The sequence below is a fragment of the Bubalus kerabau genome, chromosome 5 (genome assembly GCF_029407905.1).
Source record: "Bubalus kerabau isolate K-KA32 ecotype Philippines breed swamp buffalo chromosome 5, PCC_UOA_SB_1v2, whole genome shotgun sequence".
NCBI classification, from domain to species: domain Eukaryota; kingdom Metazoa; phylum Chordata; class Mammalia; order Artiodactyla; family Bovidae; genus Bubalus; species Bubalus kerabau.
This window is the reverse complement of record NC_073628.1, coordinates 3583104-3684979: the sequence shown is the minus strand read 5'-3', so window position 1 is coordinate 3684979 and position 101876 is coordinate 3583104. Positions and strand designations below refer to the sequence as shown.

The 101876-nt window shown below is 51.2% G+C and overlaps 1 protein-coding gene, 1 long non-coding RNA gene and 1 pseudogene across 8 annotated transcripts; 2 read left to right on the top strand and 1 right to left on the bottom strand.

Moving 5' to 3' along the window:
- Positions 1-13848: 13848 nt before the first annotated feature.
- On the bottom strand, positions 13849-16381 carry LOC129653526 (adenylosuccinate lyase-like; annotated as a pseudogene).
- A 5648-nt stretch (positions 16382-22029) lies between these two features.
- PPFIA1 (PTPRF interacting protein alpha 1) lies at positions 22030-100472 on the top strand. 7 transcript variants are annotated; one of them, XM_055580573.1, is made up of 30 exons: positions 22030-22229; positions 23440-23703; positions 54052-54153; positions 54619-54783; positions 55465-55539; positions 55914-56015; positions 56225-56446; positions 58119-58265; positions 59617-59751; positions 60546-60620; positions 60880-60963; positions 63587-63718; positions 64965-65027; positions 65958-66037; positions 68213-68348; positions 71061-71284; positions 73006-73237; positions 78158-78309; positions 79032-79204; positions 79543-79636; positions 85263-85344; positions 85536-85736; positions 87243-87305; positions 92116-92291; positions 92381-92478; positions 94379-94554; positions 95231-95299; positions 96197-96362; positions 98186-98252; positions 99097-100472. In XM_055580573.1, exons 2-29 carry the CDS (start codon positions 23440-23442, stop codon positions 98242-98244), a joined length of 3747 nt encoding a protein of 1248 aa, XP_055436548.1. In that variant the 5' UTR covers positions 22030-22229; the 3' UTR covers positions 98245-98252; positions 99097-100472. The 7 variants fall into 7 exon arrangements, with proteins under 7 accessions (XP_055436548.1, XP_055436541.1, XP_055436547.1 ...); XM_055580566.1 differs by lacking the exon at positions 60546-60620; XM_055580572.1 differs by lacking the exons at positions 59617-59751; positions 60546-60620.
- Positions 23721-27561, top strand: LOC129652226 (uncharacterized). The gene is made up of 2 exons (XR_008714494.1): positions 23721-24174; positions 27308-27561. It is a non-coding gene; the product is annotated as an uncharacterized LOC129652226 (long non-coding RNA).
- Positions 100473-101876: the final 1404 nt, after the last annotated feature.

The window sequence follows — 101876 nt, the reverse complement described above, 5'->3', positions numbered from 1 at the left end:
CTTCCAGGAAGACTGCCTTGCTTTCCCCAGGCCAAGGGTGGTGCTTTCGCCCCAGGCTCCCTTCCTCTGCACTCTTTCTGCTCCCATGGAAATAAGGTTCCTTGAGGGCCGAGGCCATGTCCTCTCCCCACTGTGTCCTTGTTACCTGGCCCCACAGAACATCACGGGCTTGCAGTGGTTGAGGCAGGAGGTGGCCTGGTAAGTCAAGCCACCTTCGTCTCTCAGCACCGGGTTCGCCACCCCACTGCCTGAGGCTCTGGCCTCACCCTCCCCACTGGGAGCAGGGCCAGGAGCTGCACCAAGGCCATGAGGGGCGAGAGGGGCGAGAGGGGCTGCTTGGCGGGTGACCTCCTGGAAGAGGTGACTCCACGGCGTAAGAACTCAGCGATGGGGAGACATCAGCCACGAGAGAGGCGAGGCCAGGGTGTTCTGGGAAAAGGGGAACAGTCAGTGCAAAAGCCCAGAGGTGGGAACCAGCCTGGTAGGTTCGAGGGCCACAAGGGCGGCCAGTGTGAGTGCTGCTGGGCAAGTTGAGTTGTGGATTCCAGCCCAAGTGTGTCAGAAGCTGGGAAGGAACCAGCCCTGACTCAGCCCAGGTCACGGTGGGCGGGCTTTCAGCGGAGGGATGGGGCTCGAGGGGGATTCACAGTGGTCTCCACCCTGGTGGCTGCCCGTGTCCTGCAGACGCTGGCCATCGCTTGAAGATACTCCCAGGAGGCACAGCAAGGAGGAAAGTATCCGTGTGTGTGTGTGTGTGTGTGTGTGTGTGTGTGTGTGGTGGGGGTGGGGATAGGCAGGAGCACGGCTTCCGGCCCCCAGAGGGAGTATCAATATTGCATGGTGAGAAATCGGTCAAGGGCGAGAGAAAACCTGTTTTTCTGCCACCCACAGGGATAGATCCCTGGGTGCAAAGAGCACTCCAGCCTTCGGCAAAGGCAGAGTGTCTTCTGTCTTAAGGTATTTACACAGAGTTCAAAGTTATATTGTCAACGGGTGTTAAATCGTTTGATGGAAAGGACCCCTCTTTTCCTCTCTTGTTGGCAGTGACCTGCACTGTCTCGGGTCCGGCCCTGGGGGTCTGATGAGGCGTGCCCACCTGGACCAGGCGCTTGACTCTCCCCAGCATCGCTTATCCCCGTGTGAGCAGCCTAAGCCTCGGGCAGGAGTGTACAGAAAACAAGCTCGACACTGGATTCCACATCCTGGGCCCTCTGAAAAAGACGTCCATCCTGAAATAGTTCATTTATACAAGAGAACAGAGCGGAAAGTCTTAATACGGTAACGCGGACGCCCATGGTCCCGCCGCCCACGGGAGGACTAAGATGTGCCAGGACCAATCACACCTCCCTGCGCCCCCTGCCCCCAGCTCCCCTCCACGCCGCCCACCGGGAGCCGGGGCCTGACCTTTCTCTCCATCTCCCTGAGCTTCTCCTGCTCTGTGGTCTTACAGCCACACGGGATGTTAAGAGGGAGTGTTCACTATATTGATGCTAGTCTCCTGTAACAAACCGGACAGCTTCTTCCTTGAAATAATTTTATTTATTTATATTTTTCGCTGCACTGGGTTTTCGTCACTGCGAGGGCTTTCTCTAGTTGCAGCAAGCGGGGACTACTCTAGCCGTGGCACCCAGGCTTATTTGCTCCGCAGCACGTGGGGTCTTCCCGGGCCAGGGCTGGAACTGTCCAGTCCCCCGCATTGGCAGGTGGATCTTTGACCACGGAGCCACCAAGGAACACCCCCCACCCCCACCACCAAACTGGACAGCTTGAGACAACAGAAATGTATTCTCTCCTATTCTGGGGGCCCTAGACTTTTTGACCAAGTGCTTCCATCATCAGAAATCCGAAATGAAGGTGTGAACAGGGTTGGTTCCTTTGCGAGGCTCCGAGAAAGATTCCCTTCCGTGCTGTTCCCTCAGCTTCCTGTGGTGGCCAAAACTCCTCGGCGTTCCTGGGCCCGAGGGCTTCCCTGGTGGCTCAGACGGTCAAGAATCCGCCTGCCAAAGCAGGAGTCACAGGAGATCCCTGGGTGCGGAAGATCCCCTGAAAGAGGAAATGGCAACCCACTCCAGTATTCTTGCCTGGAGAATCCCATGGGCAGAGAAGCCTGGCGGGCTACAGTCCATGGGGTCGTAAAGAGTCAGACACAGCTGAGTGACGCGCGCACGCACATTCTTGGGCCACGGCCACATCCCTCTGCCCTCTGCCTCCAACCTCACACGCCTTCTCCCTGTGGGTCTGTGTCCTCTCCTCCTTTTATGGGGACACATTCACTCTATATGGGGCCCACCCTAAATCCTGGATGGTCTCATCGTGACATCCATAACTGGATTACATCTGCCAAGTCAGATTTTCACGGGGACCAGGGGTGGGACGTGGATAGTTCTACCCTCCTCTGCGTAGAGGAAGGTACTCAAAATTTACTTAGGGATGGAGGTGCTGATCCAAAAGTCCAGGGCGCCCTGTCGAGTGGGGCTGTTTCTGGCATGGCCTCTCCTTCAGGGTGAGACTACATCTTACACCTCGGGGTCCCCCACTGCTCAGTGGGATGGAGGCGATGAGGTCTGGTGGGGGCTGCTGGCAGCTCACTCAGGTTCCCCAGCAGGTCTGTTCAGACAGGCCTAGTGTGGAGCTGGGGGGCAGCCAGGTCTCACCACCTCCACGTGGCTGCCACAGCGCCGAGCTCTCACCCACCATCCTGCCCCATCAGACTAGCTTGGGGCAGCGCTGCCGCTGCTCTCAGCCCTCCCTGCTCCCCGTCCTTTCCCGTGTGGCACGTCTCACCATGTGATTGAAGAAATGACAGGCAATCCCTTCCTTAAGTCTTATCTCCTCCCCAGGATCCTGCCTGTCCTGTTCTTCCCTTCCTTGCTCGCAGCGCTGAATGAACGAGGTTGGGCGTGGGCGACCCGGGCCCTTCCAGCCCCGTCTGAGGAGCCTGCAACGTGGGCTGGGTCCCAGTGCGGTGCTTGGCCGGTCCAGCAGGAAGGAACTGCTCCCCACGGGCTCCCAGGGGCCTTTCCATAGGCAGTGGTCAGCCCACAGGTGGGACTGCTCACCCACTTCATGCTGGGGATCGAGGCAGAGTGACAGGCAGGTGGACAGAGTACCACCAGGCCCTGCCTGCTGGCCCAGAGCACCCCGGGCCTCCCGCATGTCTCCCCCTCCGTCGTCCCCACACACAGGACCCGTCGCAACTTCCACGCTGCGAAGCCGGGTAAAGAGAAACCATGCGTCCCCATCCTGCCCAGTGTGGAAGCCCAGACCAGATAGTGCCGTGAATTATGAGGCCAGGCCCAGGGCTGGGCAGTTCCCAGAAGCCCAGCTTTGGGATTCAGCTCTCGGAAATCCCTTGGGGCGGCACCTCCAGGCACAGCATGGGCGGTTCTGTGCTCCAGGTGCCCTGCTCCTCCATGCTACCTGGAACCTTCATGCATTCACAGGCTTTGTTGTGGCCTTGGGTCAGGGGACGCGTTCAGTTCAGTTCAGTCGCTCAGTCGTGTCCAACTCTTTGCGACCCCATTAATCGCAGCACACCAGGCCTCCCTGTCCATCACCAACTCCTGGAGCTCACCCAAACTCACATCCATCGAGTCAGTGATGCCATCCAGCCATCTCATCCTCTGTCGTCCCCTTCTCCTCCTGCCCCCAATCCCTCCCAGCATCAGAGTCTTTTCCAATGAGTCAACTCTTCACATGAGGTGGCCAAAGTACTGGAGTTTCGGCTTTAGCATCATTCCTTCCAAAGAAATCCCAGGGCTGATCTCCTTCAGAATGGACTGGTTGGATCTCCTTGCAGTCCAAGGGACTCTCAAGAGTCTTCTCCAACACCACAGTTCAAAAGCGTCAATTCTTCAGCGCTCAGCCTTCTTCACAGTCCAACTCTCACATCCATACATGACCACAGGAAAAACCATAGCCTTGACTAGACGGACCTTTGTTGGCAAAGTAATGTCTCTGCTTTTGAATATGCTATCTAGGTTGGTCATAACCTTCCTTCCAAGGAGTAAGCGTCTTTTAATTTCATGGCTGCAGTCACCATCTGCAGTGATTTTGGAGCCCAGAAAAATAAAGTCTGGCACTGTTTCCACTGTTTCCCCATCTATTTCCCATGAAGTGATGGGACCGGATGCCATGATCTTCGTTTTCTGAATGTTGAGCTTTAAGCCAACTTTTTCACTCTCCACTTTCACTTTCATCAAGAGGCTTTTTAGTTCCTCTTCGCTTTCTGCCATAAGGGTGGTGTCATCTGTGTATCTGAGGTTATTGATATTTCTCCCAGCAATCTTGATTCCAGCTTGTTTCTTCCAGTCCAGCATTTCTCATGATGTACTCTGCATAGAAGTTAAATAAGCAGGATGTCAATATACAGCCTTGACGTATTCCTTTTCCAATTTGGAACCAGTCTGTTGTTCCATGTCCAGTTCTAACTGTTGTTTCCTGACCTGCATACAGATTTCTCAAGAGGCAGGTCAGGTGGTCTGGTATTCCCATCTCTTGCAGAATTTTCCACAGTTTATTGTGATCCACACAGTCAAGGGCTTTGGCATAGTCAATAGAGCAGAAATAGATGTTTTTCTGGAACTCTCTTGCTTTTTCCATGATCCAGCGGATGTTGGCAATTTGATCTCTGGTTCCGCTGCCTTTTCTAAAACCAGCATTACTCAGGGCTAAATATTTTGATCTGTATTAAAAAAAAAATCCCCACCCCCAGTGCCCAAAAAATGGGCCTCATTTCCCTTTCTTCATCCTGAACCACAGCCAGCGGGTTCCAAGAACTCCAGGTGGCAGGGGACAGTGGTGGTGTTGCCCGTCGGCCCTGCCAAGTCGTGGGCCGCCCCTGCCATCAACATCTCATCATCCGGCCAGAGGGCTGGCTGGGCAGCGGGCAGCAGTGGAGTCAGGCAGGGCCAGGTGAGGAGGGCAGGAGGGGGCCAGGGCCCTGTGGGTTTTGAGCAGGCGGTCCAGGCTCCATTCACGGGAAGCAAGTCTGCCTCGTACGTGGGAGATGCTTTTCTTTTCACATGGATCTGACTCATCCTACTACTGTGACCTAAACTGGCATGCCCTCCGGAGAAGTGGCCTGTAAGAAGCATCAGATGTGAAAGTCAGTGCGGCACAGGAAAATCACAGGTGCCTCCCCTAGTCTTGTCCAGTCCTCTGAGACCCCGTGGGCCGTAACCCACCAGGCACCTTTGTCCTCGGAATTCTCCAGGCAAGAATACTGGAGAGTGTTGCCATTCCCTTCTCCAGGGGATCTTCCCTACCCAGGGATCGAACCCATGTCCCCCACGTTGCAGGCAGATTCTTTACCATCTGAACCGCCAGGGAAGCCCTGAACACAGGATAAACACACACAATCAGACAAAGCTAAAAGCCAGGATGAACACAGCTGCCTCCGGCCACAAAGAGAGGCAAATGGTCATTGACACCTTACAGCTCCACCAGTGAGGTATAAGGAAATGACTCTAGGGATTTTTCAGGTGTGGTGGTAAGGATATAATTAAAAAGTGGATATAATTTTAAAATGAGAATCTCGGGTATTTCCAGATTCTGGGTTTTGTTTTCTTTTTTTGGCTGTGTGGCTCGGGGGATTTTATTTCCTTCACCAGAGACCAAACTAAGGCCCTCAGCAGTGAAAGTAGACTGCCAGGGAATTTCCCCCATATATATATATTTCTTTAAATTTTATTGTCCTTATTTGGAGAGGGAGGGAAGAGAATAACATTACATGATATTTGTTGTCGTCTGTCATTCAGGCGCTCAGTCCTGTCCGACTCTCTGTGACCCCATGGACTGCAGCACACCAGGCTTCCCTGTCCTTCACCATCTCCCAGAGCTTGCTCAAACTCACGTCCATTCAGTCAGTGATGCCATCCAGCCATCTCACCCTCTGTCGCCCCCTTCTCCTCCTGCCTTCAGTCTTTCCCAGCATCAGGGTCTTTTCCAATGAGTCAGTTCTTCGCATCAGGTGCCCAAAGTACTGGAGCTTCAGCATCAGTCCTCCCAGTGAATATCCAGGCTTGATTTTCTTTAGGATGGACTGGTTGAATCTCCTTGTAGTCCAAGGGACTCTCAAGAGTCTGCTCCAACACCACAGTTCAAAAGCATCTATTCTTCAGCGCTCAGCCTCCTTAATGTTCCAACTCTCACATCCATACATGACTACTGGGGAAACCATAGCTTTGACTAGATGGACCTTTCTCAGCAAAGTAATGTCTCTGTTTTTTAATATGCTGTCTATGTTTGTCATAGCTTTTCTTCCAAGGAGCGAGCATCTTTTAATTTCATGGCTGCAGTCACCATCTGCAGTGATTTTGGAATTCAAGAAAATAAAGTCTGTCACTGTTTCCATCGTTTCCCCATCTATTTGCCAAGAAATGATGGGACTAGAAGCCATGATGGAAGCCATGTCTTAGTTTTTTGAATGTTGAGTTTTAAGCCAGCTTTTTCATTCTCCTATTTCACCTTCATCAAGAGGATCTTGAGTCCCTTTTGCTTTTGCCATAAGGGTCATATCATCTGAATATCTAAGGTTATTGATATTTCTCCTGGCAATATTAATTCCAGCTTGTGATTCATCCAGTCCAGCATTTCACATGAACTAGTCTGCATATAAGTTAAATAAGCAGGTTGACAATATACAGCCTTGATGTACTCCTTTTCCTATTTGGAACCAGTCCTTTGTTCCATGTCCGGTTCTAACTGTTGCTTCTTGAATTGCATACAGGTGTCTCAGGAGGCAGGTAAGGTGGTCTGGTATTCCCAACTTTTGAACAAATTTCCACAGTTTGTTGTGATCCACACAGCTAAAGCTATCCATAGCCCAGCTTTAGCATAGTCAGTGAAGTAGAAGTAGATGCTTTTTCTGGAATCCCCTTGCTTTTTCGATGATCCAATGGATGTTGGCAATTTGATCTCTGGTTCTTCTGCCTTTTCTAAATCCAGCTTGAACATCTGGAAGTTCTCGGTTCATGTACTGTTGAAGCCTAACTTGAAGGCTACATAACATTATTAGTTGCTAAATTCAGATTCATTTTTAAAACAAGATTGTCAATGGGGTAAAAGGTATGTTGTGATCCTTGAGCCGGCCCTGGCCATTCCAGCTTAGACTAGTCAACAGTCAGAGCTTGTAAATGGAAATGTGATAGGCAGGAAGCTAACCCTGCAGGTGGGGAGATGACCAGTGGGTCTACATCCCAAGACGGCCAAGGACGCAGCTAAGACCAGTTGTCACGGGCAGAACTGTGTCCCTCCCCAAATCAGGGGCCGGAGTCCTGACCCCCCGCAGCCCAGATGTGACTGAATCTGGAGATGGGGACTGTCAAGAGTTGATTAAGGTAGAATGTGGTCACCGGGGTGGGTCCTATTCCCATACAACTGGTGTCCTTATAAGAAGAGAAGGTTAGGGCACGACATACACACAGAGGGATGACCCCGTGTGGACTCAGGGAGAAGACAGCCGTCTACACACCAGGGAGAGAGGCCTCAGGAGGGACCAGCCCCGCTCACGCCAGCTCAGGTTCCAGCCTCCAGGACTGGAGACAGTGCATGTCTGCTGTTTAAGCCTCCTGAGGCTGTGGAATGTTGTTACAGCAGCCCTAGCGAACTAATACACATGCCAATCTCAAGCAAAATGTTTTTCAGCCCCCCCCCTTTTTTTCCATGAAATGCCAAGCCTTTGGTTCCTAATTAACTTGGTGAGATGGACACCAGACAGTCCAAGGCAAAGACCCAAAATGCACAGAAGAGCTCTTAGCTTGACACGTGGATGCGCCGGTTGGTCGACGCTGATGGCACGTGTGTCCACCTCTTTCTGGCTTCTCCCCCATGGAAGCTTATTGACCTTCCCATGTAATGATAGGGGTCGGGGGAGCAGAAGGGCAGAGAGGAGCTCTTGGCCACAGGGTGACCTCAACGCTGCATCTCAGTGTAGGGAATCCAACCGGTGTGAGCTCTTCTCAAGAGCCATTCCTGGCCAGAGCACATGCAATTTTCAAACCAGATGCAGTTTTTCACTTACTCGTCTGTTTCTCTGCCTGGACGCTCAGCCTGCAGACCTGATTTATTGATGTATTTCCAGCGCCTGGCCTGGTGCCTGGCGTAAAGTGGCTCAGTGTGATCACATCTATTGAATAAACGAATGGAATGGGTAAAACCGGCAACGTCTCAGAGTTGTCATATCATCCGTCAAAGTTAGAGTGATTTTTAAGGAGGTGTCAGGGAGAAAGAAAAAGCTTTCCCAACTACGATGAGATCATTCACTCATTCAAAGAAAGAGCTCAGACAACACACCCGTTTCTCCGTCTGCCTCCTGGGGCCGTGGGGGCGGGCGCCGGTTGGCACAGCCTCTCGGTGTTATCCTTGTTCCTAAGTCAGCACTCACGGAGTCCAAATTCCCAACAGATACTCATCTTTGAGACTTGGGAACGAGGTATCAGAATTCCCCAAACCCTAATTACCCTGTATTTCTCCAAACACTGTAGTTATATGATTTCAATGATGGTGGACCCTAATAAGCAGGTTCATAGGTTTTCTGTAAAAAAAATAAAATCATATACTAGTACCTTTTGATTATCATAAACTAATAGATTTTGATGATATTGCATATTTTAATAGTGTGTGGAAAGGATCTCTATCTGATGTAGACACTGGATAACAGAAAACATAAAAAGAAGGGACTATTTCATCTATGGGGTTGCACAGAGTCGGACACGACTGAAGAGACTTAGCAGCAGTAGCAGCAGTAGCAAATGACAAATGCCAATTAAAAATCGTTTTAACGTGGATAGACCTAGAGATTGCCATGCTAAGTGAAGTTAAGTCAGGGCAAGACTAATACCATATGATATCACTTATATGTGGAATCTAAAAAACATGATACAAAGGAACTTATTTACAAAACAGGAAGAGACTCACAGACTAAGAAAATAAATGTACGGTTACCAAAGGGGAAAGATGAGATGGATAAATTAGGAGTTTGAGATCAACGTATACACACTACTATATGTAAAATAGATAAACAACAAGGACCTACGTATACCACAGGTAACCACACTCAGTATCTTATAATAACCTATGCTAATGCTATGCTAAGTCGCTTAAGTCGTGTCCGACTCCGTGCGACCCCATAGACTGCAGCCCACCAGGCTCTGCCATCTCTGGGATCCTCCAGGCAAGAATACTGGAGTGGGTTGCCATTTCCTTCTCCAATGCATGTAAGTGAAAAGTGAAAGTGAAGTCACTCAGTCGTGTCTGACTCCCAGCGACCCCATGGACTGCAGCCTACCAGGCTCCTCCGTCCATGGGATTCTCCAGGCAAGAGTACCGGAGCGGGGTGCCATTGCCCTCTCTGATAATAACCTATAACGGAAAAGTATATCGCTTGGTTGCATACCAGAAACTAATACAACTGTGTAAATCAACTATTCTTCTATTTAAAAAATAAATTGTCAAAAATTTAAAGATAATTCCACAAATATATGATACTTAAAAGATTAATTGCTCTATCTGACAGTCTTGAGCCTTTGTTTCATGACAAATCTTCCAGTCGTAATAAAACTTCTTTCACTTGATCATGTTAGTCAGATATTAAGGAGTCCAAAGCATTCTTCAGGTTGAGCAAGAGAAGAGTACCAGTTTCTGTTTTTATTATGATAAGATATATAGAACATGAAAGTTACCATCTTAACCCTTTCTATGTGTATAACTCAGTGGCATAAATTATATTCACATTGTTGTACAACCATCCCCACCACCCACCTTCAGAACGTTTTCATCTTCCTGGACTGGAAACCTGTCCCCATTAAACACTCGCTCCCCATTCCCAGAGCCCTGTTCTGGGTCCCCACCATTCTACTTTGTCTTTATGGATTTAACTCATCTAAAAGGTGCTTGCTCCTTGGAAGAAAAGCTATGACCAACCTAGACACCATATTAAAAAGCAGAGACATTACTTTGCCAACAAAGGTCCGTCTAGTCAAACCTATGGTTTTCCCAATAGTCATGTATGGATGTGAGAGTTGGACCATAAAGGAGTCTGAATGCTAAAGAATTGATGCTTTTGAACTGTGGTGTTGGAGAAGACTCTTGAGAGTCCCATGGACTACAAGGAGATCAAACCAGTCCATCCTAAAGAAAATCAACCCTGGATATTCATTGGAAGGACTGATGCTGAAGCTAAAGCTCCAATACTTTGGCCACCTGATGCGAAGAACTGACTCCTTGGAAAAGCCCCCGATTCTGGGAAAGATTGAAGGCAGGAGGAGAAGGGGACGACAGAGGATGAGATGGTTGGATGGCATCACTGACTCAACGGCCATGAGTTTGAGCAAGCTCCGGGAGATGGTGATGGACAGGGAAGCCTGGTGTGCTGCAGTCCATGGGGTTGAAAGGAGTCAGACACAACTGAGTGACTGAACTGATTGACTGACTGAGGGACCTGCTGTGTGTGGAATTTTTCCTTTTATACAGGCATATTTCACTTAGCATCATGTCCTCAAAGTTCATTCACAAGGTCATTTTCCCCAGCTTTTTCTCTCTTGTAGTTGATTTCTAATCTCATAGTGTTGTGGTCAGAAAAGATGCTTGATATGATTTCAGTTTTCTTAAATTTGCCAAGGCTTGCTTTGTGGCCTCCATTGTGGTCTGTCCTGGAGAATATCCCATGTGCACTTGAGAAGAATGTGCATTCTGCTGTTTGGGGATAGAGCACTATAGACATCACTTAAGTCCATCTGGCCTAATGTGTCATTTAAGTCGTCTGGCCTCATTGATTTCCTGTCTGGATGTTCAGCTCACTGATGAACGTGGGATGTTAAAGAAGCCACTATATTGTGTCCCTGTTGGTTTCTCCTTTTATATCTGTTAACATTTGCCTTATATATTTAGGTGCTCCTGTGTTGGGTATATATCAGATCAGATCAGATCAGATCAGTCGCTCAGTTGTGTCCGACTCTTTACGACCCCATGAATCGCAGCACGCCAGGCCTCCCTGTCCATCACCAACTCCCGGAGTTCACTCAGACTCACGTCCATCGAGTCAGTGATGCCATCCAGCCATCTCATCCTCTGTCGTCCCCTTCTCCTCCTGTCCCCAATCCCTCCCAGCATCAGAGTCTTTTCCAATGAGTCAACTCTTCACATGAGGTGGCCAAAGTACTGGAGTTTCAGCTTTAGCATCATTCCTTCCAAAGAAATCCCAGGGCTGATCTCCTTCAGAATGGACTGGTTGGATCTCCTTGCAGTCCAAGGGACTCTCAAGAGTCTTCTCCAACACCACAGTTCAAAAGCATCAATTCTTCAGCGCTCAGCCTTCTTCACAGTCCAACTCTCACATCCATACATGACCACAGGAAAAACCATAGCCTTGACTAGACGAACGTTTGTTGGCAAAGTAATGTCTCTGCTTTTGAATATGCTATCTAGGTTGGTCATAACCTTCCTTCCAAGGAGTAAGCGTCTTTTAATTTCATGGCTACAGTCACCATCTGCAGTGATTTTGGAGCCCAGAAAAATAAAGTCTGACACTGTTTCCACTGTTTCCCGATCTATTTCCCATGAAGTGATGGGACCGGATGCCATGATCTTCGTTTTCTGAATGTTGAGCTTTAAGCCAACTTTTTCACTCTCCACTTTCACTTTCATCAAGAGGCTTTTTAGTTCCTCTTCACTTTCTGCCATAAGGGTGGTGTCGTCTGCATATCTGAGGTTATTGATATTTCTCCCAGCAATCTTGATTCCAGCTTGTGTTTCTTCCAGTCCAGCGTTTCTCATGATGTACTCTGCATATAAGTTAAATAAACAGGGTGACAATATACAGCCTTGGCAAACTCCTTTTCCTATTTGGAACCAGTCTGTTGTTCCATGTCCAGTTCTAACTGTTGCTTCATGACCTGCATACAAATTTCTCAAGAGGCAGGTCAGGTGGTCTGGTATTCCCATCTCTTTCAGAATTTTCCACAGTTTATTGTGATCCACAAAGTCAAGGGCTTCAGCATAGTCAATAAAGCAGAAATAGATGTTTTTCTGGAACTCTCTTTTTCCATGATCCAGCGGACGTTGGCAATTTGATCTCTGGTTCCTCTGCCTTTTCTAAAACCAGCTTGAACATCAGGAAGTTCACAGTTCACATATTGCTGAAGCCTGGCTTGGAGGATTTTGAGCATTACTTTACTAGCGTGTGAGATGAGTGCAATTGTGCAGTAGTTTGAGCATTCTTTGGCATTGCCTTTCCTTGGGATTGGAATGAAAACTGACCTTTTCCAGTCCTGTGGCCACTGCTGAGTTTTCCAAATTTGCTGGCATATTGAGTGCAGCACTTTCACAGCATCATCTTCCAGGATTTGGAATAGCTCAACTGGAATTCTATCACCTCCACTAGCTTTGTTCGTAGTGATGCTTTCTAAGGCCCACTTGACTTCACATTCCAGGATGTCTGGCTCTAGGTCAGTGATCACACCATCGTGATTATCTGGGTCGTGAAGACCTTTTTGTACAGTTCTTCTGTGTATTCTTGCCATCTCTTCTTAATATCTTCTGCTTCTGTTAGGTCCATACCATTTCTGTCCTTTATCGAGCCCATCTTTGCATGAAATGTTCCTTTGGTATCTCTGATTTTCTTGAAGAGATCCCTAGTCTTTCCCATTCTGTTGTTTTCCTCTATTTCTTTGCATTGATCACTGAGGAAGGCTTTCTTATCTCTTCTTGCTATTCTTTGGAACTCTGCATTCAGATGTTTATATCTTTCCTTTTCTCCTTTGCTTTTTGCTTCTCTTCTTTTCACAGCTATTTGTAAGGCCTCCCCAGACAGCCATTTTGCTTTTTTGCATTTCTTTTCCATGGGGATGGTCTTGATCCCTGTCTCCTGTACAATGTCACGAACCTCATTCCATAGTTCATCAGGCCCTCTATCTATCAGATCTAGGCCCTTAAATCTATTTCTCACTTCCACTGTATAATCATAAGGGATTTAATTTAGGTCATACCTGAATGATCTAGTGGTTTTCCCTACTTTGTTCAATATATATATTTATAATTATTCTAGCTTTTTCTTGGATTGATCCCTTGATTATTATGTAGTGTCCTTCTCTGTCTTTTGTAACAGCCTTTATTTTAAAGCCTATTTTGTCTGATATGAGTATTGCTTCTCCAGCATTCTTTTGATTTCAGTTGTCAATGGAATACCTGTTTCCATCTCCATGAGGTCACTTTTTAGTGGCAAAATTTGATCTGCTTTACAAAACCACAGCTTACAGTGAATGTTCAAACAAGGTATTATTGGGTGGGCCTCAGATCACACGACACTGGGATCCCTGAGAAAGTTTAACAACCTCACACAGAATCACACGTTAAAAACACCAGTTTAAGGACTTGTTCGTTCATTCCTTAGACCACCACTCACAGCATGTGTGTAAAGTATCCTGTGTGCATAAACTCAATCATAGTTACTTTCTTCACGAGAACGACTCACCCTGGCAGAGACAGGGCCCTGGGCAGGCGCTTACAATGTGCCACAGCCATAAGCCAGACTGGCTCCGTGGTGGCTGATTCTGGCCCCTGTGCTTCTGACCTGGTTCCCGAATGTCAACCTTATCCTTCAGCTCCACACGAGAGCGCTTCCTGCCCTTGCCTTTTTTTTTTTTCCTGTGAAAAACAGAGTCCAACTACAATTTATTTCTGCATTGCAAACCCGAGAAATATCAAAGCACCATGGGAAAAAAAACTGCCGTATTAATTTATGGTAGCAATTCTTGAGATAAAATACGGCACTAGAGTAATAGTTTTTATGACTCTGCAGTAAAAGTTAACAGAGCCAACAATGGTTTTTTGTTTAATTCTCTTCCAACTCTACAGACATAATTCTGCCTTCACCTGCATCACACTTTCCTGTGGTTTTCACAGGGGACACACCTCCTCTTCTAAGAATCCCTGTACCTGCCAGGATGCATGGCCAGTGAAAGAGGGAGGATCCAGTAAATGATCCAATGGGAGTGGACTGGACTGAAGTAGGCATCAGGCTGGATGTGCTCGGTGAGGTTATTTTCACCCCCTTCCTGCTTGAGCACGGCAGCTGCCTGCTGTGAGGACACTCTGATTTTCTCACGGCAAGCCTGGCAGTTACCCCAGGCTTTCACCGTGGCCATAATGATGTTCTCTGTGGCCGTGAAAGGCAGCTCCTGCAGAACGCGTCGCTGGTTACATTGGGGTATCCCACCAACCCTTCAGAAATGTTCTGCAACGTATTTAATACAGAATCTGCACTGAGAAGGGCTTCCCTCATAGCTCAGTTGGTAAAGAATCCACCTGCAATGCAGGAAACCCCGGTTTGATTCCTGGGTTGGGATGATCCCCTGGAGAAGCGATAGGCAACCCACTCCAGTATTCTTGGGGTTCTCTTGTGGCTCAGCTGGTAAAGAATCTGCCTACAATGCGGGAGACCTGGGTTCGATCCCTGGGTTGGGAAGATCCCCTGGAGAAGAGACTGGCTACTCACTCCAGTACTCTTGCCTGGAGAATCCCAGGGACAGAGGAGCCTGGTGGGCTGTAGTCCGTGGGGTCACAAAGAGTCGGACACGACTGAGCAACTTTCACTTTCTGCAGTGAGAAATGCCTCAGCCAAACAGATTTGTCAGTTGGCACGGTCACCGAGTGTGCGTTCAAACTACTGCACGGATGCTGTCTGCAGGGGGTCCATGACAAGGGTCATCAGGTGACGGGCCAGGCTGCGGCACTGCCCTGAGTGTGGAGGGTTCTGCTGGTAGGTGTTGCACTTGAGCCGATCTGCTGTTTTTCAAAGGGTTCCTCCAACTCCTTGCGGTTTGCCAGGAGTCGTATGTCGGTACAAATCCCGTGCACCGATGCCCCCAAGTGAGTCAGCACAGAGAGCACCTCAACGTCTACTTTTCGCGAATAGGTCTGCCCTGTGATGATGCAAGCCCTCTTGAATCCTGCCTTTTCTGTCACCATCTTGTCAAGCTGCTCTCCCTTTTGATCATCTCCCTCGGAGAGCTGCGGGAAGCTGGCCTGGACGCCGGTGGCGCCCTTCATGCCTTGGAAGCACAGCTCATCCCGGACACGCGTCAGGTTCTGGAGATCCATGCCCAGATCCTGCATCCAGAGACAGCAACATTTCCCAACTGTGGTCAGCTGAGCAGGCTGGAAACGTGTGAAACCTAAGGTGGGAAGGTCAGCTCGTTCCTTGGCAAAGTCAGCAAGCTGAGAGATCACCCTGGCAAGCTTTGGCAAAAGCAGGTCAAATGCATTTCTAAGAACAATCAGGTCTGTATTGTCTCCCACATAGCAGGAGGTGGCGCCAGGACGGATGATGCCAGCGGCTTTGGGGCAGCAGTGGCAAACGTGTGCCCGTGAGCCATCACAGTGCGTGGTAACGGCTTCTCCTCCTCAGCTGCCGTCTTGAAGTCGGGGCTCTCCAGGTTCGATTTCACCTCCTGGATTTGTTCCTCTGTGTTAGGCAAACCCAGTGTCTGCCCGGCCTCCGCCAGCCACAACCAGAGCTGCTGCCAGGTCTGAAGTTTGTACCTGTTACTAAACACGAAGCACATCTCCGGGCTGGAATAACAGGAGGCAAGCAGCGAGCGGTAGCTGCCGTGCCTGCAGGCTGCCTCCCGCCTGCCACGGTCGCCCCTCCGCCGCCATCCCAAACTCTGCACCCTGCTGGAACTGCGTGCCCTTGCTTTTGACCTGATCAGTGAATTCCTTCCGACCTGTAACCTCTTCGTGTCGACTGTTTGATTCTCCAAAGAGAATGCTTTTCCCTTTGTCTCCATGTATCGACTGGTTTTTCACACTATTTTGGCATTGGCTAAAATGTAACCTTCCTGAGAAATTGTGGGAAGGAATTCCTGCCTGGAAACCCAATGGGCAGTGTCTCCCTCTGTGGCCTCAGGAAGCTGCCACAGTTTCCGGTCATGTGTTCTGAAGGTCAGGGAGCAGACAGGAAGAAGAACCACGAGACTTTCTCCCCACACTGTTCTGACAGACAGGGAGAAGAAGTGAAGTGAAAGTTGCTCAGTCATGTCCGACTGTTTGCGACCCCATGGGCCGTGGCCCGCCAGGCTCCTATGTCCATGGGATTCTTCAGGCAAGAAAACTGGAGTGTGTAGCGATTCCCTTCTCCAGGGGATCTTCCCAACCCAGGAATTGAACCCAGGTCTCCTGCATTGCAGGCAGATTCTTTACCGTCTGAGCCACTCGGGAAGCCCGATGACAGAGCAGGAAACCCCACAAATGCCTGCACTCTCCCTTATGTGGTGTTGAAGAGATTAGGATTCACTCACTCTCTTAGTCTTTCAGGGGCAAAGGGCAATGAGATGTCAGAAGACTCAGCTGAATCCTGACTCTCTCCAGAGTGGATGGGCATGGTGCGGATGAAAGGGATCACCTCGGGTGATAATTTGTTGTTGTCGTTCAGCCTCTCAGTTGTGTCCAACTCTTTGCGACCCCATGGACTACAGCACACCAGGCTTCCCTGTCCTTCACTATCTCCCTCAGTTTGTTCAAACCCATGTCCATTAAGTTGCTGGTGCCATCCAAACATCTCACCCTCTGTCGCCCCCTCCTCCTACCGCCTTCAATCTTTCCCAGCATCAGGGTCTTTTTCAGTAAGTCAGGTCTTCACATCAGGTGGCCAAAGTATTGGAGCTTCATCTTCAGCATCAGTCCCTCCAGTGAATATTCAGGACTGATTTCCTTTAGGATGGACTGGTTTGATCTCCTTGAAGTCCAAGGGACTCTCAAGCGTCTTCTCCAACACAGTTCAAAACCATCAATTCTTCAGCACTCAGCCTCCTTTATGGTCCAGCTCTCACATCCATCCATGACTACTGGAAAAACCATAGCGTTGACTAGACGGACCTTTGCTGGCAAAGTGATGTCTCTGCTTTTTAATATGCTGAGGTCTGTCATAGCTTTTCTTCCAGGAAGCAAGCGTCTTCTAATTTCATGGCTGCAGTCACCGTCTACAGTGACTTTGGAGCCCAAGTAAATAAAGTCTGTCACTGTTTTCATTTTCTCCTCATCTATTTGCTGTGAATAATAGCAATCGCCCTATCCAACTTGCATAACCCTCAAAGCCACCCTATGAGGTGGTTCTATCATCTTCACTTTAGGGATGAGGAAATCGAGGCCCAGAGACGTCAAGCAATTTGTCTAAGAATGCACAGCCACGGCACAAAAAAAGCAGAGCCAAGACTTGAACTAGTCCACCGGGCTCCGGAGCCTACATTTGTAGCTACTGTGCAAAAGTGCCTTTCAAAGAGCAGCCTGACGATGTGCCTGGGCAGGGAGCCAGTGGGACCGCCAGTCACCTCTCGTCTCCACCCACGATTCTCACAATGTCCCACTGTAATTATTCCTGTCTACAGATGGGGAGACTGAGGCTGAGCATGGCTATGGACCTCACCCAAGGTTAAGGTAGAGGTCAGTGCTGGGGCCCCAGCTGAGCCCTCGGAGTGTCTGAACTACCTGCCTGTACCGTTCTTCCTCCAATTGCTGGGTGTTTTTATTGGATCGGCTCTATCAGAAGCACATAATGAAGTTGTCAAGAGAAGCAAGTTGTAAGGAGTTTATGACTTGCTTTTAAAATATAATTACACAGATGCAAGAAACAGAAGCCTTCATGCTTGCGTGGGAGCCCTGAGATCCTCGAGGAGTTAGTGCCTCCCTGTGGGTGGCGCTGCTGGGGCACTGGGAACCAGGATGGGGAGAGGCTCACAGACCCTCCATGGGTGCCAGACTTAGTGCCTTGGTGGCCCTGCACTGGTCTAGGGATTTTGTCCCCAGTTTGGGGGCCTGGGGACTCTTTCTGATATAGCATCACAATAACTGGCTTTAGACTCAGTTTGGGGTTAGCCCCAGCTTGTACCGAATCATGAACTGTGGGCACTGGGCGGGTAATCTGGTACTTCCACGTCCCAGCATTCATCTCCGTGAAAGGAAGGAGGATACATTGGGGAGGATTCAGTGAGGTTCTATAAGTAAGGGGATCCCTGTAAATGCTCTGCACAGGGGATTTTGTCCTTCAGGCTCTTGCGGATGAATGTGCACTGACCAAGCTCCCGACAGGCTCAGCCGTGGACCAGAACTGCAGCCAGCTGGTTGACTGTGGGAAACAGAGTTGCCATGGAAACGGCAACATGCAGGCCTGTGATCTTCCCTGCCTAGTGGCCACTGGGACCTCAGTTTCCTCATGTGTGTAGTGGGAAGGCTACAGGAGCAGCCATGTGGGAAATGACTTTCAGAGCTAAATAGACAAACACAGTCTTCTTTTTCTTTCGCCTTGTTTGCCAGCCATCCCCCACCCCCCATTCCTACCGCATTGGCAGGGATACATGGGAAAGCCAAATGGGGTTGGCTCTAATGGTTAAAGTCATGGAGCTAGTGAAGCCCAGGGCCCCCGCCTCCTCTGCAGGGGACAGGATTACTGGGGCAGCACTGAGACCCACTGATAAAATGCTTAGTCCTTGGCGGTCCCTTCAAGAGACCATTCCCTCTCACAAGCATAGTGGCTAGATCAGCAGTTAAGCCCCCAGTTCAATCAAGGTTCCAGTCCCAGCTCTTCTAAAATTAGCTGGGTGCTGCTGGGCAAATGCTTTTTGCATCTCTGAGCTTCAGCTCCTTCCTCTTGAACGGAGAGCCACAGCCTGCACCACCTGCCCTCAGCTCAGACCTATGCTCCCCTACCCTTCCAACAGCATTGCCTACCACCATTCAGTGGGGCTTCCCTAGTAGTTCAGTTGGTAAAGCATCCGCCTGCAATGCAGGAGCCCCAGGTTCAATCCCTGGGTCGGGAAGATCCCCTAGAGAAGGAAATGGCAGCCCACTCCAGATTCTTGCTTGCAGAATTCCGTGGAGAGAGGAACCTGGTGGGCTACAGTCCATGGGGTCGCAAAGAGTCAGACACGACTGAGCAACTAACACACACACACACACACACACACACACGATTCATTAGGTTGCTTTGCATATTCTAATAGACTTGGGATGCACTCAGATCTCTGTGACTGAGGCCAGGCCACACACTCATCTCACAGGAACCCTCCTCCTGAGCCCCTTACATTTCTAGACAGGGGAGGTGGCCCAGGCCACGCTCAAAGCGGACATCTACATCATCTGGAGAGTCAAGCTGGCAGGCACATTTGTGAAAACACAACTCTGGCCGCAGTAAAAAAAGAAAAAAAATTCTCCACACCTGTACCCCCAATATTTTATTGACTTTTAATAGAAGAATTGGAGAGAAAACATTTTCCATGTTCTTTGTTTTCCTGATTGAGCCTCTGAAATATCTTTCAGGTAGATACTTCTGGGAGAGTTTAGTTGAGTGATATAAATTGCTACATTGAAATGTCATCTGAGCTTCCTGAAAGCAATTTTCCATGGTTTGTTCTTGCCTAGGTTTTATTAAAGGAACATTGGTGGGGGGGTTTTCCACAAATGATAAAAAAGGATGTACATTCATGATAAAGTATCTGGATAGCACAAAGAAGAAAGTGAAAACTACCCACAGTTCCCCTCAAAGACAAGCACTGCCAACAGGCTGATGTTAACTCTTTCCAGGAGTATCTATGTACGGGCACATATAGAGAAACATAAAAGAACTGGATACAGTAACAGTGTTTTGATATATGGACATATGTTTCCTTTTATAAACTCCAGACTAAAATTGAATTTTAGTTTTCCAAAATGTTTTATCTCATGTAAAACTCATTTTACTAAAATTTTATCAGTTTGATTAATAATATTTAGAATTTTCCAGAGACAACAAATTTTACATAATACCTACTTTATCTAAACACAAACTGTTTTGTTTTTTTTAAAAAAATACGGGCTCACACTGTATGTTACTCGTGTGTAACTTGTTATTTTTTTTAAAAGCTTTTTCCCATTTAAAAAATTAGGGCATAAGTAACATATTAATGTACAGTTCTGAGGATTTCCCTGGTGGACTACTAAGACCAGATGCAGCCAAATAAATAAATAATAAAGTAAAAATAAAATATCTAGAAAATGTACAGTTATATGAGATTTGATCAGCACATGTAGTCATGTAATTACCATTACAACCAAGACAAGGAATTTTGCCTGTCATTTGCTGGTCATTGGAGGTTGTTTACAATTTTCGTCTTACTGATTTGGCAATCTGAGGGAATGAAATGAATGAATGAAAGCAAGTGAAATCTGGGATTCTCATTTTCCTGCCGCTCTACCAAATGGGCTGGGCTTCTCCCTTCTCTGCTTGGAAAACTGCACATCCTGAGACCCAGCCCAGATGTTTCCCTCTGTGAAGACCCTGTGATGCCAGATGGAGAGTTGGTTCCCCCTCTTCTGTGTTCCCAGGACACCCAGTCACGCACTCTATAGGACAGGCATTGTGATGGTCGGTTTCTCGTCCCCGCTCCAGGCTGTGAGCTGGGCGAAAGTTGAAATCTTTGTCAGTCTCCTGTTCCCCCCATCTAGGCCATGCCTGGTTCAAGTGCTCTGTAAATGTTCATGAAATGAGTGAACATTTCACCCTGTGGACAATTTCAGTATTCTGCTGATCTCTTAGGATGCAGGTACCTTCTGAGCATGGCTGCAATATGAATTAAGCTGATAACTTGGGGAGAGTTGGATCTTTACCTCTGTTCCAGACCCAGGATCAGGGGTGCAAATTCATATTTATATGGAGTCATTCAAATATTTATTGAATGAATAAATACATGAATGAAAGGTGTGGTCCTGGGCCTCTTAGCACCTGTTCTTGGTAAGCTCACAACCAGGACTCAAGGAACTCACCTTGGAAGACTTCACACTTCCCCTCTCCCGCGCCCTTCCCCCCATGCAGCCTTTTCTTAATGGGGTACCCTGGTGGCTTAGACTTAGCCAAACAGTGGTCAGCATCACTTGGCAACAATGCCCAGACACTTCAGCTTGTGATCCAGGAGACAGACCTTGAGTGGCGAGCACCTGCTTTAATTTTTTTTAAGTACACTTATTAATATCTGTATCTGCAAGGTCTAGCACAGGACTTGGTGCATAGAAGGCATTTTTAAACGTTTGAGCAAGGATGACATATGGATATGAAAAGGATAACAATGTTTGAGAAAGATAAAAATGCCCGTCATTCGCTGAGTACTTCCCGAGTCAGGTTCCTGACTAGGTGGCTCCCTACAAATTCGGTTTCTTAGAACAGCCCTGGGGTGGGTCTGTATCATTCATTCCCCCATCTTGCAGGTGGGCTCCCCCGTTGCTCAGGCCCACACTGCGGGGAGAAGCGTCTGCTGGAAGTTGAAGCTGGAGCGTCTGGCTCCAAAGTTTGTGTTCTCGGCGTAGCGCCCAGGAGCGTCCACATCACACTGCCACCTCTGTCTCCCCGGGTGCTGCAGGTGAAGCTCGGTAACGGGTCTTGCGTTGAGACCGCGCGTCCTTCCGAATCGTGTTTAAGGATGGGTTCCTGGGAGGCTCCGGAGGCCTGTCCGTAGGCTGCGAGCAGGTGACGCGCAGCGGGGCGCGCTCTACCGTCAGGTGTGTATGCAGCGGTGACCTTCGGGAACTGTCCGGCTCAGAACCTGACGCCAGTGGACGCTCGATGACGACCTTTGGTGAACCCCCGCGACTGTCAGCGGAGATCTGGAGACAGCCCCAGGCGGAAGATCCTGCCCGGGACGCCGCACAGACCCGGGAACCGGGAGCCCAGAGTCTCGGCTCGGCAGCGGCGCACCCACCTGGGCGGGGCTCGGGCGGGGCTAGACATCGGCCCACCCACATGGGCGGGGTTTGAGGGCGGGGCTCGGAGTGGGGCTTGGGGCGGGGTCTGGGGGCGGGAATTTGGGCGTGGCTCCGGTCGGACCCGGCCAATCTGAGCCCGAGAGGCCAGCCCGCCCCACTGAGGAGGCGATGGCACTTGCGCACTCGGTCGCCCCCGCGCGCCTCTCCAGGGCTGGGGGACGGGGCGGGGCGTGCCGGCGGCGCTCGGCGCTGACGCTGCGCCGACGCGCCCGACGTCGGGCACGTTGACGCCGGCGACGCGCCGCCGGGCCCGCTCCTCCTGCGCTCCGCCAGTGTCCGGCCGCGGGCCGGCCTCAGTGACTGGGGGCGGCGGGCCCGGGGCCGCGGGGCCGCGGGGCGCGGGGCGCGGGGCGGGCGGCGGGCTGCCTTCGTCGGGCCCGGAGCTCGCCTGGAGCGAGCAGCCGCCCGCGGAGCGTCCTCGCCCGCTCCCGCCGGCGAGCAAGGTAAGGCAGCGGGGCACCGAGGCAGGGTCGGGGCGGAGCGGGGCCCCGGGCGGCGCACGGCTGCTTAGTGTCAGCGCCCCCGGGAGCGGGGGGCGCGGCCCGGGGGAATCCCCGGCGGACGGACTCGCGGGGCCGTGCGCCCCCCCCACCAACACCTCCCTGACCCCAGCGCCAGGTGAGCCAGCGCTGGGCGCGGGGACGAGGACTCGGGGCCGCAGGAAGCCGCGGGCCAGGCCGGGCTCCGTGGAGACCGGTCCCCTGCGCCCTGGGGTCCCCGCTGCTGTCGCACCGGGGCGCGGGTGCGAGTCGGATAGAGGCGTCGTTCTCGTTGGGTGCGCGGTGCGCGGCCTTGGGCACCTCCGTCCCGGGGGTCCGCCGAGCCCGGAGCGCCGCCCCTCGCCCCGTCATTACATTTGAGACAGAGGAGCCTCTCGTAGTCTCACCCTTCACTTTTCGACCCTTCCTATCCATCCATCTCGACCCGCTGTATTTCCATTGTGGAATATTTTTTGGGGGGAGTGGGGTGGAGGGGGGAAAGAGGCTGTGAACTTACATAAGTGAGGTTGACTGACCAACCACCGCAGTCTTTTCAAATGCACGTCTCACAGTCCTTAACGAGCCTAGTTCCCGTTTAGCGCTCACCAAATCCAGCCCAAGAATTCGGGGAGCTAGTCAGTCCTTCCCCGGAGCTGACTGTACACATTCCTGTAAGATGCCTGATGGGTTTTGTACTTGTCAGTTTTACTGACTGTATGCTCCTTCTGTGCTTTTTCCTGAAACACGATTGGGTGGCACGTGTTTTGACTTTCTCTCTCCCTCGCCCTCCCCCCCCCCCCCCCCCCGGGAAATAAGAAAGGAGGAAAAAAAAAAGGGTTACAGAAGCACACTTGTTTTTCAACAATCAGAAAGTACGGCTTTGCAAACAAAATGCCACAGGGTTTGTCCTTTGTGTGAGGGGTAGTCTGTCTGGTCTTTACCCCTTCACTGATTGTGGTCGGTTTTCATGTCTTCGTGTTGGGTGTGCCTTGCACTTCGGATAGGCCTGTGTGTATTTTCCCTGTGTACTTCTCTCTACAGAGCCTAACAGTCAGATCTGGAAATAGCAAGGCCTTTCATTTATCAGCTCTAGATAGCTAGAAAGTTGCAGCTTTGTAGAAGCCTTTATTTAGAAGCGCCTGATGACGGTGGTCCGGGTCTCTTTTTTTTCAAGATGATGTGCGAGGTGATGCCGACCATCAGTGAAGCAGAAGGCCCCCCGGGAGGAAGTGGGAGCCAAGGGTCCAGCTCCCCTTCGCAGCCAGATGCGGATTCACATTTTGAACAGTTGATGGTCTCCATGCTGGAAGAGAGGGACCGTCTTCTCGACACCCTGAGAGAGACCCAAGAAACGCTGGCATTAACCCAGGGGAAACTGCACGAGGTTGGGCACGAAAGAGATTCCTTGCAGAGGCAGCTCAATACTGCGCTTCCACAGGTATGGCTGACTTCCCCCTGCAGGTTTCGTCTAAATGCTTTTCGGGGGGGACGCTGCTGTTTTACATGTGTATTTTGCCCTCATCACTTGCGCAGTGGTGGTTCTGTTATTTGTAAGTCACATACAGATGAAGTCCCTGAGGGAGTGAACTTCTTAGCTAGAGCAAACTGTGGTGCGCTGTCAAGTCCTGTGAAGACACCTCATCAGTCCTGTTCATCTCTTGGGGGGCAGCAGAAGGAGCCGCCTAGATGTGGAGGAGAGCCGCCGAGTTTTGGAAAAAAGGGCCACCAAGTAACCAGTCTCTGTGGTGCCTTCGGCTTTGTTGCCGTAAGCCTTTCTCCTCCTAATCGTGTGACTCCGTGTGTTGCGTCATGTATTTCCAGTTTCCTAATGCAGTGTCCTGGACAAAAGGAATGGATCTCCCAGGAAGAAAATGTTTACAGTCTGCCTTTCCCAGCAGCCAGTTGCTTTGTAAGTCAGGTTTGTCTCGGGATAGAAGACTGAAGACGGGCTCCTTCAGCACTTTCTCTTTAGCAGCTGAAGGTTATAAAGCTCACAGTCACAAGGTTTTCATCTTAAGGGCGTTGCATTTGGAGCCGTGTGTCCAGGCCTTTTCTTGTGGCGCTGAGGATCTAATGATGGCTGCAGGGAGGTGTCAGCTGAAGACTGTGCAGTGGGCGGCGCAGAGTGTAGTGGGAGACGCGAAGGTTCCTTGGGTGTTCATGGCTGCGGAGGTGCTGTTTGCCGTACTCAGAATAGGCGCCTTTATGGTGCTGTCAGATAGACCTGAATAAGCATGCATGCATTCTCTCGTGATGGGTCTGCAGTGGTAAATTAGTAAATGAATAATTACTAGCCTTAATGCATTTCTTGGCTTTCGTCAAGTCTCCGGAAAGATTGATAAGCCAAACATTTGGATCTCCTCTTCAGCAACAGGAATTTGACCTCAGTGCTACAACGTTCCTTCTCTGTCAGATGTGAGAATCATGGAAGTTTTTTTCCCATTTGAGTCTTGTAAATTACCAGGTTTGTTTGGGTCCGATTTTATCACCAGCACCACTGTCTCTAGGAGATAGTGAAGGACTGGACACGACTTAGACTGAACAGCCACCGCCGCCACCGCAAGCTTCGAAGGGTTGCCCAGGTTGTGCTTTACTGGGGTTTCATTGTAGTATTTGTAAATCTTTTCAGTACTTGGGCGTTTTTCTTTTGTTCTTTCAGAATCGTATTTGCCTTATTGTAATTTGAGGTGCAGCCGCGGACGCATAGTTTTTTGGAAGGATAAGCACAGGGACGAAGCAGGGAAGGGCCGGGAGTCTTGTCGAGTGCAGCCTCGTGCAGTGGAGGTTGTCACACCAGCAGTGGGACAGCGCTCAGTGCTTTGTTTCCAGCTGCTGCCCCGGGGTGTAGCCTGGAAATGCCTTGTTGAGTGAAGAATGCGATGATGTCACTGCTCACCTACTGAGCGCCTGAGTCCAGCGTTTTAGAAACATGGGAACCAGCAAGTCAGCCTTCCTTGGATCCTTCCCTTTCTTGGCATCTGTGGTCTGTTTGGTGGCTAATTGTGTGACCAGGTAGGCGTGTGAATAATCCTGCCAGATATGTAGGAAGTAACAATGTAGTTAAAAAAAACTTTACTGTAACAGAACATAGGTCAGAAAAATTCACACGTCATAAGTGTACATTGCAGTGAAGTTTTCAGCCAGTGAACACACTCTTGTAATTACTGCCCAGACCAAGAAAAGAATATTCTCAGGCTTCCCAGGAGCTCCCACCCACTCCCAGCATCTCTCCCAGAGCTAACCATAGTCTTTTCATCATTGATTAATTTGACATGTTCTTGACTTTATGCAAATGAAAGTAATATGTGTATTTTATTTCTCGATTCTTTCATTCAACATTATATCTTTGTGAGCTCTGTCCATGTAGGTTGGATTGTTCTCGCCTGCTATGTAACCCAGTGAATGAATGTACCACAGGGCTTCCTGGATGGCTCGGTGGTAAAGAACCCACCTGCCAATCCAGGAGTCGCAGGTTTGGCCCCTAGGTCGGGAAAGTTTCCTGGAGTAGGGAATGGCAACCCACTCCAGTATTCTTGCCTGGAAAATTCCATGGACAGAGGAGCCTGGTGGGCTGTATAGTCCATGGGGTCGCAGAGAGCTGGACATGACTGAGCGACTGAGCACACACACTTGAATGTACCGGAGTTTATTCTTTCTGTTGTTCATGGGGATCTGAGTTGTTTCTAGGTTTTACAAATGCTGCCCTGAATGTTCTTCCTTGCTTTTTGGTGCGGATGTGTATGCATTTCTGTGGGGTGTGTTCAAAGGCGTAGCACTGCCAGGGGATGGAGTATGTTCTACCCTAGGTGGAGACGGTGACGGTTGTCCTGCCCCCGCCCGAGTGTGAGCCTCTGGGGGTTCTGCCCCTTGCTGTCTGGGGTTCTGCTTGTAGCTGGCTGGGGGTGTTGAACAGTTGCAGCTCGGTGGGGTGGGACCTTGCTACTCCCTGTCCATCCCTGCTCCACCCACCCCCCAAGCAGAGCCTCTGCTTCTCTGTGGGCGTTTGGTGCCATTTGCATACCTTTTTTGATGAAATAATTGTCTTTTGCCCATTTTTCAGTTGGATTGTCTGTCTGGTTTCTTATTGAATTTAGGAGTTCTTTTTATATACTCTGAGTACATGTATGTATGGCAGTTTGTTTTTTTTTTACTTTCTTGAGTGTGTTTGCCTTGACTCTCTCTTAGTGGTGTCCTTTAAAAAATATAATGTCTTACTTTAATGTATCCCAGGTGACCAGTCCTTTCAGTAATCTTTAATGCACTTGTGGCCATTGAAAGATATTAACAAGAAGCCGCATTCAGAGACTATCTTGTAAAAGCTTTATTGTTTATCTTTTACAGTTGGATCTGTAATCCATCTGAAGTTGGTTTTTGTTTATGGTGTGAGATAGGGGCCTTGATTCCTTGTTTTCTCTTTTAAGGAATGGGTATCCAGTTGTAATTTTTTTTTTTAACTACCCTTTCCCCAGTGGCATCTGTGTTGTAAATTGAGTGACTGTAAACGTGTGGGTCTGTCTGGACTCCCCTCTGCTTCATTGATCTTGTTGTCTTTTTTGCACAAATGCCACAGTGCCTAAATTACCTTTGATTTAGTTAGTATTCATGTCTGGTCATTTACATTCTACAGCTGAGTCCTTAATCAGTATTACCTCGGCTAATCTTGACCCTTTGCATTTTCAGAAAAGTTTTAGAATCCACTTGGCCGTCTTTACCCAGAAAATGCTGGGATTTTAATTAAGGTTGAATTTAATTTGTTGACCCATGAGGGGAGAAGTGACATCTTTTTAACATTGTTCTTATGATCTGTGAACACAATGTGTATAGCTCTCCAGTTTTTAGATCTTCTTTTATAGTTTGCTGTGTGTCTTGCACGTTTGATTAGGTGTGATATTTTCAATGCCATTATACATCACTAATATGTAGAGATAGAATTGATTTTTCTATATTCACTTGCTGAATCCATTTATTTCAAATAATTCTTGTATTTTTTCTGTATACACGATTACGTCTGCAAATAAGTGCTTTGTTTTCCCCCTTTGCAGCTGTGCTGACCCTTTCCTTTTCCTGCCTTGTTGTGCGGACGAGGGTCTCCAGCGCAGCGGTGAACACAAGGAGTGAGGATGAGCGCCCTTGTCTGCCCCGCTATCAGAGGAAAAGCTTTCAGTATTTCACCATCACATGTGATACTAGCTTTTTTGTAGATAGTTTTATCAAAATATGTAAATTCTCCTGTTAGTTTGATAAGAGTTTTTTCTTAGTCATGAACTAAAATTGTTACATTAAATTTTCTTAAGTTTATTTTCTGCAGATTTTGAAACAGGTGATTTTTCTTTTATGTGGTGATTTAACTTTTAAAAAATTTTGTGATTCTAAAACAATCCCAACCTGATCTTGATGTATTCCCCTTTTGTTGGACTTTATCTGTTAGTGTTTTATTTAGGATTATTTCGTCTGTACTCAGAGTCTGTAATTTTACTTTCTTGTGCTTCTTTTCCGTGTTGGTTTTGGTATCTAGGTTATGCTGGTCTTATAAAACAAGGTGGAGACTGTTCCTTGTTTACCTCCAGAGTTCTGTGAGATTGCTGTTTTCTTTCCTAGATTTTTGGAAGAATTGATTGGCAAAGCCAGTTGGTTTCATTGTCAGGAGGCTTTTAATTTCAGATTTAATTTTTTTCATGCAAATCAAATTTTCTGACTTTGTATGTCTTCTTGGGTCTATTCAGGTAAAGCATTTCCCCCCTGCTGGGAATTTATTGAGGCCAGCAGACTCCCCAATTAGTAAGTGTCCTGTGGCTCAGAATATCTTTCTTACCTGCAAGATGTGTTGTCTCCACTTTTAAAAACCCCTGATGCTGGGGATTTGTGCTTTGTCTCTTTTTCTTAATCAGTCTGTTAGTTTATCAGTCCTTTCGAAGAGCCAACTCTTGGCTCTGTTTTTCAAAAACTTCATATTTGTTTTCTGTTTCTGTATTTTCTGCTCCTTTTTCTTTCATCTGCCTTGTATTTCATTTGCTGTTCTTTTTTTCTGGTTTCTTGAGATAAAGGCTTAACTGATTTTTAGCCTTCCTTCTTTTCCAGTATTTGTGTTTAAGGCTTTAAGTTACTCTCTAAACACAGTTCACCGCATCCCACAAATTTGAATAAGCCAAATTTTCATTATCTTTTATGTAAAAGTGTTTTCTAATTTTCATTGTGTTTTTTAAAGTTATTATTCATGAAGTTCTTAAAGAAATATGTCATTCAACTTCCCAGTGTTTGGGGAAGTTTTTCTAGTGACCCTTTTTTTATTTCTAGCTTAATTCCATGAAGAGCCCCGTCTTGGTCTTTTTGGGCTACTGTTTTAAATACTGTGGACTACCTGGTGAACAACAGAAAGTTGTTTCTTGTAGTCCTGGAGGCTGGGGAGTCCCAAAATCAAGGGGCCAGCAGGCGCCACGTCTGCTGAAGCCTGTTTCCTGGTTCCTAGACTGCCCGCTTCTCCCTGTCCTCAGCATGGCAGCCCATTCCCTCCTGCCCTGATCCCCTCCCAGAGTCCCTGCCTCCTAGGATCATCACCGCATGCGGGGTGAGGTTTGAGGGCACGTGAACTGTCAGCCCATTGCAATCCCTAAGTGTTATTTCAGTAATAATCCCTGTATGATTTCAGTCCTTTGGAATAATTCGAGCTTTCCTAGTGGCCCAGTATATATTCACTTTGTTATGTGTTCCTTGGGCATTTGAAAATAACGTGTATCAGTGGGAATACAGTGGCCCGTGTTGTATTTATTAATCAGGTTTGTTAATCATGTAATTCAGATTCTGGTAGCCACGTTGAATCAAGTAGAAATAGGTGAAATTAACTGTAATATATTTTATTTAACACACCCAAAATATTACCATTTCAGTGTGTAATCAGCATGATAAAACCTAATGAAATAGTTCACGTTCTTCTTTTCATGCTAAGCCTTTGAGATCCAGCGTGTGTGTCTGCTTGCGGCACCTCTCTGTGGAGCCAGCCGCATTCCGGGCACTTCATGGCTGCAGGTGACTACATTCCGGGAGCCCCGTTCCACGAGGGCTGCGTCCCTAACGTCTCCCACTGCGGTTGTGAGCTCGGCTCTTACTCCTTGTCTGTCTCTGCCAGTCCGTGTTCTGATACTTGGAGGCTGTGTCGTCGGGCACATTCGCGTTTGGAATGCCCGTCTTTGTCCTGGGCGGGACTTGTGTCCGCCGAGTGGCTGCCCTTCCTCGCTGGCGGGCTTCCCCTAGGCGCTGTCGGCAGCGCTGCTGCCGCAGTTCTCGGTCCTGTTCGCCTGGGCATCTTTTGCTCCCACCTGTCTGTGGTCTCGCACCTTGACGTGTGCCTCTGTGAACAGTGCAGAGTCTCCCTTTCATCAGTTTGACACTTGTCGTCTTTGAGTGAGAGTTCCGCTCTGTTTGTAGTTGGGGTATTTCCGTCTGGAGGCACCTTGTCACCGTCTCCGTCTGCGCCGCCTCCCCTCTGCCCTCCTCGTGCCGCCCTTCAGGGGCGGGCGGTGCTGTCCTGACCCCGCACTCCCCGTCAGGCTGGTGGGTGTGCATTCGCACACACAGCGTGTGCTTCACATTCAGGTCTAACTTAGCGCTTTTCCTGCCTCCCTGACACGACTGTTTCCTCTTTGTCACTGTTATCCTTTACAATTTTAGATACAGTTTTGGCATTATCATCGTTTTGTAGCATTAACATTTACCCTCACAGTTACCTCATTGTTGGTCTTCACTTGCTTTTTGTATTTCTGTCAGAGACTACTTTTCTTTTTCCCAAAGAACTGCCTTCATATTTTTTTAGTTCATGTCTGTGGGTGATGAGTTGTCTCATTTCCATTTGCCCTAAAAGTCTTTATGTTGCTTTCACTTTCAAAGAGTGTTTTTGTTGGGTATAGAATTCCCGGTTGGTGCTTATTTGTTTTGCAGCATTTTACAGATGCCAGTCCATTATCTTCTGACTTCCTTGTTCATGAAAAGTCAGCTTTCAGTGTTGTTGTGCCATTAAAAGCCACACCTTTTTCCCTCTGAGCGCTTTGACATTTTCTTCTTGCCTTAGGCACCTGCAGAGCTGCTGAAACCAATGTGTGGTTTTCATTTTTGAGTCAGTGGTCTGATTCTTGAACCAACTCTTGCCACTGTCCCTGTCAGTCAGTTCAGTCGCTCGGTGTCCGACTCGCTGCAACCCCATGGACTGCAGCACGCCAGGCCTCCCCGTCCTTCACCATCTCCCGGAGCTTGCTCAGACTCACGTCCATCGAGTTCGTGATGCCATCCAGACATCTCATCCTCTGTCGTCCCCTTCTCCTCCTGCCTTCAATCTTCCCAGCATCAGGGTCTTTTCCAGTGAGTCAGCTCTTCCCATCAGGGGACCAAAGTATTGGAGCTTCAGCATCAGTCCTTCCGATGAATATTCAGGACTGATTTCCTTTAGGATGGACTAGTTGGATCTCCTTGCAGTCCAGGGGACTCTCAAGAGTCTTCTCCAACACCACAGTTCAAAAGCATCAATTCTTCAGTACTCAGCTTTCTTTATAGTCCAACTCTCACGTCCATACATGGCTACTGGAAAAACCATAGCTTTGACTAAATGGACCTATGTCAGCAAAGTAATGTCTCTGCTTTTTAATGTGCTGTCTAGGTTTGTCATGGCTTTCCTTCCAAGGAGCAAGCATCTTTTAATTTCACCATCTGTAGTAATTTTGGAGCCCAAGAAAATAAAGTCTGCCACTGTTTCCACTGTTCCCATCTATCTGCCATGAAGTGCTAGGGCCGGACACCATCCTCTTCGTCTTCTGAACGTTGAGCTTTATGCCAGCTTTTTCACTCTCCTCTTTCACTTTCATCAAGAGGCTCTTTAGTTTCAATCCCTGTAGGCACTTCTTATTCCCCTTTCTGTCTTATTCCCCTTTCTCTCACTGTGAGGGGCCCCATTTATAGTTTTTAAAAACATAGATTAACAACGGGCTCCTTCGATATATTCAATACTTTTTTCCCTCTTTTTTTTTTAACAGATCCATCCTTCAGTTCACTGATCCTCTCTTCAGCTACGTCCAGTTTGATGTTAAGCCCAGAGATTGAGTTCTTAAATTCAGTCACTGGTATTTTAAAGCTTTAGAGTTGGTTTTGATTCTCAGAAATTTTTCCTTTTGTGAGGTATATTTTTGAACAGGTGAAGTCTGCATCTGATAGCTCTAGCACGGCTCTGATAGGCCGATACACCCCTGACCCTTCTGGATCCGGTTCAGTTCTTTTTCTCTTGGTCCTGTTTGTTGTTACACCCTTTTTTGCATTTTTGGTTGCATGTTGGACATTATGTTTGGAAAACCCTAGAGGTTCTGAGTGATGCTGTCTTCTCCAGTTTCCTCTGACGCAGACCTCCAGTGGGGACAGAGCTCTCTGTTCACTCAGGGCCCGAGGGACTTGAGGCTGGAGGGTCCTTGTAAGCTCAGTCTCAGCAGCCTTCACCCACCTTCCCCCCTGACCCCAGGGAGGAGCCCTCCAGTGTCTCTGTCTGGAGGCTGGAGTGCCTCCCAGGGCCCCCCTCCTCGGCAGGTCCTGAAGCCCTCCCGTCTCCTGAGCACCACGAGGTGACTGATGCTCAGCGCTCAGCCGGTTTGGGCAGAGTGTTGGGCACGTGTTCCGTGCCTCCCTTTTTCTTGGGGAGCTTGGTCTCTAACGTCCAGCCTGACTTGTCAGGCCTGCACTCGAATTTTTGTCTTCCCAGCCCAGGGAGCCGCCCAGAGCTGTGCTAGCCAGTCCCCTCTGCTGGACTTGTCCCCTGCCTTTCCTCCCAGGGTTGGCTTTGCTCAGATGCCCCGAGGGAAGGCATGGCCGTCTCAGTCTCACTGCTTCCCTTTTGTTTGGAATCTTAAGTTGTGGCTGCCTGGGGACCTCTTTTAAACTGTATTTAGCTTTTCTAGCTCTTGGTAGGCTGACCTAAAGCAGCTTGTGTCTGTGACTGGAAGTGGGGACGCCCTGGGTGTCTCCTCTTGTCTGAAGCCACATGTGAGTGAGTGTGAGTTAGAGTTGCTCAGTCATGCCTGACTTTGCAACCCCATGGACTGCAGCCTGCCAGGCTCCTCCGTCCAGGGAATTCTCCAGGCAAGATTACTGGAGTGGGTTGCCATTTCCTTCTCCAGGGGATCCTCCCGACCCAGGGATCCTGCATTGCAGGAGAGTCTTTACCATCTGAGCCACCAAAGGAAGCCACATGTAAGAGTCACGGTACTCCTGTGGATCATCTGTGTTTGATTCAGGAAGAAGCAAGAGCCGGGGTCCTTGCTTGGTACCCAGGGTGGCGTTTCTACTCAGAGTCCCCATTGCCCGGCCGTTTCAGCGCCGCTTGAACTTGGGAAGAAGGTGGAGCCCGCGGCCACTCGAGCTGGGGACAGAGGAGCTGGTCCCCGCTCTTCCTCCGCCCCTGCCAGCCCAGGGCAGCCTTGCGATGACGCGGCTGGCGGTGGAGGAGGAGTCTGAGGAGGGAGGGGTTCCGGGACTCTGTGACGTGGTCACACGCGGGTTTTCTTTCTCAGTTTAAAAAAAGTGACGGCTCTTAGTATTCCCTCCAGTTTCACCTGAAGGTTGAAAATGAAGATCGTATTCTTAAAGTTGAGCGCAGTGCTTTCACAGTCTTTTTGAAAGCAACAGTTGAGGTTTTAAAAAGACGTCTCAGAGAACTCCAGCAGATAAAGTCAAAAAAAGAGAAGGTGTTCAGGGTGTACTGCGGGCGGCACCCCAAACTGTACTCTGTCTCTCCCAGAGTCTGTGATTGCTGAGGTGGGAGGATCCAGCACCCCAGGCACCCTGGGGACCGGGGTCCTCCAGTGACAGCAGAGGCTGGGCTGAGCCAGGAGCGGGCAGACTGCCCGGTGAGTGGACAGCCTCAGGAGAGGGGGTGGGCGCCTCGGGGGTGCACGGAGGGGCAGCACCTGGCGGGGTCTGGGGGGCGCTGGCTGTCGCGGCTCGAGGCAGGGCCACCCCTGAACCTCCGCCATGCAGCCCCCATGGGGCAGAGTTGTCTGACAGCCCAGGGTCAAAGTGAAGAGGGTGCGTTCGCAGCAGGTTGAATGAACCCCTGTCCCCACTGTGGGTTCATTTTCAGTGTCTGGAGCGAGGTGGGTGAAGTGAGTGAGCCAGTGAGACAAGATCAGGGTCAGAGTGAGGGGCAGCCAGCGTGGTGAGTCCTCCTCAGCCGGGTGGGCTCTGGGCACTCAGGTTCTGGGGTGCCCTTTCAGTGGCCTCACTGGAGGCGTGTTTGGGGGGTGGAGGGGCGGAAGCCCACTTAGAAGACGTGCTCATTTCTGGTGGTGGTTTCTGAAGCTGTTTATACTGTTGGGTTCGACTGCGACCCAGTACCCTTGCAGGGTCCTGTGTGACGGTAGGATGCTGGCCTGAGCCCCGCCCCCCACCCCCTCCACCCCTGTTCCCACGGTCCTGTCAGGGAGACGTGCGCTCCCCCAGGTCCTGGCCTGGCGCACACAGCCCGCCTCCTGTGGGTGGGCTGCAGGGCTGTGATTTCCTGACTCTTGGAGCCGCCTCCGGGGTCCGCTGGTGACATCTGGAGCCTGTCTTCACACACGGGTTGACCCAAGGAGGGTTCGAGCCCAGTGGGCCCTCTGTTCCCACCCCCGTCCCCCCCCCCCCCCCCCCAGCCGCGCTGGGTTAGAGGTCATCCTCACATGACATGTTTTGCCTTTGTGAATATGTTAGTTCTCTCAGAGGCCATTCTTCTGACCCTGTCCCTTGCTTGCTAACTCTTAGCTCTTGCTAAGAAACCTGGCAACTATCTCTTTCAAAGAACCAGCTCTACCCTGTGTATGCTGCTGCTAAGTCACTTCAGTCGTGTCCGACTCTGTGCGACCCCAGAGATGGCAGCCCGCTAGGCTTCCCTGTCCCTGGGATTCTCCAGGCAAGAACACTGGAGTGGGTTGCCCTTTCCTTCTCCAGTCTACCCTGTGTATAAAACTCCTCAAAAACGCTCATATTCCGACAGCAGTTTTATTTCCGCTAAGGAAACGGTTCTTAAAGTAGAAATAACGTGCAGCTCGAGCTCCACAGGGTTAGTGGCTCCCGCTGGCCTCCCAGCCTACCTCCCTGCCCGCTTTTGGCCTCGCTTCGGGATGGCATGGTTTCAGACGGTCCCGCTCTCCTGGTGGAAGGTGGGCTCGCTGGGCTGCGGCGGTGATTTCAGGCCCCTCTCTGACTCTCTGCACTGCTGCTGCTCCTCAGGGGCCACTAGGGCCCTGTGGCCACTTGGTGTTCCTGCCACCTCACTCCTTACACTGGGAGCTGCAGGGTGATTTCTCGGCGCCCAGTGCTCCGTTTGTTCACTGGTTCGCCTCTTCGGGAGCGCCCTCGCTGCCCCTCTCTCTCGGCCCCGTGGGCGCTGCGTTGCTGCTTGTCCGGCGTGTTTGTCCACTGTCGTCATCTTTCCAGAGACGGGTTCCTTGACCCCCTGGGATTGGCTCCTGCGGCTTTGGGTCAAGGCCCCGTTAGTCTCTGAACGTCTTGTTTTCTGTCCCAGGCCCTCACTGTGTTTTTCCTGCCTCAGGTCTAGGCTCGTCCCTCTGAGAAGCCCCGGCTCCTTTCCGCGGGGCGGGATTTGGGAATCAGCACCTGGGGCCCAGGTGTGCTCATTGTCACAGGGCTGAGCACCCCTCAGGTCCTTCTGGGGAACACAGCCATGCAGAAATGCTCATTTTCTAAGAGCCCTGGATTTCACATTGTTATTTCCTTAACAAATTAAAATGGAGCCTTTCCACTCATTTTATATTTATTTTTATTTTACAGTGAGTTTTGATGTCTAGTGATACTAGCATTATTTTCTTTGTTCTATGATATACATGAAATATTTTCAACATTTTATTACCATACTATTATAATGACCCTACTGTATGAAGCTTTAGAATTTCTTTGCAGTTGATTTGGGCCTTAGAATAGACATATCTGGAGACTGTATAGATAGAACACCGGATTTTAAAGCGGTGTGGAGTGACTTGAGCCACACGGATGACACTCGACACACGGTCAGGCCCATTTGTTTCTGTCTATTCTTAATTTCAGGCTTTGCACTTTTCTTTTGGAGTTAAAGTTTCTCAAATACATAGAGTGTTGACTTGGTTCAGAATTCAGAGTTGTAGGAAAAGGCGCCCTCAGACACCCAGCGTCTCTGGCCGAGTGCGTGGCCCTGGGTCCTGCCTGTGCGGAGTGGTGAGCAGCGGTGCCCCCTCACTCTCGAAGTGAGACAGTGAAGGTTCGCTGCCTGCTGTTGCTAATTAGATGTGGACAAAATGTTCCACTTGGTAGGTTTTCCCTGTGGCCGAACGCGAGCTCTTGGCTGAGGTTAGCAGCATGGATCATGGGTCCTTGGCAAGGAAGGTCCACCCAGGGAGTTCTTATTCTTGGCTAGCCGGATCTCATTCTTATTCTGTGGGGAGGTTTTATTTTGCTCTGAAAATGAACTTGGGAACTTGCAGCCTCCCTTGAATTTCCAAGGTTTTCTGCTTTGCACGTGGGCCAGTTATCTGCCCTACCTGTGTAATCCGAAGCCTTTACCAGCAGTGGCAGGAACATAGACGTCAGGCAGTGGCATGCTGAAGCTGTCCAGTCGTCTTTATAGAAGTTTGAGTTCTGCTCAGGACTGATCGATACTCAGAGCCATTAATCTCTCTTAAAACCAGAAGGTGCTGTTAGAAGCCGGGCCTCCCGCTCTCCTCCCCACCTGTAAAGTGGTTCACGGGAAGCATGAATGCCAGGTAAGGTCAGGTCCTCTGTTCCCTAAAGTGGAAACCAATGTGGCCGGGGGTGCGTTTCCAGTAGTCTGAGTATTCATCTGAATAGTCTGATGTGGTATTTGCTTTCACGCACATCACAACATAAAATAGGGCTTCATTTATGACTGCGTGTGAAATCCAGTTGGGGCAGAGGGTTGAAGAAGGTCCGTGTAGAGTTTTATTTTGCCATTTGGTGGCTCAGCTCCTTTTCCTCCCCTGTCGGCCAGCTGGCCTTTCGCCCTCCCCGCGCTGTCTGCAGGCGTTTCATCCAGAAACAGCACGCCTCTGTCCTCGAGCCGACGACGGGGGCACCAGGTCTCTCACGCTCGGGCCTGGGCCTGTGTTGAGGTAGATCAACACACGCGTGTGTGCACACACCACACACACCCCCCACGCAGGTCAGAGTCAGGGCGGGTGCACTTCCGAGGAAAGCAGCCTGTTCAGGCAGGGTTGGTGGGACTTTGCGGTCAGCTTCATTGGTCACCTCGCGGAGGTGAGGCTTCAGCATTCTCATCAGAGAGACAGTAGCTGTTCCTTTTCATTTAGCGGTTCTTAATGCCAGCTGTGGGTCAGGCGTTGTCTCAGGGCTGTGTGGATGCATGTTGAGGGAGATTAGGTGAGAAATAGCCAGCAGTTATGGCCTCTGACCCTTTAAGAATTGAAGTGCACCAATACAGTATACTAACGCATATATATGGAATTTAGAAAGATGGTAACAATAACCCTGTGTACGAGACAGCAAAAGAGACACTGATGTATAGAAAAGTCTTATGGACTCTGTGAGAGAGGGAGAGGGTGGGAAGATTTGGGAGAATGGCATTGAAACATGTAAAATATCATGTATGAAACGAGTTGCCAGTCCAGGTTCGATGCACGATACTGGATGCTTGGGGCTGGTGCACTGGGACGACCCAGAGGGATGGAATGGGGAGGGAGGAAGGAGGAGGGTTCAGGATGGGGAACACATGTATACCTGTGGCGGATTCATTTTTATATTTGGCAAAACTAATGCAAATATGTTAAGTTTAAAAATAAAATAAAATTTTAAAAAATAAATAAATAAAAATAAAAAGCTGAGACATCAAAAAAAAAAAAGAATTGAAGTGCAGTTGATTTATAATGTTCTGTTAATTTCAGGTGCTCAGCAAAATGGTTGGGTTATACGTGTATATGTATATATTCTTTTTCAGATTCTTTTCCCACATAGGTTATTAAAAAACACCGCATAGCGTTCCCTGTGCTCTACAGTAGGTCCCTGTTAGTTATCTGTTTCACATGTACTAGTGTGCATATCGGAGAAGGCAATGGCACCCCACTCCAGTACTCTTGCCTGGAAAATCCCATGGATGGAGGAGCCTGGTAGGCTGCAGTCCATGGGGTCGCTAAGAGTCGGGCATGACTGAGCAGCTTCACTTTCACTTTTCACTTTCTTGCTCTGGAGAAGGAAATGGCAACCCACACAGTGTTCTTGCCTGGAGAGTCCCAGGGGCGGGGAGCCTGGTGGGCTGCCATCTGTGGGGTCGCACAGAGCTGGACACGACTGAGTGACTTAGCAGCAGCAGTGTGTGTATGTTAGTCACAGACTCCTCATCTGCCCTCCCCTGTCCTCCCCTTGGGTCCATGAGATTGTTTTCTTTGTCTGTGCGTCTGTTTCTGTTTTGTATACAAGTTCATTTGTATTTTTTTTGTTTGTTTTTGGCTGTGCTAAGCAGGGCATGGGGTCTTAGTTTCCTGGACCACAGATGGAGCTCGTGCCCTCTGCAGTGGAGTCTGACCCAGTGGCCCACCAGGGAATTCCCGAATCTTTTTTTTTTACTTAATTCCACCTATAGGTGATATACAGTAGCCTCTAAGCCTCTCTGTGTGAGTTATCTCAGCGAAGTCCCGTGGTGACACCACAGAGCATGCTTCGCGCAGCACTGTTCAGTACCGTTTCTCAGTACCGTTCTATGAACAGTGCCGTTACTAGAAAGCAGGTGCCATTATGTACTCCACTATAGATGAAGAGACTGAGGCGCCAGCAGCTGGCAGACCATGCCGGTGGTCAGTGCTGGGCCCCAGGCATTCTGACTCCCGGGCTCCTCCCACAGGAGGAGATGGGGGTGGGCAGGGTGCCCCCAGGGCCTGCGGGGCTGGTCCGGGGAGGGCCAGGGTTTGCTTCTTCCTTGGAGGGTCTCTGCGTCCCTGCGGGCTCAGCCCCGGCCTCTCCACACACGCCCTGCCTGTGGGCGGCCAGGCACCACCCGGAATTGAAGCCCTCCAGTGGTCCCCGTCAGAGAAGGCAATGGCACCCCACTCCAGTGCTCTTGCCTGGAAAATCCCATGGGCAGAGGAGCCTGGTGGGCTGCAGTCTATGGGGTCGCTCAGAGGTGGACACGGCTGAGCGACTTCACTTTCACTTTTCACTTTCATGCATTGGAGAAGGAAATGGCAACCCACTCCAGTGTTCTTGCCTGGAGAATCCCAGGGACGGGGGAGCCTGGTGGGCTGCCGTCTCAGGGGTCGCACAGAGTCGGACACGACTGAAGCGACTTAGCAGCAGCAGCAGTGGTCCCCGTGGAGCCCACTGCCCTGCTGCTCTGCCCCGGTGCTCAGCACAGCACCTGGGAGGGTCCCGTGGCGCAGACGTGGTGATTTCCTGACGCTGGCAGTTGGTTTCTCTGCCCCAAATCTTTGAGGTCAGCTCTTCTTAGATGTCTCTTCTAATTCTGCCTGACTTTTCCTGCGGCCCTTTCCCTTGACGAATCAGACGTTTAGGGTTTAGACGTTTCTCTTTGGAGAGTTTCTCTGCTGTCCCTCATCACTTTCCACAGACACGCTTTCCTGCAGCGCGTGCCCGCAGCCCCGGAGCTCGTGTGTCGCTCAGCCGGCTCTCGGCGCCTGGTGAGGTTCCTGCTCCCCTGTGAGCCCCGCCGGCCGCTGCAGCAGAGTGAGTGAGGTGGGCGCTGTGGCTCTGGAGCGGCGCGCGTGTCGGGGCGGGCGACCCCGTCCTCTGTCTCACCTGTGATGTGACTGCAGCCACGGCACTCGGCGCCTTCTGCTCTGCTTCCGTCCCCAGCTCACCTCCTGGAACCTCTGGGCGCTTCTCTGTAGAGTAAAGGAGAACTCACCCCTGAGCGCAAAGCTTTCTGGACAGAAGCCCGTCTCTGGAGGGTCTTTGAGGGGCCTCCTGCACCACGGCTGCTGCCCTCGGGGGGTCGGGGGTGCGTAGGGTAGCCCTGAGCCTGGGCGGTTTCCGCGTCCCTCTCGCCCCATTACTGTCTATATTCTCCGGTTCCTGCACCGCCCTTTGCTCTGGCAGAGGGCAGGGTTGACGGCTGGCTGCGGCCGGGCCGAAGCAGCGAGGGGTGATGCTGGGCACGGACGTCCCTCTCCGGGGCCAGGCCCTTCAGCCGCCCGCGGGGAGCGTCCCGGCGCGCTTGGGTGGGGTGTGGTTGCCATTGTGGGTGTCGATGGAGGCTTTGTGAGAAGAGCCAGGAATCCAGTGACGCGAGGGAGCCTGCGAGGATTGTCTGAACCACGTTTGTCTTTGCCTGTGTGGAAGGAGGTGCTCTTGTGTCTGTGTGGCTCGGAGGTCATGCCTCACGCGGAGCTGGGGCAGGGTGGGCCCTCCCTGTGGGCTGCGCGGCTGCCTTGAGCCTCCACAGAGCCTCCCCAGAGCTGGGCGCCTGGGGCGGGCAGTGCCACCTGGCCTCCAGCAGGCTGCTGCAGAGGAGTGCCAGGAAGTGTGGCCACAACGGGGGGTCAGCTGTGACCGGCAGGGGAGAGAGGGAAGCAAGCAAAGAGTGCAAGCTGGGGAAGGATGTGCGGTGTGTGCAGCAGCCGCCCCTGCCCCAGCGCATCCTCGAGGGGCCATGTCTGGGAGGCAGCAGTGTGTTTAACATGCCCTCACACTTCTTGCTGAGAAACGTGGGTGAACTCCGTGGTGAGTGAAATGAGCCTGCTCCGTCTAGGGGCTCAATGACAGACTGCCTGCACGATCCACCCAGGAAGTAAGTCACTGTGTGGACCCTGCGGCCTCCCAGTGTCCTGGGGAAGAGGGGAGGGCCGGGCCTGGAGGCCGCGGGCCCTGTGGTGCCGCGTGAGGCTCTGGGGAGGCTGCTTATGCGGAGACCGCACCCACACTGCCCGTGTCGCCACCCGGAGCTGCAGATGGCTGCCCCCCTCTGAACGTTGCTTGCGGCTTCCCGGTCACAGTCTGGGCTCCAGGCCCATGTTGGGTGAGTCTGAGGCTGTTCTGCGCTGACCCCAGGTGCGGGAGAGGCCGGGACAGCAGGCCGATGATGCTTCCGGCTCCTTCTGTGGGTCACATGCTGTTCTCAAGGAAAGAGCACCTCCCAGCCGGAGGATGGGGGCTCCAAGGCTGGGTGGCCAAAATAGATGGCAGGCAGCAGCTACCTGACCACGAGTACTGACAGTGGAAGAAAACAGTTGCTTCGGTGGCAGATGGCGAGGCCTCCTCCTGGCGGGAGGTCTCAGGGACAGAGGCCGTGTCCAGCTCCTCTCTGCCCTGACCTCCTGCCGGAGAGAGGAGAGTACAGTGAGTAGAGACTGGAATCAGGGCTTGGGATTTTCCTCCTCCTGCCAGCCCTTCTGTTTCCATCGCGCGCTCTCGTTTTTGTTTCCTGTTCCTGATGACCTTTACTCCCTTTGCAGGAGACAGTTTTGCAATCTCGAAGTGCTGCCTTTTTGGTGTGTGTAGCAGGGTGCCTGCTGGTTACCTGAGCGGTTGAAAGGCCCATGCGGGGGAAAAAGTGGTGGGTGGTTACAACAAAGGGTTTAAGTTGGAAAGAATATACATTCCAAGGTTGTTTTCTTGTGCAAACCGTAGAAATACTTGGTCCCCAAAAGTTTAACAATGAATTAAGAGATTGCTTGAAAGCGCATTCCTGCTGATGGGCTGTGTGCGCTGTGTGCAAACCCCTGGACGTCCAGTCTTGCCTGCTTGCTTCACCAGCTGTTTTCACTATTAGTGAGCATTAAAAGGGCCAGGCACTGCCAGGAAGTGAGACCTTTTCTGCTGTACCTGTTCAGTAAGCGACTTCGGGTTGGTGATACCTCATCTTGCTGCTCAAACGTTTTCATTTCCCTCAACAAAGAGGTGAAATTCCTTGGTGTCGACTTGGAATGCGTGTTTTCCTGTGCTTTGAAACCCTACCGGTGTTGCTTCAGTTAACTTCATCTTACGGTTATCTCCCTGGAAGTTGTATGGTAATAAAGACATACTGACACAGGTAATCTGCATTTATGGTCCCTTTAAATATCGTCAGTAATTTAGAGGGAGCTCGTGTTCCCATCTTTGTGTATTTCCCGCGCCCAGTGGCAGGTGTTAGGTTCACTTTCTTCACGTTAGGGAAGCCTCTGTGGAAAGAATTGAGGGAAAGGAAGCCGTTGCTGCCCCCCGGCAGTGGGATAATTATTTTCATTAGAACAGAAGAGTTCCTCTTGTGTCTGGCGAACACGAGCATCCTGGCCTCCCACCCCCTGTCCGTAGTCAGGGGCAGGTGGTCCACCTCTGCGGCCGGCATGCCCCCTCGAAGGGGACTGCCGCGGCTGTGTCTTCAGCCGTGCGTTCGGGGTGCACTGAGGCCCTGGGCTTGGCCAGTCTCTGGACGCGGCCCGTGTGCAGAGCTGTGCCGGCCGCCTCCCCGCCACCCGCCTCCTCGTTCCGCCCTCTCTCCCCTCTAGGACCACGCGGCACAGTCTGGGTTTCTCTTTGCTAACACTACTGCTCTTTTCTTCCTTTTTCTGGCTTCCCGGCGTGGGCCCTGGGTGCTGAGCCTCACACGGTGCCTCCTGCCCTTCCTTGCCAGCCCGCCCAGCTCCCGGGTGAGCCCGAGCCTCAGCTGTGCGCACGCAGTGCCCCTCCCTGGCAGCAGAGGCCAAGGCTCAGCCCCTTGTTGGCGCTCCCGGCCCGCGTCCCGGCTTCCCTCTGCTCGCACGCCGCTTCCCTCCATAAACACCTGTCCTTCTGGCCGAGCCAGTCTGCTCAGCCTGCTCCCCTGCCCGCACACCGTGGCCCACACACGCCCCTTCTCCCAGATGCCTTCCCGCTCCCTTGTGCAAAACCCCATCTTTGTCTCACGGCCGAGGCCAGCCCTGGGTGGTCTCCTCAAACCTCTGATTTCTGCAGGGCCTCGGGCTGCCCCGTCTCAAGGAGACGATGGAGTCTGCTGCCTGGGGCTGGCTTTACTTTTTATTCTTTTTATCTTTTCTCCAGTTTTTAAAATGCCTTTAACTTTAAGAAAAAAGCAGATGAAGCAGTAGGATTGGATGTATATCAAGGCCATACTTGAGGAAGCAGGAGAAATCACGAGATCTCCTGGGGGTGTGTGGCTGCCCTTCCGCTTTCCTTGTGGGGCTGGTGGTGATGTTCCTGGTAGGCTGTGACGGTCTCTTCCTCTTCACTGGCTGTTGAGTGATTCTTTTCTTTTCCACCCAGTCTTTCCTTCTCTCCACCCCCTACTTCTGTTTCACATCTCCAGCTTAATAACATACTGACCTCAGCCAAGGTGTTTCACTTCTAAGACTGTTTTGTCATCTAGAAAATAGAGATACTCCGTTTCCCAGCGTTACAGGCAGCTTTAGTGAGAAGTAGAATGGAGCATCCACTGTGATAACTGCACGGAGTTGGCGGCACTCACCGCATGTTTGACGTCTGTCTGCAGACCCCTTACCGCGCCCCACGCCCCCCAGCACAGGTGGGGGCATCTCGGTCTGCAGGTGGGCTTGGTTCTGGTGCTTACCGGGTTATCTTCTGCAGATAACATAACGTCTCTATTCAGTTCTCAGTTCCAAGCCACTTATTAACCCAGTGACCTTTGCACTTCACTAACCTGCCTGGGCCTCTGTGTTCTGATTTTAAAAGGAGGTCACAATGAGTGCCTTACTGGGTGGCTGAGAATAAAATGTGATAAAATATATGAAAATGCTATGAAAACCATAAAGCATTAATCGAAAATAAAGTTTATTGCAGTTAATATTTAACCTTAAGTGTGCTTAGTATAGTGCCTTAGAAACTGTTGTCATTGTTTTGTAAATTATTTGACTGAACTAACAGGGCAACTCATTCTTCAGGCTGTGTTTCTATCTATTAAGCTTAATAGAGCCAGGGAGAAAACTGTCCGCCTATGGTTATGTTGTTACATGATTGTAACTTCAGTTATGGTTGTGTCCCTGGGCCTTTGATTCATGCTGAGGTATCCTCTTGTTAAATTAAAGGGTAAAACTTGTTACGGGGACTCCTGTCAGACAGGTTTGCAGGACAGGGATACACAGACCCACAGGAGATGAGGAAGGTTACAAAGTAGCGATCCTTGCTGTCGGAGGTGCTGTGTTCCTGACTCCATATAGAGCTGCCGCCTGTACACCTGCATGGCACCAGGCTCTTCACAGGGGCTGAGTTTTCAACAGTGCAGGGAATCCGTCTTCCCCAGCGTAGATGAGGGTTCCTGCAATGAAGTGTTGCAAGAGGCCTGGGAGAGCCTCGAGCAGGAGGTGAGTGGTCCAGCCCGGCCTGAGGCCCCGGTCCAGGCTACAGGAGAGGGTGCGGCTGTGACACGGGGTGGGGGTCGGGGGAGGCCCGCTGACCAAGGCCTGGCGGGTGTGGCTCCCGGGAAACGGGTGGCCGGGAGCAGAGCCAGTCGTCTGCCAGCCTCTCGGGGAGACTCGTGATGGGCGGGCAGGGTCTCGACAGGCCGAGAGGCGGCCCCGCGGGCAGCGAGACGCCGTGTGGACAATAAAGCCTTTATCTGTGTCATTTCCACCAATCAGCTCCGTGGTTTTCCAGGAGCCAGTGTCATTCTTGTTAAGAAAACTGCATGACAGAGAATCAAAAGCCTTTTTCAAGTTCAGTTGTACTTATTACTTCCAGCCTTGGCTATATGGCCTTAAACACTGGAGTATTTGTGTTTCTTTGACTCGTCAGCAGAATTTCAGGAAATGCTATAAATGTAGCCATGCATCTTCTGAAGCTGCTCATTCTTAAACTTGTATTTTACTGACCGAGTGTACTAGAGCCCCAGGAGGAACTCCCTAATAAAGCCCTTTCAGTATGGTTTTATCCCGCATCCTTTGATTCACTGGAGATCCCTGCCTGCTGTCTGGTGTTTCCGGGCCGTGGCCCACTCAGCCATCCTCGATCTCCTGCGCGCTGAGGCTTGGGCGTTCAGTCGTGGTCTTCGTGTCTGTTCCATGCTGGCCAGAGTCTCGTTGCCACTCTAGAGCACAGCAGGTGCAGTGTTCGCTGGGCCTGTTGCATGTCAGAGAGCTGGTCTTCAGTAGCACCTGCTGTGAACGTGGTAGAATTTCTCTTCCTGCCGACATTGCAGTCTCACAGGGCAGCAGAGCAGGTCCTGTCTTAGAAGCCTTTCTGTGCAGTTGTTTGCCGATACCTGTGAGGGCCCTGGAAGGCAGGGTCCGAAGGCTCCTACATGTCTCGGATATTCTCATTTAATAATGTCATAAAGTCGTTTCCCGGGGTGCTTTGTTGTTGTTCAGTCACTGAGTTGTGTCCGACTCTGCGGCCTCATGGACTGCAGCACGCCAGGCTTCCCTGTCCTTCCCTGTCTCCTGGAGTTTGCTGCAACTCTTGCCCATTGAGCTGGTGAGGCTATCCCATACTCGGTTGCCCCCTTCTCCTGCTTTAACCCATGTAAAAGAATTGATTGTGGCTTTTTTTTTGGGGGGGTGCAAAATTGATGCTCTATGGCAGCTAATGAGAAGCCTGAAACATTCTAAAATTGTGACTAAATCAGAAAAACCTGGAGCACACCACAGAGCTTTGTGAGGACTTGCTAAGCTGTGACCTCCTGGGCAGTCCGGGAGTGGTGCTGGGGAGGGCAGCTTGACGGCGCCTTACCACCAGGCAGGGCTGCTCCTCCAAGCCCGGTCCTTCCCTCGAGGTGGCGTCGGCTTCCTCTCCAAGTTCAGGGTGCTCGGACGCTGTCCTTCCCATCCCTTCCGCACGTTTATCTGCCCGTGTTTCGTGGTGGCGCCATTGCCAGGAGGCTATGGCAGGACCACCAGTGGCTCTGGAGCGTGGCCGTGGGGGTGAGGAAGCAGTGAGCACCTGGGGTCCCGCGGCTGGAGCCCCGTGCAGCACCCCCCATTGTCTTAACATGAGATGCGTGGGGGTGCCCTCGTGGGGGTCAGTGTCACGTGTTTCCCAAGTGGCTCCCCAAAAGGAGAACTGCTGTGGTCACAGCAAAGAGTAGAAGACATAGAGAATCTCTCAGAGATATTTTCAGTTCACATGATGTGACCACAGGTAGACTATAAGCATGCTAGACACAAAAAGGAGATCAGTCCTGGGTGTTCATTGGAAGGACTGATGTTGAAGCTGAAACTCCAATACTTTGGCCACCTGTGAAGAAAGCTGACTCATTGGAAAAGACCCTGATGCTGGGAAAGATTGAAGGCAGGAGGAGAAGGGGACGACAGAGGATGAGATGGTTGGATGGCATCACCGACTCAATGGACATGGGTTAGGGTGGACTCCGGAGTTGGTGATGGACAGGGAGGCCTGGTGTGCTGCGGTTCATGGGGTTGCAAAGAGTCGGACACGACTGAGCGACTGAACTGAGACACAAAAACTTTGCATGCAACTAGAATAAGTCGTTTTATCTATTTTCATAAATATGTAGGACTGAGCCTGAGTCAGAGTTGATTGTTCAATCTGCCTTCCTAAAGTGTATGTTAAAGTGGCCAGCCAGTTGGCAATTGTCTTAATGGGAAGCTAGGGGAGTTGCTTTGTACTTGAAATTGCCTTATATTTTTGGGGGCATGTATACTATATATGTAATATATAATAAGTAATTTGAATATCCAACCAAATAAAGGTTTATGGTTATTTTTACTGTTTTATAATAGCATTATATTTTTATCTGTCCTTTACTGCCGTGGGGAAATCAGAAAAGGCAAAGATTCTAAATGGAGACATGGTGGTGACATTTGAGCAAAATTAATGCCTTTTTTCTTTTGCAAATGAAGTTTCACGTTTAAAAAGCAGTGAGGCCATCCTCATCTACCCAGGACTGTGAAGGGGCCACGCCAGCTGAACCTGTGCAGAACAGTCCATCATCAGGGGACGTGATGATAGTCGTTTGTGATCTTTACTTTTTTTTCGTCAAGACATGAAAACCCTGTAAGTCACAGAATGTGCAGAGACGACAAAAGCGGCAGAGCTCGTGTTTGTTTCGTGCGCGGTGATTTATAGCATGAGAGACGCTGAGAGTTAACTAACATGACCCTTTGAGCCAGCAGGTCTACTTCTGTGTGTGCCTTAGAGCAATCCAGCAGCTCCTTTTTATAATATTTTTTTTCATTCATTATTTTTTTACTGGCACATAATTGCTTTACAATGTTGTATTAGTTTCTGCTTTACAGCAAAGTGCATCATCTACATATAAACATACATCCTCACCCCCATTATATTTTAAATTATAATTTGTCTTCTCGTAAAATTACATTTGTTTAAAAATCTACCTAAACACATGAGTTTAAGAAATCAGTACATACCCTAATTGTAACATAAACTGAATTTTTAGCATTTGTTTACAGTAAAATATTTTGTTATCTAAGTGTTTTGGCTTGACTGCAGTGGAAGACTATATAAGTCAGATGTGTGTACTCCTGCCAATGAGCATTTCAGTTTAAGAGAAGATGGTCAGAAGCCATTCTGTAGGACAGGATAGGCATGTCCAGATATATTAGGATAAGTAAAAACAGACCAACCTCACTTGTGTTTGATCAAAGAAAAATAACAGTAACGGAAATGAGGATAAAGTGGCATTCATGTTACACATTGCCAAGTGAGAAAATGAGGAAGTATAATAACCTCACAGACAAGCTGAGCCTTCTTTGTAAGAGACATGCCAGCTAATCCCCTGCCTGGAGAGGGTCAGGGGGAGTGCGGGCGTGCGGGGGCGCTCACACCCGGGGCGGGCGTGCAGCCAGTGTCTAACACAGAAGAAGGTTTTGCGGACTTGTGTGTGATGGGTGAGAAAGGAGCAGGATGGATCCAAAAAAGAAACGTTGACACCAAGGTTTAACATCACCCAGGATGACGGGACTTCAAAGCAACAGATGTTTTCACACATTGCTGGCCCATGAGGAATCATTTAGCGGTGTCCATTAAAATAATAAATGTCCTTTGACTCAGAACGTCTCAGATTATCCCGCAGATGAACGGGGCGCACGTGCACAGTGGTGTGTGTGCAAGGTCATTTGTTGTCATGTTGTCTGTAGCAGCAGAGGATCGGAGGCATAAATGTCCGTCAGCAAGTGCACAAAGGATGAGTTACCGATTTTGAATTTATTGGTATATACAGTCATTGCAGCTGTGAAAAAGGAAAAGAACTTTATGGACTGATGGGGAAACATCCTTAGGTTATGTCCTTAACTCTAGAAAAGGGAGGGGAAATGGATGTGTTAGTTGGCATCCATATATACATACATATGCAAGAAACGCTAGCTTTAGCTAGCTGTGGTGTGGGAGAGCAGACAGTGTGCCTGTGTCCCTGCTCCGTGCGTGCGTGCGTGCGTGCGTGCGCGCGCTCCATCCTCAGCCCCCTTCCACTGCTCCCGCCGTCACTGCTGCTGTTAGTGGTGGTTCAGGAAGTCTGTGAACCAGACGAGCGCCTTGAGGATGAGCCTAGTGGCCGAACTTGACAACGACCAGTGGAGAGCATCATCGAATCTAATCCTCTTATAACTACTTGAGAAGTTGTCATTGAAGTCGATGTCGACCATTCTACAGTTGTTTGGCATTTGAAGTAAAATTGGAAAGGTGGAAAGGCTTGATAAGTGGGTGCCTCATGAGCTGACCAAAAATTTAAAAAATAATAATAATTTTGAAGTGTTGTCTTCTCTTATCCTTCACAACAACAACCATTTCTCGATCGGATTGTAAAGTACGATGAAACGTGGATTTTATACAACTGGCAAAGACCAGCTCAGCGGTTGGCCTGATAAGCTCAAAAGTACTTCCCAAAGCCAAACTTGTTCCAAAAAAAGAGCATGGTCACTGATTGGTGGTCTGCTGCCCATCTGATCCCCTGCAGCTTTCTGAATCCTGGTGAAACCATCACCTCTGAGCAGTATGCTCAGCGAATCAATGAGATGCACCTAAAGCTGCAACCCCTGCAGCTGGCGTTCGTCAACAGAACGGGCCCTGTTCTTCTCCACCACAGTGCCCGGCTGCACGTCGCGGAACCAACGCTGCAGAAGCTGAACAGAGAGGGCTGCGAAGTGTTGCTTCATCCACCATATTCACCTGACCTGTCGCCAGCCAGCTGCCAGTTCTTCAGGCGTCTCAACAACATTTTACAGGCAAAACGCTTCCACAGCCAGCAGGAGGCAGAAAATGCTTTCCAAGAGTTGGTCGAATCCCAGAGCATGGATTTTTACCCTTCAGGAGTAAACAGACTTACTTCTCATTGGCAAAAATGTTGATTGTAATGGTTCCTGTTTTGAGTAATAAATGTGTGTTTGAGCCTAGTTGCAATGATTTAACATTCACGATCCAAAACTGCAGTTACTTTGGTACCAGCCTCATAGTTAGAGAGCGAGAGCAACCCAGACGTCCACTAACAGTTGAGCGGGTAAACAGAATGTTCTGCATCCACGTGATGAATCATTACCCAGCCGTGAAAATGAGTGATGCGGTGGCCCACACGGTACTATGTGTGAACCCTGAGAACCTTACACTGAGGGGAGGAAGCCACATCCCGAAGGACAAACGTACATGTTGGTCTGTGTGAGATGTCCAGAACAGGAGGGTCCTGGAGACAGAAAGCAGACTAGTGGCTGCCAGAGGTTGGAGGGAAGGGGTGACGGGCAGTGACTTCTGATGGGTCAGGGTTTCTTGGGGGGCAGGGCACAGTGGCCCAGGCTGAGGAGGCGGCAGCACGTGGTCTGGGAGCTTCGGGTGGAGGTCTGGTCAGCAGCCTCAGCAGTGCCGGCAGCTGGCCCACTTGGGGGCGGGGCGGGGACCATGTGGTTGCTCCGAGGGGCCATGAGGGAGATGAGGAAGACCCTTAAAACAGCCGCGTGGAGATGCGCAGGGGCCTGATGGATGGTTGCCCAGCCTAGGGCTGAAGCCTGACACAGGTCAGATGGGCACCGCGTATGTAGGGAGAACAGGGGCCCTCGGACGGAGCCCCAGGAACACAGCGGTTCTGAGCAGAGAACAAGTGACCAGAGCAAGGGGGAAGAGAGCAGGAAGATGGGGTCAGCTGCTCCCCTGGAGGGCGGCGGGTGAGCGAGGAGCCCACGAGGCCAGGGCCCCTGTGCAGTGGCTCCGGGAGGGCAGGGGCGCCGCGGGACTGAGACACGGGTGGGAGGAGAGTCTGGACTGCCACGCTTGTGGTCCCTGCTCTGCTTGTGCCCTGCAGTTTAATGTTGTTTAAAGGAAAAAAAGAAGTGAGGATTGGCCGTTGGGGTGTGTGTGTGTGAGTTGGACTGTTAATTTCATTCTTTTGCTTTACTTATTTATTTGTCTGTGGCCGTGCCGTGAGCTTGTGGGATCTTAGTTCCCCCACCAGGGATCAAACCCAGGCCCCAAGCAGCAACAGTGGGACCGCTAGGGAAGTCCCTGTTTTCTTGTTTCTTAAAACAGCCTACTTTCCCAACCACAGCGGATAATCTGCATAGCAGTTTGGTGTGTATCCATCTGTGTTTCTTATATAAGAAATATGTACATTCTTATGCAAATATGTATAAGAATATATATATAAAAGATTGTGTTTGCTCTTAACCAAATTGAGGTCACATTGCAGTACTGCTCTGCTCCATGTTTTTAGGTTCAGAGTATACAATCTGCATTACTTAATTGCCAAGTGCTATGTATGAGCATAAGTTTTATCAGTCTCTATTCTTAGAAACCCTGAATATTCATTGAAAGGACTGATGCCAAAACTGAAGCTCCAGTACTTTGGCCACCTGATGCGAAGCCGACTCGTTGGAAAAGACCCTAATGCTGGGAAGGATTGATGGGAGGAGGAGAAGGGGGCAACAGAGGATGAGATGGTTGGATGGCATCACCGACTCAATGGACATGAGTTTGAACAAACTGGGAGATGGTGAAGGACAGGGAAGCCTGGCGTGCTACAGTCCATGTGGTCGCAAAGAGTCAGACACGACTGAGCGACTAAACAACAATTCTTAGAAATAAGAAAAGATAAATCACATGTATTGGGACCTTTGAACTGCTTATGCATTTTTCTCTGCTTGCAAATAGTCAGTGATTGAAAATCCAGTGCTATCACATTGATGACTTTAAATAAGTCTCGTGAACTTGTGACTCATATTTTGCACAGGTGTCAAGTTGGTCTTTTTCTGTCTAGTGTCCCTCTGTCCTCCTCCCATCATTAGGTCACAATAAAAATAGTTACACATAACCTTTCTAAGCAACTTTTAATCAATACATTGGAGTTTCAAATAGTAATTTGCTGGTTCATTTGAATGTATAAACCTCTAATTATCTTTTAATTCAGAATTTAATCTGCTTTTACAGCTGACTATAGTACTCTTGCCTGGAAAATCCCAGGGACGGAGGAGCCTGGTAGGCTGCAGTCCATGGGGTCTCGAGGAGTCGGACACGACTGAGCGACTTCACTTTCACTTTTCACTTTCATGCATTGGAGAAGGAAATGGCAACCCACGCCAGTGTTCTTGCCTGGAGAATCCCAGGGACGGGGGAGCCTGGTGGGCTGCTCTCTGGGGTCACACAGAGTCGGACACGACTGACGCGACTTGGCAGCAGCAGCGGCGCCCCATAGCTGCGGCTGGTAGATTATCTGAGTGAGCTCTGCAAGTCAGCTTTCAGGTGTTCGTCTTGGTTTCCTGAGAATCAGACCCCGTTTCCATCCTTTATTACAACCGCGTCCCTCCACTAAGAGGACGTACACCTGCTGCCTCCAGTGGAGCTGTATTCTTTTCTCAGCAGGTTAGCACAAATGATAAGTAATTAAAAAACAGAACTGTTGATGGAGATTACAGAGATGAGGTGTGGAACTGTGACGTGGGCTGATCGGGGAAGCACACGGATGTGGGCAGAAGGGAAGGGTTTGGGACCCCATCCATGAGGTGGACTCTGACCGTTCCTGCCGCTCTCCCCCACACCCCGAGTCCTCCTGCGGTGTCTGGGAAGAGCACGGTCATCACTTCAGGAGCCAAATGTTGCATCCCATCTGTAGGACTTACTGTAAAATCAGCTTGATCGTGGACTTTGATCAGTCCTGTTTGGTTCGAGTAACCTGATCCTGTTGTCCAGAGCCAGAAATGATGAGTATTGGAATTTTAACACATTATGGGAAATCAGGTTTTTAAAACTGACGTTAATGGTTGGATATTGTTTTCCCTGGTCTCAATCCTAGAAAATGTCAAATGGAAATGCACATCTGTGTTGCACAGACTTACCATTTTAACCTGAAAATATTCCAATGACTGTTGTATCTGTTCACTTTCAAAGAGTGAACTTCAAACTTTAATTACAGTAAAGAGAATGTCAGTTTTAACTGGCTTACAGTATTTTTTAAACAAACATTTTTTCCTAAAGAGAAAAAAATTTGGATGCTGACAGTTAGGTTCCTATCATAGAAATAGTGCAGATCACTTATTGCACATATTTGGAATTTATTCAGGCTCTACTAGTTTTTCCTGCAAAAATAATACAAATGCAGTGTACATATGAACATGCTTTTGGAATCTTAAACTTTGGAATTTCCTGTCTCGTGTTTATCTAAACTCCTAAGTTTAATTTGCTCTGGTACTTTTTTCAGTTGAATTCTTTTGAGCAAAGAGAAGAGTTTTTCTTTAAGGAGTAAAAATAATTGTGGAGTTCTACACGTTTGTTTTCTACTGTATTCAAAGCGGTATTTCGTAGAATGGTTTTAGCCGTTGGACTCATTGTAGGAAGCACTTGTGTTCAGCCAAAACGATGGGAATTAAGCAGCCTCTTCATAGGTGCGTGGAGACAGTTTGGCGCTATTAGGAGAAACTTAGGGAAACTGTGTGTAAAAGATACAGGCTCGCGCCTGCTGATGAACAGGTTAAGGAAAAGGGAGCTGGCGGGAATGTGGAGAAGGGTCTCTTCATTGGAAGCCTGGGCCTGCTCGCCGCGCCCCCCACGATGTCTGGCCTTTCGCCCTTCCGCGGCTCCCCTGTTGTCTTCCCCGCTGAAACGCCACGGTCCACTAGCATCGCAGCCTCTCCAGCCTTTCCCACACGCACAGAAAGACACACACGCACATCTCTCTCACCTGGCGGAAACCTGCTCCTGTCGGCAGTTCCCCGTCCATGCGGCCTGCAGTCTACTCGAAGGCCCATGGCCACGGTCCGGGCGTCCCAGCCTGCTCCGTGATGGCTGCTTCCTGCCCTCCCCAGTGTCGCACCCGCCCTGCTGCTCAGTGCAGAGGCATCAGTTTTCTCAGTGAAATTGGAAGAGATGAAACGAGGACGTCCAGAAAGCCCCCCCACCAGCTCACTGTTCATCTGGATCTGGGCCCATGCATCTGACCGCCTGTCCGCTGACCATGGGCGAGCTGTGTGCCCGGGAAAGGCGCCCTCTGCCCGCTCAGCTCCCACCCCGCCCCGGACCCCCGCCATCAGCCTGCGAGCCCCAGCGTATCCTCTAAGAGGGCTCTTCTGACCCTGCGTCTCCTGTAACTGTTGCCTGATTGCCTTCAGCGCTTGACTGCAGAGTCCCATGAGAGCGAGCCTGTGCTCCCTGCCCCCCCCATCCTCTGTCCACTGGGCTTTCGACCCTGCCAGGGCTTCTGACCTGCTGTGGTCCCGGCCACCGTTGGCCTCCACGTCAGCAGACCCTCTACTGACCAGTCAGCTGACTCCTTCTCCTGGCACCCGTTGACTCTGTGGCTGCTCCTCCCAGGGCTCCTGACGCCCAAGATGGTCCCCTTCCCTCCTGGCCTCCCGCAGCCTCCCTGGCCGGCACCTCTTGTTTCCCAGCCACCCAGCAGTGACTTCTCGCTGGGCTCAAACCTCAGCTCTTCTCGCCCACACTCGGCACCTCGCTGCTCTGTCTCATCTTGGCCTGTGTCTCCTAGGACTCCAGACTGGGAGGCTCTGGACTTGACACTGCCGCTTGAAGGCCTGAGTGCGTCTCAGATTCAGCTTGTCTGAAACTGGACGGTTAGCGCTCCCTCCAAAGCCTGCTCTTCCCATAGACACCCCCCTCTTGGAGAACAGCGCCTGCTTCCTTCCCTCGCTCCTGGGGGGCCATGGAGAGGAGACCTAGTCCCTGTGGCTCCCCTCCCTGCCCACTTCCCAGCCATGATGCCCAGTGCCCGTGCCGTGTGGGCAGTCTGTCCGGTGTGAGGACACGCTGGATTGCTTCTCCCCAGCGGGACTGGAGCTTTGTGTTTGCCGGTCTGCGCTGAAATCCTGGCGTGAAGGGCTGTTCACATTCTGTAGCTGATCCATGCTCTTAGAAGCCACCTTGTCTCCAAAGAGCTCTGTGTGTGTGTCTGCACATGTGCGTAAATTGTGATAAAATACGTGTAACATGAATTGAACATTTTAACCAGTTGATTGAACGGGTGACTTCAGTGGAGTCAGGCTAACAGGTGGCCTTGGGCTGCCATCAGCCTCTTTTCCCAGAGGAACACTCCACAGCCTGGCGGCCACTCTCCCCAGAGGTTCCGGGTCTCTTGTCTGTGTGTCGTTTAAGAATCTCTTTATCCACTTTGTTGTTAGGATTTATGTTTAGGAAAGTATCTCAGACTTCCCTGGGTCTGGAGAAGGCAGGCTTGGGTTCCGGGTTCTCCCCTGGCACGGGCCTGCCAGGTCGAGGTGGCGGCTGAAGGCCGGTCTGAGTAGTGGTGGTCTGTGTGGTCTTGGGGTCAGCGGACCCAGCGGACCCTCTGGAGGGGCAGGGAGATCCTTTGTGTGGAGCCTGGAGAAGCTTGACAGGGTGAGTCTTCAGATTCTCACTCTCCCTTTTAATTTGTGTTTACATTTAGTTACTTACTCATTTAACTGTTTTCTAGGAGTTTGCAGCACTTACTAAAGAACTAAATGTATGCAGGGAGCAGCTTCTTGAAAGAGAAGAAGAAATCGCTGAGCTGAAAGCGGAAAGGAACAACACCAGGGTCAGTAGGGGGATTCTCACGTGTTGACATTCGCCCCTCGGGGGTCACCGCTGGGCTCCGTGTTGCTGTCTTTAAACTCTGTCTGGTTTTCAACCCATTTTCCACATTTTCCCACTGAGTGGCCCGGGGTGGATCAGTTCAGGGTTCTCATACCTTGCTTCAAATTTATGATGAGAGCTAATGTAATTTTAGTACATTTGAGGGGGGTTTCTCTTAACATTTTGGTCCACGCTTCACTTTATGTGGGATCTTAGTTCCCCAAGTGGGGATTAAACCCATGACCCCTGCAGAAGTGTGGAGTCTTAACTGCTGGGCCACCAGGGAAGTCCAGTCTAACTTTAGACTGAACTGGCGGGATTCCGACTTGCCTTAGCACAGTTTTGGTCTTAGCGTGAGGCTAAGAGGAGTTATTGGCCCCAAATTCAAGTGTGAGGCTGAAGGCGCTGCTCTGGCCCCGCCCTGCAGCTGCTGCTGGAGCACCTGGAGTGCCTGGTCTCCCGGCACGAGCGGTCCCTGCGGATGACGGTGGTCAAGCGGCAGGCGCAGTCCCCGGCCGGCGTGTCCAGCGAGGTGGAGGTGCTCAAGGCGCTGAAGTCGCTCTTCGAGCACCACAAGGCCCTGGACGAGAAGGTACCAGCCACCCGGCCCTCCTGGATCTGCACACCTGCTGCCTTGTTAGGTGGACGGCGCCCGTGTTTGTGTAACTAGTTGACTTGAAAACTAGCTCACTTGTTTGTGTAACAAGTTGAGCGTCTTGTATTCTTGTAAATACGTTTTTTCTGTAAGAAGTCAGAGTTCTATATGGTTAAAAAGCGTTGCTTGCGTACATGCTCAGTCATGTCCGAGTCTTTGCGACCCTGTGGACTGTAGCCCACCACTCTCCTCTCTTCACGGGACTTCCCAGGCAAGGATAGTGGAGTGGGTGGCCATCTTCTACTCCGGGGGACCTTCCTGACCCAGGAATCGAACCTGATCTCTTCTTGTATTGGCAGGTGGATTCTTTACCACTGAGCCACCTGGGAAGCCCCCAGTTAAAAAGTATTAGTTGGCATAAATATTTCAAGATTTATTATATTTTGTATATCAATTTGCAGTTAAAAGCTGGGTAATGAAATTAATTTAGGATAACATTTTGTTCTCTCAAACTTAGAATTGAAAGCTGTTAACAAGCAGGTTGTCTTGACCTTAAGATCAATGAGAGACATTAAAGGTGCTCTGTGGCAGTAGCGTGTATCGGGGTGCGTGTACGGTGAGAAGGGCACTGACATGCACACACACGGCAACTCAGTGACTCGGCCCCTTTCATTTCAGGTGAGAGAGCGATTGCGAGTAGCGCTCGAAAGGTGTAGTTTGTTAGAAGAAGAACTGGGCGCCACACACAAAGAGGTGAGCCTCATCAGTCATCGTGTAATTTCAGCGAAGGGTTTGTCACTTTTATCCCTTCATTATAAAAAAAGAATGAAGGCCGTAGTGGTGGGCATCACATGTTATTTATCTTTCTGACTGAGGACCCGCCCACCTGGGTTATTTTAATGACTAGTAAACTAGACTTGTGGCTCAGAGCTGCAGGATCCCTTAAGTACCCCTTTGTCCAGTAGAAGACAAATTCTGACTCTAATCACCTGGCTCTATTTGGGATGGATAGCATCACCACATATTTTCTTTTTATGTTGTGTTTTCAGTTTAGACTTGAGTTTTTCCAAGTAGAGTTTTGCTGTGTTTACTTATTTCTTTACTCTCCTTCAATTTTTTGGTTTCAGCTGATGATTCTTAAAGAGCAGAATAACCAGAAAAAGGTACTAACAGACGGGGTGCTTGATGTAAATCACGAGCAGGAAAGCGTGCCGAGCGCCAATGGAAAGGCAAGTCCTCAGTCTCGCGCTCTGTCATGGTTCCAGTCTGTGCGGGGCTGTCGGGACCTCTCACCAATGCACCATGTAGGTCTGAGTGGCCGTGAGGGTCCTGTGAGTTCCTAGAGTGCAGAAGGCAGTGTTGACCTCACCGATTGCCTGAAGTGCTGTGTTCCCTCCCTCCTGAAACATGGCCGCCTAAGGCTTCCTTTCCCCCTTAGAGATCCTCCGACGGCTCTCTGAGCCACGAGGAAGACCTGGCCAAGGTGATGGAGCTCCAGGAAGTCATCGACAAGCAGTCACGGGAGCAGAGCCAGATGAAGGAGCGCCTGGCATCCCTTTCTGCCCACGTGACGGAGCTGGAGGAGGACCTGGACACGGCAAGAAAGGACCTCATCAAGTCCGAGGAAGTGAACACGAAACTGCAGCGGGACGTCCGCGAAGTGAGTGACGGCGGCTGTGTCTGTTGTCCTGCGGTGGAACGTGGGTCCCTTGTTCTCCCGGTGGTCTCAGCCTTGCGGTGGCTGTGTGAGCAAGAGCAGACAGAGCACCTGCGGAACTGCGGCTGGCTGCCTCCCTGCCTCTGCGTCGTGGGCTCTGGGGCAGAAGAGGCCTGGTCCGGGCGGTCCGTTGGCAGTGGACCGACACGAGGGTGGCCTTGGCACTGTGCTGCACCCGGGGTGTGGACTCTGCGTTTCTACAAGTTCTAGGGGGCCCAGTGTGTTCCTTTTTTAAAAATTCATTCATTCATTCGTTCATTTATTGGCATATAGTTGCTTTACACTGCTGTGTCAATTTCTGCTGTACAGCAAAGTGAATCAGTGGTGTGTGTGTATATGCACACACACACACGTGTTCCTCTTTTTTGGATTTCCTACCCATTTACTTCACCACAGAGCACGGAGTAGCGCTCCCTGTGCTGTACGCTAGGGCCGATTTTACGCGTGGTATCAGCAGTGAGTATGTGTTACTCCTCACCCTCAGACCCTCAGGCCCGAGCTGTGTGACCATGTGGAATCATGATGTTCCTTGCGGTCGTGTCTGCGGGTGTCATGAGTTATGAGAAGCTACCTAGCGGTCACTGTGAAAACAGGAGAGTGCTGGGGGCTCAGGCCTCCCCCTGTGAGCCTCGCCTCGCCTCTCCTTTGTACACAGACAGACAGCGCCCACCCTGCCCCCCTCCCCCGTGAGACGGTCTCAGAGAGACCCCTCCAACACGTGGTACAGCAGGCGGACTTGTTTAGTAGCTTGGTGTGAGTGATGCCGTGTGAGAACTCGAAACAGAAATATGTGCACGTGTTTGTATAACCTATTCACACTATTCTTTGGCAACAGGAGGAGATTAGGTGGCAGAGTTTAATACGTAGAGAAAATTCTGGAAAAAGCGTTTTTAAGACCTTTCAGTTTTAATGTTCAGACTTTGCCAACATTGGTTACTTAGTAACTACGGAGGGACCTGAAATGGATTTTGAGCTGGCAGACAGGAGTTGCACCAGCAGCAAGTTCTGGTCCTGGTCTGAGTGCTTCATACACGTGGTGTAACTCTGCTTCAGAAGAACTAGGCTTGAGAAGGCTGCTTCCAGTTGTGTTACACTCTGATCTCTCTTTACGCTCGTTAATATTCTTACTTTAATTCTGAGGAAATTGCATGAGATTTTTCCAACTTTTACCCGAGGAAACGAGCCTCAGAGCTCCCCGTTGGATATGTTGAAGGTCCCTCCCTGTTCTGGGTCAAGGCCACCTGTACGGTGTAGCAGACAGAGGTCCTGACTTCATGCCAGATACCTTCCCTCCTGGAATTCTTGCAATAACAGGGTAGTTTAGTATGCTTTTTGTTTGCTGTTTGGGTTTATTATGTAGAAAAGAAGCTTGGTAAACCGAGTGGCCAGAGAGAACGTTAAGACAGATGGGTGCCAATCGTGGCAAATGTGACGTTTGAGGTAGGCACGTTTTTGCTCACGTCAGGGAAAACTGCCGTGTCTAGGACTTTAGTCTTGAGGACGCTAACTTTATGTTTGATTAGAAAGTTAGGATTTAGCCCAGCTGTTTTACTCTTAAGTGTGTCGGAGCGTTCCATGATGACTTACCTTTTCTCCTCTGCAATGCCCGGTGTAGGCCATGGCCCAGAAGGAGGACATGGAGGAGAGAATCACTACCCTTGAGAAACGCTACCTCGCTGCACAGCGCGAAGCCACCTCTGTGCATGACCTCAATGATAAACTTGAAAATGAAATCGCAAATAAGGATTCTGTGCACCGACAGGTAACGGCCTTTATGGACTGTGTCTCACTTATGCAGTGGTGCGCCACCGAGGAAGCTAAAGGCCTTTTCATGAGGTTCCCACATTGGGAATCGAGTCCCAGTGTAACGTTCTTACGACCCTAAAATGCTGTGTTGAAAGTGTGGATGTACATCGTGGTAAATCAGCTGTACTGGAATGAAATACAGTTTTTAAAAATTGGGGGTGACTGCAACTTACAGGTGTGAATTGTTTGGGACTTGGTTTAACCATTTTGTGGAATTCCACTCCTGACTCTTTTGTTTTACTTGAACGTGAATCGGTTGGTTTATTAGTGTTTTTACTGAAAGAGCAAGAGCGGCAGGGAACTTCACAGCAGCTGGCTGCCTGCTGGTAACTGGGGTCACTGTGACAAAAGGCAGGGTTAGAGCTCCGGTCTGATTAGGGTGTGCACCTCCTGTGGTTTGGTGAGCCTTACTTGCTCCTGTTCCTGTGTGGTCTCAGATAATCAGGACTTAACCAGGAGAACCAAATCTGGCTTTCAAAGCAAAGTGAGTCGGTCTGGTGTGTTGCAAAGGGTATCATTGGCCCCAACACAAAAATAAAATACTAAAAAGCCATTGAAATGTATGATGTGGAATGCTAATTAAGAGCGTTACGATATACAAAGTAATGGCTGTAAAAGGCAGATCAGAAAATACCCTATACCATATGCTGTTGTTTTCTGAGGGTTTTAAAGCATGTCGTATTGTTTGTGTATGTACATAGAATAGTAACACACACAGAAGAAATAAGAAAGCTGCTTAGAAACAAATGTTAAACTCTCAGGAACCTGAGCTTATAGATAATTTAAATTTTTTTTTCTTTTTTAAAAAAGAATCTGTCTAAACTTTCTACGTTGAAAGTTTTTCAGACTAATAAGATCTTGTAAAAGAATAATCATGCATTCACAAGTATCAGTTGACCGGCATTTCACCAGGCACACTCTTAGCAGGTCTGTATTTCAGAGGAGATGAAAGCCATATTTTGGCTCACATGCCCGTGGCCATCTGTGGTCAGTAGGGTTCCCTTCAAATGATGATTCTGGTGACGTTTTAAGAAGGGTCAGTACTGAACCCTTCTTCCCTTGTCAACAAGAATGAATAAGCTTCTATAGAAAACTGATCTTTAACATACAAGAACTTTTTTTTTTTAAAGACTTGTTTGGGGACGTTTAGGAAAAGCAAATACTCTGGCGGGAGGTATTCTGCCCAATGAGACTAAGCCTAGGAACACTGAGAGAAGATTTACCGTGACGCAGGTGCCGAAGCAGAGCTAATCCAGTAGACACGTGCGTTCGGGTTTTGTCTCAGCGACTCTGCTCTCCCTTTGTAGACAGAGGATAAAAACCGGCAGTTGCAGGAGCGCCTGGAGCTGGCGGAGCAGAAGCTGCAGCAGACGCTGCGGAGGGCGGAGACGCTGCCCGAGGTGGAGGCCGAGCTGGCGCAGAGGGTGGCTGCGCTCTCCAAGGTGCTGCTCTGGGCCGCGGGGCCGGGCACACGCAGAGGTGGCCGTGCTCTCCAGGGGGCTGCTCTGGGTCCGCGGGGTGGGGGGCGGGCGCGGGGAGGGCCTGTTCCCGTGCTGTGCCACCGTGCCCCTGCCCCTGCCGCTCAGTCCAGGCAGGAGTGCAGACGCGGGGGTCGTGCTGCCTGTCTGAGATGGGAGCACTCCCGGAGTGTCGGACAGTCCCTGCTTCTGTGTCATCCCTACGTTAATCTCCCTCCGTTTTGTCCCATGTTCTGTGTGTCTCCAGGACGCTTCAGCTCCGAGTCACTGCTGCTTAGAGTTCAGTCAGTCAGCCGCTCAAAAACTTAGCAGGATAGTTCTTCGCAGACCTAGGAAAATCCCATTCTTGTTTAGGAGACTCTTAAGTCTTGGGGCCCCACTCCCAGCTCGCCGTCCTCGGGAGCCTGCGGGTGAGAGGCTGCCTCCCGGAGGTGTGGCACTGTTGGGGGCATCATCCCCACTGCCAGCCAGCCAGCCACCCTGTCCTTCTGGCGGGAAAGGTGTTGCCCTGTGCTGCCAGTGGGCACTGGCTGGGCATGGAGAGTCTGGCAGGGCCCGTGCTGGGGCGGCTGTCGGGGGCGTTGCCCGGAGTGGGTGAGGGGCCCTCCGGTCGCGGGTGTCGGGTGCTCGGAGACCCTTCCAGAGCAGGGTCACTAACAGCCGCCAGGGGGCGCCCTTCTGCCTGTGATCTTCCTCTCAAGGCTTGGTTTCTCCTTTCCCCCGGCATCTCTGCTGTCTGTCCCCGGTCGGCCTTGTAGTCGGACCTTTTGTCTTCCGGAAGCTCTGCCACTAAGGAGGCTAAACTGTTCGAACTTACCTCCCAGCTTAGGAAGGTAGAGCGTGTGCCTCGCGCGTCCCGCGCTTGCCGCTGCCTGCTGCCCGCGCTGGCTCGCCACACGCAGTCCTTCCGTCACCCACGTGTCACACGCAAAGCCACGCGGGCGGCGTGAGCAGGCGTGCGGGCGGCCTCCCGCGAACCCGGGGCCCATGGTCCGCATAGAGCATGGCCCGCTTGCCGCCCCTGTGGTCACAGCCCACGTGCCGTCAGGACGGGGCGCTGCGAGCGGAACTGACCCTGTTCTTGGCCGACAGGCGGAAGAGAGACACGGCAACATCGAGGAGAGGCTGCGGCAGATGGAGGCCCAGCTGGAGGAGAAGAACCAGGAGCTGCAGCGGGTGCGTGTGCTGACGGGGAGGCTGCGTCTGGGCCGGCACCACCTTTCTCCGCCGCTCCCGTCTCTGCTGCCGAGTGTGTGCGTGTGTGGCCCCATCTGCTGACCCGGGCACCCGCCTCCTCAGGAGCAGGGCCAGAGGTGGTCGCCCATAGGCAGTGGGCAGGGGCCAGGGGACCCCCACATCCAAGGAGGCTGCTTGTTGCTCTGAGCAGCCAGTCGGGGGAGCTTCTCAGGGTACAGGTGGCCTCTAGAGTGCCCCTCAGACAAACCTGAGGTGCCAGCCCGGGGCCCCAGGAAGCCGAAGGCATGGCACCCATGTGTGCGGCCTGCTTGCCTCAGAGGAGGCTGCTCCTGGGCAGGAGGAGGACTGCAGCTGCGCCGCGACAGAAGGCGCATCAGGAAAGGGTGACCATGGAGGCTTGCATCACCGAGTCCTGAGAGAGGTTTCCCAGAGGGGTTGGCCACACGGTGATGTGGACCATCCAGGAAATGGAAGGCGGTCCCAGGTCCAGCCTCAGGCGTCAGTACTGTCCCCACCGCACCTGTGTTCTTGGGTCTGGCCTGCAGAGCCTCACAGGCGGGCTCCCAGGGCGCAGTGGTTCTGACTCCCATCATGAGACCCGCAGTGAGGCGCCCTCCCCGCCTCGGCAGAGAGCTCAACGTCTCCCGATCAGGGGTGCACTTCCTTACTTTCAGAACTGCTGCTCGAGGCTGTTGAGATCGAGATGCTGTTTATGACTAAGCCAATTCAAAGTAAACTTTTATTTTGCTTTAAAAGTATTTGAATGCCGATGCATTAATGTGGAATCTGTGACAGGTTTTATTTTCTTGGGCTCAAAAATCATTGCAGACGGTGACTGCAGCCATGAGATTAAAAAATGCTTGCTCCTTGGAAAGCTATAACAAACCTAGACAGCATATTAAAAAGCAGAGACATCACTTTGCTGACAAAGGTCCATATAGTCAAAGCTATCTTTTTTTTACAGTAGTCATATATGGATGTGAGAGTTGGACCATAAAGAAGACTGAACGCTAAAGAACTGATGCTTTTGAATTGTGTTGCTGGAGAAGGCTCTGTTTTAACAGAAAATAATTTTTTTTTAATTTGTTATCATAGAAAACTTCAAACACGCCCAAAAGTGGAAGGAGTAGTATAATAAATACCCGTGACCTATCAGTTAGCTTCAGCAATTTCCAACACAGGGCCAGTCTCAAACATATCATTCTTTTGTCTTCTCTCCATTTTTTTTTTTATACAGTGGGTCCTAAAACAGCTTTTTTTCAAACCATGCAATTGATGTTCATTTTATAAAACACAGACTTGCCCACTTTGTTTTCACATTTAAAAATTGCTTGAGGTAATAACTTCTAGTTTTTTAATATGAATTATCATAGCTGGGAAAGATTGAAGGCCGGAAGAGAGTGGATGACAGAGGATGAGATGGTTGGATGGCATCACCAACTCAATGGACATGAATTTGAGCAAGTTCTGGGAGTTGGTGATGGGCAGGGAAGCCTGGCATGCTGCAGTGCATGGGGTCACACAGTCAGACAAGACTGAGCAACTGAACTGAACTGAATATGAATTATCATTGGAAGAAAAGCTATGACCAATCTAGACAGCATATTAAAAAGCAGAGGCATGACTTTGCCGTCAAAGGTCCACCTAGTTAAAGCTGTGGTTTTTCCGGTAGTCATGTGTGGATGTGAGAGTTGGACCATAAAGAAGGCTGAGTGCCAAAGAATTGATGCTTTTGAACTGCGGTATTGGAGAAGACTCTTGAGAGTCCCCTGGACTTCATGGAGATCAAACCAATCAATCCTAAAGGAAATCAGTGCTGAATATTCATTGGAAGGACTGATGCTAAAGCTGAAGTTCCAATACTTTGGCCAATACTTTTTCCAATACCTGATGCAAAGAACTGACTTATTGGAAAAGACCCTGATGCTGGGAAAGATTGAGGGCAGGAGGAGAAGGTACAACAGAGGATGAGACGGTTGGATGGCATCACCGACTCAGTGGATGTGAGTCTGAGCAACCTCTGGGAGGTAGTGAAGGGCAGGGAAGCCTGGCGTGCTGCAGTCCATGGGGTCACAGAGTGAGACACGACTGAGCAACTGAACAACAGCAGTCATTACAAAGAAGTCAAGTGATGTTGGATGTAAAGAAACATGTGAAAGTCTGTCTCCACTCTCTTTTTTCCAAAATGAATTTTCTCACCTTTTGCTTTATAAATTGAATTCATTTCACCCCCTTAATCCAGACTCAGGCTTCTGTTTACATATTGGGAAATTCCTCCACCAACATGTGTGTAAGCTGATCCCCTTTAAAGTCTGCTTGATTCTGAGTGTAAATCTGCTTGCTCCCCGAGCCCCGACAGTAAGGTCCCCAGGTGCTCTGCCAAACAGAAGCGTTGGGAGTGACCTTTGACCAGTGAAGTCCCTGCCTCCCTCTGCACCTGCCCGTCTGCTCTGGTGATGCTCGAGCCCACCAGAGGTGGCCGTGGGAGGGGGCCGCCTCGGGAACCGGGGCGCAGGCCGCTCACGTCGCGGCTCCCCGGTGCTTTTACAGTAATGACCGAGCTTGTGCTTGACGTTGATGAGTTTTTGTTTTCCTGTTTTAGGCAAGGCAGAGAGAAAAAATGAATGAAGAACACAACAAACGCCTGTCAGATACCGTGGATAAGCTTCTGTCCGAGTCGAACGAGAGACTTCAGCTCCATCTGAAGGAGAGAATGGCTGCTCTGGAGGATAAGGTGGGCCGGCCCTGCAGCCGCTTTACCAAGAGGCGTCTGGCCCGCCCGGCCTGGTTTGTGGGGGGAGCCTCGGGGAATCTCCAGGACAGGAGTTGGAAAACTGTTTCCATAGAGGGCCCCACAGTGAGTGTCTTTACTGGGTACGAATAATTGAGGAGCAATTATTTCATGCTACTCAGTAAGTGTGACAGCATCCACAGGCAGCGTGTAAAGGAACAGACGTAGCCGTGTGCCCACAGTCCTTAATAGAAAGCGTCAGTGAGCCGGATGCAGCGATGGCCCCGACATTACCAGCTGCAGTGCTAGAACTTTCTTCTAGGTCCACCCTCATCCCTTCGTTTCTTTCTTAGAAGTTTATTTCTGGGGCTTTCCTGGCGGTCTGGTGGTTGAGAGTCTGCCTTGCAAGCTCAGGGTTGCAGGTTCCATCCGTGTTTGGGGAGCTAAGATCCCGAGTGCCGCGGGGTGAGCACGACAAAGGAACCCCGCGTGATGCAGCCGAGGCCCGACGCGGCCAAATCAATAAGTTTAGTTCAGTAGCTTTTATATAATGTGATACAAAAGATTGAATCAGCTAAAAGCAAGCATTCTCATATTCCAATTCCAGCCTTCTCTCTTTTCATCTGCTTTGGGAAATGTCTGAGAACCTCTACCAGAGCAGCTCAGTGGGCGACACTGTGGTTCAGGTTTGGTGAAAACCTGTCCCAGCTGTACCAGTGCCCTAGAGACGAGGCCCAGAACGAGGCCCAGAACCTTCCCCGAGGTCGGCGCTTGGGCAACACTTGTCTGAGAGAGGCCAGTGGTCACTACAAGTCCTGCGGCACGTTTTCCCCCACAAAACCCAAGATGAGACACACACTTCACTAGGGTCCACACAGGGAAGGCCCTCGCTTCACCCTGGCCTGTAGGCCAGCGCTGAGGTGGGGATAGTTGTGTCTTGGGTTTGAAGTTTGCATGTGAAACCTGCACCAATTTCCTGAGTGACCACTGAACTGCAAAAGCTGAAAGCAAGTCCCCAAGGAGCTGGCCTCCTTGTATCTAGAAGATCAGTTGGGGAAGGAGAAGATTGTCTGTGTACAAGTCAGTGTTAAAAGCTGTCATGTGGCCTCGTGCTGGCACCTCACACTGGGCGTGAGGCCCGCCACCCATCCCGAGGGGCTTTACGCTTTCAGACAGGGGTGTAGCTGTCCCGCGGTCCACGCGGCATCTGTAAGAATTGACACTAAAGCACTCTGTGTATCTTTTTCAGAATTCTCTCCTACGGGAAGTTGAAAATGCGAAAAAGCAATTAGAAGAAATGCAAAACGACAAGGTACTTGAATGTCTGAATCGCTCAGAAGTTCGGTAAGAGCGGGATTGAGCTGGGACCCATCTGAACTGCTGCAGCTGCGTAGCGGGAGTCCCGTTCCATTTTCTTCACGGCTTGTCCACTGCTGCGTCGTGTACAGCGTTTCTGGTTTTGAACGCTGAATGTATTTGCATTATAGGTGGATTTAGAGTGTGGCCATCTTGTGTGGTTCAGAATCCTGAATAGTCCTTTCTGGGTTCACTCGAAAGCTGAACAAAGCATGAGCCTTTCACGTGGACAGTGCTGTCCGTCAGAAAGATAATACCAGCCACATACACAGTCTAAAATATCCTAAAAACGAACGGGCTACTTGATGTTCTGTTTTTCACAGTGAGTCTTGAAATCTCCTGTGTGATTTCCACATCGAGCTTTGCACCGGCCTGTCTCGCGCTCCGTGGCCGCACGAGGCACGTGACTGCCGTGGCCAACAGCACAGAGCTGCTGGGTTGAGTTGAGTGACTCGGAAACTTGACCCATGTGACTTGTTTTACCCCGTGAGGAAGTGAAGTGGGGTGCGGAGGAATGAGTGAGTGTGAGCTCCATGGAGATGGTTTAAAGCAATGAGAGGAGCGAGGGCAACAGAGTCAGTCCTGCCCTCCCAACCCCCGCCCCAAGTCCAGCTTCTCTCTGACGTCATCGCTGGTGATGGCTTGCCACGTTTCCTCCAGAAGCTTTTCTACACCTGAGATGGAACTTCCTACTCATTATGGTTTACAAGGTTTAACATTGTTCTGAGAGTTTATACTTGCTATGGGACTCTTAGAGAACATTTTCTCAGAATTAAAATGTTGGGAGTTGATACCTACTCACGTAACCTGTTGTGCACATTTTGGTGCAAGTCACTTTACATCCGGAAAGCAAGCGGTGCAGCCTGTGTCGTTTGCTTTTTCGTAGGACCAGCTGATTGTAAATCTGGAAACCCTGAGAGCCGAACTGGACCAGACGAGGCTGCGAGGGGCTCCCCTCCACCACGGGTAGGGCGCCCCCCCGGGCAGCTCCCCTCAGCGCTGTCGAGTGGGACAAGGGCCTGTCTGGTGTGTGGACAGTATGACTGGGTGTCGCTCATGGTCACACCTCAAGGAGCCTGTAGCTTCGTGGCCAGCGAGAGGGAAGAGACAAGCATCGTTCCTTAGGGTGGAACTTGGTACCAGGGAGAGTGGTGGTCACACTATTGACAGCACTCAAAACCACAGGCAGAGGCTGGGAAGTGGGGACCGACCAGCTGATATGTGGGCGTATTCATTTGAGGGGCCTGACAGACTGGGACACTGATGTTTCTGAAGAGTCGCAGAAGGTTACTGACCTGTAGTCTTTTTTACGTGAATGGGGACTGAGACATGACTTGCTGTTGGCTGCGATGGGAGCAATCACCTGGCTTGTGAATGAGACAAGCAGATTACTGAGCATCCTGATTTTTTCTTACTCCTTGTTATAGGGGCAGTAATTGTTACTAAGTATTTAGATTTTTTTTCTTTGGCTTCTTCATGGAAAATGGTCACAAGTGAGAGTTAAACTTTAGCAGAGGTTATTAAAGTGCTTAACTGGTGACATTCATTCATCTGTAGGAAATCGACTCCTGCTTGAATCCTGACTTAGGAGACTGGAGCCCACATGCATATTTCTGCATTTGTGTGCTTACAGGATCCTCGCGGTCTAGGGCCCCCGCCCAGCCGCCTTCTAGAGAAAAGGGATATCATTGCAAACAAAGGCAGAGCCAGAAACTGGCCCTGTGTCCGAAACCACGGCGGGTGGAGTTCAAGGGGAGCACGTGCCCTGCGGGACGGGTGGGGGACATGGCCAGCCTTGCCCGCAGAGCTCCTCCAGGGTGAGGACCTGCTGCTGTCGGGGAAACCCCCTGCTCCCACCGTGGAAGCTGCGAGTGTGAGGAGGACTGCGGACAGTGGAGGAAGAGGAGGTGGACACGGCCTCCTGCTCTGGGGGCTTTGGGCAACAAGGAGGGCGCTGGTGCTGGGACCCGAAGGCCTGGCGCGGTTGCAGGTTCAGAGGGAGAAGCCTGGTCACCAGTCCCCTGCGTGTCAGTGAGAGTGAGAGACGAGAAGAGGAGGCAGGCGCGGGGCAGGAGGGGCCGCTGTGCTCTGAAGACGGGGGCCTGCAGAGGCTGGGCGAGGGAGGGGTGTTTCCAGGAGGCAGCTCTCGAGGGGTCAGTGACTCGGCAGCACAGGTGGGGCCTTGGGGCTGGGCTTGCGGGGAGGGCGGGCTGGCTCGGGGGAGCGGGGCGGTGGCGGGGGGAGTGGGGACTGAAGCCTGGCTCAGGGGCAGGGCGGGCTCAGTGTATTTGGCAGGACCTCCCAGTGGAATTGCTCACCTTGTCTCTGAGACCTTCTCCCGGAGGAAAGAGCCTCGGGTGAGGAGGGGGAGAGCGATGGAGGCTGCACTCTGCGAGGGGACTGGGAGGTGATAGTGAGGGGTGACCCAGCCCGGAGGCCTTGTGGCCTGCAGAGGACCCGCGAGTGTGCACGGTCCCAAGCAGGACTGTGTCGTAGCTTCCACCCGCTTCCCAGGTGTGCTGCGGTAGGAGTTGAGCAGAGAAAGGAGCGGGTCCATTAGGAGGGAGGGGAGATGGGAGGGAAGCAGGTGTGGCTCAGGGAGATTCCAGACTTGCGTCTCCTGGGAAACACCTGTGCGGCTCAGCTCCGAGCTGTGGGTCCGAGGGCTGTGTGCCGTGGGCTGTCTGAGGCGCTGTTAGAAGTGCTGAGAGCGGTGCAGACAGTGTTCCAGGGAGACAGGTGTTTGTGGTCCATGGATGTCATGCGGGAGGTGGAGGGCAGAGCAGGCACGGGCCGGAGGGGGTGTGGGTGCCCAGGAGCTAGCGGAGGAGGTGCAGCCCTGCCCCAGGACCTAAGGGCAGGTCCACGGGGAACCGAGGCCCCAAGCGCTGGGCAGCCAGCCACACCCTCGCCTTAGCACTGCCTTCTCCATGGGAGCTTCCCAGCTGGCGGCGCTGAGACCTGAGTGTTCGCAGGGCAGTGGGCGGCCTGCTGCTGCTGTTGGAGCCAGGAGGGCAGAGCCTGCCCCGGGGCCCCCTTTTCTGTGAAATTGCCAGTTTTCCAAATTGACAGGCTCTGGCTTGACTGACAGAGTGAGCTCTCTTTTCTCCTAACAGCACTCTTCTTTCCTGTGTGTTCTAGCCGACCACACCTGGGCAGCGTCCCAGACTTCAGGTTCCCTGTGGCTGACGGGCCAGCAGACTCCTTTGGCGGCGCGGCGGTCCTGCGGCGCCCCCAGAAAGGCCGGCTGGCAGCGCTGCGCGACGAGCCGTCCAAGGCGAGGACCCCCCCCCCACCCCCCGCCCCCGCCTGTCCCTGGTGGGCACTTTGTGAGGCCCCTGCCCCCTCACACTGTGGTCCTGATGTGGTTTTGCAACCAAGTGTTGATAGATCGCTTTACGTCTTCCCATTTTTGTTTTCCTGGCTAAGAGTTTACTTTTAAGGCATGTTTAATTTTTTTTTTAAAGAACCAGTTGATAACATGTGGCTTCCTGTGAGGCCCCGCGCAGTACTAACTAGCACAGTTTTGAAATCGTCCTATGAGTGAATGGATCCACACATGCCTCACGTTTTAGTGAGAAGATTCTTGTTGGAAGTTTCAGTTCAGTTCAGTCGCTCAGTCGTGTCCGACTCTGCGACCCCATGAATCGCAGCACGCCAGGCCTCCCTGTCCATCACCATCTCCCGGAGTTCACTCAGACTCATGTCCATTGAGTCAGTGATGCCATCCAGCCATCTCATCCTCTGTCGTCCCCTTCTCCTCCTGCCCCCAACCCCTCCCAGCATCAGAGTCTTTTTCAATGAGTCAACTCTTCGCATGAGGTGGCCAAAGTACTGGAGTTTCAGCTTCAGCATCATTCCCTCCAGAGAAATCCCAGGGCTGATCTCCTTCAGAATGGACTGGTTTAAGCACCTTCACATTTTCGCCTTGTTCATGGCGTGTGTTTTTCATATGTCTCTGTGTTTTGAGCTTCCACATTCAGTGGGCAGCTAGTTTAGGCCAGACGTTGTCGGAACTAGGACTCCAGCAGGGACTTAAAATCCGTGTGCGTTCTTTATCCACTGCTACGTAACAAATCACTGCAGAGCTTGGTGACTTCGCAGGGAGCAGCTCACAGCCCACAGCTCCCGTGCACTGCCGCAGGCGGGCCTGACTCAGCTTCCTGAGGGCGCAGACACAGGAAGGCCCCTGGGGCCGGATGGCAGGCTTTCAGACTCACCTGGCTGCTGGGGACAGGCCCAGGTCCCTGCCTGCCGTGTGGACCTCTTCAAGGCCTGGCTTTCCTCGGAACACACTCTGAGACCAAGAGCTCAAGGTGTAGCCCGGGGCCTTTCGCACCCCGGTCTCGAGGCCGCACACCTTCCCTTCTGTTTGCGAGAGTGAGGTGCAAAGTCCTGCCTCGCTCAGGGGCTGAGCAGGAGTTGCGCCCTCTGCTTCTTGAAGGGAGGAGGATGGAAGAATTTGTGGACCCCTTTCTAAACCCACGCAGCCTGAAGGACAGTAATGAGCAGGGAAAGGAGACCAGAGTGCCCGAGTTGTCTGAGGGGGAGGGGACGATCGTGTGTGAACAGGGTGGCCAGCGAGGTGACACCAGAAGGGTGACCTTGAACCAGAGACACAGAGGCAGGAAGAGAAGTAGCCACTCGGAGATAGATAAAGGGTCGTGTCAACCAGTGGGGACAAGGGAGAGAGCGGGCCGCATCAGGGAGGACCCGGGCTCAGGCCTGAGCAGCTCGAGGCCGGAGCCTGTTTCCTGTGGTGAGGAGGCCTGCCGGGCAGGAGCTCAGAGCCAGCCTCCGCCCTGTGGAGGTGGACGGGCCTGTCCAGGGGACGTGTCGGGTCAGCAGCTGAGTGTTCCAGCCTGCATCCGGGAGAGGACTCACTCAACTCGAGGTGGACTGGGGTTGCGGGCATGCAGATGGTATTTAAAGGCATGAACAAGATAAAGTCACCAGGCAGGTTCCCATGGAGAGAGATGGGATGCAAGGGTAGAGCCGGGCGCCCCACTTTCTGAGGTTCAGAAGAGCTCAAGGGACTGAGGAAGAGCCCCAGGGAAGGCGGGGCCTGGAGCCGAGGGAGAGACATGCTGGGCGGGTGGGGAGGAGGCTTGCTAACATGGGGTCCTCGGAGCCCCCAGGAGCTGCCCTGTGGGGTGGGCACACCACCTGCTTGCAGAGACTGGGCGGGGAGGGGGTCAGTAGAGGCCGCTCCTGGGGAGCTCTCAGAGACCCGTGGTGAGCGCTGCAGGGAGCCCTGGAGGAGGAATCTGCTGGTTCCCTTGGTGTGATTTTAAGGCAGGAGAAGGGAGAGGACGTGCTGCCCGGGCTGTTAGGGGTGAACCTGTAGGCAGAGAAGGGTGTGAGCTGTGGGAGGGGGCAGGCAGCACGGGGCCCAGCAGGCACTCTCTGTGTGTCCCTGATGACAGAGCTGCCTTGTGGTGTGAGGGGCCGTCCCCCAGGACAGCCTGAGTGCCTGCACCCAGGGAGGAGAGCGTGGGGGCTGGCCCTCCTGTCCCCCGGCAGCCCCCGCTCACCCCCGTCTGTGCATGCTCAGAGCAGCCTGGAAACGGAGGGCTGGGAACCCGCGAGGACTGCGCTCCCCGGTGAACTAGTACCAGTGATGACCGCCGAGGTGGTCGGCGGCTGCAGAGCTGAAGGATGTCTTTTTCTTCTTTTCCTTCAGCCTGGCTGATGGATGTATTTTTTTAATTTTCGGTTTTTGTCTCTGACTCCCATCAGCCCATCCTTGTGAATAACCTCATAGGATTGCCTCCCGTCCACGCTAAGACCTGAATGTCACCAGGCCGTTTAAGAACTGGATTCTCCTCCTGCCCGTTTCTTCAGTACCGCTCGCTTAAGAGATGGCAGTGGCTAATAAGCATGACCCGTTTATCCACAGTCAGGGCTTCCATGTAAACTTGGGTTCCATTCCTGATTCCCGTGAGCCGCCCTGAATGTCGCTGACGAGCTGTGGTCCTCTCGCGTGCAGGTGCAGACGCTGAACGAGCAGGACTGGGAGCGCGCACAGCAGGCCAGCGTGCTGGCCAACGTGGCCCAGGCGTTCGAGAGCGACGTGGACGTGTCTGACGGCGAGGGCGACAGGGATGCCCTCTTCAGCTCAGCCGCTCTGCTGTCGCCCAGCGGGCAGGCCGATGCCCAGACTCTGGCCATGATGCTTCAAGAGCAGCTGGACGCCATCAACAAAGAGATCCGGTGGGTGTGCCCGAAACTCAGCTGTTCTGAGGACCTGTCTTGTCTTCAGAGAAGTCTGAGTGTTCCACAGGAAGAAAACGGACCTCAGGTCTGCTTCACGCGTTTTCGGTTCCGAGATGGCCCTTGATTATAGAGCTCGGTCAGCGGGGTGTTCTGTCCACGGTGTGCTGGCAGCACTCTGTGTGGGGGCCCCGGGGTGCCCCCCAAGCTCTGAGCCCCAAGGTGGGCAAGGTGCCGAGGCGATGTCCCCTGCGGCCCGTGCTCCCTCCTGCGTCCCTCAGCGCCCCCCACGTTCTGGTGAAAAGCGACCTGGAACAGAAAGCTGGGGTCTGGGGGGCTGGCAGATTCCCACTCGGATCTGCATCTTCCTTTCTAGGTTAACACAGTGTGAAAATGGGCTTGTTGTAGGGCAGCGGCCCGCGGACACGTGCTTGCGTTTTCTCATCAGTGCGTTTAAGGCGTTTTCTTTAGACGCCGTCTTGGCGGTTACAACAATTTAGAAGCAGGATAGACTCCAAAGGCCTGCCTCGTGCTGAGCAGGGGGCCTCGGGTCTGGGTGCAGCCGGGTGGCTGGGGGCCCCGAGGCCTACCCGGTGCCACACAGCTGTGCCCCTCTCCCCAGTGTGTGTTCAGAGCGGCCGCAGGCCGGTGAGCCTGCGCGGGACCTGGCAGAGCTGCTGCTCAGATGGTGCTTGTCATGTCAGCCAGGCCGAGATGCCCGATCCTGTCGGCCGAGTGCAGGGGGCACGGGGGAGGGCAGGGGGGTGAGTGGCAACCAGCAAATGCAGGTGGTGCCACCCGCGCTTCTGACGCGTAGACGGACGGCCCGTGGGCCGAGCTAGAGCACAGGTGCACTCGGAGAGCTGCTTCCCCATCCCCACAGGAAATATGCAACGGTTATGTGTTAATATTTGTATTTTTACAGCATATTGTCAGGTAAAAGTGATTTTCCCTTATGCAACAAGTTGACTTGATGTAAGTGGTAAATTGTGTCCATCAACTTATTATCCACAGTGAAAAACTCTCAGGATGAGGAAGTAGAAATGAAACTGGAGAGCTTACAACCTGTAAGAACCTTGTATTGTAATATGAAAATCATTTTATTTGCATAATCGAGTATTTAAACGGCTGTATAAAATCATCTGCGACACATTAGGCGAGAAGAGCAGAAACCGTGAATCGTAGGTTAATGCAGCACAATTGACGTGAATCCAGAGAACTCAGTCAAGTGATGCATTTGTCCAAATACAACTTTAAAAAAAGAGATCAACTCAGCCCTTCATCTGGTCTGGAGACTTGTGTTTAGGAACTCCAGCTTGTTCGTGAATCGCTGTTTTGATGATCAGAGTTCCCAATTCCCAGTGGAAAAGACTTGAGGCACCGACATGCATCTCTGCCCTGAGAACAGGGAAGGTAAAGGTTGTCAACTTCAGGTATCTCCTCACAGGGAGAGAGTCGCCGCCCAGGCCCCGTCAGAATGTTAGAGTAAAGAAGGAAAATCAAACGTGAATGAACAGGGGCCCCTTTGTAAGGCTCAGTGATAAGCTATTCTAAGTTAGACAATATTCAAAAGAGGGAAGGTTGAACCTTTTTGCTGAGATCTTAATTGAACAACTGTTCCTGGAATTTGCTAATCGTGACAGTATGCAAGCCCCAAATTTGTTGTCCAGATAACGTTCCTCTGCTGACAAAGGCAGGTGATGGGTTTTGTTCTATTTTAGGTTGATCCAAGAGGAAAAGGAGAACACGGAGCAGCGGGCGGAGGAGATCGAGAGCAGGGTGGGCAGCGGGAGCTTAGACAACCTTGGTCGTTTTAGATCAATGAGCTCCATCCCCCCGTATCCCGCCTCCTCGCTGGCCGGCTCCTCCCCGCCCAGCAGCGGGCGCTCCACGCCCCGAAGGATGCCACACAGCCCGGCGCGGGAAGTAGATCGGCTGGGCATCATGACTCTGGTACGTGTCTGCTTCCTCCGTGCCACGTCCCTCCCCCAGCAGCCTGGTTTTCCTTTTTCTGTTTGTTTTTTGTTTTTTCTCTTTTTACCCAGAAGAAAATCAGGTACATTTTTGCTATGCTCAGAGGTCTAAGATTTTTAAAACTGGCTAGTCTTTAATCATTCCGTAATCGCACAGCGACAAATTAGTCTTGGTATTTGGACGACTGGCTTAGCACGTCATCAGCCAGAGCCTGCCTCTGTAACGTTGGGCCTGGCCTGTGCTGGGCACAGCAGCTGCAGGGAAGTTTCTGTTCTCAGGGAGCAGACAGCTTTGTGAAAGTAGCCATAGGCAGCTCTCATGGCGTGTGAAAGCCGTGCAGCACATTTTCCACTGGGGATGCTTGGTTGCACGGTGCAGGGCATGCGGTGGGAACAAAACCAAGAATCTACACTGGTCTGCTTGCTGATGGACCTGGCCGCGCAGTCAGGCCAGCTCTGCCTGTGAAACCAGGTTAAAAGCCCGGTGCCCCAGGGCCCCAGGGAAGACGTCGAGCTGCCTCACTTTTCCGAGTCTAAAAACAGGATGACAACCTAGGGCTTTTGGTGACAGAGTGTGCGGCTCTGTCCCGGCTTTCTTGCGTGTTTCGCTTCGGTTTTCCGAGTGCGTTGCTGTCTACCCCGTGAATCGTGTGTGCAGCACTCGGCTTTGTGACCGCGCTTGCATCGCCGCCCGTTTCGCGTTAGCCGCGTCGTTAGCCAGCCTATAGTTACGTTAACTGTGGGTCCTTTTAATTTAATGTAATTTCAGCGGCACGTGAAGTGGCAACTAGTCCATCGTGTGGTCTTTTGACACTGTTTTTATAATTCACACCATTGGCTAATTAGTTGATATTTTAAATTCTTTGACGATTTCACTGTGGTTTCATGCTTGATTTCTGTCTGAGTGTTTGTAAAAGAACAGTTCTGTGTATGTTTTCCTTGCTGTTGGAGTTCTCTGACAGTGTGTCTGCTTTCATCATCAGTGTTGATTTCCTGTCTCATCCCATTGTCTGTTGAGTCATCGTCAGTCCAGACCCCAGCCTCCCGCCTCCTGCCCGAGTCTGTAGTTACCCGTCCATCTCCCTCCCTGTCCCCCCGCTTGCTCTGGTCACGGCAGTGCCGTGGTCCACAGCGTGTGTCCCCTTAGTGGGGTTTCTGCTTTGTCTTCATGTCTCACTAAACAGTGTTTTTCACCCATAGCAAGAAGTTTGAACCAGTGTATCACCGTACACTTACAAGCATAATGTAGATGCGTCGTGCACTACATAACGTGTAATTCATAAATGAGATTGTGCTCACATAAGGAAATGACCCTCCAAGTGTAGCAGTAATGGACTTCTGACACAATGTCCTTTTGTGTTGCTGTTTGTGTTTAAGTCTGTAAACCTTGTCAGCTTTTGCACGGTTAATGTCTCTACTAGACTGTTTTACAAAGCACCTTCTATGGTTCATGAAACTTGGAGCCTGCACCTGCTATTATGCTAGCTTTCATTTTTACATATTTTCACAGGGAACCTGCTTTAATAAATTTATTTTGAGAAGTTTTAAATCAAATTCTATGTCAGGATTTTACATTAATGTCCAATAGGTGGTTAGATTTGTTCAGTGTTAAAACAGGTATTATGGTAACTTCCTCATCAGTTAAATTACTAATTTAAAGTATAACATGTATTTTATTAAGAAAAACTAACTTATAGAGAAGTTTGGCTGAGAATAGACAACTGTTAAGGCCCTTTGTGGTACAGAATGCTGTGCTTTAATAAATCATGATGTTGTAATAGAATTGTATCTTCCTGAGTAATAATTTATAGTGTTTCTCTAGTAAATCTTGAATAGCTTATTTAACTTCTGTGGTCAAAAAAAATGTTCTGTTTCTGTCACATGTTCTCTAAATCTTCATCTCGCTTACGTGTTTGCCTATACTGATTCTTGAATTTTTAGCTTCAAAGTCGCAGTAAATCTGGTTTCTCTTCGTTTCTTTGCATGCATCTGTCAGCCTAGTGATTTAAGGAAGCATCGTCGAAAGGTAAACTATTTAGTAATTTAGCCTTAGTTTCCCTGTGAAGCATTAAAGAGTCCTTATCGCTTAACGTGCATGAACACCGTGTGGTTATGTCCTGGTGAATAATTGACGGTTTAATGGAAGTGATGAAACTCACCCACCACTGAAAATGTGCTGATGGTTCTGTTGGAAATAGGTCATTCGCTGGGACAATTGTAACAGTGTGCCTGTCTCCCACTTGTTTGCCTTCTGATCATCTCATGCTTGTTTATAATAGACATAGTATTATTTATTATTTTTAAAATTTTCTTTACTTATTTTTTTTTGGCCATGCTGCACAGCTTATGAGATCTTAGTTCCCCAACCAGGGATCAGACCGGTGTCCCAGCAGTGAAAGTGCCAAGTCCTAACCTCTGGACCACCATGGAATTTCCGCTCAGTGTTTTTTTAAAAGAAATGACTGAATCAGAGCCATAGATGTTAGATTTGGGGGAAGCCAATTTAATGACGGTGGGTAGCAGTGTGCAGGAGACTCTGTGCACCAGGCACCGTGTCGGTTGCTTTCCCTGTCTGTCATCTAATCCCGCAGATGCCAGGCGAGGTCCAGGCTGCTGCTGTCCCCATTCAGCAGACATGGACACTGAGGCAGAGAGGTCGGGCACCCTGCCCAGGCTCACACACCCAGCAACTCAGTGCGAACTGGTCTTATCAGAGCCTGGACACTGAACCGTGGTGCCATCCACCCGCTTTCCTCCAGAGGCTCCTTTCTCCATCACGGCATCCCTGATGGAGGGAGCCTCAGGAGGGAGCTCAGGGCCTCTCCCCTCGGGTCACTTGGATGAGCCCCTGTTGTTGAAGTCCAGTGCCCCGAGGGCTGGCCTTCCTGTCCCTCTCCTGCTCCCAGCCTGCTGACCAAGCACTCCTGGGCCTTCCCGCAGGACTCAGGTGGCCACACTCCAGTTCAGGCAGCTCGGTGCCCGGGAGCCCTTCTGCTGGGCACAGCAGAGCAGCACCGTCACCCTGGGGTTGGTGACCTGGGTGTGCCGCTCACTTGCTCTATGGCCTGCTTTGCCCTCCTGTTAGTGAGGACATGGCACTGCCCATCCTGGCCACGTGGGCACCAGTGGGGCGGCTCCCGTCCTGGGGGAGGGCGGCCAGGCTGCAGACCCAGAGGCCTTCCTCGGGAGGAGGCGGGGGGAAGCGCTGGCCGCGGGCCCCGACTCGGAGGCAGGTATTTGTCTCCATCGAGTCCACTCAGTCCAGGTGTGTCACTTCCCTGCTCTGTTCTCTGTTGTTTTCTGGGTTTTATAAATGCTTATTTTAACTTGAATTTGAGATTGATCCCTGTTCAGTTCCACGTGGATAATTTCTAGCCTTTGTAGCCTTCTGTTGTCTTAGGGTTGTCGTTGGAGATCAGGGGAGGGTGCCCAGTTTATCCAGCTGCTGTTAAACGAGTTCAGCAGGATTTTGCACTAAGTCACCACTTTGTTGTCACCAAGCTCCTGTGGGGCTGCACGGGATCAGTGTTCTCTACAGAACCCCACTAACAAGGCACAGGTTAGCTGCTTAAAACAGCGCACTCATTGTGTATGAAAACGCTTGCCGTGCCTGTTTCCTCAAACCTGCCCTGGCTTAGCCACACACCCAGTGTATCAGTGAGGCCTGCCTGGACCCTGAGGGCTTCATCTGTTCCCCACACTGTTGCCCCCACCGTCTTTCCTGTCCCCACACCCAGGACCAGCTGGGAGTCCAGGAGAGAGCATTTTTTTTTAATTAGTTTATATTTTAATTGAAGGATAATTGCTTTACAGCATTTTCTTTTCTGTCAAACCTCAACGTGAATCAGCCATAAGGTACACATATATCCCCACCCTTTTGAACCTGCCTCCCATCTCCCTCCCCATTCCAGCCCTCTAGGTTGATACAAGATCATCTCTTAGTGAGACCTAGGGGTGCTTTCAGAGAAGGCAATGGCAGCCCACTCCAGTACTCTTGCCGGGAAAATCCCATGGACGGAGGAACCTGGTGGGCTGCAGTCCATGGGGTTGCTAAGAGTCGGACACGACTGAGTGACTTCACTTTCACTTTTCACTTTCATGCCTTGGAGAAGGAAATGGCAACCCACTCCAGTGTTCTTGCCTGGAGAATCCCAGGGACGGGGGAGCCTGGTGGGCTGCCATTTGTGGGGTCGCACAGAGTTGGACACGACTGAAGCGACTTAGCAGCGCAGCAGCAGGGGTGCTTTATGTAAACCACTGAGTGAATTACACTCGAGCTGCGTGTACGCACTTCAGTGGGCAGCCCCCGGTCTGTATGTTACCGAGAAATACAAGCCAGGCACATGGTGTTTGCGTGGAGGGGTTAGGCACCTTTTCCGTGTTTGACTCGTTGTCATGGGCCCCGTTAACCTGCAGCATCACTCAAGATGATCTTGGGGGGTGGTACAAGCTGTTTCCTTTTCTCCTTCAAACAGAAAGGTCTGGATGGCTTTGTTGAGAGGTATCTTACTCTTGCCAGTGGTCCTTCTGAGCTGCATCTGGTGATGAGCACTGTCCTCTTCATCAGGGCAGTTCGTGCCACGCAGGGCTCATGGTGCCGGTATGGCTCTGCTGCCCTGCCCAGCGGGGCTGTCTGCTCGCTGGATTCCAGGGAGGCTCCCATCTGCGGTCTCTGCACTCAGCTGGGAGCTCCCGCTGCCCCACGGCCCCACTTCCCTTGACCAAGACAGTCCTTTAAGATGGTATTAAGCTAGAACAAGGCTTTTTTTTTTGTACTTGGCAGAAAGCATATCTAATAGATTTTCAAAAACGTTTCTGGTTATAATGTTAAAGCCTGTGTGATTGCCTTTTTCAACACAGTCCATTGTTACCCTCTTTTACACTTACCTCACTCCCTCAGCTGCCAGCTTCCCGGGAAGAGGTACGAGATGACAAGACCACCATCAAATGTGAAACCTCGCCCCCCGCCTCGCCGCGGTCCCTTCGGCTAGACCGGCTGCACCCGGGGGCGCTGCACGCAGCCAGCCACGAGGACATCAGGGATGCCCGCAAGTAAGCGGCCTGCACGCGTCGGCAGGCTCAGGAGCCCCGCGCCGCTCGTCCTGAAAGAGCTGGAAGGACGGTTTGAAAGGCATCCCACTGGGTTCGGTGCCTGTTTGTAGTGAACTTCAGGTGTCGGGGGAGAGGAGCTCAGTGGCCTCAGTGATTTTAGAAAACCTCTGTCTCTACGGATTGACTGCTGGGGGAGCTTTCTTCCTGCTCTTGCCAAAGGTCTGCCTGGCCCGGGGCGTGTTCTGGCGGTGACGGCTCCTTCCTTCTTGGATGCGCTCTTGAGGGTCCCTCCCTTTCCCTCAAGGGTCTCCTCTCAGGAGCCTGTCACCCCTGTGACTGACTGTCCACATTCAGACCGCCGCCTGCTGAGCTCCCGGTCGCCCTGCGGAAGGCAGGGGTCGCTTGCCTTCTCCGGGAGCCTTGTCACCCACCGAGCGGTGACCCTGAGGGAGGGTTGGGGCGCCCTCTACCCCAGCGGGTCTCGAGTCGAGGCCTCCTTGGGGGAGAGCTCGAGTCAGGGAGTCTCAGCTTCCTGGGGCGATTGTCTATGGCCTTGAGCCTGCATTGCTCATGGGGAGTGTGGTTGGTGAAGCAGACTCCACTGTCTGTACGAGGTTGGGGCGCGGGTGTGGCTGGGAGGCCGGTTCCATCAGTAGCTCGTGTGGAGGCGTGTGTGTGTGTGCACAAGGGCGCTGCTTAATGGGCATTCTCTCTCCCCGAAGCTCAACAGGCTCTCAGGACGGCCCCGTGAGCAACCCGAGCAGCAGCAACAGCAGCCAGGACTCGCTGCACAAAGCCCCGAAGAAGAAGGGCATCAAGTCCTCCATCGGCCGCTTGTTTGGCAAGAAGGAGAAGGGCCGGCCCGGACACCCTGGCAAGGAGGCGTTGGGGCCCGGTGGGTGCTTCACCGTGGAGAGGGGAGGGCTGCAGCGTGTCCCTTCCGTGAGGCCCCCACCCCCGTCCCCCGAGGCTCCTGTCATGCACGCTGGGCGTCCTCCTGGGAGCAGGAGCGGAGAAGGCGTATGTCTTCACAGTGGGTCTGTCCACCCTGCGTCATTCAGGGTCTCCCAGGCGGCGGAGCCTACCGCCCTGAGCTCTTTTCCCCTGTGGTGTCATCCGGTCAGAAAGTCAGCCTCCAGAGCTCCCTTCACTCTCCTCCAGCTGGTCACAGAAACACCTGCCTGGGCCGTGCTGTTTTCCTCTTAATGTCTCGACCACTCTGCTTCTTTGTAGCTGGTATTTCAGAGACAGAAAACTCATCTCAGGATGCCCTCGGACTCAGCAAATTGGGAGGACAAGCTGAAAAAAATCGGAAACTTCAGAAAAAGTAAGCTTTTTGTTTCTCGTCAACCTCACTGAGCAGTTTTCGGTTGTTCCTCATGTTGAACTGTTTACTGATGAATGTGGCATTCTGCTCTGGATGTGTATTACCTTCTGAACGCTGAACCCAAAGCCTTCCTGAAACTGCACTTTCTGGAGGACCTAGAGCATCTGGGATTCGGGAAGGACTCGCAGGCAGGCTTCGGGAGATTGTCTGACGGGGACAGTTTGTGGGTTACGCCTGAATCCTGGCTCCTCACAAGTGAGCTCTGGGGCGTGGGGAGCTCAGTTTCCTTGCACCTCAGTGTTCCCATCTGTGAGGTGGGAGCCATCCTGGTGCGTCCCTCAAGGGCTTTTATGAGCATCTGCTGTGCAGATACACCTGCATAGAGGTGATGAGGTGCCTCAAACAGTGCCAGCCCCTGGCACATGGGGTGCCCATGGCTGGGAGTGAGGGCGGCCCGGCGGGGACTCGTCACCAGCTCTCGGGGGTGCCCGTGGCTGTGGGTGAGGGCGGCCCGGCGGGGACTCGTCGCCAGCTCTCAGGGGTGCCCGTGGCTGTGGGTGAGGGCGGCCTGGCGGGGACTCGTCACCAGCTCTCATGGGTGCCCGTGGCTGGGGGCGGGGGCGGCCTGGCGGGGACTCGTCGCCAGCTCTCAGGGGTGCCCGTGGCTGTGGGTGAGGGCGGCCCGGCGGGGACTCGTCGCCAGCTCTCAGGTTGGCTCCTCACGCCAGCAGGCCGACAGGAAGTAGTCGCTGTGTTGCCCTTTTTTCTCCCCTCTGATAGGTTCTGTATTTTTATCTTAAATAGACTGTCTTGTAGTCTTACTGAGTTTTGATTCTGAGCTGTCATGGTTCTGAAGGAGGCAGTAGCGGGGGAGAGCTTCCTGCAGAGGAGCCGGATGTGGCGGTGCCCCCGTGTCGGGCAGGGGCATGGCGTGAGCTCGTGTCTCTGGGTGCAGACTGTGCTCCAGGCCAGCAGAGGTTGTGTGTTGAGTGACACCTCCCTGACCAGAGCTCAGGAGGCGACTGAGCCTGTCCCAGTGAGCTGACAGGCGAGCGAGAGGCCTGAGCGCCTTGTAGCCTCGGGTGAGAGTGAGCCTGTGCGTCGGGAGGTGATGGTAAGGTGGGAGTCCTGGGCCTCGAGACGGGGACGCCGCGTGGGCTCTGTGGTCAGGCTGACAGCAGGGACGGCCGTCTGGCTGCCGTAGGGCACCTCGAGAACCAGCGCCGGCCTGGATGTGGCTGGCCCGGAGCCCACGGGGCCCTCCTCCAGAGCCCGGTTTGCCGCCAGCCCTGGAGTGGCCTGCTAGTTTTCTTTTGTGAAATGTGCCTCATTTTAGCTCTCTTCTCAGAAACCCCAGTTTCCTTGTCTGAAATAATGTTGGTGAAGTTCCGAGTGAAATGTCTCTGTGGTTGCTCACGACAGTGTAGGAAGGGATACTCAGTCTTTGGTTCCTGTAAGTGGAAATTTGAGGAAGCCACTTAACAGCAAAATCTGACATGAATGTTGCTGTGTTTGAACTGCATAAAGATGTTTTAGAATAACTTGGGGTCAGTGTTTTAGGATAACTCGGGGTCGTTGCCACTTGGTTTTTTGAAACTTAATACGCAGACTAGGCTTTTTGCCTCCTGGGACCGCGTGCCGAAGATTTGTCCCTGGAATTCGCTGATGTGTTTTATTTCACATCCTCATATTTAACTATCACAGGGACACTGAGTTTGCGGCCCTCTGGTCCTCCCACCCTGCTGCTCCCCAACATTCGTATTTCACATGCGATCCAGTGTCATGTCAGTTGGCTAGAACGTGTCACTGTTTCATGTGCTTAGCTTGTCGTTCTCAGGAGGTATGCTTGAGCCCTCGACAGTATGAGCAGAAAGCTCTGTTGGGTTGTTTTCCCCAGCACGTGATTCAGTTACGTGTGGGGTAGGAGTGTGTGTGCGTGCGTGCGTGCGTGCCTGTGTTGCCTGGTAGGCAGGTTTCCCTGGAGCTGGGTGTCACGGTGAACATCAGTGTGCGTGTGCGTGTGCACGCAAGCGGGTTGTCCTTTGCTCTGTTGTCACATGTGGCATGGATGTTCTAGGATGTTCTGGTGGCTTCACAGAGAACAGTTCAAAGTACAAAGACTTTTCTGGCCACAGTGGGTAATCTCAGTTCTGTCAGTCAACCAGAGACAACACTGACTTCAGGGAAAATGCCTTATTTATAAATGTGAAAAAATATTTCAGTTTTCCAGAAAAAATATCATTTGAATATAGTTTAACATTTATAGCATTACAGATGTGAGAATCAGTTTGTTTCTCAAAACTATTTTCTTTCTATTAAGCCCCAGTTTGTCTCAAAGGTATTCTTTTAATTGTTGAATTTACACAGCCAATATTGCATCCACTTTCAGAGGGTTTTTGAGGGTTGCTGAATCTCACATTTTCACATTCTGTGGAAACTCCCAGAGAGAGCACGGCGGGCACAGCAGGCGCTGGACATGCTCTGAGGAGTGGAGGCCACGGCTGCCGGGACCGCCCACGACCCTGCGCGTCACCGCAGCGTCCTGGGCATGCAGGGACTCCTCCCAGGCATCACGTACCTCCTGCTCTGAATGCTGGCTTTCCTTTTCCCCCTGGTGGACGCTGTCGTGCGCCAGCTCGCGGGGAAGCCGAGTCAGCAGTTCTGCTGAGCTGTGCGTGTCCTGAAGCCTCCCTGTGGGGCTCGCCCCAGCTCCAGGCTCTGAGCTGCGCGGCGCTGCAGGAGCGGGGCCCGGAGCGGTGTTGGCGAAGGGGAGCCCAGCGACCCCTTGGAAGCGGCGCTGGGCTGGGCGGACGGTCAGGCTCAGGAAACAAGGCCACACCCGTTGCCCAGGTGGTGCCCCATGTGTAGCGTCTGATGAGCGGAAGCTCAGACGGCCGTCTTGTTAGGAAAGACAGGTTGACCGTGGTGCTCGTGTCCTGTTTTAAAGCGCCTGTTGTCATCCGCAGATGGTGTGGCTGTCTCTGCGGCGTGGCTTGGCTCAGGCGCGTCTGTCCCCGTAGGGTTCAGTGTGTTTCTGAACGTCGCTCCTGCGCCTTTAAGGCGAGGACGCAGCCGAGTCAGCGCACTGCTAGGGCCGGTGTTCTCACGAATTGCACTCGGGGCCTCGAATTTGATCCTCGAGGGGGCACGGGAGGTCCCAGCTGCAGTACCCCCACCGTGCGGCCCCAGCAGGGTCGTCGCAGCGTCCCGCAGAGCAGGCAGCCCCCCAGGCTCGTCTCTCAAGCCGTCTCTGTAAAGCGAGGTTTAAGCTGGGAGTGAGCCAGTGGCAGCAGAGTGATGCACTATCTTATAGCCGAGGAAGGAAATAAACCCCAGCAGACGCCAGGCGAGTCTTCCGTTTGTTTCTGGATGGTGACTGTGGTTGGGACGTGGACTCCTGGCACGTGGTGCACGCCTCGTTCCCCTGAGATACGGGAATTTAAAAGTTTGCCTTGTTCAAAACCTCTCCTTGAGCTGTTAAGGCGCTTCCCTGGTAGCTCAGACGGTAAGGTGTCTGCCTGCAATGCAGGAAACCTGGGTTTGATCCCTGGGTTGGGAAGAGCCCCTGGAGAAGGAAATGGTAACCCACTCCAGTACTCTTGCCTGGAAAATTTCATGGACGGAGGAGCCTGCTAGGCTACAGTCCATGGCGTCCCAAAACGTCGGACACGACTGAGTGAATTCACTTTCACTTTCACTTTTTGAGCTATTAAGATACATGTTTGTGTTTTCTGGTATAATTATTCCTAGAAGGTACAATATTTACTATTCTAGGAAACCTAAAGTTGACTTAAAGGAACAGTTACTTGAAATTCTGTGTGAAACATTTCGAGCTTTAACCATACATAGATTTCATGCTGCTGCTAGGTCGCTTCAGTCGTGTCCGACTCTGTGCAGCCCCGGAGACGGCAGCCCACCAGGTTCCCCCGTCCCTGGGCTTCTCCAGGCAAGAACACTGGAATGGGTTGTCATTTCCTTCTCCAATGCATGAAAGTGAAAAGTGAAAGTGAAGTCGCTCAGTTGTGTCCGACTCCTAGCGACACCATAGTCTTAAGTCTGATGCTATTTGAGTATATTGAAAAGCCACTGTGTATCTTTAGGGGATTCCCTAGCAGTCCAGTAGCTAGGACTCTGCACTTCCCCTTGCAGGGGGCCTGGGGTTTGATCCCTGGTTGGAGAACTAGGGTCCCACAAGCCAAGCATAGCCAAAAAGAATAACCAGTGCTTAATTTAGCACATAGCTAATTAGCTGAACAGCAGTGTAGGATAGAAACAGCCCCCATCCAGCCCCTCCCTGCTTGCTGTGTTAGAGTGCCCCCCGTCCAGCCCTTCCTCCTTGCTGTGTTAGAGCGCCCCCGTCCAGCCCTTCCTCCTTGCTGTGTTAGAACGCCCCCGTCCAGCCCTTCCTCCTTGCTGTGTTAGAGTGCCCCCGTCCAGCCCTTCCTCCTTGCTGTGTTAGAGTGCCCCCGTCCAGCCCTTCCTCCTTGCTGTGTTAGAGTGCCCCCGTCCAGCCCTTCCTCGCTTGCTGTGTTAGAGTGCCCCCGTCCACCCTCCCTCACTTGCTGTTTAGAGTGCCCCCGTCCACCCTCCCTCACTTGCTGTTTAGAGTGCCCCCGTCCACCCTCCCTCACTTGCTGTTTAGAGTGCCCCTGTCCACCCTCCCTCACTTGCTGTTTAGAGTGCCCCCGTCCACCCTCCCTCACTTGCTGTTTAGAGTGCCCCCGTCCACCCTCCCTCACTTGCTGTGTTAGAGTGCCCCCGTCCAGCCCTTCCTCGGTTGCTGTGTTAGAGTGCCCCCGTCCACCCTTCCTCACTTGCTGTGTTAGAGTGCCCCCGTCCACCCTCCCTCGCTTGCTGTGTTAGAGTGCCCCCGTCCAGCCCTTCCTCGCTTGCTGTGTTAGAGTGCCCCCGTCCAGCCCTTCCTCCTTGCTGTGTTAGAGTGCCCCGTCCAGCCCTTCCTCCTTGCTGTGTTAGAGTGTCCCGTCCAGCCCTTCCTCGCTTGCTGTGTTAGAGTGCCCCCGTCCAGCCCTTCCTCCTTGCTGTGTTAGAGTGCCCCGTCCAGCCCTTCCTCCTTGCTGTGTTGGAGCGCCCCCGTCCAGCCCTTCCTCCTTGCTGTGTTAGAGTGCCCCTGTCCAGCCCTTCCTCCTTGCTGTGTTAGAGCGCCCCCTGTGCTGAAAGTCTGCGTTGCTGTTTGTGTCTCTTGGAAATGCTGTGCGTCTCTGAAGCTCTCTCAGAAACAGGCTCCTCTGCTCAGACCGCGGTGTGGTTGCCTCTTCTGCATATCTGCCCTTACTGTTGAGAGAGGGAAGAGTGGATGTGTTTCTCCTTGACTGCCCTGACTTAGTTGTGCAGACTCCTGACTTCTTTAAGCTTGGCAATAACCCTTTCATCCTGGAAGGAGGTGATTCTGTAGGGAATTGCGGGGACTCCTTCAGCATTTGATGACTCAGGTGTTCTTTGCAATATGTCCAAACTGCCATTAAGTTTAGAAGATTAAAGGAACGTGATGAAATATGTACTATTTCACTTTTGAAAAGTGTATAAAGAGAATTAATACTTAGGCTAACTTGTTTTATATACGTGTGTAACGGTGATTCTTGAATTTTGAATGTCTCCTTACTTGCAGACACGAGTTGCTCGAGGAAGCCCGGAGACAAGGCTTGCCTTTCGCACAGTGGGATGGGCCCACTGTTGTGGTCTGGCTGGAGGTGTGTGAGCGCCCCCTGCCCCCGCCCACACCCCATCCTGGGCCACATGTGTCCGTCCCTCCCTCCGCAGCCACACATAACCTTCTGCCCCGTGTCCCCAGCCCCTGCCCGCACCCCGTCCTGGGCCGCGTGTGTCCGTCCCTCCCTCCGCAGCCACACATAACCTCCCGCCCCATGTCCCCCGCCCCCAGCTCTGGGTCGGGATGCCGGCCTGGTACGTGGCCGCTTGCCGAGCCAACGTGAAGAGCGGCGCCATCATGTCCGCCCTGTCGGACACGGAGATCCAGCGGGAGATCGGCATCAGCAACCCGCTGCACAGGCTGAAGCTGCGGCTGGCGATCCAGGAGATCATGTCGCTGACCAGCCCCTCCGCCCCGCCCACGTCCAGAACGGTAGGCCCCTCCTCCGCGCGCTTCCGGGCTCTCTCTGCAGACGTCCACTGCTCAGCGTAACGTTCTAGCGTTCAAAACCATGACAGCTTTTCATTTGCGGCAGTCGTGTTGTTAAAAGATGGATTATTGAATGCTTCAGACGGATTGTTTTTGTAACAGCTGGGCTGCAGTGGCTTTGTAATAGAGAAATCGGAGTTTTTGAAAACATAAAAGGGAATTTTTGAAAATGTGAAAATTGTAAAAAAGGAAGTTTTTGAAAATGTATTTTAAAAAAAGTAAATATAAATGTCAAGAAGGTGAAAGAGAAAAGGCTGAGCCCGCAGGCTGCCTTGTTTCCCCCTCATCTGACTTGTCCGGCCTGTCCATCCGGGAGCTGCAGACCCTGGGCTCTCAGGGTTTTAAGAGTCCGTAGATCTGCCGGTTCACACCAGGTCGCATCGTGCTCATGTACATTTCGTCCACGTGGGAAAACCTTTAAAGTCCTATAAGATGGTTCTCCTGGTTGGAAAACTTAAAACGAATCCGGTGGAAATGTGGATTGTTGCCAGGAGATCAGGGCCAGCCAGCTCCTCGTTTCTCGAGTGCAGACTCAGGACACAGCTCAGTCCCCACGCTCAGCATGTCCACCCTGCAGAGGAGCCCTGGCGAGGAGATGCGGCCTCCCAGATGTGCCTGCCCTGAGGAGCAGGTGGAGCCTGACCCAGGCTCACGGTTATTTTCCACGAAAAGCGTGAAGGCTTTCTCGTCCGTCTGTCTTCCTTGCTTCTGAGTGTGAGCGTGATGGTGGTGAGCCCACCCCGCACAGATGCACATGAGCTCAGCGTATCTCCTCTGCTCTGTGTACCCCAGAGGGTTCACCAGAGCCACCTTTTTAGAAACGAAGGCGCTGAGGGTTCCCCGGAGGTTCTATAAAGTATCTCAGTAAAGGGAACTTCTTAGGAGTTGAGTTTAACGGGTGGCGCCCTCACCTTGAGGAGCCTGCCCTCCGCGGGACGGGATACAGCAGCCCCCCAGGAGCCTGCCCAGGGGCCCGGCTATCTCAGCCGGTGATGCCATGGGGTGCCATCGCTGGGGCCCCCGCAGCTGCTTCTGACACAGAAAGATCCAGTCCCTGGCAGGTGCCTGCTCAGGGTCATCCCCCCAAAACCCAAAGCTGGCCACTGAGCTTTGTCTGGGTGAGGCCCTTTTAAACACATTGCATGAGTAGCTCCTTGAGAATCCCTCGCTGCTCAGATGGACACAGCGTGCTCCACTCTCCCGCAGTCCCGCCTGGCTCAGGTGGTCAGCACGCAGGCAAAGTGCTGGGGCCCCTCTCCGTGTGGCTGGGGTGCAGTGTTGGGGGTCCTTCTGGGCGCCGGGCCCGGTGTGTTCTCTGGGGGCCGACACGGGTGGTGGGGGGCCGGCCTCGGTCCCGCCCGCGCCTCCGCCCCGGCTCACGGGTCTGCCACCTCTCCTCCCTGTTACTGCTGCCGTTGCCTGGATGTGGCTGGCCACGGGCCCCCCTAGACCACAGGAAATGTCTGGCTAACGCACGAGGAGATGGAGACGCTCACGGCCACGCCACACACGGTCAGTCCCGGCCCCGCGCTCGTCTCCCTCCCCGCGCGGGCCCGCATCAGAGGGGCGCCGTTCTCGGCCCTTTTGTGGAAAACAGAAATGTCATTTCACGTTCAGTTGTTCTGGATAAGTGTCTCTCTTAGGTATCAGTTAAACGTATGAACAATCCATATTTTGTCTTACGTTGTATTTGTTTCAGGAACTTTTAAGTTGGTAGACTTGCTCCCTGTAGAATAGACCCGATGCTTGTCTCCTTTCCGGGAGACCGCGGTTGAGCCCTGGGGCCTAGTGTTCTCTTTTGTGGGTGTGCTTGGCGTGGGGTGGGGGGTGTTGGGGAGGGGTGCTGCTCTTTGCATGAGACGTTGGGTTGTGGCCTTTGCATGACTCCTGCCTGCTGCTCTGCCCCTGTGACCCTTGGCTCTCCCGTGCGGTTGCCCTCCCCTGCAGAGTGAGCGTGCTCGTGTCCCCTGCTCACCAGCACTAATGGTTGTGTTCTTTTGCATCCCTAACCACGTAACATCAGGAGGATGAGGAGGGAAGCTGGGCTCAGGTTGGAGACTTTCTGTAATGTATTCTTCACTATATATACAGCAACAAAAAGAGTTGGAGGATGAGAACTTGTAATTTACTTTCTTCACGTTTTCAACTTCTTGATTTAGTCAGAATACTGTTAATGGTTTGAAAGCATTAGCCAAAGCAAAGCACAGGATTAAAGAGTACGTCTCATGGACAATTTTGAACATTTCTGGTGGTTAATCTCGTGGACATGAATCACTTTGTTTGACACATGTTCTTTCCTTCAAAGCCCCATGGCTTCGGCAGCTACTCGGGTGATGTATTTCAGTCCCCAGTTGGGTAGGGTTAGTTACAAGATCAGTTAATGAGAAAATCGTGTTTTAATAAATTCCCAACACGAGAGTTGCCGTCGAGACTCTGCCTCTGTCGGTGTTCACTGTGGACTGTCCTCATCCTGTGTGTTCCAGAGTCCTTCCTGCTGATGGAATTCTCAGAAACTGAGCCCACTCCTGCCTAATGCACATGTTGAATTTTTAGGTCCCCGGTTGAACTCAAAAACAAAAACTTGGTCACAACTGTTTTGCAACCTTGCTTTGAGACAGTTTGATTAAAAACAGTGATTCTCCTACCTGTGATCCCACCGACTTTGTTATGTGACACGTGACAAGTCAAAGTGTACCGTGTGTGGGCGGGAGTTTCCCTGAGGCGCTCACTAGTGGCCGTGCTGTGTATGGACCCTGAAAAGGCACCTGTGTAACCAAAAAAGCGAAGGGATTCTGAATCAGAGTTTTCCTGACTACAAGTTGACAGTTCAAACACCCATTTCCCTCTATTTGGGCTTCTGAAGTAAAGTCAATTATATCACTTTTAACAGAAGAGGGGAGTAGATACAATGTGATTCTGTGAACTCCCCCACCCCTTGACTTAGGTATTCTGTGCCACTGCTCCGATAAATATCCTCAGTAATTATTTAGCCCAGTCAGTCATGACCATCAGTGAATTTAAAAGAGCGCATGTCACCATTACTTGAATACCAGTATATTTTACACTGAGGGGCAGAACTTTGCCTGCATTGTGGGAGTTAAACAGACGTACAAATTAGGCTGAGCGCTTGCTGTTTGCAATGGAAACACGAACAAGGAAGAGCCATGCCAGCGACGCCAGGGCTGGGAAGTTCCGGTCTTCAGCGTGCGCAGGGCCGCTTTCTGCGAGGCGTCACGGGCCCAGGGTGCAGCGCGCCTGCCCCGTGCGGGCACACCGGGGCCTGCTCCTGAGCCGAGGGCGGGTTTGAGGCGGCCTCGGGCTCGCGGGCAGGAGACGTCAGGTGTGGTCAGCGCCCTCGACGCCTCACGTTACCAGGAGCGTCTCCAGGTGTCTGCACAGGGCTGTGCCACCCACAGGTGGTGGGATTGAACGGATCCGTGCCATCAGCACTCCCACCTTGCTCAGAGTTCAGGAAACTGATTTGTGTTTGTGACCGTTTCAGTGATGGAGAAATAGGCCCTGCAGAGTCTCTTCTGCCCCAATGTTCTCTGATCATTGGAGAGCCCTGCTGTGTGCTTCTTTCCCCCAGGCTGGGATGACAGCCCAGGAGATGGGTCTCCCTGGGACTGAGCCTGACCCTCCCAGAACTTATATTATTGACCACTAAAGTGTGAATAGAGTATATAATGAGTGAACAAAAATAAGGAGCTTCTGCTTCCATGGAATTCTCTACTTAGAAATGTCTTTGCATTTTCTATTTAAAAATACATAATCAGCAAGTAGGAAAATAATACCAGATATTCATGCTATAAATGTCAGGCTTATGAGAGTTGTAATTGAAAGAGTGAAAGCACACGATATTGTGATGATGTCTAAAAATGTTTCATGTTTTATTTCCACTCATGATTATTTATAGAAATTTATTTTCTATTAGAAAGTTTTTTTTTCCCCTATTAGAACTTGAGTGTTCTTGTTGGAGTTTGAGTTATTCCTTCTAGCTTCGTTGGTGTAAATAGTACATTAGAGGCCGTATTTTTGAGTCAGAACATGGTGGTAGTCAGGAGGTATTATTTCCAAGGATTCCATAATGTACAGAATTCCTCAAAACATACCTTAGTCTTCTTGGACTGCAGGACATCAAGTGCCTTCTTTGGTGTGTGTGTATATGCATGTCACGTGTTTATTTTCACTGTGCAGATCTTGCACATATTCCATTAGATCTACCCCTGAGGAGTTCATTGGTTTTGATGACATTATAATAAAGGGTAGTAGTCTTCAAAATTTCAATTTCCGGTTTACTTCTAGTATTTAGAAATACAGTCAAGTTTTATATGTTGACCTCGAATCCTGCAACTTTGCTGAACTCACTCTCATGCTTGTAACTGTTTTGTCACTTCATTTTCCATGTTAATCATCAGGTCATCAGCAAATACAGTTGTATTGCTTTTTCATGGAATAAACCCTGCTTGTCATGATACCTTGTATTTTTAATTGATTACTAATTTCCTGATGTGTCATTAAGGAATTGTGCATCTGTGTCTGTGAGGGACATTGATATTCTTGTAATATGTTTGTCTGGTTTTGGGTATCAAGAGAATTCTGGCCTCAGAACGAGTTAGGTGTTTTTCCCTTCACTATTTTGGAATAGTTTGTGTATAACTAGCATTTTCTTCATAAACACTTGTTAGGATTCACGAGCAAAGCCACTTAGGGTAGAGATTCTGTATGTGCGGATAGATAAGATTTCTAACTACAAATTCGAGTTTTAATAGATTCAGGTCATCTGTTTCTTACTTAGTGGCTTTCATAGGTTGTGTCTTTCAAGAAAGTAGGGTGTTTATCTAAGCTGCCTGAAGTTGCTACCCTGTGCTTTTGGTGTGTAGGATCTGTACTCATGTCCCCTCTTTCATTCTTGATATTGGTAGTTTACGTCCTCTCTTTTTTTCTTGGTCACTCTGCTTAGTCAATTTTATTGATATTTATGAAGAACCTGATTTTAGTTTTTTTTGTTTCTCTAGTTTCTGTTTCATTGATTTTTGCTCTTTCATTTTCTTCTTTCTGCTTGCTTTGGATTTCATTTGTTTTTTTAAGTGTTTTAAGATAGAGTCTTACGTTATTGATTCACAATCTCTCTTCATTTGTGTATTTAATATTATCAGTTTCCCTCCAGGTACTGATTTAGCTATGTCCTGTAGCTTTTTAGTATATTGTGTATTCACTTTTATTCACTTCAAAATATTTCCCATTTCACTTGAGATTTCTTCTTTGACACATGAATTATTTAGAAATATGCTAATTCCCTGATGTTTGGGAGATTCCTGGATATCAGGGGTTTTTTAGTTTCTAATTTAATTCTTTTGAGATCAGAAAAATACTTAGTATGATTTTAGTCACTTTAACTATGCTGAGATTTGTCTGTCTTTTGAAGAGAGTTCCATATCCCCTTGAAAAGAACATTATCGTGCTGCCGTTGGAGGGAGAGTTCTATAAAATGTCGGTTAGGTCAAGTTGGTTGACAGTGCCGTTTAAGAGGGCTTCCCTGGTGGCTCGGATGGCAATGCGGGAGACCTGGGTTTGATCCCTGGGTCGGGAAGATCCCCTGGAGAAGGACATGGCAACCCACTGCAGTATTCTTGCCTGGAGAATTGTTTAAAGGCTTCTATATCCTTCCTGACCTTGGTTGGTTGTCTGTTGTGGCTTCCTGGTTCCATCAGTTACCGAGTGATTCAGAGGAAGATTGAGGTCCCTGGCTGTAGCTGTGGGTTTGTCTATTTCTTCTTTCAGTCCATTTAGTTATTGTTTTCCTTATCTCTTTTTTAAAACCTGTTTTTTAATTCACTTAACTGACTTTGAAATTAGCAGATGTTTTGCTAAAGAAATTTAGAAAACAAAATGTTGAAAATAAAATTAAAGCCAGCCAGAGATAACTTTTAGTGAGTAGAGTTAGATTGGTCCTTCAAACTTGTTCATGAGTCGTGACTATTCTTTGTTGATATATCATTATTATGTATAAAAGCTATTTCAGAAAATTAATGTGTAGTCAGTTACAGTTTTACCATGGTTTGGTATTTATTAACACAGATGAGTCATAGACTTTTAATGGTATAATTTCTTTGTATAGAGTTTTGCCAGCAAATTTAAAAGGTAGCAAATAAAAGATCAAATTATTTTAAAGTTATGAGCAATAATGTTGTCTTTAGCTTAGCCTTTGAGAATATGTGATTGGTTAAAAATCCATTTTAAAGATGATTTAAATGGCCCTTGTGACTGCTTCCATGGGTTTTTTTCCCCTGAATTGACCGCCCTTAATTATTGAAAGCAGACGCTCGCGTACGGGGACATGAACCACGAGTGGATCGGCAACGAGTGGCTGCCCAGCCTGGGGCTCCCGCAGTACCGCAGCTATTTCATGGAGTGCCTTGTGGACGCGCGGATGCTGGACCACTTGACCAAGAAAGACCTTCGCGGGCAACTGAAAATGGTTGATAGTTTTCACAGGTCAGGCACGGCAAGTCGTTCCTACTAGTTGGCTGAGAGACGTTTGCATGTGACCAGGTCTAAATTTTTTCTTTTTCTCTTGGAAACAGAAACAGTTTCCAGTGTGGAATTATGTGCCTGCGAAGGTTGAATTATGACCGAAAAGAACTGGAAAGAAAAAGAGAAGAGAGCCAGAATGAACTGAAAGGCTAGTACAGTCCTGTTTCTTGCTTCCCAGTGTATAAGCAGCCTCAGTGATTTCCTATTTGAAAGAAAAATTCAGGAAATGGCTTTCCGTGGAGGAACACACCTCGCATCGTTACGGAGGAGGGGGGATGGAAGGGAGTGTGTTTGAGATCGTCCTCTGTGGCCGGAGAACTTGTGCTCTGTCCTTGGGCTCACATCGGTCTGCAGGTTGTGTGTCTCGAGGTGAGAGCATCTCCCCACAGCTCCAGAGATTTCCCCGTTGCTGTGCCATGTGCCCTGTTCTACTCGCAAACGCTGCTGCACGCTGCAGGTGACTCCAGAGCCGAGAAGAGCAGGACCTGCTGTGCACGCCTTTAAGAGTGAAGAACACTGCTCTGGCTTCTTGTCAAAGCACTTGAGGCAGCTCGGTTCTGTGCCCAGGCTGGAGGGAGTGGCCTTGAAGCTGGATGGAAGCTTCTCGGCTGGGAGAGGGGGCGGAGGTGTTTCAGTTACCCGGTGGTGGGGAGGGGTCTTGGGCTGCAGGGTTGCCCGGGGGGGGGGGGTGCCTCTAAGAGCCTGAGTACAATGGAGCGATTTTAAATGAGGTGTTAGCTGTAGGACTTCCCTGGTGGTCCAGTGGGTTAGAATCCTCTGCCTGCTGAAGCAGAGGACAGAGTTCAGTCCCTGGTCTGGGAGGCTGGGCTCCACAACAAGAGAAACCACCGCAATGCAAAGCCTGCCCATGATAACTGGAGAAAGTCTGCACACAGCACCAAAGACCCATCACAGCCAAAAATAAATAAAATAAATTTTCAAAAAGGATATTAGCCGTTAAGCTCAGTATAAGACCTCCCAGAATGTTCAGAAAATAGATCACTGATCACAAGATCAGTGATTAAAGATCACTAACAGTAACAAGACTTAACGGAACGAGTCCAGGTACCTTCATAGGTTCCTTCATTTAATCCTTACTATAACCCTGTTTTCATCTCCAGTTTTTACTAAGAAGGAAAGTAAAGATAAAAATATGTTTGAAGAGATGGCCCATGTGGAGGATCGTCTAGCTATGACTGAGTTGGTTTGAATCACGAGAAAACCAGAAGCCAACATTTATAGTATCTGTCCCTTTACCCAGACAAGGGCATTGGAACTGAGAGCTGTGCATGTCTCGTTTGTTTTCTGAATCCATTTTAAACCTTTTTACACTTGCCACAGGCTGCGCTGTCTTTGAAAGTCATGGGTGATCAGCTGGGTATATTTGTACAGAGCAGCTATTTTTAGCGCTGTACTAAGAGTAAATTTTGTAACTTATTACTTGACTTAACTAAGATCTTCCCCCCACACACAAATCCCTTTAATGTGCTGGACAATGTCCTTACGTTTCTCTCTTTTTAAAATGAGACAACAAAAATGACTTAAAGAAAAAAGGCTTCAAGATTATAAATGAGAGGTTTATGTTGAATTGAGCAAGGTGTCCAGATGTGGTACTGAGTCCTTTTTGTGACGGGAAAAAAGTACATCAACAAACACTCGAAAGAAAGAAAGAAAAGAAACCGACACTCAAGTCTGTGTGTGAAGCGTGTCCGTGCCCGGTGTGCACCCGCGCTCGTGTGTGTCCTTTCCTTTCCGAGCCCTGGAGCCTCGGCCTCTGTCCCCCGGAAGTGCACGCAGTCGCCTCCTCTCTCTCAGGCTCGCCTGAGGGATGAGCTCTAGCAGGACAGTCTCCACCAGGATGGAGAGGGGCTGGGACACCCTTGTTCGAGCACAGCAGGTTGGCTGTCCGCTGAGCCGTGTGCCCCGGCCCCTGGGAGGTCCTGGCTTTTGTCGGGAGCTGAGGGTCAGCACGTAGGACTCCTTTGTTGCAGCTGCATGAGGGGAGCACAGCTTTCTGAGGCTCCTTTCCAATCTGTCGTTCCCTGCAGATGTGCTGGTTTGGAGCAACGACCGAGTGATCCGCTGGATCCTCTCCATTGGCCTCAAAGAATACGCAAACAACCTCGTCGAGAGCGGTGTGCACGGCGCGCTGCTGGCCTTGGATGAGACGTTTGACTTCAACGCGCTGGCCCTCTTGTTACAGATCCCCACGCAAAACACACAGGTGCGACCAGGCGGGCTCGGGCCCAGCGAGCGGGCCATCTCCCGATGCAGATGCACAGCTGGCTCCCCGAACAGAGACCAAACCTGACCCCTCAGACAGCTGGTACCCTTGTTGCTCACCAAGTCCCTCTCAGGATAGTCCACAGTCAGAGATGCGTCATGCCTCCGTGTTCGTGCCTGTCCGCTTTTCATTCTCTGTTGGAAGCACAAGAGTCTTTCATAAAATAAGGGGAACTTTGATTCAAGGCGGTGTGCCATAATAGTGACATGTACTCAGTTCTTACGTGGAAGGAGATGTCCTCTTTGTGTGCCAGATGAAGGTTTTATTAATTTTCCTCCTGGGGGTAATTGCCCTGTGTGGTTCTTTTTGACTCGTGGGCTCATTTGAGCATGAGGGGACTTTTTTGTTCTTCTCCAGAAAGCTGTGTATCTTGCGTCAGCGCCGTGATCGCTCCACCAGCACCAGCCCGCAGGGCACACTTGGTGTGCAATTTCCAAGAGCCCACGGCTCCCTCTTCTCAACACCCCCTCCACAGACACCATGTTAAACCCCTGACTTCAAACAATATCACAGTTGAATTTTTTTTTTTTAAGTCTTGGTTTAAAAAACAATTGTGATGTGCTGATACTCAAACGAGATTGTTGAAAGTTTTAGGGGGCTGTTTCTTTAATTTCAGGCTCGTGCTGTCTTGGAAAGAGAGTTTAACAACCTCTTGGTCATGGGAACCGACAGAAGGTTCGATGAAGTAAGTTTTCAGCTTAATGATTTTTCAAGTTGCCTTAATGTAAATTATTTTATTATACTTGTATGAGGCATGTAGTCACGGTATCTCTTCTAAATGTGGAGATAAATTAACTTTACAAGTTAAGCTTTGCTCTTAAAAATTTATTAACAAATAAGTCATTAGAAAACTCGTGTCTTCAGTGGAGGGTGGGTTAGTTTTTGTTTTGGGGTTGGTTTTTTTTTTGCTGTTTAAGTTTTAGTATCCCTCAAAAATATTTTTTATATTAAAACATTGGTTTTCACTTAGGAATGGTGTCTGTGAGTTGTGTTTTGGGGAGCAACTGGATGGCCTTACCCTATTCCAGGGCCCGTGTGCTAGGGGGCTGTTTCATTAAGTGTATTGAAAACACACAAAACATTAATTTCCCCTTACGCACAACTGTGACTCGTTCACCCCCACACTATAGTTCTTCTCTTCATTGGACCTTAAGGAGACTTGAGTTTGACAAGGAGAATAGGACACCTGAGGAAGCATCCATTGGTTCTGTCCCAGTGTGAGACAGAACTGGTTACAGCTTGAAACTGTTTCCATAGCGAATGACAGCGTGTTGTATTATATAGCAAGAGGCGATCTCTCCAAGATGAGAAGCGAAACCTGCTAACTGTCAGGAGGAACGTCCACCCGGGCGGCCAGGGCGGTCCAGTCAGGGTCCTGGCACGCATGTTACCCCCCCACCCTGTACCACACTCCGCTGTTCCCAGTTTGGGCAAATGAGTCACACACGGTCATCACAAACGGGGTCAAATACAAGTGGACAGAAGCGCAGTAGTAAACGCGGCCATTTTAAAGGGCTGGTGGCTTTTTGGTTTTGTGCTTTGTTTTAAAATCTGTCTTGTTTTTGGCCCTGTAATTTCCCAGGACGATGATAAAAGCTTTAGGAGAGCACCTTCTTGGAGGAAAAAATTCAGGCCAAAGGATGTCCGTGGCTTAGCTGCCGGGTCCGCGGAGACGCTGCCTGCGAACTTCCGGGTCCCGTCCTCTCTGTCCTCGCCCTCCGTGCAGCCGAGGAAGGTGCAGCCGGACGGTAGGTGGCCGGTGGGGCGGCGGGCGCGGCCCGGGCCAGAACCCTGACGAGTTGGAAGGGCCTCCTGCCCAGGTCACGGGGCTCTTCAGTGCATGCCCGAGGGTCCGTGTTCGCCAGTGAATCCTAACATCTGTTTATAAACGTTTAACAGTCATGCTTTTTTCTCCCCCCCAAGTTCTTGTCTGGTTGAATATTAGCATATTCTTCCAACTAATAAAACTGAGACTCGTGTGTGTTCTCAGAGCGTTAGATTGACACCCATGCTTGTAGAGATGCGTGTGTGGCCGGCAGCGCTCCAGAGCTCTTGGGTAAAACAGTAGGGTCACTCTCAGGCCACGCCAGTCAGCCCTCAGCAACTGTCCACGCTGGGCGGATGGCCGGGTCCATCCGAAGAGACGGCGGCATCTGCCCTCCCCCCGTCCCCACCGTCGTCGGTCCCTTGCATGCTGTCGGTCGATGGGGCGGAGGAGGGAGGTGAGGCCCACAGAGGTCCTCCCCCGAGTCCGGCCGGGCCGTGAATACTCCAGCCTTGCGGTTGTGCTTTCACACCCAGCTCTGGTTTTCCCTCTGAGGCTGGAGAATGCTGCTAGTTCAGGCCGGGTGCTCAGGGCTGCTGTGTCCCCACTTGATGGCCAGATAGACGGCCAGACAGCCTGGGCCGGGGTCAGGCTCTGCGGCTCAGGAGGTGCCCTGTGCACGCCCCCCAGTGTCCCGTCTGTGACGGGTGGCTCAGTGGCTCCTTCTCCCCGCTGGCTGTGCAGGCCACACTGGGTTCCCAGAGGGAGTGTGCGCTCACCCGGTGGGAGCGGGCCTGGAGGGTCCCTATGGTGCCGTTTTTTCCTGTTAGTAGCCCTTCCCGTGAGTAAATTTATAAGCTTTGCTCTCACTTGCTCCTGTAGAGCAAAGTACATTTAGGTAAAGCCTTTGCTAAGCTGGACACTTTCGGTGAGCGGGCTTACAGGGAAGCTGCATGGTCTCTTCGCCAGAACTCAATAATAGGCTTAACCAGGGGTGGGGGAGACCCAGTGACTCCTTTTCTAAACAGCATTTTTCTTCCAAGGAGCATGCAGCTCCTTTTTACAAATTTTAACTGTAGCTTAGCTTTCAGTCAATTGAAGAGTCTTAAGGGCTTGCTTTTTATTTTCCGTTCTCCTCGTTATAAATCCAGCATTTCCCTGTCAGGTGGACATAGTGACATTGACGTTAGAGTTTAGATAAAAACGATCCTAGAAAGGGTTGTTGGGATGTAATATATGGGAGGTGACCTTTTACAAACCTCGTGAGACAGGCAGGGCGTAAACTGTGTGACTGGCTGCTTCCCCTGGCTTTTGCAGTGCAGCAGGTCTCTGGGGCTCTTAGACTCAGAAGGGTTCAGACCGCTGAGCTGCTCCATCAGCAGCCCCCAGTCTTCAGCCCTCTCTGGAGTCTGGGCCAGAGACTCATCAGATGTGCTCCTGCTGGGCCCAGGGGAAGACGCTGAATTGGGAGCAGCAGGTTTCTGCTAGGGGGTTATGGTGATTTCTTATTCAACTTGGAGCAGGGGTTGGGGCTGACCCAGCCTCAGCAGTGCCATTCCCAAGGGCGGCTGAGACTCCGCCCTCCCTGACGCCGCCTGGGGAGAGCAGCCCGGCCCCCAGGACAGCAGAGCACGGGCTCCAGGCTCGCTCTCCCCGGCTCATCCACCCTCTAGAAGTGTCCCCAGACCCTCAGTAGGAGCGGGCGCTGCTGCGGGTGTGCGTGTGTGTGTCCTCGTGCCCCGTGCGACGTTCCACAACTAACCGCACGCTGTGTTTGCATGCTTCCTCCCGTGCTCGTGGGACCAGGCAGCGTGGCGGGAACGCAGAGGCTGGATTCCGCCACAGTCAGGACTTACTCCTGCTGAGCTTCGGGGTGAGTACAGGGCGGCCTGGCCCGCAGGGGCGCGGAGGCCTCGCCCTGGCAGTGGAGGGTCTGCGGGTCTCCGGAGGTCGGGCCCGGGAGAGCCCTCAGCGGCAGAGAGCGTGACCATGGCGCCTGGCTGCCGCCGCAGTGGTCAGAGCACAGCCGAGGTTCCCTCGGTCCCGCGCGGGTGTCCCTCCCACGGCGGCAGTGCTGCCGGCCGCGCCTCGCCTGCAGGCTCTCGGAGGGAACCCAGGGTGTCAGGGTTCGCGAGGCTGCCCTGTCCTGGCCTCTCCCTCCACAGGCCAGCGTTTCACACGGAAGGGCACCAGCATCTGGGGCTCAGCCGCTGCTGAGGGGCCACCTCCCTTGCAGGTGCTGCTCTGGGTGGTCCTCTGGTGGGTCTGGCCCGGGGGCCCAGCCCTGCTTGAGCCGCTCTGAGGGCAGGAGGCTGTCTGTGTCCTGTTCACGTCTCAGCTAGAAAGCTCAATTGGGGTTTAGTTTTTTTTAGCAGCAGCTTTTAGCTATATGTCAGAATAAAGTCCGCCACAGAGTTCTCTCCTGATCTGCTTGGTCCTCCATGTTTCTCTGAGTTCTCAAGCCACTGAAGCCCAGAATGGGGTGGGGGCTCTGGAGGGGTCGGGGCTCAGGCACCGGCTGCCCAGGCCTGACTCGTCCTCGTGTCTGTTTGCAGAATGGGGTGGGGGCTCTGGAGGGGTCGGGGCTCAGGCACCGGCTGCCCAGGCCTGACTCGTCCTCGTGTCTGTTTCCAGAATGGGGTGGGGGGTCTGGAGGGGCAGGGGCTCGGGCACCCGCCGCCGTCCCAGGCCTGACTCATCTGTGTGTTCGTTTCCAGTGTTCCCGCACTACTTCTACAGGTGATCACGCAGCGTCCAGGACACGACAGAGACAACATTTGAACTCGATGCAATCTTTACTCTGTTCATACTTGTTATATGGACCTGAAGATATTTTATTACAGAGTTTTTAATTAGTGAAAAAATTCATGAATACCATAGAGAAAATATTTTAGAATTTAATGTTTCTTATATTTATGTAAACTTATGACTTCATTTATATAGTTACTTACTTTTTCTTGTATATCCAGGCTATAAATATCCTTTCAGATCAATTCATGTTCTGATACCTGATTTTAGTCTTTAAAATGAATGTACTGTAATGCTTGTATGTATAAATCCTATGAACAAATATAGGGCTTTTGTAAATGATGCATTTATTGTAATTATTCTTGTTTGATTTTTAAATGATAAACCATGAGAGAAGGGGTTTTACTGCGATTGTAAAATCATCATGACACGGTGTGCATTATCCTTCCAGAATGTAACCAAGCTCTCCAACAATCACTCTGAAATGAGCGAACTTAATTTCAACCAGTTGTTGTTGTATTTTAACGACTGACCTAAACTGTACTTTTTCTAGCAAGAAATGCTTTTTCTCTGCAGCGTGAAGAGATTTAAAAGTACTGGGTGTTAAATGTGAGCTTCTAATCAAATTTGGGCTGAAAGGATGACTAGAAGAAGACTATGAAAATCTCTCGGGTAACCTAGTCTCCATGGGCCCGGATCCCTCCTCTCCGGTGACTGGCAGAAGCCACGAGCTGGGGAAGAGAGACTGGCGCGGGTGGGGGTGGGGGGCCTGGGCACCCACAGCCCGCTGTGCCCGCCCTGCCCTCCTGGGAGGCAGGGTCAAGGGCGCCTACTCTTCAAGGACCAATCATGATGCCCTGCACCCGCTGCAGAGCTGGTGCGCTGGACATGAGGGCGCCACACCCCCTACAGACAGCGGTGCAGCTCTGACAAAGGCCTTATTTTTACGTAAATCACCTTTTTACATCTGTTTGTAAACATGTTTAAAGAATGGACCTAGGCGTACATTTTTAGATTTTTGATGACATAGCCATTTTGGATTGTAGAAGTAGCAAATGTAACTTTTACTTTTTCAGCGGCACATTAAAAAAGCCAGCAAGAGATGTGTTCAGATCATGGTGCGTTATTTATTATGCAGCTGAGATCTCGGTAGACAGAGACGGCATGTCTCTTTCCATGTGGGTCCCGCCTTTAATTACTTGTATAATTCATTGTTACTGTTCTGTTTTCTATTAATCTTTTGTGAACTTCCTGAATATGTAACAAAGTATGTACAGTCTACTTTTGAACTATTTTTATCACAGTATTATTTATTGCTTTCTTTCAATAAAGTACTGAAGCAAAATTTCCCACTGCCAATCAGGAGTGCCAAGGGTAAGCTGTATTCTCACTGAGAACAGACCAGAGCTGGTAATGGGAGCCCGTGTCATCACACGGGCATTCTCTTAAGAGAAACGGATGGAGAGAATGGAAAGGCCAGAAGACGGAAGCATAGGTGTCCCCAGAGGACGACCGACCGGGTGTCGAAGCCCCTGGCTCCGGAGACAAGAGGCTCCATCACTTCAGCATCTGCAGGGACAGGGCCCCTCTGCTGCTCAGGCGTGGGCAGCGGGCCGAGGGTGGGGACAGAGTGCAGGCGGGAAGGCTCACCGTGGGTCCCAGGGCGCGGTGGCCTGAGTGATGCACTAGGGAGCGTGCATGTGCACGCTTGTGTGTGGGAGCTTTTTATGTTAGTCAACACTTTTATTATTCATATATCCATAGAAACAAGAATGTAGCAAGGGGAGGTGGGAGGGAGATTCAAGAGGGAGGGCACACATGTACACCTATGGCTAATTTATGTCGATGTATGGCAGAAATCAAACCAATATTGTAAAGCAATTATCCTTCAGTTAAAAAGAACATAGCAAGGTGGTCAGGAAAGTATGAAAAAAAGATTTCTCATAGAGATTTATAATCTCCCACCATCATCAGATCTTCCCCCCAGCATCAGGCCCTCCCCCAGTATCAGGCCCTCCCCCCGGCATCAGACCCCCCCAGCATCAGACCCTCCCCCAGCATCAGACCCCCTCCCCCAGCATCAGACCCTCCCCCCGGCATCAGACCCTCCCCCGGCATCAGACCCCCTCAGCATCAGACCCTCCTCCCAGCATCAGACACTCCCCCCAGCATCAGGCCCCCCCCAGCGTCAGGCCCTCCCCTCAGCGTCAGGCCCTCCCCCAGCGTCAGGCCCTCCCCTCGGCGTCAGGCCCTCCCCCCGGCGTCAGGCCCTCCCCCCGGCGTCAGGCCCTCCCCTCGTCCAGCGTCAGGCCCTCGTCCAGCGTCAGGCCCTCGTCCTGCATCAGGCCCCCCCACGCAGCATGAGCTGTGGCAGCCCCAATTGTCTGACGCTCCTGAGTGCACTCACGCAGCCCCAGAGCAGCAGGAACAATAGTTCTTGCGGGAGATGCATTTTTAGGAATCACCTGCCGCGGAACAGCAGCAGCTGGGGTCTGCTTCAGGCCAAGGAGAGGCAAAGAGGCGCCTGTGCCAGAGGCAGTGGTGGGCGTAGGCATGCTCCCTGCTCTGCTTCCTCCCCGTGGGGATTTTGCTCTCCTGCTCTTCACACGTGGTCACTCAAGGGCCCCAGCGCTGTGTCCTTCCAGATTCACAGTCTCCTTGATACCTCAAGCCAAGTCCTGAGTTGCGTCCCAGTCCTACGTGGCAGAGGGCTGGGAACACCCAAGCTCAAGGGCTGAAAGGATCCCAG

Coding starts and splice junctions, on each gene's coding strand:
- PPFIA1 (XM_055580573.1), top strand. CDS start 23,440: ATGATGTGCGAGGTGATGCCGACCATCAGTGAAGCAGAAGGCCCCCCG. Junction 23,704..54,051: donor TCAATACTGCGCTTCCACAG/GTATGGCTGACT, acceptor ACTGTTTTCTAG/GAGTTTGCAGCACTTACTAA. Junction 95,300..96,196: donor CCGACAGAAGGTTCGATGAA/GTAAGTTTTCAG, acceptor GTAATTTCCCAG/GACGATGATAAAAGCTTTAG.